Genomic DNA, 130971 nt, shown 5'->3' with positions numbered 1-130971 from the left:
GCTGCCCATTACATTACAAACCACAGGAGAGGGCGAATTCTTCAGCAGGATAGCGCTCCTTCTCATACTTCAGCCTCCACATCAAAGCTCCTGAAAGCAAAGAAGGTCAAGATGCAGTAGGATTGGCCAGCCCAGTCACCAAACATGAACATTATTGAGCATGTCTGGGGTAAGATGAAGGAGGAGGCATTGAAGATGAATCCAAAGTATCTTGATGAGCTCTGTGAGTCCTGCAAGAACGCTTCCTTTGCCATTCCAGATGACTTTATTAATCAGTGATTTGAGTCTGAGATGTGTGGACGCAGTCCTCCAAGCTCATGATGGAGTCAGACACAATATTCATTCTGTCTCCACTGCAGCAGGACTTTAGATCAGACCCTTCTTATCTGAACATGCAGCTCAACTCCTTGTTCAAGCTCTTGTTCTCTCCAAACTGGATTACTGCAACTCTCTACTAGCCGGGCTTCCAGCTAACTCTATCAAGCCTCTTCAACTGCTCCAGAACGCAGCAGCACGAGTGGTCTTCAATGAACCTAAACGAGCACATGTCACTCTGCTGCTAGTCCGTTTGCACTGGCTCCCAGTTGCTGCTCGCATCAAATTCAAAGCTCTGATGTTTGCCTACAAAGTGACTTCTGGCCTTGCTCCTTCTTATCTGCTCTCACTTCTGCAGATCTATGTGCCCTCCAGAAACTTGCGTTCTGTGAATGAACGTCGCCTCGTGGTTCCATCCCAAAGGGGGAAGAAATCACTTTAGCAAACGCTCAATCTGCCTAGTTGGTGGAATGAACTCCCTAACTGCATCAGAACAGCAGAGTCACTCGCTATTTTCAAGAAACGACTAAAAACTCAACTATTTACTCTCCACTTCACTTCCTAATCTGCAATTGCCTCACTGAATATCACACTAACTGTACCAAAAAAAAAAAATAAAATACTAACACTACTAATACTTCCCTTCTTAGACTTTACAGGCCTGAAACTTGCCTATAGCACTTATTCATTGTTGCTCTTAGTTGTGTAAATTGCTTCCTTGTCCTCATTTGTAAGTCGCTTTGGATAAAAGCGTCTGCTAAATGACTAAATGTAAATATTCTATACTGGACATTATTTTTGTTCAGTGACAAGACTTTTGTCTAAGCAAAGTCCTTACTGTCTTAATTAAATCCTTCAAAATCAAGGCTTGATCATATTTTATTTTGCTATAATAAGTGTAATCTAGAAGCCTTTGCCTCATATAAACCACTTCTGATAGCAAATGATCAACTAGAAGTCAGGTTATTATGTTCTGTTCCTTAAACTTGGACAGGCGACAAGACTTTAGTCAGGGAGTGTGTGTATGTGTGTGAGTGTGTGTCAGGCAGGGGTGAGTGGTCCAGCTCAGAGTGGAGCAGCTGTCAGTCAGGATTGATCAGCGGACACAAAGCTCTGCGTCACTGCACTCACCCAGCCCTTTAAATCTGTTTGATCTCATTTAGGTTAACACAGGCTAAACCTGCCTGCGCGCTACACCACTAACCCTGCTGCAGCACAGGACAGAGGCAAGCCCTAATACATCACCTATCACCTATATCCACATATACACTCATACACTCTTAACACACTCTAATTTTACAGTTCAAGTCTGAATTATTAGCCCCCTCTATATTTTCCCCCCCACAGTTTTCAACACATTTCTAAACATAATAGATTTAATAACTCATTTCTAATAGCTGATTTCTTTTATTCTTGTTATGATGACAGTAAATCATATTTGACTAGATACCAAGACAGTAGTATTCAGCTTAAAGTGACAATTAAAGGCTTAACTAGGGTAATTAGTTATTGTATAACGATGGTTTGTTCTGTAGACAATCGAAAAGAATGTTCTTAAAGGGGGCTAATAATATTGAACTTAAAATGGCTTTAAATAAATTAAAAACGGCTTATATTCTAGTCGAAATAAAACAAATAAGACTTTCTCCAGAAGAAAAAATATTATAGGAAATACTGTGAAAATTTCCTTGCTCTGTTAAACATGATTTGGGAAATATTTGAGAAATGCACTGGAGGGCCAATCATTTAACTTCAACTTTTTTATAGCAGAAGGTGGAATAATGATTTAACACAGAAAGCATTACATCACTTTAGAGGACGCGCAAATGAGACGGATGGAAACTCTCTTCTGTAATGACTTTGGTTTTGGTGTTCTCCCAAAACTAACGAAGCGTTAGCTGCTATTGTTAATGAGGTCAGTAGTCCAGTATGACACACTCCAGCTCTAATGTTTGTGTTTCTGCCTCATATGGTAAGCAGACGGTCCTATTTAGCGATTTTGACCATTTAAAACATGCATTCCTTCATTTTCTTTTCAGCTTAGTCCCTTCATTAATCTGGGGTCGCCACAGCGGAACGAACCACCAATTTATCCAGCATATGTTTTACACAGCGGATGCCCTTCCAGCTGCAACCCATCACTGAGAAACATCCATACACACTCATTCACACTCATACACTACGGCCAATTTAGCCTACCCAATTCACCTGTACCGTATCTCTTTGGACTGTGGGGGAAACCGGAGCACCTGGAGGAACCCACACTAACAGTGGGAGAACATGCAAACTCCACATAGAAACGCCAACTGACCCAGCTGAGGCTCAAACCAGCGACCTTCTTTTTGATTATGCTCTAATTAAAACATATCTAGGAAATCATCATTTGTCCTTCCAAACCCTGAACACTATGGCAAACTGCTTGAACATTTAAAACTATTATGGAGAAATCGCTTTCATAAGGAGTTTAAACACAGTTGTATGTCAGCAGATTGTGAATATAACCAGCCCATAAATATATTAAGTCTATTATTTATAATCACACTTGATAAAAACAGAAATACTCTGATTGACATTCTCCGTTTATATGGGTCATCAGAGGGGAAAGCACCGCCTGCTATTGACCATCTCTCCCTTATTGGCATAGGATGCCAGTCTCGTTTTTTAATCTGCCACTATGCTGACACACAGGGATGTGTAGCTCCGCCCTCTTCTGAAAAGAACACAATCTAATTTGAACTTAAAGTGATAGTCACCAAAATGGCGCATTTTGGATCAAATCAGGGTCAGATTCATAGAGTTCACTCATTCATTTTCTTTTTTGCTTAGTCCCTTTATTAATCAGGGGTCACCACAGCGGAATGAACCGCTAACTTATCCAGCATATGTTTTACGCAGCGGATGCCCTTCCAGCTGCAACCCATCAAAGGGAAACACCCATACACATACATTACGCACAGTTTAGCTTACCCAATTCACCTGTAACGCATGTCTTTGGACTTGATGGGGAAACCGGAGCACCCAAAGGAAACCCACACGAACACAGGGAGAACATGCAGACTCCACACAAAAATGCCAACTGAAATAACCAGGGCTTGAACCAGCGACCTTCTTGCTGTGAGGCGACAGTTATAAAACATTACTTGTCGCACATTATTTTGAGCTGAAACTTCACACACATGCTCTATATTCTGACCAATCAAATGCTCTCTAGTGTCTGACATGCCCTGCCCCCTTTAAGAGGCTATTACTGTGTGTGCTTGAGGTCAATCAGTCTGAGTGGCAGAGCTGTGATAATAACGAAACACTATTGGATGTACTTTTAAACGGGGAGGGGCTACTCTATGTCCAGCCCTCTTTTCATGTTTCAGTTAAATTTAAGTCACATCACGGGAATTTTAAGATACTATGGTATCTCCTGAAGGTGTCTGCAAAGTTTCAGTTCAAAACACCCATCAGATTATTTATTTTACCTTTCAAAATATTATATTTTCTGCACAATGTAGCTGTTTTTGTTGCTTGTGCATAGTTCTAGTGTTGCTTGTGCATAGTGCATAGTTGTTGCAATGCTAGTTCTACCTACACACCATTCTCATGTGCCTGTCAGAGTGTGTCTCCATCTGCATCAGATAAACAGCACTGTGACAGACATGAAGGAAGCAGATCTCATAATGTTTCTGAGAAATACTACAGTGAAACTATTACCAATGATTATTTTATGTATTTGTTGTGGAGTTAATTCAAGCCTTTCTGCAACGATGAGTCACACGCAATGCGTTTAACTTTGCACTGTTTTTGCGTGGTAAATGTGACAGAATACACGTTAATATCCACTGCTGTGTGGATATCCGTTATGTTAATCTAAAAAATAAACTTGATTTAACGTCCAAAGATTGAAGCGTCTTCTTTTATAATTGTACTGACATGTGACTGTGGTGATGATGACGGTGAAATCTCTGTAATTCATTACAAACAGTTTTAATTTACTAGAACGTCTATGTTAAGCTGCTTTGACCCAATCTACATTGTAAAAGCGCTAGAGAAATAAAGATGAATTGAATCGACTGAACATCTTTAATTAGAAATATATGTGTATAAAGATTTAACAGGGTCAGTGTAGTCAGTGAAAGTCCCCGTGGCTGGTGAAAAGGAGCTGGGTTTATCCTGTTCTCCAGCCGCTGCTCAGCAACACATGCTGATTTTTTTCTGAGAAGTCTCTTTCTGGCCTGCTCGGTAATGAATCGGATCTGGCGCTGGAGCAGAAACTACGCAGAGCGGCACGTGGCGGAGCCCCCATGAGCTCAGAGTCAGTGATGTCACTCGGCACGTTCTGGGCACGCTCAGAATACACTGCACTGAGAGCTGCTCATCAGTCAGATAATCCACACGCCTGCATACAGCGCTGACAAACCAGATCAGAGGGGGAAGAGCAGCTGGAGCTCCCGATACTACACAACACAACACACAACTACACTACAAACCAGACACTGCACAACGCTACACCACATACCAAACACTATATCCAGTTGAACTTAATCTTTGATTTGTTGCTTTGCTACTTTAAAAGTAAAACAGAAGAACTCGCTGTCTAAGGTTTTAACTGCAGCTAGGCATGGGCCGGTCTCAGATTCTGATGGTATGATTATCTTGAACAAATATATCACGGTTTTGCGGTATCACAGTATCCTGATTACTGCTCTAAAATATGTTCTTTTTAAATATCTGGATAAAAAACACTGTGAAAAAATTGGATTTATCCACCCTAAACATTTTTTTAAATTAGGACACTGAACGCTATATTTTTTTAAAGGAACATTTTGGGCTCTATTTTGACGGTCCATGCGCAGAGCGCAAAACGCAGGGCGCAAACGCTTTCAGGGCGTGTCAGAACGCGTTTTTGCTAATTTAAGGACGGGAAAATCTGCTTTGCGTCATGGCGTATGGGCTAAAAAGGTTGAGTTTATTTTCTTAATGAGTTATAGGTGTGTTTTGAGAATAAACCAATAAGAGTCTCATCTCCCATTCCCTTTAAGAGCCAGCTGCGTCGCGCCAAGAGCGCATTCGCTATTTACAGGATGCAAAGTAAGAAAAAGAAAAAATGAGCATTTCACAAGCAAACAGTTAACAGCTTTTTTAACAGAAAACTGTTAAACAGAGCATCTACTGCGTGAGAATGAGAGATAATAGATCTACTTTCACATTCGCTCTTGGATAGGGAAACCTTTACACACAGACATCAATTAGTCTATAAATAAATAATTTTGTTTGTTAAGCGCAAATATTTGTTTCAAAACTATTTCTAAATTCAGTTCTAATTTACAGCAAACGAATAAATGAACAATAATAACACAATGTGCTCAAAAACCTGAGTTATATCCTAAAACACATGCTGTGCCCCATATGGTCTAAAACCTGCAGGTGGGCAAATCTAAGCTTGTTTTTAATAAAACAAATATAAATATGGATATAATAAATAATACTGCTAATAATAATAACATTATACAAAAGCAAATTGTTATGAATGAACTGAAAAAGCCTCCCGAGATGAAGAAGAGATAAAAGCAGTGATTTTTCATATTTATGTAGGCTAGAAAATAATATGTTTTGTAATATTTTAATCCTTTATATTTATATCCTATATCTATTCTTATTATATCCTATATATATATATATCCTTAATATTTACATTTTTTAATATGTAAAGATATTTGCCTATTGCTCTCTTGTGTGTATTAAGCAGTGTGTAAGCGAGGCGCAACTCTGCGCTGGAGTTTAGACCGGGTTAGTTTTGGTCTGATGAAAAATCTATTATAGTTTCTCAAAATAGCAACGCGCCAGCGGTCCACCTCAGAACGCCTTCCTTTTTAGACCAGAACGCCTATGGGCGCACATATGAGCGCTAATGCATTTGCTATTTAAACAGCGTAGCGCAACGCCTCAAAACCACTCTTGTGCCAAGCTGAAACTACCAAAAGACTATTGCGCCGCGCCTTGCGCCACACTGCACCGGGTGTATGATAGGGCCCTTAAAATGTCAATAACACGTGGCTAAATAAAAAAAATAAATCTTGGTTGACTTCTGCTGTTTTCTTCTGGAGATAATTTTTACCCTATAATAAACTAAATTAAATAGTCTTAACACACATGAAAAACAAACAAACAAAAAAGTCACACGCAGTTGAAGTCACAATTATTAGCCCCCTTTATTTCTTTTCTTTTTTAAATATTTCCCAAATGATGTTTAACAGAGCAAGACATTTTTTTTCACAGTATGTCTGATAATATTTTTTCTTCTGGAGAAAGTCTTATTGTTTTTATTTCGGCTAGAATAAAAGCAGCTTTTTATTTTTTTTAAAAACATTTTAAGGTCAACATTATTAGCCCCTTTAAGCAATATTTTTTTTCGATAGTCTACAGAATAAACCATCATTATACAATAACTTGCCTAATTACCCTAACCTGCCTAGTTAACCTAATTTTAGCCTTTAAATGTCACTTTAAGCTGGATAGAGGTGTGCTAAAAATATCTAGTCAAATTTTATTTACTGTCATCATGGCACAGATAAAATAAATCAGTTATTAGAAATGAGTTATTAAAACTATTATGTTTAGAAATGCTTTGAAAAGAATCTTCTCTCCGTTAAACAGAAATTGGGGAAATGGGAGGAATGATATGAAAATGTTTGTGGTTTGAAAACCATGACTTTTCCAAACCGCGGTAAACCTTAAAACCAGTTATCGTCCCATGCCTACCTGCAGCAAAGTATTGGGGGGTAAAAGTGCTGGGGTTATCCTATTTGTCTAAAAGCCCGGTGCTAAAGAAAGCCCATCAGATTAAATCTGATATATCCCTTCCTCTTTTTGATTCATTTCAAATACCTCCCTCTTGATCTCGGTATAGGGTCCCTTTGGTAAGGACCAACAAATTTAAATTTTCATTTGTTCCTTGTGTGATCAATTTGCTGGATTTCAAACCGTACAGTATTTACTTTAAATTACTATAGTATTTTTGATGCTCTTTGTAGGCTTCTCTGGGCATCACTTTTCCTCTCTGACTAATAGAGATGAGTGCGTGATCATCATTCAGCTCACTGCGTGTCTGGCAGATGCTTGAACTGCCGGGTTGCGCTCATTACTGTATATTAGGACCCTTAACCGTCACGCACTTATTTCTGGAGGGGTCATCTCATGAGCTCGCTGAACCGAGAGTTTTTAATACTCTGATGACCGTAACGTATGCAAAGAGAGAGGTTTGTTGGAAAGGAAAGGACCGTCTGCTTAATCGAATCACACCAAACATCAAATTCATTAAGACGGGCTTGAGATGACTGCATGAGTGCAAATTTGACAAATGAAGAAGCGGTGACATCACTCAAGTCACGTCACTCCAGGCCAGATCTTCTGTGACCCCGACAACTGTAAAAACACTGAGTCAAGCGCTCGGCTAAAAGCAGACACAGACGGACACCAGGGTCGTGATTATCATATTAGATTTATGAAACATTAGTCATCCTGTCTGGAAAGAAACACTTTAGTTTAAAGGTCCTGTGAAATTAAATGGTTTTTAGATGTTAGTATCAGTATGTTTATATTTAGCATCTATATATAGATACATCTTTAAGATCATTTTGAATGAAATTTCAGATGTTTACCAGACAACACATTAAGGATTTTTAGTATTAGCCAGTGGAATATTTTTCACTTGACCCATTATAATTTAGTTATTTCTAAGCCACATTTTGTAAATAATGTCAAAACAGTTATATACATACATATTTACAGTTATATACAAGCATATACTGTATACACACACACACATATATATATATATATATATATATATATATATATATATATACATACACACACAGACAGACAGACAGACAGACAGACAGACAGACAGACAGACAGACAGACAGACAGACAGACAGACAGACAGACAGACAGACAGACAGACAGACAGACAGACAGACAGACAGACAGACAGATAGATAGATAGATAGATAGATAGATAGATAGATAGATAGATAGATAGATAGATAGATAGATAGATAGATAGATACTCACCGGCCATTTTATTAGGTACAACTTACTAGTACTGGGTTGGACCCTCTTTTGCGTTCAGAACTGTCTTAATCTTTTGTGGTATAGATTCAACAAGGTTCTGGAAATATTCCTCAGAGATTTTGCTCCATATTGACATAATAGCATCACGCAGTTGCTGCAGATTTGTCGGTTGTACATCCATGATGCCAATCTCCCGTTCCACCACACGTGAATAAATGGTGAGAAAATGTCCATTAATAAGTGGACTGTCACTTTAATACAGCCAGAAAACAATCAAATTAAAAGCAATTTAATAAGAGGAAAAAAAGAGGGATAAATTATACCAGCAGATCACTTGACCAGGTCACAGAGCCATAGTTTTATCAAAATGAAGAGCAATTAAAGATGATTTGTCACATTTTTATGTTAAAATACTCATTCAAATCTCCAATTAACATGTGCCGACTGTAAGTGGAGGGCAATGTGTTTAACATACTAATGGCAGATCTGGAGACCTCCAGTAAAATAAAAAAAAAACTATAATAATAATTCCCAACATGAGGCCGAGCAAATGATGACGTACAGCGGAGGAAAAAGTATTGAACACGTCATGTTTTTTCTGGGATTAATATTTCTAAAGGAGCTGTTGATGTGGAAATGAACCAGATTTCGTGAAAAACCCAAACAATACAAACAAAAATAATACAAAACAAAGAAATCTGACAAATGATTTGTGTGTAAAAACAAAGAAATGACACAAGAAGAAAGAACTGAACTTCTGAAACGTATTTAATACTTTATATAAAAGGCTTTTTTAACGGTGGCAGCTTAAGGTGGAGAATGAAGTCACATGAACTGCTCAGCTGTGAGTTTTTCACAGACTTCAGCAGTGTCAAAATCTTGATGGTTCTGTGCGTCTCGTCTATCAAATCTGAGCTTTATTTTCTTATTTTCTAGTGGATTTGAGTTAGGCGATTGGTTGGGCCATTCTACAGCTTGATTTTCTTTCTCTGAAAGCATTTGAACTTCCTTGGCTGTATTTTAGATCATTGTCTTGCTGAAATGTCCAAATGTCTCTCAATTCATCTTCATCATCCTGCTAATGTAGATGTTGGACTGAAGCAGCATATATTCATTCACACTGAGAAAGGGTTGAGGGTTGCTGAAGAACTACCGAGAGATTTCAATTGCTGTCTGGGCTTTCACTGCCTTTCTACCCCTTCCTTTCTTCATGTGTTCAAAACTGTTTTTCCTGCATCATTTTATTTTATTAAGCATAACTTCATTTGTAAACTAATTCGATTTGTTTTCTTTGCATTTATAGATTTCTGTGGTTGTTTTCAACATCTTGTGAAAATGTCAAGTCAACAGCACCTTTAGAAACGTTTTCTGAGAAAAATGGTGACATGTAAATAATAATTTCCCCCGCTGTATGTTCATAAAAAGAGACGCAAAACAACTGCTGATGCTCACATTCAACTCTTTATTGCATGCCACTGCAAATATCTCCTCATTAACATGAAGCAAAAATAACTGAGGTATTCAAAGAACAAACAATTAAATTTTACTTTTTAAATCTATCGTCCCATTCATATTAGAATAATGTTTTAAAGGCATAGTTCACCCAAAAATGGAAATTTACTCACTACTTACCCACTCCAAGGTGCTTTAAAAACGTTTCTTGTTTCTGTTGAACAAATAAAGAAGATATTTTGAAGAATTTTGAAAACCGGTAACCATTGACAAATACCATTAAAGTTTATGGTTACCGATAACCATTGACGCCCCTTAGTAGGAAACCAGTAACCACCGACTTCAATAGTATTTCTTTTCCCTACTAGGGGTGTCAATGTTTACCAAATACCAAAAATTCTTCAAAATATCTTTCCCTGAAAAAAAAGAAGATATTTCGAAGAATTTTGGAAACCAACCATTGACAAAAACTACTGAAGTCAATGGTTATCTGTAATCCTTGACACCCTTTGGAGGAAATCAATAACCATTGACTTTAATAGTATTTGTTTTTTCTTCAAAATATCTTCTTTTCTTTTGCAGTTCAGCAGAAAAAAGAAGATATTTTGAAACATGTTGGAAACCAGCATCCATAGACAAATAATATTGAAGCTTATGGTTACCAATAACCATTGACACCCTTAGTAGGAAACCAGCAACCATTGACTTCAATAGTAGTAATTTGTTTTTCCTATAAAGGATGTCAATGGTTACCATAATTCTTCAATATATATATATATATATATATATATATATATATTATTTTTTGTAAACCAATTTGAGTACTGATTTTGGAAACTGGTTGTTGACACCCTCAGTATGAAACTGGTACCATTTACTTCAATAGTATTTGTTTTTCCTACTAGTGGTGTCAATGGTTATCGGTGTCCAAAATTCTCTTCCTGAAAAAAAAGGATATTTTGAAGAATTTTGGAAACCAGTAACCATTGACAAATACCACTGAAGTTTATGGTTACCGGTAACCATAGTATTTTTTATTTTTTTTAAATCAATTTGTGTACCAATTTTGGAAACCGGTAACCATTGACTCCCTTTGCAGGAAACTGGTAACCATTGACTTCAATAGTATTCATTTTTCCTACTAGAGCTGTCAATAGTTACTGGTTTCAAAAATTTCTTTTTCCTGCTGAAAAAACAAAACCCAAAAAAAAAAAAAACAGATGACAAATACTACTGAAGTCAATAGTTACTGACTTCAATAGCAATTGTTTTTTCTACAAGTGGTGTCAATGGTTACCGGTTTCCAAAATTCTTGTTTAGAAAAAATAAAAAAAAAACATGATATTTTGAAGAATTTTTGAAACCATTGATTTCAATAGTATTTGTTATTCCTATAAGAGCAAAAATAATTTCGGAAACCGGTAACCATTGACAGCTATAGCAAGTCAAACAAATACTATGGAAGTCAATGGTTACCAGTTTCCCACATTTTTCAAAATATCTTCAAATCTGTTCAACAGAAGACGAAAAATCTCAAACACATATAGAACAAGTGAAGGACAGAATTGTCATTTTTGCGTGAACTATCCCTTTAACAACAACAAAAAACCTATTATTAGACCCAGCCCTAAATGAGAATGTTATGTTGATTGTGTGAGAAAGCAAATAAAAATGCATGTGTGTGAATCTCTCTTTTGTTGTTGTGCTGTTCTTTTAAATCAGCCCCTAAAACAGTCTTTTGCTTTGTATGGCTGATTACATTTTCTATCTAGTCACAAACTTTCACAGCAGAGATCATTTCGTCAACAAAAATGGCTTTGACAGAATATTGACAGGTCTGTTGCCCTCAGATCTGTTTATTTAATAAATGAACAACGCAGTGCAGGAAATTATAAATTAACATATTTATTTTTTGACTACATTTTAGTCTTTTTATCTGTTTATCGTCAACAATAACCTTGTTCATTCATTAAATAAGCAGATCGGTGACCGCGTCTAGTGCAAATGACCTGTATGTGTTAAGCTATAAGCGAACATTTTGCCACCTTATTTTCATTGACAAAATTAACACCGATTCGTAGCGATATGCAAGTTAAATCTGCAAAAAAACACACACTACCTGTGAGATGCAGATCATTAAACCACTGGATCATAAAAAAATAAAGAGAGAAACGATGCAGCAAACATATTTTGGCACATGTGGCGACTCTCCAGAGTTTCTCTTTCATATTCTCAAGAGGAAACAGCAGAGTTAAAGCAGTAGAGTTAAACGAGTGTGGCTAATGCAGAACAATGTTGGGAAACAGAACTCAGATTGACACAGATGAATACTGCTGTAATCCTAGGTGTAAGTGTGATGGTTACTGTGAGGGTTCAGTGTTTGTTCCAGGTCGGGGTGGCGACTGGGCCTTGATCTGACCTCTCCACCAGTATCAGCTCATCTGGATTGTTAAATGCGTTGTAATGGATTAACAGGTCCTGAACGGCTCGTTCTTCAATCTATCATACAGATGAAAAAAAGGTCAACATAGGAAACAGACAGTTGAAGTCAGAATTATTAGACCCCCTGTATATTTTTTCCCTAATTTCTGTTTAACGGAGAGAAGATTTTTTCAACACATTTCTAAACCTCATAGTTTTAATAACTCATTTTAAATAACTCACTTCCTTTATCTTTGCCATGATGACAGTAAATGGTATTTTACTAGATATTATATATATTTCAATATATTTCAAGAAACTAGTATTCAACATTTAAAGGCTTAACTAGGATAATTAGGCAGGTTAAAGTTATTAGGCAATCATTGTATAATGATTAAAATATTATTATTTTGTTTTAAATAAAACTGCTTTTATTCTTGCAGAAATAAAACAAATAAGACTTTCTCTAGAAGAAAAAATATTATACTGTGAAAAATCCCTTGCTCCATCAAACATATTTTGGAAAATAGTTGAAAAAGAAAAAAAGAAAAAAAAATCACAGAAGGGTGAATAATTCTGACTTCAACTGTACATTTGAAGACATCATTATTTGTTCTCATGTAATAATAAAAATAAATTAATTAATTAATCAAATGAATAAAAAAAATAAAAGTAAAAAAAAAATTTAATAAAAAAATGTATCTAAACAAATAAAAATAAAATAAATAATTAAATAATAATAAATACAATAAATAAATAAATAAATAAATTAAATAAATAAAAATACATTTAATTAAAATAAAAAATAAATAAAAAAGTGAATAAAAAATAATTAAATAAAAATAAATTAAAATCAAAAATAAAATAATTTTTTTAAATAAATTAATTTTTTCAAATAAATAAATTAATTAAAATTTTTAATAAAAATAAATACAAAAAACTGATTAATTAATTAATACAATTAAATTAAAATTAAATAAAAAAGCATTTAATAAAATAAAATAAATTAAATCAAGACAAATAAAATTTAAATAAAATGTAAATAAATTCAATAAAAAAAAAAATAAAAAAAAATATATATATATAAAAAATAAAACCAAAAATAAAATCAAATAAAAATAAATAAATAAATAAATATATATGTACAGTTGAAGTCAGAATTATTAGCCCCCTGTTTATTTTTTCCCCCAATTTCTGTTTAAAGGAGAGATTTTGAAACAATAAAAAAAATGTAATTAAGCACATTACACCACTTTCTTAGTTTTAAGTCATCTGCCATGTCAAACGCCACACTATAGTTTTTATAATGATTTAGAGTAATTAAGTGTGTCAGATAACACAGGTGTGTCTGTTACCTGTATGAGTGCGAGTGGTTTGTCTCGGCTGCGGATCAGAGCTGCTTCCTGCTGTCTCTCCTCCTCCACAATAGAGGCAAATGTGGACATGGACGGCGGACTTCCAGCTGCCCGCAGCACCCAGGGGCTGATGGGAAAAACACAAGACGATCAGCTTTAGTGCTTAAGCAAGAAAAAAGTAAATAAATACACAAGTAAAAAAATTAAAAAACATATGAACAAGTCAATAAGCAAATAAGTAAATAAAAAGCAAATAAACAAGTAAAGAAGAAAATAAGTAAATAAATAAATGAATAGATAAACAAAAATCATAAATATATGAATAAGTAAATACATAAGAATCTAAATATAAATAAGCAAATCCGTAAATAAAGTAAAACATAAAATAATATAAATAAATAAAAGCAAATACGTAAATATTTATTTACCTAATTATTTACTTATTTGCTCACTTATATTCTAATATATTTTACTTTTGTATTTATTTTTTTTGCCTATTTATTTACTTAAGTAAATATTTCAAATCTTAAATATTTATTAGTACATACATTAATATTTACTAAGTAAATAAATAAGCAAATAAATAAATACAAAAGTAAATATATAAGAATATAAATACGAGCAAATAAAAATATTTATATATTTATTTACCTAAGTATTTACTTATTTATATTTTTATATATTTACTTATGCATTTGCCTATGTATTTATTTATTTATTTATTTATTTGCCTATTTATTTAGTTAAGTAAATAATTTAAATATTAAATATTCAATAGTAATTATATAAATATTTACTAAATAAATACATACATAAGTAATTATAAGAATATAAATAAATACAAGCAAATAAAAATATATATTTACCTAATTATTTACTTTTATGTTTACTTATGTGTTTATTTATTGGCTTAATTAAATAATTTAAATATTAAATATTCAATAATAAACATATACATTTTGACTAAGTAAATAAGCAAAAAAAAAAGTAAATATATAAGAATATAAATATAAGTAAATAAGTAAACTCTATATTTATTTTTAAAGTCAACGATAAAAATTTAAATCTGAAACTAAAGCAGCTGACTTCAAAACAGCGATGCGCAAGTGACTTTCTCTAGTGTGCTCAGCTAGAGCTCATAAACACAGATGACGTGGAGCCGCCGGGATGAGAGTGTTTGTGACAAAGTTTGCCCTTATCAATAGAGATTACAATCAGAGGCGGCCAGTAGAACTGATGATAAATATTCAGAGTGCTGGAGTCAGAAACATGAGGCCTTACGGTGCACACACACACCTCCAGAACAGAGCCGACAGAAAACACTCGCGCACACACTCAACATCACACCCTGAATCAGACAAACTGCTCCTGACACTGGCTTTGAGTAAATAAACAATGATCAAACCAGCTCAAGCAAGTTAAGACAACACGAGCACAGCTGTCATGAATGACCTACGGATGCTGATTTAGTAGCGCTAGTGGGGTTTATACTGGCAGAACTAAAAGAAAAGAAATGAAAGTTGATGTTGAAGTTGGGTCAGTTTTAATACTCTGTATTTTTTGTCAGCTTGTTATGCTGCAATGGATATTTTCTCATTATATTATTCTATGTGTACGTATAGTCATAAACACACTTGTTTGTAGAGCAAGTAGCTAGACCGTTTTCTGTTGTTTATTTTCCCGGGTCATTTCTCCAGTCGGCAACTGAATCAGAAGTTCTACAGCTAAATCGCAAAAGCGAGCGCACTTCAGCACTGAAGAATGAGGTCAATCATTTGTAAATAAGCTTTTTTGAGCCTTGGATAGGTGTCACGGTGGCACAGTGGGTAGCATGATCAGTAAGATAATTTTTTATTTTTATTTTACTTGTTTCTTTTATTCTTGTTTATGTAAAGCACTTTGAATTGCCATTGTGTATGAAATGTGCTATATAAATAAACTTGCTTTGTCTTGCTTTGCCTAAGAAGGTGACTGGTTCCGGTGGGTCAGTTGGCATTTCTGTTTAGAGCAGGGGTCAGCAATCTCGGTCCTGGAGGGCCGGTGTCTCTGCAGGGTTTAGCTCCAACTTGCTTCAACACACCTGCCTGGATGTTTCAAGTACACCTTGTAAGACCTTGATTAGAATGTTCAGGTGTGTTTGATTAGGGTTGGAGCTAACGTCTGCAGGCCCTCCAGGAACAAGTTTGGTGACCACTAGTTCAGAGTTTGCATATTCTCCTCGTGTTGGCGTGGGTTTCCTTCAGGTGCTCCGGTTTCCCCTTCAGTCCAAACATATGCGCTATAGGTGAATTGAATAAGCTAAATTTGCCGTAGTGTATCTGTGTGAATGAGTGTGTATGGGTGTTTCCCAGTGTTGGGTTGCTGCTGGAAGGGCATCCGCTGCGTAAAATATATGCTGAATAATTTGGCGGATCATTCCGTTGTGGCGACCCCTGATTAAAAAGAGACTGAGCCAAAAAGAAAATGAATGAATAGTCTTGCATAAGTCTGTAACGCGTGTGAATTTCACAGTACTTACAAACAACCCCATGACATCAATACCATTGTACATAATTAAATGTTTTTGTTATTTGCTCAGAAAAATTGTGGCATTTATTTATTATTATTTTTCCCCACAAAAAGTTAATTTAGTTTTAACATTTTTAAATAATTTTAAGACCTAATATTGACCTTTTTGTATCTTTTGTATGTTTTGTATATACATATACATATATATATATATATATATATATATATATATATATATATATATATACATATATATATATATATATATATATATATATATATATATATATATATATATATATTTATTATTACTTGGGTTATAAAGTAATATATTTTATTTTAGCACAGTTTAATGATGCGTGCATCAGCAGAATGCAAGCCACAAACAGACTGCATGATTCTATGCTTAAGTGACGCTTGAATTAAATGTTTTATGTTTTAATATTTTTTAATAATGTTATAGTTATTTGTTTCAATATTTAATATTTGAAAGTGTCCATCCAATAAATTATGATTTTATATATATTAAACTTACTAATATTTTAAATATTACTGTGGGCTTCATTCATCCATTTTCTTTTCAGCTAAGTCCCTTTAATAATCTGAGGTCGCCACAGCTGAATGAACCACCAACTTATCCAGCATATGTTAACGCAGCGGATGCTCTTCCAGCTGCAACCCATCACTGGGAAACATCCATACACACTCATTCACACACATACATTACGGACAATTAAGCCTACCCAATTCACCTATAGCACATGTCTTTGGACTTGTGGGGGAAACCGGAGCATCCAGATGAAACCCACGCGAACACGAGGAGAACATGCAAACTCCACAGAGAAATGCCAACTGACCCAGCTGAGGCTTGAACCAGCGACTTTATGGCTGTGAGACGACAGCGCGTCGCTTGTGGGTTTCAATCTAAAATTTTATTCTAATGTTTTGAATGCTTGATGGGTTAGTAGGGGGCTTTTTTGTACTTTAGGATCTAAATGGAACCCTGATTTTTTTTCTCTGAGTGTAAAATTGAGGTTTAAATGAAAATATTAAAATTACCAAAAAAATACCTGCTTTGGAAAAAAAAAAATTATAAATAAATACACAAATAAATAAATACAAAAGAAATAAATTAAAAAATAAAATAAATTAAATTATAAAAAGATATAAACAGGCAAAAATTTAAAAACACATTGAGAAACAGGTAAAGGAACTACACCTGCCGAGGTTCAAAAACATCTCATTTTACAACACTGCAAAACAGAATCCCTGAACCAGTCTCCAACACAGCAATGATGAACGGAGACAGACTGTAACATACATGCACACAAATAGCCACCACTGACTCCAGCAGCTCATCATGATGCTGTTCACTCATACTGAAGCGTAACAGCGCCATCTAAAGGAGCAGACAAATCCTAAGCATCACAGAGAAGAGGCTACTTGCTCACATTCAAAAATCTACCAAAGATGACATTTATGTCATTAAAGATGCCGGCTGTTCAGAAAAGAGCTTACTTCACATAAATGCCACACACCACATGCTTCACCAAGAAAGAAAGCAATCCCAGAATACACTTTAAAGACAAGAAATTAAAACTCTGGGCTGAAAATTTAATTCTGCATGCACACGGCCAAATGCAAAAACCAATTGCTTTGAAATAAATATTTAAGCATTAAAGTAATTTAAAAAAACTTCCTACATTTAACAATTAAAATAATTAAAATAAAAACTTCTGATTTAATTGTATTAAAAATATACTCATTTTATTAAAATATACTCATTTTATTAACTGGGAACGAGTCAAGAGGCTTCATCTGATTAACCAGTGTTGCCATGATGACACAGTAGCACTATTGCAAGCAGCAGGAACTAGTATACTACATACAAAAATTTCCTGTCGGTGCTTGATGTGAGCAAACTTTGCTTTTCCAGTTAGCATGTCAGTTAACAAATCTAAAATAAAACTATATACAATATAGCGGCTCACAGATACTAAAATGAACACATTTTTAAAATATTTTATTATTTTTATTGTTATTATTTATTTTATTTATAGCCTTTTCATCAGCTTCCGTTCTGGAACAGTAGTCTTTATCTGATGACGTCAGTTTGACCGATTGGGCAAAATATGCTAAGCCATGCACCTTCCACCATTAGTGTGCTGCAAGTGAAAGAGCAGTAAGAGTGCAAAAAAAAAAAAAGCCACACTACCTACTCAATATTCCAATACAGTTCGAAAGACAACATCATAAGAAATCAATAAGAAAAATAACAATAAGTAACTAAGCAAAAAATAAATAAGTTAATAAATGTATGACTACGTAAATAAGCAAATAAATAAAAAGTAAATATATTAATAAGTAAATAAATATGCAAAGTAAATAAGCAAATAAATAAAAAGTAAATATATTAATAAGTAAATAAATATGCAAAGTAAATAAGCAAATAAATAAAAAGTAAATAAATATATTAATAAGTAAATAAATATGCAAAGTAAATAAGCAAAAACACAAGCAAATAAATGTTTGAATAAGCAAATAACTAAGTAAATAAATATATGAATAAGTACATAAGTGTATGAATAATTAATTAAACATACAAAGTAAAAAAGTAAATACATAAGCAAATAATAAGTAAACCAATAAGTAAATAAGTAGGCAAGTAAAAAAGTAAGCAATAAGTAAAAAGTAAATAAGTAAATAAATATAGGAATAAGTAAATAAGCAAATAAAAAGTAAACAAATATAGGAATAAGTAAATAAATAAGCAAGTAAATAAATAAATAATAAGTTAATAAGTATAAGTAATTATGCAAAGAAGTAAATAAGTAAACACATAAGGAAATAAATAACCAAATAAGTAAATTGTGAAAGAGTAAGAGTGCAAAGATTAAGCCCCGCCCCCAACTCAATATTCCAATGCAGTTGAAAACACATCATTATAGTGTAATTAAAGTCTGCAGCAACCTCAGGTTTTGAAGTTTGGCCAGAAAATAGCAGAAATTAGCCAATCAGATTCAATCTTTGACTCTGTGAAAGTGTTTTGAGTGCAGTGAATTGCATTAATCAGACACTGAATAATGAACGTGATGTTTCTCACCCTGCTGGTTTTTCCGGGTCACTATTCTCAGCACATTTGAACGTCACTCTTTTGGCACTTGACAATGCTGGTCCTGCAGCCACTGGAGAAACGGGGGGTGCTTTTCCACGCCGCTCCTCCTCTGCTAAAAGATCCCGGAAGGAGCAGGAGGAGAGCGGTGGCTGGACCGCTGTCGACCTGAAAACAGTCAAATAAAGCTAAATGTCTTATATATTACGTCATAATTATAGGTAAAAAATACAAACTGCTTGTTGAATATTAGCAATATATTGTAATATATTTAAAATACCTATAAGGTATTAGAGGAAATAATAATAAAAGGAAAAAAAACATTTGTTACATGAAATGGATAACATCATATGCTTAAAAAAAAAAAAAAAAAAAGTTAAATGATGTCCTGAAACCCAAATAATAATAATAATAATAATAATATTAACAATTATTATTACTATTATTATTATATTATTAATTGTTTAATTATGTGCTAAAACCCAAATAATAATAATAATAATAATAATAATGATAATAATAATAGTAAATTATTATTATTATTATTACTATTATTATTATTATTATTATATTATTAATTGTTTAATTATGTGCTAAAACCCAAATAATAATAATAATAATAATAATAATAATAATAATATAATAGTAAATTATTATTATTATTATTATTATTATATTAATTGTTTAATTATGTGCTAAACCCAAATAATAATAATAATAATAATAAATTAATATTATAATAATTGTTTAATTATGTGCTGAAACCAATTTTATTATTATGAATATTATTATAAACATCAAATTACAAAAACTAAGAAAAATATCAACATGAGATTTTAAAATAATAATTAAAAAAAATGTTACACTTTAAACTATTTGCTTACATACCATACTTGGATCAAACTATATTTTTAATGCATAGTGCATTATGATTTTATCTTAATTCTTAAATGCATTAAGTAATATTGTGCATTAATAATTATCTGTATTTGGCATGGAACTAATAATGTTAACAAAATATCACTACAAGGTTTAGAAGATGCTAGAACATTTAGCATTAATACCAATTTGAAAGAGAGGAAATGGTCAAATCTCTCACCAGGTTTTCACAGGTTTGATGGGCGCAGCAGGCGGTGGTGATTTGGCAGAGACGCTCTCAGTGCTGCCCTCTCTGGACGCCTGAGCCAACATCTTCCTCTGCTTCTGGGACAGTTTACTGGGAATGATGGAGATCTTGCTGCTGCTGCTCGATCTGGAGTTCATGCAAACAATATGTAGAGAAAAAGAGCGGGGGGAAAAAAGATAGATATTAAAGTTTACTTTCAACAGGCTTTCTTAAGCCACCACAGATTATTTAGTTTGAAAAAGTATCAAGTTGGCTAAAACCAACATAAATTAAAAAGCATGTTACATTATATTATAACGCATGGATTAGCATATTGTAACACAATTCTGTTGTTAGCGTGTTTCCAACATGAGTCAACATGATTTTAATATAAATAAGCATTGTTAGCATGATTCCAGCATGAATTAGCATGCCAACAACATGCTAATTCATGCTGGAATCATGCTAACAATGCTTAGAATCACGCTAGAATCATGTTTACTATGGTTATACATGAATTATCTCCAGTTTTTAAACAGGCTATGGATTAAAGCTAACAATATTGTAAATAATGTTTGATTCCACTTCATTAGCTTGGAATATGGAATCATAACCGTTGGATTATGAATCTAACATGAATTAGCATGTTTCTAACATGAATTGACATGCTGTTAGCATGTTTCTAGCTTGAATTAACTTATTGCTAAGATGTTCTGGCAAGAATTAGTTGTTAGCATGTTTCTCCAGTCTTTAGACAGGCTGTCAATTCAAGCTAATAATATTGTACAAAATGTTTAACTTCACTTCATTAGACCTTCATTAGCATGTTGTTAGCATGATACCAACATGAACTAGTATGTTGTTAGCATATTTCTAGCTTGAATTAACTAGTTGCAAGGATGTTTCTGGCATGAATTAGCATGTTGTTAGCATGTTTCTCAAGTCTTTTAACGGGCTGTTAATTAAAACTAATAATATTGCATAGAATGCTTAATTTCACTCCATTCGACCCTCATTAGCATGCTGTTAGCATGATTCCAACATGAATTAGCATGTTGTTAGAATGTTTCTCCAGTCTTTAGACAGGCAGTCAATTAAATTAATAATATTGTAAATAATGTTTAATTTCACTTCATTAGACCTCATTAGCATGTTGTTAGTATGATTACAACGTGAGTTAGCATGTTGTTACCATGTTTACAGTTTGAATTAACTAGTTGCTAGGATGTTTCTGCCACAAATTAGCATGTTGTTAGCATGTTTCTCAAGTCTTTAAACAGGCTGTCAATTAAAGCTAATAATATTGTACAGAATGCTTTATTTTACTTCATTCGACTTTCATTAGCATGTTGTTAGCATGTTTCTCAAGTCTTTAAACAGGCTGTCAATTCAAGCTAATAATATTGTACAGAATGCTAAATTTCACTTCATTCAACTTTCATTAGCATGTTGTTAGCATGATTCCAACAAGAATTAGCATGTTGTTAGCATGATGCTAGTTTGAATTAACTTGTTGCTATGTTCTGGCATGAATTAGCATGTTGTTAGCATGTTTCTCCAGTATTTAAACAGTTTGTGGTTTAAAGCTAATAATATTGTAAATACTATTTAATTTCACATCATTAGACCTCATTAGCATGTTGTTAGCATGATTTCAACATGAATTAGCATGTTATTAGCATTTTTCTAGATTGAATTAACTTGTTGCTAGGATGTTCTGTCATGAATTAGCATGTTGTTAGCATGTTTCTCAAGTCTTTAAATGGGCTGTTAATAAAGGCTAATAATATTGTACAGAATGTTTAACTTCACTTCATTAGACCCTCATTAGCATGCTGTTAGCATGATTCCAACATGAATTAGAATGTTGTTAGCATTTTCTAATTTGAATAAACATTCTTTTCCAGTGATGGGTTGTAGCTGGAAGAGCATTCGCTACATAAAACATGCTGGATAAGTTGGCGGTTCATTCCGCTGTGGCGATCCCTGATTAATAAAGAGACTAAGCCGAAAAGACAATTAAATAGACCTTCATTAGCACGTTGTTAGCATGATTCCAACATGAGTTAGATTGTTGTTAGCACGTTTCCAGTTTGAACTAGCATGCTGTTAGCATGTTTCTAGCAAGAATTAACATGTTGCTAGAATGTTTCTAGCATGAATTAGCATGTTGCTAGCATGTTTCAAATGATTCCGTGTAAACTATCATGACTAACACGTGTCATAATAACACAATATGAGAAGATTTCAGCAATAAGCAGTTTAGCTGTCTGAACCAGACACATGACAGATTTGGGTTTGCAGTCACAGCTCTGATGTTCATGCAATATTTACGAATAACTCATAGCCCCCTCATCAGCTATTCCCCACTAACCCGCTGATGGCTTTAGGAGTGGCGCCCAGATTCAGAGAGTTCGCCTCCATCTCCATGATGGCCCTGAGGTCCAGGACAGTAGCTGGTCTGGAGACACAGAAACATTCAGAATAACAGTGAAACAGAGAGGGAGTCTCCGCTTCTCGCTGTGAGAGAGAAGTTCAGTCACCTGGCTTTGACCGTAGGGATGTGTTCAGGAGTGGAAGACTGGACAGGCACAGGGCCGTTCTTCAAAACAGGGGTTCCCGGAGGAGTCTTCAGTCCTGCCGGTCCACGTCTCTCATCCTGCCAACATGAATACATAGAGAGTTCAAGTTTGTTTAATACAGGGGTTTTCAACTGGTTTGGCCATGGGACCCACATTTTTACATGGTCATCAAGCCGCGACCCAAATTTTTAGGAATTATAATATGATTTTAGGAATTATAATTCATTTGTATTTAATTGTTAACATACACAACTAGTGACAGATAAATTGAGAAAATCACCAAGACTTAAAAATAAACAATATTTTATTGCTCTCATTTAAGAAAATGTATCAAATTATAGAAATATTACAGAGTAAAAATGTCAAATACTGTAAACAGTGGTTAGTGTAAGGAAAAGTTAAGTTACCATTAACTAAACTGAACTGTTTATAAAACATTAACACTGATCTGGTTGAACTGAACAGAAACCAGCAAACTGAAGTAAAATTATTAAAATAATCATAACCATTTTATAATAATCAGCAGTTATTTGCTGTTCTGCTTTTGTGTGGGCTTTCTTGGCCTTTGCTACACGATGAGCACAGTAAGATGTACTTGTACTTGTTTTGAACATGAATATGTTCGGCACTTTTGTGATGCCCTCAGCTATTAGAGTCGTCTTAGAAAATAATCCACTGGTTTTTCCTTGCAACTGGGATGTTTGGTTTCTAAATGTCGTTTTAATTTAGGTTTCATTTCTCTCGTGAAAGCACCTCACTACATATGACACACTGAGGTTTAAAGCCTTTTTGTCGTCAAAATATGTAAATCCACACTTTACATATTCGGGGTCGTACTTGCGCTGGAATTTCACATGTCAAAAGGGTATATGCGGAGCTAACGTTAGTGTTGTTCCCATACTGATAAACTTCCGGTGACCTGTTAGTGTGAACTTTTTTTCCCATTTTATACGGTTCCTTTTACATCATCGATGTTGTAACGTCATTAAAATACATTCATTTAGTTGCTCAAGCGTAAAACGAGAAAAAAAGCCATTTACTCGTACATGCCCCTCAGAATCAGCAGGCTAGCGCAGAAGCTCCATTAAATATACTGGGGTAAAATAAATGCTCATATTATAAAGACATGGTGGGGGAAATGTAATTTTTTTAATGCAGTGCTTCTTGTACAATCTGAGGCCCACTTTATATCGGATATCACTCAGCCAGTGGAGATCGCTGATTTTTAAAGAAAACAGACCTTAAACTCGCCGGTTTTTGCATTGCAGTTCGCCAAAAGCGCTTAACCAAGGTTACTGGCAAATAAAAAAAGTCCCACTTAGCATGCTTCGGCACGCGCATTTCAAAATAAAAGTCCGATATAAGTAAAATAAGTTAAATAATAAACTTTTGTTGTTTTTTTGATCACACACTCCGCGACCCACTCAAAATGTTCCCGCGACCCACCAGTTGAGAAACACTGGTTTAATACACTACCTGAAAAAAGGCTTGTCATTGATCCCAGTTGTAAGAGCAACAAATAATAACTTGACTTCTAGTTGATCATTTGGAAGAGGTAGGTTTTTCCCATGAATCATCTGTTGAACAGCATCTCAATCATCACTAATACTGCAGAAGAATTACTGGAACCAGCATGGACTGCCCATTACATTACAAACCACAGGAGAGGGACAATTCTCCAGCAGGATAGCGCTCTTTCTCATACTTCAGCCTCCACATCAAAGCTCCTGAAAGCAAAGAAGGTCAAGGTGCTCCAGGATTGGCCAGCCCAGTCACTAAACATGAACATTATTGAGCATGTCTGGGGTAAGATGAAGGAGGAGGCATTGAAGATGAATGCAAAGAATCTTGAAAGTCCTGCAAGAACGCTTTCTTTGCCATTCCAGACGACTTTATTAATCAGTGATTTGAGTCAGAGATGTATGGATGCAGTCCTCCAAGCTTATGATGGGAGTCAGACACAATATTCATTCTGTTTCCACTGCAGCAGGACTTTATATTCTATACTGGACATTATTTCTGTTCAGTGACGACTTTTGTCCAAGCAAAGTCAGACCTTACTGTCCTAATTAAATCATTTAAAGTCAAGGTATCTTGCTCTAGAGTCCTTTGCCTTTCATATAAGCCACTTCTGATAGCAAATGATCAACTAGAAGGTATTATTTGTTCTTAAAACTTGAATAGGCAACAAGTTTTTTGTCAGGTAGTGTACATTATAGCTTGTATTTATATGGGTGGGAAGCAATGTATGCATGTTTATAAATGAGACCTCAGGTGTGTTGTGATCACCTGAAAGACCGGAGACTGCAGGTCTCGAGGACTCCCCACAGCCATATAACTGCCCTCAGAGTCAGACATGATGAGCTCCTGCAGAGAGTCTACTGAGCTGGCCTTCACTGAATTACCCAAACCTGCGCAAAAAAACAATCATGTAAAACATACAGCATACAAACTAAAAGCATTTCTATTCAGGAATAGGCCTGTACAAATGACATTTGTGTGCGCTGCAGATCATTAACTCTCAAAGATTAACTTGTATAAATGTACAGTTGAAGTCCTTATTAGTCCTCCTGAATTATTAGAACTAAAGATTCAGCTAAAAACCTAGTTTCTACTAAAAGAAAAACAAGTCACCCACAACTTCAATGGCCTGAGAGTGAGTGAACTAACAGTAAATGTTCTATTTTGGGTAAACTCATAGATATATACATTAGATGTCGCCTGGCCTATTGTTGTCTATTGGACGGAATGCGTCAATAGCGCCGCCATCTTGCTACAGGGTAGCGCTCCTTTGAAATGAATGCGGGACCAAGGTACATTGGAGGACTGTGGCCATCCAAAACCAGAGATATACACATATACACATATATCTATGATCGGGAGTTTTCCTGGATGTTAGTATGTAATTTTTTTTTCTAATTAGGAAAATTATAATTTTACATCACTTTTCTACATTGATGGATCAGTGACCGCACGGGCATTCCTGACAAAAAGCTTGTGTTTGTGTGTACAGAAATGTATTATCCACCCTGCCTGTTAAATTTGATCTAATCATGTCCTGAAACACACCTCCTCTCCTGCTTTCACTTCTCATAGTGACGGAGGGAGCGATTCGTTTGTGAATGAATCCCCCGAACGACTTTTTCACTAACGTTAGCCGACAATAATACAAGTTTCTGGCAGCGCAGCATCTCGTTGTCATATTTCTTTTCCATTGTTTGCTGATTTAATTCAACAAAACTAGCATACGCCGAGTGTTTAGTGCGAGTTGGAGCTTCTTTGTCTTAAGTTGAATGCAGTATGTGACTGTTATCATCAATAAAGTTAACGTTACCTGATTAGCACAAAAGTTCAGAGCATACAAAAACAGAAAAAACTTAATATTACCTATGAAATGTTCTGCCTTTGTGCTTTGATTTCTTTGTTTGCTCGTTACTACACCCGTAGACAGCGCTAAAGTCCTGCATCTTTACGTAATAACACTGTCTTGACTAGTGCGGTTGAATGACATTTGTCCTAGGAGCACTGTACCATTGTGGCGGCGCTATTGACGCATGCTCAGGGTCCCTATGCGATATCTAGTGTATATATCTATGGGGTAAACTATCACTTCAAGACAAGATTGAGCAAGTTAACCTGGAGTGGGCGGGCTCTGAGTGACATAATTAGGAGGGCTCTGGATGACGTCGTTAGGAGAGCTCTGGATGATGTCAGACAGGTTGTATCCACCAGAGCTGTCGGAGCGGCGCCGCGGTTTCTTCTTAGCCCTCATCTTGGCCTTCTTCAGAAGACTCTCACTAGATTAAACACAGTGGACACTTTGAATACAGATGAACAGCTCTACACAGACATGTTGCATTACATCTTGGTCACAAACCTCTTTAACTACATTGAAGCCTATTGACTCAATATATAAACAAGCAGTTAAAATTATGGACTTAAAGAGCCCATATTATACATGAAATAGGGTCATATCTTGGTTGTAAGGGTCTCCAACAACAGTTTAATATGCATGCAAGGTCAAAAAACACTTTCATGGTCTTATAATCTGCATTTATTTTTACCTAATTATCCCAGCGACTCCAGTATGAATCGTTCAGGGATTCATTTGTTCCCAAACCCCTCCTTAGCGCGAAGCTAATCTGCGCTGATTGGACCGATGACAGTCTGTTGCGATTGGTCGACTGCCTTCAGTCAGAGAATGAAATGCCAAACAGCTAATCAGCAATATAAAAGTAATCACAGTTCATACACGCTTGATAGTGTAGGCGTGGATTTTAGCTGCCAGTGGGTCAATGTAAATACAGACTATGGACTTGAAAATACAGACGACTGACTATTTTATTGAACAAAAACTCCAAAAACAGTTGAGGAGATCTCCTTCTCACTCTGCTCTTTTCACAGACACACACACACATACGCACTTAACCCTGCTCCGGACGACAACGCGCGCGCACACACACACACACACACACACACACACACAAACACACACACAAACACACACACCTCCGGACGACAGCGCGCGCACGCACACACAGACACACACACTAACGTTACTCCCCGTCCACGGAGCTCCGTTAACGCAGCACGCGTCGCGTTTTTAACGTGACTTTGCACACGATTAGAGAATATAGCCAGTTAACCTGATACAGTACACGCGGTTACAAGTAACAAATCACAACTAAATACATTTGCAAGCTAGAGTCAACGAGGCAACTTTAATCGCACGTACTTACACTTGAGAAATGGAGGAAGAAACCCATCCTGACGTCTATCAGTAAGTTACTCTTTACTGATCCTTCCTTTAACAAACGCTGATGAAGTATTCTTTGTAGCATGTAGCTTCCAGAAGTTTCCAGTAGTTTCCAACTGCTTGGTTATAATGCTGAGGTTTCATCTTTGGGTAGAGACTCAATATATCCATCTGCAGTGTGACTTCAATCGACCGGCATGTTTGTGTGTGTGTGTTTGTGGGTGTGTGTGTGTGTGTGTGTCTCGGTTTCTGCGTCAGAGGGCGGGGCCTCAGGTTTCAAATCTCCCGGGTTTGCGCGTGCACGTGAATAACTTGGTTTCGTTCGTACGTCATGGCGAAACACCTAATGAATCCGTATCAAGGCGACTCGTTTGAAGCACTATGAGTCGACTCTTTTTTAGATGAATCAACCGTTTTTAACACTGTACACTAACATATTTAAGCCTTAGCTGGATACTCCACTTCACTTAGAGCTGTGTTACACACTACATGGAGGGGAATTTTCAAAAACCCATAATATGGGCTCTTTAAAGCCTATGCGATGGCATCATTGTGATGTTTCATATAAACATAACCTTTTTAGTTTTGATAGTTTGATTCAATTTAGCTATCTTAAATTGGGTTTTAAATGTTTAAATAATCCTGTTCCAATCCTGTTTTCTGAGCTAATCAATCAGCATCAAACCTCCCACAGAGTAACACGGGCAACTGCTAATGGTGACTGTCTAGTGCCAAAGTGTAAGACCTCGTTTGGTCAATCTGTCTTCTCTGTAAAGGGAGCCAAACTGTGGAATGATTTAGGGGTAGGGCTGGGAGATATGGCAAAAAAAAAAAAAATCTAGGTTTTTTATAAAGTTTGACCGATTCACGATTTAGATTTTTTATTTTTGTGTTTATTTTGTGTTACTACTAGTCTTTTCAAAACATTACAACAACATGACTGAAGTAACATTTTCTTTATAAGTAACTTGAAAAACCATCTGGTTAAGGAACCATATTTTGTATTTTTAATTCATGTCATACAAAAATCGGTCAAGGTGTAAATAAATGTAAAACAAATTCACAAGTTCAATAGCGTTGCTGAAGATTTGAATAAGAAATATTTGTGTAAATATTGCAGTTGCAGGAATACAGAGGTATTTTTTGCAAGTTTTGCTGAGCCTAGGAAAGATTGGCTGTCAGCTCGGCTTTGGCTTTGTCTTCTGATTGAATGACAGATTGTAATGCTGCCGCCTTTTTCTTAAAAAGATACAGTGGGAGTAAAAGACTGAACATGGAAACTGTAAAGCCTATTTTAACCAGGTGTGTGAAGTTGTGGACGTATAGTAGGAGCAAATACAAGTACCAGATGTGTGTCAAATATAAAATAATATATCTATTTTTCTTTTTTCCCCTTTTAAATACCGATCATTTGATGCGCTTTGCCCCACTCTCTGTATTATGCTGCCTGATCTGTCTGGTTTTCAACCAGGTCCGCTAAATGACATCATGGGGGCGGGTACTTTCATTTTCACTGCTACAGGCCCTCACCTCTGCTCGTGTTCAAACCAAAAGATGGGCGCGGTTTTTCACATGGCAGAGTTTTAAGTACTTCATACATATTGAGATCGAGTTGATCGACTTGATGACGGAATATGTCTTGACAATCCAATTGACTAATGCAACAAGTGAAATCCTACATGACTTCACGCTTTAACAGGCAGCCAAGCAGGTCGAACACCAGACGCAGGTGTGCTTCCTGCTTCATACAGAGAGTGAACCAAAGCGCATTGGTGCCATTATAATGTATTAAATATATATTTAAAAAAAAAAAAAAAAAAAAAAAATCGCGATTCTCGATTTAATATAAATTAAATCGTTGTCAAAACGTAAATTCGAATTAATTGAAAAAAATCTGAAAAATCGCCCAGCCCTATTTACCGGTTAGCTTAAAATCAGAAAGTAATATAAATATTTTTAGTAGTGTTCTTAAAAAGTGGTTAAAAACAAAACATCAGTGTTTGCACAAATAATCTACTGTTAGTTGGCAGGATCATGTCGCCTTTGCTTTTGCCTGCAGTAATTTTATGTAAAGAGTTGTAATGTTATGTATGTTTTTATTATATTAGTATTTGCATTTGGTTGTCCAGTATAATTGTGATGTCCATGTCAAATAAATAAATAAATAAATAAAATAAATGTTTCAGTGTTTGGGAAGGGTAGATTTCACACCTGGAGTGATCGGCTTCAGATGTGCTTTTACAGTCCACAGCGGAGTCCCACTCTTGGTCCTCGTAGGAGCTGAGATCCGGAGCGTCGGCGTACGGCGTGATCAGCCGTCTCTGCATGGCTGGGATCTGAGAGAGCAGACTAAGGTCAGGATTTCTGAACAGAGCTTTTAAAGGCCGGGACACACCAAGCCAATGCCGAACAACTAGCTCCAACAAAAAGCAACTGTGTTGTCTGCTTGCGTTTGGCCCTGTCTGGAGCAAACAGAAGCTCGTGAACACACCAAATGGACCGCAGCCAACCGAAACAAGAGCATTAAGATTTTTTTTCAAACATATTTCTAAAAATAATAGATTTAATAACTCATTTCTAATAACTGATTTATTTTATCTTTGCCATGATGACAGCACATAATATTTGACTAGATATTTTTCATAATACTAGTATTCACCTTAAAGCGACATTTAAAGGCTTAATTAGGTTTGTTCTGTAGACTATTTGACTAGAAATACTGATTAAGGGGGCTGATAATATTAACCTTAAAATAGTTTTATAAAAATATTTTAGCCAAAATAAAACAAATTGGAAAAAAAATATTATAGGAAATACTTCCTTGAGTGAACAATTTTGAATGTGTATTTCCGAACTAGCAAGGGGCGATATCTGTTCTCTCATTCCGCAAAAGGAAAGAGGAAAAAACACAAAGTGTAAACAAAGCAGCGTTTATAACTTTTTTAGCATTTACTACTACTATTATCACAGTTATTGTCACACATCATGGAGGGACTGGTTTATGCAATATCTAATAAATATTTGAGAAATGTACAGCTGGTCTCTTTGTGTTCTTTCTTTATTTTAATTGTTTACAAGCTACGTCTCTTTAGTTTTTTAATCTTGTTATTCAGCAACCAATCAGAGTGCTCTCTTCAGCCAACAACCGAAGCTGATTCTACATGCTCAATCGGGCCAACTTGATCCAATGTTATCCTGACTATAATCAACATGTGGAACACACCAAACACACTAGTTGGAGAAATGCTTACAGATGGCCCGACAAAGCTCATGACCAACTGTTTGGCTTGGTGTGTCTCGGGCCTTTAGGAACATTCCTCTTTTTTTTTTTTTTTTAAAAAGTGCCCTTTAATTAAACAGTTGAGTTTTACCATTTTAGAATCCATTCAGACAATCTCTCGGGGCCTGGTGGGAACACTTTTAGCTTAGCACAAACCATTAAATCTATTTAGACTATTAGCATCTCGCTCCAATAAATAAATGAAAGAGACGACAAGATTTTACTATTTAAAACTCTTCTGTAGTTAAATCATGTACTAAGACCAATTAAACGAAAAGTACCTATTTTCTAGACCGTTAAAGTTAGTAACTAAACTCCTATTCCAGTGTAATAATAAAGACTATAGAATACATAAGACATGTCACTCATATAGTTTGAATGTGGAAAAGTGTAACAATCAATATGGCAAATTAAGTTCTGTCACTTAAAGCTTAGATACCTTGATGGCAATTACATCAATGGATAATTTTAATTTTTAGACGAACTAACCCAAAGTAAGGATTTGAACTCACCGTTCTCCTGTACGCAGCTGCTACATCCACGAGGACGTCATCGCTCAGGATCTCCAGCGCTCTGACAGACAGACAATCAAAAGTGTGAGGATCTATTTCTGCATTTCTTTTTACCTTCAAGAATATCAATCCATGCAGAACTTTTCTTTTTTCAAATCAAGGTTTATATTTCTTAATTTTTGACCTTTTATTCCATACTGGACCAGAATAAACTTTAATACTAAAGCTATTTATTGACCTTATTCTAAAATGCGGAAGTGCGCCTGTTTACACGATTGTCTTGGAACTTCCGATTCAGTCGCCTATGGGAGAAATGACTAGGAATAATAAACGGCAGAAAACGGTCAAACTACTTGCTCTACAAACAAATGTTTGCATGACTATACAGACCAAGTAGAATAAAATAATAAGAAAATATCAAATTGCAACATCAAGCAGCGTAATGAGCAGTTTTTAACGTCAAAAAATGAATGGAAGTAAATGAGACCTTAAGTCTTAAGCCAAAAAGATTCAAATGGCAGCGCCTGCTCGTCGGCGGAGAATAAGGTGAATAATGTAACAAAAGGTTTTTCTATTTAAAATAAAAGCTGCTGAACATTTTATTCTACAAAGAACACTGAAAAAGAAAATCATCACAGTTTCCACAAATATAACAGATTTCATAGATGATGTGGATGAGAGTAATAATAATAATAATAATAATAATAATAATTAATAATAATAACAATTAGTAATAATAATAATAATAATAATAATATAATAATAATTATATTAATAATAATATAATAATAATAATTAATAATAATAATAATAATAATAATTAGTAATAATAATAATAATAATAATAATAATAATTAATAATAATAATAATATAATAATAATAATAATAATAATAATAATAATAATATAATAATAATAATTTATAATAATAATAAAATAATAATAATAATAATAATAATAATAATAGGTAATAATAATAATAATTAGTAATAATAATAATAATAATAATAATAATAATACTTGATAATTATATTCACCTTATTAGAATGACTTCTACATTTATTTATCCTTTTATTTAGGTTTTAATGTCATATCAGCAGCATTGGCTAAAACATATACTAATAAATATACATAATATCAAATCAGTTTCTTAACAAACATGCATTGTAAAATTAACAGCAACATGTATACAAGTAGCAACAACACTGTAGAGTCATATACAATCTTTTAGTTTGATCAAAGTTAAATATTCTAAAAGTGCTCCAGAAGGCACCTTTTCAAACATTTCACTTAAAATATTTCCCAAATAAAAACGTTCTCTAATATCATTTTAAAAATACACATTCTATTAAAATATGTTTTATCGTCAAAATATTCTTACACAAGTCACAAATAGGTTTTTCTTCCCCTTTTCAATAAACATGCGTGTTTAAGTTTTGAGAGTCCGATTCTGCATCTTGTATGTACAACCTGGTCATGTCTATTTTAAAACGGTAATTATTTCTTTCATCTACAAATGGATTCCCTTCATCCAATTTGTTTTTCCTACATTTATCCCATTCCATTTGCCATTTCTCATAATATACAGATTTATAACGGGTTTAATATAAGACACAGAAATTTTACATTCTGTCATCTCCAACTGTAAAGCTTCCTTAGCTGCTTTATCTGCACGTTCAGTTCCAATGAATCCCATATGTCCAGGTATCCAGCAGAAAATAATATCAAAGTTTTTAGTCTGTAAAGATCCACTTTTTCTATTATGCTAAAAATCGTACGATCATCAGTTTAAATGACTTATAAAGAATCATGAAGACTGCAGTAATGATGTTAAAAAACACCGAAATAAATGACATTTTACAAAACCATCATTTTGAATTACAATACTTTTCAACAACATTGCCGTTTCTACTGCAGCTTTGATTTAATAAATCTAGCTTTGTCAAAATATTTAACCTTCGCACATTCATTCTTAAAACACAATACAGTTGAATAAGGTTCAAAGTAAACTGATGACATGCAAGCAATTAAATTTGAGGGCTGGTTCACCAAAACATTTTAATTCTGTCATCATTTTCTCACTTTTTTCTTCTGTTGAACACAAAGGAAAATATACTGAAGAATGCTGGAAAAAAACAGCCATCGACTTCCACAGTATTGATTTTGTTCTTACAATGCATGTCAATGGCTATAGATAGTTTAGTTTATAGAACCACTTGAGTGTGAGCTGTGAACATTTTTGGGAGCTGTAAAGGTTTATGCAGCAGATGTAAGAGTCTCTATCTTACTTTGACTCCAGCAGCGCCGCCATGTTGAGGACGATGAACTGCAGACAGGACAACTTGAGCTGCTCTGCGTTGTAAATGGTGGAAAACTCCAGCAACTCTGCAGCGTTCTTCAGCATCACTGCACAGAATACAATATATCCTCAATACACTATTGTCTAAATATTTTTCTCAAAATGTGAGCGCAACATTATAGTATAAATAGTAGAAGTATTACAATAATAAACAATACAGCTTAAATGTTCTTAAATAAATGCAACGTTACACATTCTAAAATGTTTAAAGGAGTTTTTATCCTAACATCTGCGACGCACAAAATGTGTATTTTAGAAATACCTTCAATATCTGCGATGTAGCAGCAGAAAAAGAGCATAAACTACTATGACAATGGTTCCTTCAGGTACTGATTATGGGCTTTATTCAATGTTAAATGCTACCAATGTGAGTTCGAATACCATTTTACATGACATTTATAGCCATACTGAATGCTCCAGCAGAGAGTTCACCTGAGATCTTGAAAATAAAATAACTAGCAAACGATTTGAAAATGAAAATCAGAACTGTGACCGAACCAACATCAGTCGCTCGGTAGCCTTTTAATAATGTTTAATATGTATGAATTGATTTTTAAAATGTATTTAAAATAATTAATAACCACATTTCTTTCATTCTGCATTTTATCTAATTTAATTTAAATGCTTTTTTTTGTATTTTTTATTTAAATTTAGATATTATTGTAATTATTTTAATTTAATTAAAATTTTTATTTTATTTCATCTCTAATATTTTTTTTCATTTTATTTAAAACTTTATTTCTATTTTATTTGTATTCAATAAAATTTTTTTTTATGTATATATTTTTTATTTAATTTAATTTCGATTATAGCCATTACTATTTTGATGGGAGCGCAGTGGCTGCTATTTAAATGAATGGCTGGTATTAAAAAGGTAGTGTCATGTTGTGTTTGATGCGAACAGCCAAATTGCTTGTTGCTGGAATCAGTTTTCATGTTACTCGAAATATCTAGCATTCTGAAGTGAAACTATATAACTGAATTCATTTTAAAACATACATCTGGATATTAGAAGAAAGCAAAAGGAGTAGACGTACATTTCTCGGCGATGACAACTTCACAGATCTCCTTCAGCCTGGTGATGAGCAGCTGATCGGCCACCACCAGCACATTACACACAAACTCCATATTCACAGCGTCTGTATGAAGAGAGATACAGATGTGGATCACACACACACACACGCAGACAGGTGCAGCAGATGTGATTAAGGCCTGAGTGGATAGTGAACCTCTGACGGTGTGAGACTCGTCGGTGTAGATGTACTCCAGGATCACCTGCAGGACCTCAGAGCTGATGGGCAGACTAAGCGCAGAGCAGCTGGTGGCCTGAAGAGGGCAGAAGACAGCAAAAAACAAACACCTCCAGTTTAGAACTCTTCTTAAAAGTGCAGTTCACCCACAACAAAACAAGACTCTCAAAATTAATCTCTTTCAAATGGTTCAAACGTTTTTTTTTAGCACAAAAAGCCATCTAGAAGATTGTTGTAAACTGATAACCATTGTTAATAATAATAATAATAATTCCTTACATTTATATACCGCTTTTCTAGGCACTCAAAGCGCTTTACACACAATGGGGGGGGGGGGGGGGGGGGTCTACTCATCCACCACCAGTGTGTAGCATCCACCTGGATGACGCGATGGCAGCCATTTTGCGCCAGACCGCACACCACACGCCAGCTGATTGGTGGAGAGGAGACAGTGATGAAGGCAATTGGAATATGGGGATGGTTAGGAGGCCATGATGAACAGAGGCCAGTGGGCAGATTTGGCCAGGATACCGGGGTTAAACCCCTACTCTTTTCGAAGGACATCCTGGGATTTTTAACGTCCACAGAGAGTCGGGACCTCGGTTTAACGTCTCATCCAAAAGACAGCGCTCACTGAGCAGTATAGCGTCCCCGTCACTATACTGGGGCATTAGGACCCACACAGACAGCAGGTTAGGCGCCCCCTGCTGGCCTCACTAACACCACTTCCGGCAGCAACCTAGCTTTACCATGTGGTCTCCCATCCAGGTACTGACCGGGCGCAGCCTTGCTTTGCTTCAGTGGGCGACCATGTGAGAGTTGCAGAGAGCTAGCTGCCGGCTCATTGTTATCAATAGCAGAAAAAACAAATACTATTGATGAAGTCAATGGTTATAGATTTCCAGCTTAATTCAGAACTAGGGATGCTCAAAATAATCGATTAACCGTTAACCGAAAGGGTGCGTTTGTAACCAATTAATGGTATCAGTTAAACAAATAAAAATATTAATTTATATATTTTTAGTTTGGCTGCATAAGGGGCCGATTGAATGCGCCTTTGCGTTAAGAGGGGCATCTTTTGCACACGGCTCATCCCAGAGTAGCAGTTTGTGTTGTCAAGACAACTACAGAGAACTTTTAAAGAGCTTGAACATTTAGTCATTGTTGTTGTTTTTAATAGCGGATTATAATCGCACCGAAACGTATTAAAAGGTAAGTGAATTATAACAGCGCAAACTTTTCTGTAACCGTAAAGTGCTTTGCGCTATCTGTTGGCGTTACGTGCTGACTGACTGACTGACAGGTGCGCGATGCGTGAGGCCAGCAAACTCGACGAAGCTTTCAGTTAAGATGAACACAGTTTCTATAGTTATACTTTATTTATAGATAAAAGGTATATGCCTCTGCATATAATCACTCTATCTTGCTGGAATTAATAGCCGTTTCGCTTTACTTCAGGACGCATTAATGCTGCTCTGAAGGTCTAATCGCTGTTTTAAGTTATCCAGAGCTGGATGAATGTACAAATCTTGAATATCACGATATTATTAAATATTACAATTGTAACAACACAGACAGCAACACTTTTGCACAATCGATAACCAGCTGATTCAGTCGTTTCATAAGAGGACCGCGCTTCTTCTCTTCTGTTTTCCTTGTCAACATAAAGGCAGTGAGGTGCGCCTTTTCGGCCTTGATGCCATTTTGGCTGATGTTGACCTGGATCTGCGTCATAAACGCAACAAATAGGCTTTACCTTTTATTTTACAGCTTATAAAGCATGTATGCACATTAATGCAATATCATATTTAAACAACAAAACTGTTAACAAAAAGTCTACATATGCACGCATTGTTGTTGTCTTTTCATCACGCAGCGTGCGCACTTAACCGCGAGGGAGAGAGAGGAAACCATATAGCAAGACATAATCTTTAAAATAATGATTTTTATTAAAAATGTAAAAGGTTTTGTGATTTATAATAATAACAGCGGGGCATTAAATAAATGCATATTTTCCGTGGAGCGGGCAATTTGAGGAAGTCAGCTATTTTTATTTGACGGAAGAAAAAAACATGATTGGAAAAAAACAGCCTATGCCGGTTATTAAAAATAATCAGTCAGTGTTTTCGATTTGTAATATAAATTAATTATTTAAGTGAAAATAATTTAGGGCAGTCCTATTTATTTTATTTAGTTTATTCTGTTCTTCTGTGCTAAACACTGCAGGTGCGTGAAAATGCTGTTGTTATGTTCTATTATTAATTTGCTAGCATATAAAAATAAATCAGTATTTTAAAATGCAATATTTAATGTGTCGGACACAAAATATACACGTCAATTTGTTTAATATACAATTAATAGTAATCTGACCAGTTAAACGTTAATAACCGATTAATGAGCGGCGGTTGTCGGTTAGCAAAATTAACCGAAATGAGCATCCCTATTCAGAACATCTTGTAGTTTGAGCAAAAAAAAGAAACTCAAACAGGTTTGTGGCAAGTAAAAGACGAGTCATTTTAATAGCGTTTCATCATACCTCCATCCAGGAGCTGCCCAGCATACTGTTGAAATACTCTGCAGAAAAAGAGAGGGAAACATTTCATATTACATGTCAATAAAAGTTAGATTAAATATGAATAAGTTTAAATGCAGCATTTTAGAGCTCACCCAGTCGAGCGCAGAGGATACACTTGTGGCAGGAGAACTCTTTTCCGTCCACAGAGCGCAGAGTAACGTCGCAGAGATGTGAGCTGTAATCACAGAATGAAAACATCAGCATTTACACACACCGAAACAGAAACGTGAGCTCAGATGAGAAGAGGAAACACCTACCCCTTCTTCAGGGTGAATCGAGGTTTGTTGCCCCTTTTCTTCTGTAACCCCACACTGATCTTCCCATTCTCAAACTTCACACCGTCCAGCCTACATATGGAGAAAACATTCAATTACAACACATTCAATAATATAGCCCTCTTTTACATAATTGTAACAGTACCATGAGAGTCAAATGTTTTGGTGAGAGATTTTATGCATGCTTATAGCAATGGTCATTAAGTGTCATTTGCTCAGTTATGTCATTTTAAGTGCACATCTCTTTGTTATGACAACATGGAATAAATACCTCATATGCTGCCTTAATAACCTGATAACTATTCATTGATGAAAAGTTGCTCAAATGCAGAATGGGTTAGGATGTAAGAAGCAAAATAATGGGTTAACTTTATAGGAAAAATTGATGAAAATATTAGTGCTCGGCAAAAACTATTTTGTTTAGACATAACTTAAGTGTGTGTACTGTGTGTATTGATTATGAATGTATAAATTCACACAGGCATGCATGTACAGTGCATCCGGAAAGTATTCATAGTGCTTCCCTTTTTCCACATTTTTTATGTTGCAGCCTTATTCCAAAATTGATTAAATTCATTAAACATTCGACACACAATCCCCCATAATGCCAATGTGAAAACAGAGTTTTTGAAATTGTTTTAAATTTATTACAAATAAAAAAAACCTGAAAAATCAGATGTACATCAGTATTCACAGCCTTTTCTCAATACTTTGTTGATGCACCTTTGGCAGCGATTACAGCCTCAAGTCTTTCTGAATATGATGCCATAAGCTTGACACACCCGTCTATTTCTGCCCATTCCTCTTTGCAGTACCTCTAAAGCTCTATCAGGTTGAATGGGAAGTGACAGTGTACAGCCATTTTCAGATCTCTCCAGAGATGTTCAATAAGATTTGGGTCTGGGCTCTGGCTGGGCCACTCAAGGACATTCAACGAGTTGTTGTGAAGCCACTTCATTGATATATTGGTGGTGTGCTTTGGGTCATTGTCCTGCTGGACAAGAGGGCTCTGAAGCAGGTTTTCATTTAGGATGTCTCTGTACATTGCAGCATTCATTTTTCCCTGTATCCGGACTATTCTTCCAGTTCCTGCTGCTGAAAAACATCCCCATAGCATGATGCTGCCACCACCATGCTTCACAGTAGGGATGGTTTTAGCCTGGTGATTAGCGCTGCCTGGTTTTCTCCAAATGTAACGCCTGGCGTTCACTCCAAAGAGTTCAATTTTAGTCTCATCAGAGCAGAGAATTTAGTTTCTGATGGTCTGAGGATCCTTCAGATGCGTTTTGGCAATTTCCAGGCGGGGAGTGGCTTCCGTTTGGCCACTCAACCATACGAGCCTGATTGGTAGATTGCTGCAAAAATGGTTGTCCTTCTGTGAGGTCTCCTTCTCCAAAGAAGAACGCTGGAGCTCAGACAGAGTGATAATCGGGTTATTGATCACCTCCCCGACTAAGGCCCTTCTCCCCTGATCACTCAGCTTAGATGGGCGGCCAGCTCTAGGAAGAGTCCTGGTGGTTAAACATCTTCCACCTATGGATGATGGAGGCTGCTGTGCTCATTGGAACTTTCAGAGCAGCAGAAATGTTTCTGTAACCTACCCCAGCCTTGTGCCTCGAGGTCTACAGACAATTCCTTTGTCTTCATGCTTGGTTTGTGCTTTGACATGCACCGTCAACCCTGGGACCTTATATAGACAGGTGTATGCCTTTTCAAATCATGTCTAATCAGCTGAATTTACCACAGGTGAACTTCAATTAAGCTGCTTTAACATCTCAAGAATGAATAGTGGAAACAGAATGTACCTGAGCTCAGTTTAGAGCTTCACGGTAAAGGCTGAGAATACTGATGTACATATGATTTTTCAGGTTTTTTATTTTTAATAAATTTGCAACAATTTCAAAAACTTTTTTTTCACACTGTCATTATGGGGGATTGCATGTAGAATTGAGGAAAAAAATTATTTAATCCATTTTGGAATTAGGTTGTAAAATAAAAAAATTTGGAAAAATTGAAGCGCTATGAACACTTTCCGGATGCACTGTACATACATACATACGAAAAATGATTTTTAAAAAAAGATTATATATTAAATAAATAAAATATGTTTACCGTGCTGACAGACTCCCTAGGCCCAGTTTTTTGGCGACTCCCTGCAGCATCTTCACAGGGTTTTGTCCATTTTCAGCAACATTTTTTACTTTTTTTCCAGATTTGTTGTTTTTGCCTGCTGTTTTCGGCTTTTCTGCTTCCTTCCGCATCTGTACTGGAAGAGAGCGGTAGACATCTAGAGCGGAGCGTTTCTCCAGACCCAGAACCTGCAGACTGTGGATGAGCTGCTCTGACTCAGGCTCCAGCACTTCCTCAGGTTCCGGCTTGGAGCTCCGGTTGCAGCGAGGAATGATGGGACAGGCCCCATCCACCAGCATATCACAGGAGTCAGTATAGATGAAGTTCAGCGCCTGCTCCAGCAGCTCCGGGGGAATCTTCTCCAGCACCAACAGGTCACAGCCCACCGCGTCCTCTCCCCGCCTCACCTCTCCATCACCCTCTCTCTCGGCCTCTGGCAACAGGATTTTCCGGAAGAAGTCGGAGCGCACAGACAGGATGTATTTGTGAGCGGGGAAGGTGCGATCGCCAGCCTGAAGGGTGATGTCGTGGATGTTGTCAGTCTCATCAGCTTCGGCAAGTAGTCGCTGGAGGTGCTGGGAGAAGGAGGACGCAGAGATCGAGGGCACTTCATACAGGCTGTGAATGAAGAACAGATTAAGAATCAATTGGAGCACAAAAATGAGCTTTTTTTCCCCCTCCAATTTCTTTTTAACGGAGAGAAGATTGTTTTCAATATTTCTAAAGATATCATTAATGATTCAGTTCTAATAACTGATTTATTTTATCTTTGCCATGATGACAGTACATAATATTTGACTAGATATTTTTCAAGATACTAGTATTCAGATTAAAATTACATTAAAGGCTTAACTAGGTTAATTAGGCAGGTTAGATTTATTAGGCAAGTCATTGTGTAACAGTGGTTTGTTCTGTAGACTATCGAAAAAAATATTGCTTAAGGGAGCTAATAATATTGACTTTAAAATGGTTTATAAAAAATTAATAACTGTTTTTTTTCTTTCTGCATTCTATCTAATTTAATTTAAATTTAATTTTCATTTAAATTTAAATTTATTTTGATTTAATTTAAATGTTTTATTTTATTTAATCTATGATAAATATATATATATATATATATATATATATATATATATATATATATATATATATTTAAAGATTTATTTCTATTTTATTTATTAAAATTTTATTCAATTTATATATTATTTTATTTCATTTTATGTATTTTATAAAATTCTTTTTGTGCTGGGCAATGATTATTCATTATTAATCATAACCAAAATAAAAATTTGTTTATAGAAACAGAACTATACAAAATAATTTGTTACATAGATATTTAAATGTGTATATACAGTAGATTTTGTATTATATAAACATATATTTTATATCTACATACAAAAACAATTTTTTTAGATAATCATAACTAAATATAGCTTAATGGGGCTAATAATATTGACCTTAAATGTTTTTTTTATTAAAAACTGCTTTTATTGTAGCCGAAATAAAACAAATCAGACTTTCTCCAGAAGAAAAATACATATAGGAAATACTATGAGAAATTCCTTGCTCTGTTTGGACAAAATCTGGGAAATATTTAAAAGAGTGGAAAAAAAATACCACAAGAGGGCCAATTTCTTTTGATTTCAACTGTATATAAACACATTTTATTTCAAAGCAAACTTTTATTTTGGTTATGGTTAATCACAATTAATCATTGCCCAGCACTAAAAAATATATCAAAAATAAAAATAAAATAAATAATATATATAAATTACATTTAAAATAATAAAAATAATATTGAAATCCATTTTATTTTATTTTATTTTATTAGAGATTTAAAGGCTTATATATATATATATATATATATATATATATTTTTTTTTTTTGTTATTAAAAACAGAAAAAAATATTATAGGAAATAAAATTCCTGTCTTAGTTAAACACTATTTGGCAGATATTTGAAAAATTAAAAAAAAGAAAATTCACAGGAGGGCAAATAATTTTGACTTCAACTGTATATATCATAAATAAATAATCTATCCATTGATGTATGATTTGTTTTAGGACAATGACTGAAAGATTTGGAACCTGAGGGGTTAAAAAAACTGAATATGGAGCAAGAATCACCTTTACAATTGTCCAAATTAGGTTCTTAGCTGATTGCTAATGCAGATGCATATTACTAATAGAAAAATTAGATGTATTAAAGTTTTAATATATTTACAGCAGAAAATGTACATCTTATCTTCATGGAACATGATCTTTACCTCTAATGGTTTTTGCCATAAAATAAACAAAAACAAATCTATAATTTTGATCAATACAGTGTATTTTTGGATGCAGCGTAAGACACAACTGAGGACAAAGATCCACAGAATAATTATTTAAGGGTTCTTGAAAGCAGCAAGAATTTGTTCTTTGTAGTGTATTTTTTGTTGGATTTAAAATATTTAGATTTGTATTTTTTTGTATTCTTTTTTGTTGTTGTTTTTTCCCTCATATTTATGCATCATTTACTTTGTAATTAAAGTATACCTTCTCTTAATTTATTATTACCTTCCCTTAATTTTTTTATTTCTGTTTTAAGGAGAGTATACCTGAAATATATATATATATATATATATATATATATATATATATATATATATATATATATATATATATATATATATATATATATATATATATATATATATATATATATATATATATATTTTTTTTTTTTTTTTATAATCATGTATTTTTGTAAATATAAATTGAATATTAATAACCAATCAGAAAATATTCAAACAAAAAATATTAAATAGTTTATCAACTTCTGGTTGCTGACGTGAGTTTGTAAATCTCAATTCCTAAATAAACTAAAAATTGTTTATTTCTCAGCTTTATTATTCAGCTTTATTATTATTTTATATTCTTTTTTGGCATGTTTTTCAAACTTTTTATTAATTTTTATTTTAAATTTAGGCACAGATTTTATAAAAACAGATGCCCAAATAAGCTAAAATAACAAAAACTATTCAGGCACGTTTATATTTCAGTTGATACTAAGACAGTATTTACAGTTGCGTTTTAGAGGTTGGTAAAAATCACACCTCTTGCTGTTCATTAAATCCACAAATATTAATCTTGCAAATTCCTCATTTTTTGAGCCCATACAGTACATAGTCATTCAAAAAAATTCACTGTTTATGTTTGTAAGATAAACAATTTGGACGATCAGAAGGAACCGGACCTACTAAATACCAACAAATGCTAACATCCAAACAAATGAATGCTAGTTTAGTCATACACATCCGTGACCGCAGTCGTCATCATGATCTGCACCTGGTTTTGGGATCCACTTGTAAAACTCCGAAATTGCGTCCGCTAGAATCCATGACGATGCTGACAGCTCGGTGGACGTAATGAAGCTTCTCCAGGCGGATTCGTTCAAAAACGCTCCCTCCGTCTGAGTTACTGGAGACCTCCAAACCATCTGACACACCACAAAGATATGCAATAAGTCCTCCATTTCAGCCTTTTATTTAGAACGGTTTAAAAGACACAATATGTTAAGATCGTTTCATTAGAATATCCAAAAACACAAATATATTTTGCTGATTTATGACTTACTTAAAGGTCCCATGAAATTAAAATAAAGTTTTTTTTTGATGCTAGTATCAGAACTGTTAGTTTTTAGGAAATCTATAAGCTAGAATAAACATGTAAACCTTTCAGTTTGTCACAGTTGTATTCAAGCCACCTCATACTACAGTTTCTCAACAAATCTTCTGACCAATTAAATGCTCTCTTGTCTCTGACAAGCCACGCCCTCTCTTCAAGACCTGCTTTTCATTTGATGCGCTTGTGCTCAATCACATTCTCACTGGCAGAGCAATGATAAAAACAAAATGCTATTGGTTGTTTTTAAAGAAGGGGAGGAGTTACACTGATTTCTCCAGGAATCCCATAGGATGATAAAGACTAAGGCTGCGTCCGAAACCGCATACTTCCACACTATACAGTACGCTAAAATCAGTATGCGAGCCGAGTAGTATGTACGAATTCATAGAATTCGAAAAACAGTATGCGAAAAGTACCCGGATGACTTACTACTTCCGGCGAGATTCTGGAGTGCGCATCCCATGCACGCTGTGCTATTCCATTATGCTCTACGAGTGAATTCATGAATGGGAGTTAAGCGACGCAAATGACGGAGGTACGTCAGGTGACTATGTCAAAATGGCGGATGTAGTACGTCCGAATTCCATTCATACTTTTCACATTCATACTGTATAGAACGTACTTTTCTAACGGCCGAGTAGTACGTTTAAATTCAAATGCAGTACCTACTGAGTAGTAGGCGGTTTCAGACGCAGCCTAACTCTCAAGATTCCACACTCAGTCATCATAATTCGCCTTTGTTTGTTGTGAATATGCACCCTCTAGTGGATAAAATGACATTTAACTGCACCTTTTTTGTCTCCAGCTTTCTTGTACTGGCCCAGCCACTGTCCACTAAAGCCCTCGCCATCCTGAGTGACAAACATCATGCTGTTTTTACTGAGAGCGATGTCTGATACGAAGACCTGGCGCCCATACGCCCAGCGACACAGCCTTGCTGACGTGCCCACAGAGCGCCAGGAAAACACCTGAAATAACAGAGAACAGCAAATTGAACAGAATGATGAACATTTAGTGTATATACAATAAATTAACCCTTGTGTATTGTTGAAATTGACTACTCTTTCGTAATGTTTGGAGCTGTTTTTGCCCCAACTGACTTATAACCACATTTTCTGAATGCAAAGCCACGACACACCATGTATTCATGCACTTTTGATTGTTGGTGGTTGTTTTTGCCCCACTGACTTTAATTAAAATGACTTTTTTTTTCATGCAAAGCCATGACACACCATATATAATCATGCATTCTTGATTGTTGGTGGTTTGAAATGTTGGGAGGAAGTAAAATTTGTCATTTTTACTGTTGGTCATCTGTTGGCAGCATTATCCCTTTAGATAGGCCTGGGCTTTTGGGCTTTTATATGGAGTTACATAGAGTAAAACAGCAAATTATAGTGTGTTTACCATGTTCATAGAGCTGAGGTGCTTTTTTTTATTTACTCAGATTTATTAAGGCAAGTGTGCAAAGGTCTCCCTTACATACTTGCATGCACAAGACTAACGATTTGATTATCAATTGCACTGCAATTGATGATTATAACCCTTTGCTTACCCTTGCATAAATTAAGATAAAATAGATTACAATATGACAATCATTAAAGGTGATTTTTTTCCTATTCAACATTTCTTTTAAAACATATAAATGGAAAATATAACTAGTGCTGATGCAATATATAAATTGATGCTCTGTCTCAGTGTAAATTTACTGACTCATTTAAATATAGTCTGTTTTAATGCTATTGTAACCAAGAGGACTTGACAGGGATGGACGACTAATACTCAACATTCATTTCTTCGTATTGGGTATCTCCATTACATAATGTGATCTCCTAAAAATTACTAAATACGCAGTGAAGGTAAAAGGTTAAACTGTAAATTGGATGGCTGTGAATGCTGGTGTACGGAAACTAGTGAGAGATGTTTTTTTTAGTGTTTTTTTTATTTATTTATTTTAAATTATTATTTATTTATTTTATTTTTGGGGGGGGGGGGGATTTTAAAGTTCTGCAAGGTTCTCTTATGTGTGTTTTTTCTCTTTTATTTAAATGTATTATGTGTTCAAAACAAATGCAAATAAATATATTTTGAAAAATAAAATAAATAAATATATATGTATATATATATATACACACATATATATATATATATACATATATATATATATATATATATATATATATATATATATATATATACATATATATATATATATATATATATATATATATATATATATATATATATATATATATATATATATATATATATATATATATATACATATATATATATATATATATATATACATATATATATATATATATATACATATATATATATATATATACATATATATATATATATATACATATATATATATGTATATATATATATATATACATATATATATATATATATATATATATATATATATACACATATATATACACACACACATATATATATATATATATATATATAGTCTGTTTTTTTAATTATTCATTAAGTTTTAGCCCAAACTAAACAATGGTTTTGTGCCAGTGTTTGAGGAAGGTGCACACCAGCTGCTTTCCTAACACATATCATTACATAATCATTGGTATTAGCCATTGTCATAGTATTGCTGATAGCTTTATATTAATACACAAGTTCAACACTGTACATCACTCACTCTTCCAGTTTCATCCAGAGCCAGAATCACCAGCTTCTCTCCTCCACCATCATGCAGAAGCTGAGGGTCAGTACGATGATCCAAACTACCACCACTGACCAGAATTTTCTTCAGGTTCAGCTGTCTGAAGGACAGGAAAAAGACAGCAATAACAGCAGTGTTTCCAGTCAATTTCAAATAAGATCCAGGATAAAACATTCAGAAATAAACTACTATATTTACTCTAGAGGTGTGAACCTACACTAGTCTCACGGTTCGGTTACGATTATCATGCCATCTATTCAGTTCAATTCGATATTTCGGTGCATCACGGTGCATTGACGGTGCTTTTCATACACAGTTTTATATTTTCTTCACAGCAGCATTTCTTGTATTAAAATGTATGAATATATTTATATTTATATACTATTTGTAATACAATTTTGTCATTTAATACAAACAGTCAGATATATAAACTGTAACTTTGAACAAAACGAGCATTTAGCAAATAATATAAACAAATATAAACATCCAGCTCACTCTCTGATCCTTGTCTAGTTCTCTTACACCCCTTTGATTGGTCACACCCTCAAAAAAAAAAAACGGTTGCGATTGGATCTTGCGCGCTGCGTTCTTCACAGATGAGTGATGCTGATAAGCGGCAGGGGCGATCTCACAGCTGATGTATAATAGAGACGGTGGAGAAAACTCTGCAGACACGCACTGTGTGTGTGTGTGAGAGAGAGACAGAGACAGAGCGCGCGTGTGCGAGAGAGAGAGAGAGAGAAATGGAGTAGGCTACTTTCATCTCTCGATCTCAGTGAAATAGGGCTATTGTTGTATTTGTCAGTGAAAGACTGATCCAGCAAACACACACAGTGAAATTGTGCACAGTTTATGAGTTTTAAGTAGTTAAAGCGCTGTAAATACTCGCGATCGCCTCCCTCGCGACAGAGCGCATATGAGGTAAATGACGTCAGGAATAACCGGTTATGATTATTACTGAACCGATACCGAACTGTCCGCGTCTGCATCGCACCGAAAAAACGATTATTTTTGACACCCCTAATTTACTCCATGTTTTCAAAAGTATAAATTCTTGTTGCACAGGAAGATAACATATTTTTATCCTACATAACTACTCATGTCTCAGAACATGCAGATGAGTTTGAGGAGTTGACACCTGATTTTTGAGAATATGGTCTTGTTTAGTTTAACCAAATCAGGCATTTAAAATAAATAGAAACAATATTCAGATGGTTTATCCCATGGCAAAGGTGCGAGCTTTGTTTATTAAATATTCTACACACTTTCTTCAGACAACAAAGAGAAAACTGAAGTCATTGCATTTGGGAACAGAGATGAGGTTCTCGAGGTGAATGTGAACCTTGGCTCTAAAGGTCAAACAACAAAAAAAAAAGGTCAAGAATCTTGGTTTGACTCTGAAGTCAGATTTGAGTTTCAGTAGTCATGTCAAAGCAGTAACTCCAAAATCATCTCAAAAACATGGCAAGAATTAGATGCTTCGTTTCCGGTGAGGACTTGTTCATGCTTTTATCACCAGCAGGGCGGATTACTGTAACGGCCTCCTCACTGACCTTCCCAAAAAGACAGTCAGACAGTTGCAGCTCATCCAGAACGCTGCGGCCAGGATTCTGACCAAAACCAGAAAATCAGAGCACATCACACCTTTCCTCAGGTCTTTACACTGGCTCCCAGTTACATTCAGAATAGACTTTAAAGCAGTGGTCCCCAACCTCCGGGCCGTGGACCGGTACCGGTCCGTGGATCAATCAGTACCGGGCCGCACAAGAATTAATTATCTTTAAGTTGGCAGATAAAGTAGCTGCATTTAAAGCCAAGCTGGATTTGTGGGGAAGGCGCTTGAACAGAGGCATATTGGACATGTTTCAAATATTAGCGGGGATTTTGTGTGAGACTGAGCCTGCACCCTCACTCACCAAGCTGCTGCACGATCACCAGTCTTCGCTGTTAAAGGAGTTTGAGCGCTACTTCCCAACCTCAAAGGACCCACACACGGCCAAGGAATGGATACGTGACCCATTTGTCAACAAACCAGCTGAATCCAGCATGTTCGTGCAAGAAGAAGACCAACTGCTGGAGATCGCAAATGACGGCGGCCTTAAAACAGTGGTCGAGACAACAACTCTGCCGGTGTTCTGGATTGAAGTCATGGTAGAAACACTTTCGCATGTCGAGATGTACCTGATATGTGTGTGTGCTGGCGCTCACTGGCTGTTTCACAGGCACATGCAAAGCTTGAAGGTAAACAAACAACGGCTTATCATAAGCATCTTATCTATAATTATTTACACAGACGGCATTAAGATAAACATATAAAAGTTATCAGACTAATTTCTAGCAGCTGAATGTGTCTGGAAAAATATTCAAAGGCTTTTATTCTCATGAACCGCGCGGACGTGAATGCATCTGACTGTTCTGATTGGCTAAAGCAGACGTCTCACGTCAGCACGTTCTAGACGTGCACGCGCTCTTTCCGGCAACCTTCTGCTATTACCCCCAGATGGGACCATCTTGTTGCAAAGAAACAAGTTTTTGATGTTATAATATGTTATATTGTTGGAGCAATGTGTTAATTAAGTTATTACTTCCTAATGTTATAATAGAATTGTAATGGTGGAGAAATGTGCTAATAAAGCTCCACATAAGTACAAAGTGGATTCACGTTTATTATTATTATTATTATTATTATTATTTCAACCCTCCGGTCCGCAGTAAAATTGTCAATCGTTGACCGGTCCACAGTTAGAAAAAGGTTGGGGATCACTGCTTTAAAGTATTATTATTATTGCTAGTCTATAAATCACTACATGGCCTAGGACCTAAAGACATTACAGATTTGCTTACTGAATGTAAACCTAACAGATCACTCAGATCATTAGGATCAAGTAAATTCGAAATTCCAGAGTTCAGTCAAAGCAGGGTGAATCCGGCTTCAGCTACTGCGCCCCCACACTGCTGGAATCAGCTTCCAGAAATGATCAGATGTGCTCCAACATTAGGCACACTCAAATCAAGACTGAAAACACGTCTGTTTAGCTGTGCTTTTACTGAATGAGCACTGTGCCATGTCTGACAGATCGCACTATTATGTCTTTCTTTTCTTTTTCATTTTTTTAAAACCTGTTTTCTTGTTTCTTTTATTCTTGTTTCTGTAAAGCACTTTGAATTACCAATGCGTATGAAATGTGCAATATAAATAAACTTGCCTTGCCTCGTCTAAATGTTTAATAAATACATTTCTATTATTTTTTCGAACAACTAAAGTACCGCTTGCCTCAATTTAGAGAATATTTTAATTTGTTTTTATAGCGGTTTATGAAACGCCACAAATTGTGCATAAAAAAATGAAGATGGAAACAGAGCTAGTGTTAATTAAAGGGGTAGTTCACCCAAAATGTAAACGTACTCATTATTTACTCTTCTTCAAGTGGTTCCAAACCCTTTATGAGTTTCTTTCTTCTGTTAAACAAAAAAAGGAGATAATTTGACACAATTGAAGTCAATGGTTGCCAGTGTTCAAAAAAAAGAAAGAAAATCAAATAGGTTTGGAACAGGTAAGGTGATTCTGAGTGAACAATCCCATTAATTATTTGTCCCTTATTGCATTTAAAACCAAACAAAACATAAGTGTCGCAGAGCCAACACAGCAGCCAAACCCATGTCTGAACTCACTTGGATGCCAGCTTCTTGCACTGATAATCAACCAGCAGGTACACGTCTCCCTTATCAGTGACACAGACAGTGGCTCCATTGCTGGCCGCCACCATAGAGATGGTCACATCCTTGTGGAGCAGAGCGGACACCTGTCGGGGAACGGTCACACACTTCTCTCCATTGGGCTCCAGCAGGTAACCTGAATGTGTCACAATGGTTGAACCACAACTTTTCATATGGGAAGAGGCAAATGAGTTAGATGCTGTAATGAAAATGAAGGAGGTGGAATTGCTGAGACATTTTAGATCAGTTAAACAATCTGTTCGTAGTCTCATCACTCGTCAAAATTACTATTAGACTGAAATGCTGCATTTGATATTATAAATCAATCACTTTTTTTTGTCATGTTAGCAACTGTGGACATTCACAAGTTTAGTTACGGTCATTTTGATCCATTAAACTGTTACTTAATTGGTGTAAATGAACATAGACCTATGGAAACTTATGGGGTGCCCCAAGGCTTGGTTACAGGCCCATTGTTATTCTTGTGCTTTGGACGTTCACATTAGGAAATTTGCTTTTATAGCTTTGTTCTGTTACGTAGACCACAACCATCTTCAAATTTATTCCAGATCTGATACATTTTCTAGCGTTTATAATAGGGTTGCACGATATTAGAAAAAAATCTGTCATTCGACATTTTGTTTTTCTGCGATAAATATGGCCATTTTTACAACAGTTCTATCTGGTTCTCAAATCTGATTGGCTGATAGCTGTGCAATATTCCAATAATAACAGCACTCGTACAGCCTCCTCACCTTTTTGTATTTCTCTGCCCACATAGAATGACAGCAGATCAATAAACTCACCACAGTTTGACAAATATTGCAGCTGATGGACAACATAATGTACTTTTGAGGCTTTTTAGTTGAGAATGTAGTTGTTTAGATTGCAACTATGCAGTTTATTATAAGGATAGTGCCTATTTTAAATATTTAAAATTTCGGAGATTCAGTTATTGAGCAGAGCAAAGACAGTTGACGTTCCACCACAAGATGGCGACAGAGACCGCATAATAAGTCCTTAAAGGAGAAAACCAAGCGTAAAGTTCTAACTACAGCAGAGCAAATTATTGTAAAACAGGTAAGTGACACTCTAAGTCGATCTTTCTCTTTTGTGTTTTGTAGTTCTGTATTTATACTACAGTAATATGGTAGTGTTCGATTTGCTTTGGCTTTTTCTAGAGGTTATTTATTGTGTTTTCCCGATTGCAAAAGAGAAATACTGGGAAATCTCTGCAGACTAAGATGGCATTTCATGCTGTTCAGCCTTATAATCTTAAAATGTGAGCAAAATCGCCGCTTTTGTCAACACTTTAGACATTACGCTACAGAGCCATTCAAAGACTAGCGCTAAAGTGATGTTAGTGAAGTAGCAATGGTTTCTGCTGTTCTGACATCAGCTGCAGATGTGAATGAATGGCGGAACAAATTAGTTCCTCATTCAAAAGGATTTTTGAGACTTTCAGTGATTGGCTTCCTTTTATACAGTATATAGACCAAACTGTTGTACAAGCACAATATCACATGAATAGCAGTGCGATATGGCTGTATATCATCACTGGAGGGGGACTCCACCAAGGCATTCGGCCTGCGACCTCGAGCAAATGCACCAGTGCCGATATACAGCTATATCACAACGCTACTCCTGTGATCTTGCTCATATATACATACAATTTCACTGGAAAACTGCTATTTGACAAGAAAGTATTCAGTTAGAATGATTATACAAAAAAAGTAATAAAAATTACAAGCAAATATAAAAAAAAGCTAAGATAAACTTGAAATAAACTGTGTTTTATGGTTTTCAGGACAGTCAAATTGTATTCAGGGATCGAATTTGAATAATCAAATCTAAAATAACAGTTTACTGTTTTTTTCTGATATAATTCAATACATTTATTCTTTATTAAAATTTACAAATGGTAAAATTTGTGCCTAAACGCTTTTAACTCTCTCAGACCTTAAAACCATGTGCAAATGAAAAACTTTCAGTCCTGTTTGGTTAAACTCTGCAATAACTATACAGTGATGTTTTTCTCCTGGTCCACTATAATCAGAGCTCAACTTTGCACATCCTGTGATGTGACTATTGTACATGTGCACATTGCGATATCGAATATCACATTGCTGAAACGATATATTGTGCAGCCCTAGGTTATATGTTGGCAGATTGGAAACTTTGATGGAATTTCTTACCAAGTTGGCCTCCATTTAATCCTACAGTATATACAGCATCTCTGGTCCAAAGAACAGTGTGGAACCTGCCGGCTGCAACACCGATCACAGACCTCCCTTTTAGGGACTTTGATGTGACCTGTAGTCAATTTGAAAGAAAAAAACAATTGTTGAAATTACACATAAAGGCATGTTTCACAAAATTGAAAATGGAGAACAATGTTTTTCATGTCTTAGGAGAAAACATGCTTTGGAGTTTCTAACTGAATGGACGTACGTGCAAACCCATTAAATTCCTCCATTTATTTCAAACCTGTTTGAGTTTTTAGTTCTGCTGAGTGTAAAAAAAGATATACTGAAGTATGATGGAAAAACAGCCATTGACTTATTATTTTGTGTTTCTACTATTAAAGTCAAATGGCTGCTTTTTGCATACATTCTTCAGCAAACTTTTTTTTTGTTTGTTTAAAAGAAGAAAGAAATTGATAAAAGTTTAGAACCACTTTTCTAGGTTTGAGTAAATGGTGAGGAAATGTAAGCTTTTCAACTATCCCTTTAAAGGTTTAAAACACCTTGAAGAACTTTTGTTGAGATTAACAGATTTGTGTGTTGAGCATCATTTAAGACATTAGCACCTGTCAGCTTTAATTTCATCTTCAGAGTTTAAAAACATTGTTTTCATAATCCACAGAGCTTTTTCTGTGATGCTCTCAGGGCTGATACAGCCAACCTGTTTGTGTGCAGCAAGCACTTTATGTTTGGAGAGCAGTACGAGAATTGGAGAATAGCAGACTTTGTCTTTTATCAGTTGAGTTTGTTACCATTCAGACACATCGCCTATATCCTTGCTGTGGTGTTCGCACATGTTTAAAATCCTCCAGATTACCGGCAGGGTTAATGGTTGGAATGGATAAGGCAAGAGACCTGCTGCTATCCACGTTGTCTGCATTTAGAATCGGGGATTCAGGAGGAGAGAAGTCCTCCTTACTTATAGTGTTTATATAAACACGATTATCTTTATAATGATAGAACAAATTGTGGCTATATATATATGAAATTACCAACAACCTATCGTATATGTTGCAGGGTATTAAATTATTTACTGTTATTTCTGTGCATTTTAACTTTGTGAACTATAAAATCATGCGTCTCCTCACATTTATTTTTTTTTATCTTGAGCTGGTGAGCCAACTGAGAAAAGCCCTTCTTTTTTCCCTGCTCTGCCAGCCATGCCCACTCCTGCCTCTGCTCATAGAGCTCCACGCATATCTCAGAGCATTTTTTAATTCTGAGGTAGATTTGAACCGATGGGGTTTCATGATCCTTTAATAATTTTTCTTTTTATAATAGATCCTTACTGGTGTGAGATCTGTCATTAACATGAGATCCACCAATAGAGAACCACGATAATTTAAATGAATTCCTCTTGGAAAAACAATAAATAAATAAAAATTTACAAATAAAAAAAGCTTATATTTCATGACGATGTTATGTCTTAAAAACGCATATAAAATAAAATACTAAAAATAAATAAATAACAATATGAAAAAAAATCTAATTAAAACAAAAACTAAATTAAAAATGTAATGAAATACAATAAAAAAATAAAAATACAATTAAATAGATATTTTTAAAAAATCTAATAATTTAAAATGTTTATAAAATAAGAAATAAAATACTATTTAGAAATACACTTTTTTCTTAACATTTTTTAAAGAAATTAAAAGGCATTTTTGTTTTCTTAGTGTTTTGTGGCTGACTGACCTGTTTGGGAACTGAGCTGGAAGTAGGAGGAGGTCCGAGACCCAGCTGATGGTGGGTGTTAAGCCCAAAAGTGTAGACATACCCTTCCTCAGTCAGAACCACAGTGTGATCTCGTGCTGCAGCAATCTGTGAACAGTGATGAGACAGAAGCCCCTCCACCATCCGAGGAACCTTTCATATGACCACAAACACCAAGTTTTAGAAATACAGCAGATGAAGAAATACTTTCATTACCTCCGGCTAACTCGACTTACCAGATAAGTGTTTTCATCACCATGCCCGAGTCTCCCGCCCTGTCCGTGTCCACATGTGTACACTTGACCTTTCTGGGACAGGAAGACTGAGTGGAACTTACACAGCACCACCTGAAATAAAAAAAAACAAAGAAACAACGTTTAATTATCATCAGCATCATCAAATTAAACTTATTCATTCATTTTCCTTCGGCTTAGTCCCTTAATTAATCAGGGGTCACCATAGTGGAATGAACCGCCAACTTATGCAGCATATGTTTTACACAGTGGATGCCCTTCCAGCTGCAACCCAGTACTGGGAAACAGCCATACACACACATACACTTTAATTCACCTATAGTGCTGTGTTTGGACTGTGGGGGAAACCGGAGCAGCCAAAGGAAACCCAAACCAACACGAGGAGAACATGCAAACTCAGAACAGAGACGCCAAGTGACCCAGCCGGGATAGAACCAGCAACCTTCTTGTATATATTGTATATATTTAATACAAAGCATTAAGCTGATCGGTCAGTTCTGGTCACTTGACTCGGATGAGCTTGCAGCATTTTGAAAAGTTGAGATGTTTTCAATTTGCGAGCGTGTCACACCGTGTGCGCTTTGCTCACAATATGAACAATTTTTTCAGCGCTCCCAGAAGACACAATATGTGAACGGTCCCTTAATTGTACAAAATGTTTAGGATACACCAATAGTAGATTCGTTATGTGTTACAAAACACTTTGTAAAGTAATATTTTCTGTCTTTTAGTGAATATATTCTATAAAGGACTTGCTTTGTTTACCGAATAAGTGGATCTTGATTAATTTGCATTGTAAACATTAAATAAAAGTTAAAAAGAAGTTTTTTTTTCATATATTAAGTTTTTAGTTGCAATACTCCCAAAATAATTTAGCATAAATCCACAACGGGGGAGAGGCAGTGGCGCAGTAGGTAGTGCTGTCGCCTCACAGCAAGATTCGCTGGTTCGAACCTCGGCTCAGTTGGCGTTTCTGTGGAGTTTGCATGCTCTCCCTGCCTTCGCGTGGGTTTCCACAGGGTGCTCCGGTTTCCCCCATAGTCCAAAGACATGCGGTACAGCTGAATTGGGTAGGCTAAATTGTCTGTAGTGTACGAGTGTGTGTGTGAACGTGTGTGTGGATGTTTCCCAGAGATGGGTTGTGGCTGGAAGGGCATCCGCTGCATAAAAAACTTAAGTTGGCGGTTCATTCCGCTGTGGCGACCCTGGATTAATAAAGGGACTAAGCCGACAAGAAAATGAATGAATGAATAAATCCACAGATTTTTTTTTTTACAAAATTCTGCGCAGAAACCGAAAAAAATAAAATAAAAATGTCCGCAGATTCTGTCTAGCCCTCCTTCTGATTAAAAGTTGTTGTACGTCCGCCAGTTCCCGCCTCTGAATGTGCGAGTTTTAGCTATTCGTACATTAAGCTAGCGTTCAGAAAACAAAACATCAGCAAAGAAACATAAAATCTGACTGCCAGCTAGTGTTTCAGAAGTGTTATTGCAGAGCAACACAAACAGCTCGCAGAAGTATAAATGCACAGCTGCACGCAAGGCAGGCACCGTGAGTCACGGCGATCACTCGATAAACCAGCCTTAATGCAATGGACATTGTGGATTGAGACACCTTCATGAAGCACATACCTTTGAGGCAATGTCAAATAAGATATCATAGGAGATTACTAGTCGATTAAAAAAAAACAGAGCCGAACAAGAAAGCAGCAGGCCAGAATGAACCAGCTGCGCTGTGCTCATCATGAGGGCTTGACTTTTAGCCATGACAGCTCTGCCCTTTCTGTGGGGCGGATGCCAGCGATGGATCAGCTCAGAGTCGACTACAGCCGCGCAGGGGTGCCGAGGTCAACATCATCACTAATTTAACACTCCTCAAGGTCCAAACAGAAGCAAGAGATGTTCTGTAAAGCGTCCAAACTCTGCGCTCAAAGAACTGACTGGCACCTGCTCTCGCCCGCTGCCATATGCACGCGTTCGCAGTGCTTATTTAATCTGCTGCCATTATTCTTGAATGAATATTTTAATATTTAACTGAAAGCATCTGCAGAACAGAGCGGCGGGTCACAATGCGCTCTCTTTCCATGTAAAGGGGGGCATCAAAGTGCCGATGAAAGGGTCGGGAAACAGGATCCGCCATCACAATGAGCATTGTAAAATTAAAAGGACTGAGCTGCACTTCAGAAATTAATTAGATGAATGTAAGTACACGCACTCAACAACTCAACAATGATGTGCAAAATACTTCTTTTCAGAGGGCCAGACGCGAGCTTTAAATGGTTGACAGATTTGGTTACCATGTTCACATCGATCACGTCTTTAACCTCTTCTCCTTTCAAAAATGTCCAAATCCCAAATGAAAGGGGTGACAATGGGATCATGCAACACTACTGGATCACATTTCCCCATCCACATATGAGCACATGCTGGTTATCAATCCAAAATGCAAATGAGTCCCCGCTTTGACCATGGAAAAAGGGAAACTTATCCAGCGTTAAAAGCATGATGTTGGCATGAGCCGAGCTTTCAGGGTCAACTATGCCAAAGCAGTGAAAGTCACCCTAGCGTTCACCGATAGGCTGTTTCCACCAGCATGAGCAAGGTGCTAGTTCAGAAGCAGGTCGCACACCAGAAGCGCGACACGGCGCGCACATGACAGTTTAAAGTTTCGCACACCAACGCGCACATTCGAATGATATTTAACATGTAACTAATCAGGTGGCGCTCTGTGGCGCGGCTGAAAAATGAACAGCGTCCTGAGCCGTCGGGCCGGGTGCCGCAGACAGCCGCCGACTTGCGGCGCCGGTGTGTATCCTGATAGAAACCTATGTTTAGAATTCTAAAATGCATGGCGCTGCGTGGTGCTGCGCGGCGCCCCGCCGAGCGGCGCTTCTGGTGTGCAACCTGCTAGAGCCAGTGCTATTGTCGGTTCGTCTGAGAAGCTGCTTTGTTAGAAGAAATACTTGTTATAGAATACTTGCAGCAATGTTTTGTTAGTTTGTCATCCACTGAGAAAACGGTTGATGGTTGTCTATCAACGACAGATGACAAAGAAGCGCAAGCAGAAATTGTGTTAAAAATAGTGAAGGTAGTGACGTACTCGCACTTTCCTTACGCTTAGGTGAACACTCCCCTAAGAAGTTTTCTACAGTGCCGTAATTTAAATTTGGTCGATTAGAAGCCATACTCCACGGTTATTTTAAATACTGCACTCGAACGAGTTTTAGTTAATCCGGTTGATCACAGTTATCCCACCCTCAGCCCATGACACAAGTGGTTCTTACTTCTAGTCCAATAGGACTTAAATTTCATTTGGCTAAATAATCCCTTTATCTCTCTTTTTTCCCCCTCATGTGGTTGTAATGCCCGAGTTTCTTTCTTCTGTTTAACACAAAACAACACATTTGGCTGTTTTTCAATTGCAAGAACGCTGAGAACAGACTCGTATTCTTGTCGAGACCGTTCTTGCCAAGTTACCTCGAAAGAACGAACTGAGGAAAGCACTAGAACAGAGAACGTGTCCTGAGAAATGAGATGCTGCATTCTTCCTAACGGCAGTGCTAATTTTGACAGCAAATTTTGATTTAGTTTTAGTCGTAGTCTTTTGACTAAATTTCCATTTTAATTTCGATCATATTTTAGTCTTCTGAATCATTTTAGTCGACTTAATTTCATAAGATTTTAGTCGACTAAATTTATTCTAGATTTAGTTGACTAAAATATATTTGGTTAACTTTAAATGTAATTTTATTAAAACATTGTATACATTTATTTATATAAAATATTCTAATTTAAAATTGTATAAAACTGTATTATTAAAATAAAGCCCTTTCATTGAAGACCAAAAATGAAATATGCATTGTTTATTTATATCATAAGTAATATGTAAAATTATGTGTCGGCAATCAATCCACATTTTAAAACAGTGGCCATACTGAAAATGCAGGAGTGTGCAAATATTTAGCAAATCCCTTATTGTAACATGGTAAGAAGTCTTTTTAACCAGTCTGTTGAACAGTTTCAAGCCATTAAATCTTTGAATGGGCTTAAAATATTTAAAGTCCACTTTGCAATGTCAGTCTACCAATCTTTACTCTTGTAATTGGTATAACAGTAGTTGGTGCTCAGCTATAGCACTGATTAAATAAGTAATGATATTTGACTGGTAAATGATAATATGCAACATATAACACATTCCTCAATCACATTCTTGTGTTGTTTTTATGTCAACAAAAATATTAGTATATTTTTATTATAGTTGTCGTCATCACTTAATTTTTATTTAGTTTTTTATTGTATAGTTTTTTTGTTGCTGTTGATGTTGAAACTGGTTTGTCACAAAAATTTTGATGAACTTTTTTCAGCAATGAAATTAACACTGCCTGGTGGTCACATGATCATGTATTTTTAACAGAAAATTATTTAAACATTACAGCATTCATACCTGATTTATTGTTTTCCCCCCCTTTTCACAAAATATACTATGCATAAAAACCTTACAAATATACTTTGCACAATATAAATATAAATTTTATATGAATTTCAGCAAATTAACACCCTTAATGCATTTAGGCCTCTATTACGATTAAGTCTCATTTAGTGAAACTCCTGAGACAAAAAAGTATATATATATATATATATAACAAATCTACTGTATATAAAATGCTGCGCTTCCCACCTCCTTTATTCAGCCGAAATTACTTCTGAGACTTATAAAGCTAATTTTGCGTTCAAGTCTGCATCCTCAATATCAAGAACGCATTCGGTAACTTTCAAGCGCCCTTCGTTCTTCCAGTCTTGAGTTTTGGAACTGAACTTTATCGGTTGATGACGTTACACGAGAACACAAGGACGCATAAATGCTGAAGAAAGCATATTACGAACTGCCATTCTGAAGAATGCTGGTTGCTGGCAACCATTGACTTCCATAGACATAAACAATTACCATGCAGGACAATGAATACCAGAATTTTCAAAATATATTTAGTGTTCAACAGACCAAAAAAAAAAAATAGTGAAGGGTGAGAAATGGGTGAACTAACCCTCTGAGAACCACTCTTCTAGGTTCAAAGCTAGTGCTTTGGGTGTTGAAAGACAAAAATTTGGCTTCAAACCAGCACTGGAAAGTCCTTGGTGAAAAAGAGGAGTGACATCTGCAACATGTGCAAGGTCCAGCACAAAGAGAGTCTCTTCAACAGCAGGAAGGTCATTTTCATCCTTGAGGGAATTCATTTTCAAGAGCAATTTACAGGGAAACAAAGAGGTCTAAGTTTCCTCAGGTGGTTTGCAAAGACCCTTTGAGATGTTTGTTTTTAAGCAGGTCCCAGTGAGGAGCCTGTTATCAAGACAACACCAGCAAGTCCTCTGTTTTTTTTTTTTTACCGTCCTCTTGTTGTCACACACAACCCTGGGGAGATTTAGGCCCTGCTAGACTGAACGCACCATGGGGAATGCAGGGGAAGATTTCAAAACGCTAAATGCCTCATCAGCAGAAGTGGAGAAATAAAATGTAAAAATAGCTGGTGGTTTTTTAATACTGCAAGCATGGTACATTCATTAAGTTAATTCATTATTATTTTTTTTGCTTGGCCTGTTTTTCCTCCATTTTTATGTTGAATGAGTCAGGTCACTGTGACTGTCTTTAGAGTTTTATTAGTTCCCCTGCTAACTTTCAAGTGGAGATGTTGTCAGTGCAACACTCCTAAGTGTAAATCTGTGATAATGCAAATGTCTGATGGAATAAATTTTGGTGATTAGATCAGTGTGGGTGAAACATCAGTCCATACAAGAGCCTTTCATCTTTTTATTTTTTTTTTTTACATTCTTTGTTCAAATGTTCATGCTAATTCTGTCTCCACCTTTAAGCACAGCCCCTTAACAAGTGTATAATTACAGTGTAAGGGGTGGTTTACACAGAACGTGCTAATTTTCTATTGTTTTTCAAGTAAACAATCTCTGGACGGACGCATTACGCTTAATAATGCCTCGCATCTCGTGGCCGATCACTTCAAACAAACTTTTCACAATCAAAGGCACTTTTTAAAAAGGTTTTCTAATGGCGATGAGTGTTTTGCACGCTGCGTGCCTCAGGTAACCGCCTGCTGCTGCACCACACGTTTTTTGAATTACGCTCTGAGCATCTGAAAAAAAAGTTTGAGCAGAAAAAGCATGCAATTCTAGACACTTCTATTTTCATTGTCCAGTAGTGCTCGTGCACAATAGGCAGCTGATTGAGTTGCTGCCTAGCAATGCTGCCTTTTTTGTTGACAAGAAAAAAAAAAAAAAAGAGCACTGTGCTTTTTATGTCGCTAAGCAACTATGGGATCAAATTCCCGCCTAAAGTATTGTGGTTGCGAAAAAAAATAGTGTGTATAAATCAAAATATTGACATCACGTGGAAAATAATAACATGCAAAACCAGAAACTAAACGCAGATTAAGGGTGCTTTCACACCTACACTTTTGTTTCCGAACATGTCTCGTTTGCCCAGTTAACGCGGTTCGTTTGGCATATGTGAACAGGGCAATCGCGCTCTGTTCCGCGCCATTCCCCTCGATTGAAACGAACCCTGGAGCGGTTCGATTGCAGTGAGTAAGCGATCCGATCCAAGCGCGGTTATATCACAGTGTTTTATGAATATGTAATATAGGCATACGACTATATGAAAAGAGAATTATGAGTAAGGCGGGAAGTTTTGCGAGTCTCCGGATGCCCGCAAATGAGTGATGATCTCCCGCTAATCTCGCGTCTCCCTCGCAGTCCTCAAAAAGGCATCGTCGCGCACCCTTCTCATCCCTCCCCACCAAGTCTCTCCTCAGACATGTCGCACGCGCGCAAACCTTGTCAATCACCACCAAACCACCACCTCTCCTGACAGCTGAGCGGGACTCTGCAAAATAAACCCTGACACTCTGACCAATGTGAGGAGAGTTTACTCGCACGTGACTTGTTTTAGCTCTTTTGGTCCGATTAGAAACTTTGCAGTGTGAAAGCGAACCGCTCCAAGAGCAACAATGTAACAATTGTAATCTCTGTTTCGGAACAACTGAATCGATTCACAGGTGTGAAAGCACCCTAAGAAACAACGAGGCCATAATGAACGCGAATCAAAAATAAAAACACGTTAAGACAAAATAGTTTTTCCATTTTTTTATATATGGAAAGGATAAAGCAGTGCAGTGTTTGGGTGTTTTGAGTTTGTCTGAGCGGATTAGTCTACCAAAATGTATATATTCTATATAAGCTAAAGCTGATCAGTCAATTCTTGTCACGTGACTCGCAGTGCACTCGCAGGATTCATTCAACTGGTTGTGTCTGGTCTGAAAAGTGTTAGAGCGTCACCTCCACAACGAACTTGTGCGAAGCCTAGTAAAGACGTGATATGTGAACGGCCCCTAAAAGGCCGCTGTCATTTGCTATCTCCATCAGCTGATCTTCCTGAACAGGTGGATTCACCTGATTTGTTGACAAATGCGTTGCGGATCCATTCCTGGGCAGTTCGTGGGTCCTTTACTGGGCCTTTTCCCCCTAGCAAAGAAACTTTCTAAAGACGTCTGTTTATTACTCATTTTGCTGCTTATGGGTTACATTTGGGCGCTCAAGTGACCGAGATGTAAGTGAGAGAATATGGTCATTTTTCAAAATGACTCGCATAATAAATAAAATGGACGTAATTAATGATATCTTGTGCAGGCCGGTAACAATTGATCCACGATTAAGGACCAATGCATTATAATTTTATACACAATGTCAATATTTTGATTTACGCCCATTTTTTGTCTATTTGCGACCACAGTATTTAAGGTGGGAATTTGTTACCATAGGCAACCACTTATCTTGACAAGACAAACACTGCTGTCACCTCAATGGAAATTCCGCCTCTGCTTTCATTTGATTGGACAATGAAAATGGATGCAGCAGACATAGCACGCTTTTTCTGCTTTAGAGTTGGCTTTTTTTTTTTTAATACAGGCGCACAGAGCGCAATGGCAAAAGCACGAGGCACAGCAGCCAGTTAAATGAAAGCCACGCAGGGCACATAACAAATGTTCAAGACATTTGCAGCCATTAGAAAATGATTCAAAAAGATTCCTCCTAATGCTGCGTTCACACCAGACGCGGAACGCGCATCAAGCGCAAGTAATTTACATGTTAAGTCAATGCAAACGCGTGAATAGACATTCTGTGGCGCAACACGCACAAATGACGCGAATTGCGCGGTGTGAATGGATCGATACGCGTGAATGGCACAATACGCGCGGATTGAGCGTTTTGCGGGTTTGATGCGCTTAACGCATCAAATCACTCAAGTTCGAAAATCTGAACTTCAGCTGACATTCGCGCCGCGTTAACCAATCAGGAGCTTGCTCTTGTGGGGGCGTGATTGTGATTTATCGCCTTTTGTGGGTGCCCCAGGGGAAATACTCCAGCCGACACCGACAAGAAGTTCATTAAACTGGGCTGGGCTCAGTCAGAAGCACCGCTGAAAGCCTCCGTCAGCCAGGTTCAGTTTCTGGAGGAGTTTATGAGCTCACAGAGCTGGATGCACCTCTGAAAGAATGAAGTGGACTCAGACACGACCCTAAACGTATCGACGCTGTTTTTCAGTCTTCATAAAGCACATAAACACTGTTATTTTCTGCATAAAATCCATGTCAGCCATTTAGCAATGAAGCTAGAGTCACCGGGCAGACAGAAGCCCTGCCCATCACGCGAATCTGCGTTTGTTCTGAAGTGATTTTGACGCGTGAATGAAGCGGATTTGGCGCGCGAATGAAGCGAGTAAACTCAAATGTTCACGCGGCTATTTACGTGCGAATAGCGCGATTTATCTGCGCGTTCCGCATCTGGTGTGAACACAGCATAACACAAAAAGCACGTTCCACCCAAGTTAGACTTGGATGTCATCAGCAAGTTCTGAATAAAGAATCCTGCTTGAAGATACCTTAAAGTCTTCTCCTTGCTTCTGAGTTTCCAACAGAAGGACTACAAGTTTAAGAGTGTCCATATTATCACTGCTGAAAACATCTAAAGGCAAAAGCCAGCAGACAAAATGGATATTAAACTAAATTAAACTTCAGCCTGAATGAGCAACTTAATTTAATGCGCCGATACTGAGCATGAAAAAGATCTGCCAAGTTACAAAGTCCACTCCAAAGGAAGGTATTATCTACATCAGTAAGCACTGTTGAGCTCTTACAAACAATAGGACTGCACAATATAACCTGAAACCAAACACTGATTAACTGAACACTTTAAATCCTTTATTATTAATTAAAATTTTTAATTACTTTGTTGTCACTTTAAAAATGTAAAAAATAAATAAATATTGATTTATTTTTTGATCCTTACAGTTCAAACCACATTTTGCTTGAAATTAAGATGTCTTGTGCAAAAAAAGATGATATGAACATAATAAATATTGAACATGATTAACCTTAAAGACACTATAAACCTTAATATTTACCTGCTTCACATAGATTCCAGATCTTGAAAACAGATCCACGATCTCAGGATGCTGTCTGCTCTCCTGGTTTCCATGTCCCAAGCTGAAATTGGTGTTGTTCCCCCAAGTGTACACTTCAGTAGGGTCTGGAATGAGATCCGACAGAAGACTAAAATCAATAAAGCCTAACTATGATCCATTTGTTCATCTGCCATTTGTTTCTGAGTGCAAGCCTCCACTTTATTAGTAGCCCAATTTATTGATCTTATTCTGCAATGTGGAAGTGCGCTTGTTTTTGCAATTGTTTTAAAACTTATGGGGGAAATGACTAGGAATAATAAACGGCAGAAAACGGTCAAACTACTTGCTCTACAAACAAGTGTGTTCATGACTATAGATAAAAAGGAGAATAATATGATTAAAAATATATATCAATTTGCAACAAAGCAGCATAACGAGCTGTTTTTAACATCTAAAAATGAATAGAAGCGAACGAAGTCTTGAGCCAAAAAGATTCAAATGGCTGCATCTGCTCATACTCGAAGATTAAGGTCAATAGCACCATTAAGCTTTTAAAGTCTCGTGGTATATACACTATTAGGGTCTTCATCAGTCTTCAGATTTACACCATTTAAACAACTCAAAAAGGATGAATAAATGTCTAGCAAACTAAGATTTTACTATGAGATAAGGAGATAATCATGCTTCTTTGGAAGTATTACACTACAGTTCATCAAAGTATTACACTTTGAAGAACTTATAAACATAGAGAAACCTGACCTGTGACAAGTATTGATTTAAGTAAACATATTTAACATATTTTATTTAAATAACTTGCATGCTGTTTTTTTCCACTCAATAAATAAGAGTGATGAAGGACTGCCAAATACTTATACATATAAACAGTTACCAAAACGTACTATATTTGAGTTCACATTAACATTACATATTTAGTGTCTAATACACGAGTTAATGCTTTAGAAAACATGACCTATCAATTAACAAATGTAAAGAGATACTTTCAAATATGAGTTAGTTAACATTTAAGGGAACCTTTTATGCCCTCTTTTACAAGATGCAAAACAAGTCTCTGACGCTCCTACCACGTGTAGTGAAGTTTCAGCTCAAAATACCGCAAAGATAATGTTTTATAACTCTTTGAAACTGCTCCATTTTAGGCTTTAATCCTATTGTGCCGTTTTTGGTGACTGTCACTTTAAATTTAAATGAGATTGTATTCCCAGCCCTCTCTTTTGAAAAGGGTGGAGCTATAAATGTCCAAGTGGTACCATAGCAGCAGATTCAAAATTCTATTGGCGGACGGCTGCTTCTCACTTAGGGCCGTCAATGCTAAAGAGAGAGAAATTATTATTGATGGGCGGGGCTTTTCCCTTCTGATAACACACACAAAGGGAGAATGTGAATCAAAGGCCTTGTTTACACTAATGCGTTTAGTTTGAAAACGAATAAGTTTTGCGACGGTTACGCTATTCGTCCACAATACGCCGGAGTTCTCGAGCGCCGAAACGGAGCGTTTTGAAAACGCTGGAGAGCCTGTTTTCATTCTGAAACGCTGCTGCTCTGTCTCAGTGTGGATGAGGAAAAACGGAGACATCTGAATACTGAGGCGGGGCTGCTGAGATTCGCTACCTGATTGGGGCTTTTGTGTCATTGCGTATCCTTCCCTTATTCGTCAAGCCCCTATCACATGCCTATAACACATGGCTTTAACGCTACCGGAAGACAGTACTGTAAACAACAACATGGGCACAGAAATGGGAGCGTTGTTTGCACTATTGTCTGTTTTAGGCGTCATTGTGCAATTATTCATTTGTTACGTTTAGTAACAACTCGACCTCGCTTTCTTTGCCATCGTGTTTAATGTTCAACCGGCGGTAGTTGACTAACAGTAACCAAATGCCTTTTTTTTTATACTAGAACGCGCATGCCCAGAGTGCGCGAATGGTCACGTGATATACGTTTTTGGTGGCGTAGTGTGGACGGAGATATGTTCAGAGACGCTAGGTGAAAAGCTAGTGTGGACGCGGATCGTTTATGATCTTAAACGCCGTTTTAGAACTAAAATGCACTAGTGTAAACGGGGCCAAAGTGTTTCTGCAGACGTTCACACACTAGCTAAACATACTGTACTATGACGTCAAATGAACCCGGGTGCGGACCAAAAGTGATAGTGTGAAAGCACCCTAATCCTCTTATATGTGATTTTTGCATAATAGGTCCCCTTTATATATATATTAAATAACATGCTAATATATGTTTAGTTAACATAAATATAGATTGAGTAATGGTTAACAGATGTGGTAATCCATATTTACTAATGCCTTAACCTTAATGTAAAGTCTTACTATGCTTTTACTACATGAAAACAATAGATACTTCTCAAAAGTTTTTTATAACACTGATATTGAAGAGGAAGACTGACAAAAATGAAAAAAATATCTTAAAGCGAACAATGTTATAAATGAGAGTTGGTACAGTAAAATGAATAGTAGTGAGGAAATGGAACCAATTTAATTACCAGTGTTTTGATACACAACATGCGCTGGACGGTCCTTCATGGTCAGGTCCAGCACAGAAAGACCCTCCTTATCCTGCATGGACAGCGATCCTCCACGCTGAAAAGCAAACATTTAATATATTACATTTAATTACATTTAAAAAGATTAAATATTGTTTGTTGAAAAACTGGTAGTGGTTTGAATAACAGTATAATAAAAAGTGTAAAGATTACAATTAATGCACTGGAGTCCTTCAAATGTAATGACTTTAAACAAATAAATTCAAACAGAAGCCTTTCTAAAGTATGACCCAAACACATTTGAATCAAAGACAACCATGCAAGCCAATAAACCAATGGAATGGATGAAGAATATAAAGCAGCCCTGGTGATTCCCGTTCCACAGTTCAATGCGTTTTAAAACCTGCAGTGGCTCTCAAATATATCAGCCAGGAGGCCAATTAACATTATTTACTCATTGCGTCCATACTCCATGAACAAAATCAATTCCCAACCTGCATTTTAAGACCTTTTCATTCAGATATGCATGACAATAGAGAGTCAAGTTCATTTTCGTGCTGACTTTCATGCCACATATGTGATATAAAACTTCCAAAAATCCACCAGCTTTGAATGGAAAATGAACATTTTTGTAATTTGTTTTAAAGGTCCAATGAAATTAAAGTAACATTATTTAGATGTTAGTATCAGTATGTTAGTCTTCAAGTATATTTGTAAGCTAGTGTGGTACAAAACAATCACACAAATTTGCATTTAGAAAATATAAACATGTAAAACTTGTAGCTTGCCACTTCCGGCTAAATGGATCAATGGTTTATTTCACGTCACCTCATATTTCAGTTTCTCATCAAATCTTGACCAATCAAATGCTCTCTAGTGTCTGACATCCCCCGCCTCTTTTTATACGCTGTTCATTTACTTTTCATATGATAAAACAAAACGCTAATAGATGTTTTTTTAAAGGGGAGGAGCTACTCTATATCCCGCCCTCTCTACGTTTTTCAGTAGAGATTGTCAAACATCAAATTAAAAAAATTTACATTTCAAAGCACTTCACGGGATCTTTAAATGGTGAAGTGTGCAATTTCTCACTCTGTAACAGCAACAAAACCAACTGTGATATAAATTTGTGTGCTTGTGTCATTTAACTTAATTAATTAGTATATTAGTGGTTTAAGGTAAACTACTGTCAACTTGTTGATGGTTAGTATCACAGTTTCAAAATTTTCATTATCATGAAGACTGTTGATTGTTTACAACGTCATTAAACTAATTGCAAAAAAATAAAAATAAATCAAAAAAGGCAGCAATACAGACAATTCCATATAAAGCTGAAGTCAGAATTATTAGACCCCCTTTGAATTTTTCTTCTTTTTTAATTATTTCCCAAATAACGTTTAACAGAGCAAGAAACTTTTCACAATATGTCTGATAATATTTTTTCTTCTGGAGAAAGTCTTAATAGAATAAAAGCAGTTTTGAATTTTTTAAACCATTTAAAGGACAAAATTATTAGCCCCTTTCAGCTTTTTTTTCTGTCTACAGAACAAACCATCGCTATATAATAACTTGCCTATTTACCCTAATCTGCCTAGTTAATAAAATTAACCTAGTTTAGCCTTTAAATGTCACTTTAAGCTGTATAGAAGTGTCTTGAAAAATATCTAGTAAAATATTATGTACTGTCATCATGGCAAAGACGAAATAAATCGTTATTAGAGTTGAGTTATTAAAACTATTATGATTACAAATGTGTTAAAAAAATCTTCTCTCCGTTAAACAAAAATTGGGGAAAGAATTAAACAGGGGGTCTAATAATGGTTGGCCGCGCCTACTTGTGGCTTCTTTTGCGCTCTTCAGAAACCTATGGGTGACGTCACTACGTCAAAAAAGGCTGCAATACAGACAATTACATACAAAGCTGAAGTCAGAATTATTAGACCCCCTTTGAATTTTTCTTCTATTTTAATTATTTCCCAAATAATGTTTAACAGAGCAAGAAAATTTTCACAATATGTCTGATAATATTTTTTCTTCTGGAGAAAGTCTTATGGAGAAAGGGTTGTGTAACACTCATAGACTGTATATTTTACAGACTATGAGTGTTACCCAACCCTGCACACCAACAGTACACATTTTCAACCTCTCCCTAATCAAATACACCTGAAATCAACTCATTAAAACATAACAAGACTCCAAAACCTGAAGTTAAGGAAGGGAGACATCCAAAATATGTACTATTGGTGTTTCTCCAGGAACAGCGTTGGGAAAGACTGCTCTAATGTATATCTGAATTAAATAATTTCTTCCTAAGACCATTTTGAGGGATGTAAACAAAAAACAATGGTCCTAACCTATTTCGTGTTGGTTAGTTTGACAACAAACAGGAAATGTTCGTGGGCCAGTGACAATTGCCACATTGAAGTGGTCTATACTGTATCGACATCAGCTCTCACCTTGATGAGGGTTATGAGGCAGTGAATTTGCCCGTAGAAGGCGCTGCGATGCAGTGCAGTCCAGCCAGACTCCTTGTCCTTCGCCAACAGGTCAGCATGTTTACAGTCCAGAAGCCACTGAAGCAGTTCCCGCTTTCCCATGGAGGCTGCGAGGTGGAGAGCTGTGCGTCCGAACTCATCCCGCAGAGTAGCCGAATTGTGACAGTGGACAGACAGGAAGGCCCGCAGACAGGCCTCTGAACCGCTGGTCAAAGCTGAGATCACTTCATCCGCGTGCCTTTCAGAACGGCACTTCGGTGTGCAATCTGGAGTTCCCAGATTCATTTTTGCTTCCCACCCGCAAAACTAAAACCCAAAACGTAACCCAAACCCCACACAATATTTGCTTAATGGTTAAACTTCTCAGACTTACCAAGCAATTATTTCCCTGAAACAACTACAATGGAAAGAAATTTTAAATAATAGCAATAATAAAAAAATATACTGAATGTGTTATGGATTGGTGAATTTGGGGCGCTAGAATTGTGCATGTGTTGAGGTTCCACGGCACCCTAGCGGCCCCAGACTGAAGATCTAGCTCATCTCAGTCCACCATATCAGCCACACATTCCACAACACATTTGGAACTATCGTCAGCATCAAAGGAAATACAAAACAAATCTGTACAAAATCTTATAAATATATTCCAGTTGACTCAAAAATAAGTTAACTTCTAATGTGTGTTGTATTTTACAAAAGGCAAATCCTTCAGTTCTTTATAGTCCATTCAAATAGTCCACCAACTTTGAGGGGAAAGACTCCTTCCCCCCAAATCTATTCAACATTTAGGCCTCCATAATTGCAAAAGGTCCCTAAAAAGAAAGAAAACAGATATTAGTCATCGACTACTATGATTTCCCCATTTAGAATTTGCAAATAATACTTTTTTGAAGTTACATTATCAAGGTGAAAGTCCTAATGTGCGAATAGAAAACCAACTTTACCTCAATGAAAACAAAAGATGTCAGGAATAATAATTTAATAATAATTTGCACATTCATTAAATTTAACATTCCCTATATTGTTTACCACGATAATTTGAATATTGGGTCTGAAATGTTATTAAAGTATGACTTCAAATCATCAGCACTATTTAATTGACAGTAAACAGTGTCGTACTTTGATAGTCATCAGCTACTAATATGGATTCCCTAGTTAGAATTTGCAAGTAATACTTTTCTGAAATTATATTATCAAGGAGAAAGTCCTAATGTCTGAATATAAAGCCAACTTTACCTAATTTTAAAAAAATAATGGCAAGTATAATACAATTTCCAATCACACATAGCTAACAGCTAATAACACAGCCATCATAGACAAATGTAAAAAAGCAGAGGTAGTTTGACATTGACAATGGTTTTATATTCACACATTTATTAATTTTAACATTCCCTATATTGTTTACCACGCTAATTTGAATATTGGGTCTGAAATCGCACTTAATTATGACTTCAAAACAACATTAGAACTATTTAATTGACAGTAAACAGTGTCAAACTTAGACAGTCATGTCTGCTAATATGATCTCACTATTTAGAATTTGCAAGTAATGCTTTTCTGAAATTACATTATCAAGGAGAAAGTTCTAATGTGCGAATATAAAGCCAACTTTACCTCAATTTTAAACACATAATGGCAAGAATAATACAATTTCATAGTGAGGTGTAATGCAAACAACGTTACATAAATGTTTCATAAAAAAAAAACTATGGTAACACTTTAGTTTAGGTCACAATTCCCAGTATTAACAAACCATTAACTAACACAACTAGCTTAATAAACCACTAATTAACTGTTTATTATTAGATAGTACGGTAGCAGTTGTGTTTAGCTTTTGGACAGGATTAAGGATGCATATGGAGGTAAAGTGGGTTTTATATTCGCACTTTCGTTCATTTAGCAGTCTCTCTATTTTTTACCATGGTACTTTGAATATTCGATCGGAATTAACATGCAAGTTTGACTTCCAAACTAATTGACGGTGAACAATGTTGTACTTTCATAGTCATTTGCTGCTAATATAATTTCCCTATTTAGAATTTGCCAGTAATACTTTTCTGAAATTACATTATCAAGGAGAAAGTTATAATGTGCGAATATAAAGCCAACTTTACCTCAATTTAAAACACATAATGGCAAGAATAATACAATTTCGTAGTGAGGTGTAATGCAAATAACGTTACATAAACGTTTCATAAAAAAACTATGGTAACACTTTAGTTTAGGTCACAATTCCCAGTATTAACAAACCATTAACTAACACAACTAGCTTAATAAACCACTAATAACCTGTTTATTAATAGATAGTAGTAAGGTAGCAGTTGTGTTTAGCTTTTGGGCAGGATTAAGGATGCAGAATAAGATAGAGGTAAAGTTGCTTTTTTTATTCGCACTTTCGTTCTTTTAGCAGTTTCTCTATTGTTTACCATAGTACTTTGAATATTCGATCTGAATTAGCATGCAAGTATGACTTCCAAACAACATTAACACTATTTAATTGACTGAACAATGTTGTACTTTCATAGTCATTTGCTGCTAATATGATTTCCCTATTTAGAATTTGCAGAGAATACTTCTCTGAAACTATATTATTTAGGAGAATATCTGAATATCCCAATATAAAACTATCTTTACCTTTATAACTACTAAAGACAGTTTATGTCTTAATAATAGGCAGGTAATAAGCCAGTAGTTAATAGCATGAGTTGTGACCTAAACTAAAGTGTTACCAAAACTATCAATGGACATGGTATTAAAAAGCACACATAGCTAACAGCTAAAAACACAGTGATCATTGTCAAGTGTGAGAGAGCTGATGTAGTTTGACACCTAACAAATACCTCCTCCAACAGCTAAATATGGCTTCAGCCTCGGTTTTACAGCATTCAGGATAGTAATAAGCATTAATTATACGATCGTAAATGCACACTTTAATATTTTATTTATATGTATGATTTAACCGTTAAACATTTGGAAAATGCTAATTTCTGACTCACTCGACGTCAGTCCCGGACAACAATAAATACAAACCAAAACAAACACTGTGATGTACACCGGGAAATCACATAATCCACTAAAACACGAGCTGATCGAGTATTTCACACAATAAATGGTTGAATCGGTCATGAAGTGTGCGATATGAGTTACTGACACATCATCATTGTATGAACCATATTGGACTGAATTATGCTAAATTACTGCTGCTATCGCTCACTCACCTGATGCTAGATGAAAGAAAGGGCCTTGTTTGTGTTTCCATCTTTACGGCAAATCCAGTAAAACATCTTTAAACGGAATATTGGTGTTTTACAATAACGCTAAATATGTTGCCGCAGAGTTAGACGGTTAAGTAAGAGCTATTTGAGGCATGCAAGAGTAAAACGAATTCTGATTGGCCCGTAAAACATTTATCCTGACATTTTATTGGACAGCTCCACTGCAGACTGTATTGTCATTTTGCGTTGGACGGTACAGCAAGGAAAATACTTTAAAACCATATCCTGAGCTTGCGACACAAACATACGGATTATTTTAATGGAGGATCTCTCATTATTTGTGATATACGTTAAATGGTTTATTTGACAGACTCCGCTTTATGCTACTTTCAATGACATGAAGAGTTGGCAAGGGAGTCCCGTCTCTTGCGTCAGAAGCATGAGGGCGGGGCTTAGGGGACATACCTTTGACATAAGTAACATGACAGAACAAACATTGCTCATTATATATGCAACATTTTTATTCATAAATGTAAATTGGCAGTGAAAAAAACTAATTTTACTCACTTTAAAACAGAAATAGGTCACTACCTATGCACGATAAAAGAAACAAAAAATACCAAAAAATAACTTAATTATTTTAAAGCCTTAAATTTTGTCTTTGAATAATTGTATTTTTTTCTTTTCTTTTTATATTGTATTTGTTTTGATGTCAGTATATTTTTTGTTATATTTGTTGTATGTTCTGTGTTCTAAAATTGCAATTAAAAATAAAAATGACAGTACAAACATGCAGACATAGTTTACATGCATGCAGAAGAATTACAAAAACACACACATTTGTATGTTTAGAAGGATAAATCAAAGATCTTCACCATCCGAGGAACCCCAGTTGGCCAAGTTCTGCTAGGCGCCAGTAGAAATGTTTGGAGAAAAAATATTAAAACCACATAAAATAAATATTATTAATAAATGAGCAGCATTAATAAATTAAGCAAAATGATAATAAAAAACACTTGAATTATTAGAATAAAATAACCAAATGATTATATATCATAATAATACAAATTATGGAATCAGATTATATAAGTCGGTTATCCAAACTATTAATTCAACAAAACTATGTTAAAATTAATCATAATTTTTTATTTCACTTTTATTATTTATTGTTATTATATATATATATATATATATATATATATATATATATATATATATATATATATATATATATATATATATATATATATATATATATATATATATATTCATTTATTTTCTTTTCGGCTTAGTCCCTTTATAAATCTGGGGTCACCACAGCGGAATAAACAGCCAACTTATCCAGCATATAAGTGGAAATATAAAAAATATATAAAAAATATATCCAGCATATAAATGGGAAACACCCATACACTCTCATTCACACACAAACAGTACTGACAATTTTTAGCCTACCCAATTCACCCATAATGCATGTCTTTGGACTTGTGGGGAAAACCAGAGCACCTGGAGAAAACCCACACCAACATGGGGAGAACATGCAAACTCCACACAGAAACAGCAACTGAACCAGTCGAGGCTCGAACCAGCGACTTTCTTGCTGTGAGGCGACCCACTGCGCCACCGTGCTGCCTATATATTCAGTTTTCAGTTTAACGGAGAGAAGATTTCTTCAACACATTTCTAAACATAATAGTTTTAATAACTCATTTCTAATAACTGATTTATTTTATCTTTGCCATGATGACAGTAAATAATATTTGACTAGATATTTTTAACTACGCAGGTTGGGGCAATTAGGCAAGTTATTGAATAATGATGGTTGGTTCTGTAGACTATCGGAAAAATATAGCTTTATTAATATTTAAAAATGTATTATATACACTGTAATTTATTTATTATTTGTTATAACATTTATTTAGCTAATACTCACTCCCCAAAGAAGAATGAACGGCCAAATTATTCTGGCATATGCTTTACTATATGTATTATATTTTTTATTTTATTTATTTTTTTCCATATATATTACTTCAGCTGCATAAAGAACTGTGAACTTTACTTTAGTATGTTTTCATCTTTTAATTTTTCAAACTTTTTAACGATACAAAATATTTTTTAATTTTAATTCAATTTATATATGACACTTACAGTGTTTATCAAATGTCTCAACAACTAAATTACCCAACTACATTAATAAATAGTTTAATTTCCTCGCGTTTTTATTTTTTATGATTAGAGATTGTCACTGATTTTCTTATTTGCAAATTAAACACTTGAATATTAAAGGACCTAAAGAAATTTAACATATACACAAAATGTTCAAATGAAAAATATAGGCCTAAATTTAAAGAACGTGTTGGGTATTTTATTGAACTATCCCTTTAAGAAAAATAACAACTGCATTGAAGAGAAAATACAGTAACACAAGTTGGGAAAGAGAGAGAGAAAATCTTTACAAAGCATCCATCATTAAGAAAAAATATTATAAACTTTAAAAAACATTATTATTCATTCCCTTATTTTCATTTGGTCCCTTTATTCATCAAGGGTCACCACAGCGGAATGAACTGCCAACTTATCCAGCATATGTTTTACACAGCGGATGTTCTACAAGGTGCAGCCCAGTTATTGGTTGTTTAATATAATATTTATTATTATATTAATCATTAATAATATTAACAATGATAATAATAATAATTACTATTATTATTATTATTCATAAGTTAGGAGATTCAGCAATGAACGAAATTTCAGCAAGAAAAGGTCTAGGTATTGTCTTTAGGGACTTATTTTTATGAAAGTTGTAAAAACTTAAAATGTAACACCAAAAGTTAAAACAAAAAGATCGAGAGCATGATCACTACCAGACAAATATGTTTCATAGCCAAATTTAAAATATATTTAAACAAAAACGCTGGATTTTTTTTTATTATTATTATTTATATGTGCATTCATCTAAAAAAAAATGAAGTGTGTGTGTGGTCCTGGACTCCCCCCGTGCGCCTGTAATGGCACAGTCCAGTGAGCTGTGCTCAACGTGGATTCAGGGAGCGGCGGGGGAGAATCATTCACGGCGAGCGGCGCTAGCAGACGCAGCGGGACACGGAGATGAGGAGCCGCCAATATTACAACACAAAAACACGGAGAAAAACACCTTTATAGCTTCGCGGATCCGCCGTTTCTCTTTAACCCACCAGCAACTTTAATAACAAGCTGGTGTTTTTGTATAAGAACATTGTGCACTACTTCTGAAGAAACTCGTGGAGAGAGATATTTGTTTTCAGAAGGACTCCATTAAGAAGTTACAACTTGCGATTTTGACGAGCATATTATAAAAGCTCGTTACATTTTTTCGCCTTTCTACTAAGTTGCAAGGCATCTAAGGAGTTATAATACACCTCGAAGGAAGAAACTAAGAAATATGTGTGATTTTACTGTCTCGTGAGCTCGTTCCTTTCATCTCTGAAGAGAACTTTTTTCCCCGCCGTTTGATTTCTATCGAGTCAAAATGTCGAATGTTGGATTATTGCGTTTGCTTCAACTTCAGACAAAACAAAGGAGCATGTGTAACCTGACTCTCTGCCTTTTACTCTTCCTGACGTCTTCCTGCTCATCTTTATCTACATGTCCTGCCCAGTGTTTGTGCGAATCCACTGTAGTGAACTGCGAGAGCCAAAACTTGACTTCAGTCCCACAGCCACTTCCAGAAAACATCACCAAACTCAATCTCAATGGAAACCGCATATTGAATCTGAGCAATGCATCTTTCCCCAGACCTCTGGTGCATTTAACACACCTTTATGTGTCGGGAAACCAGCTGCAGGAGTTGGACTCCATGGCGTTTCAAAATTTTTCAAGCCTGCGCTTGCTTGACCTGAGCGACAACAGGATTGTACACTTCAGCATTGAGGCTTTACATCAAGACAACAAGATTGAAGTTCTGAACTTCAGCAAATCCTTACGCAATCACTCCTACATTGGTGTGTTGGCACGTCTTTTCCACCACAGCCTTCCTAAGGTTTCACGCCTTGATTTGTCCAACAATGACTTGGTGTTTCTACCTGAGGGCATTTTCACAGGTTTATCCGAGCTGTCTCTTTTGGATTTGAGGAACAACTCCCTTGTTTCCTTCAGGAATGTTACATCTCAGAATAAAGCTCTGAAAGAGTTGGACTTACGAGACAATGCATTTAAAGCTCTGTCCAATGAAACTCTATCAGAGCTCTATTCAATCCCTAATTTGCGAGTCAGACTTGCAGGAAACCCTTGGCGCTGTGATTGTGACATTGAGTACTTGTTGTTTTGGTTGGAGAAACAAGACTTTGTGACGGACAGATTGAATCTGACCTGTGCTAGTCCCAGAGAACTCAAACATGTCCAACTCGTACACCTGGAGCACTCACAGCTCCCATGCTGGAGCGACAATGTGGATGAGCTGAATCGTGTTCTGGAGCCCTCGTATGTGTTTTTGGGGCTCGTTCTTGCCCTCATTGGGGTCATCTTCCTTCTGGTCCTTTACCTTAACAGGAAAGGGATCAAGAGATGGATGTACAATATCCGTGACGCATGCAGAGATCATATGGAGGGATACCATTACAGATACGAGATCAACTCAGACCCGGGGCTGGCCAACCTCAGTCCCAACTCCGATGTGTGACCCAAGACCATCCTGGACGAAGCTTTGCATGAGTACTTGTATAACTAGAGGTTTGCTGTGACATGCAGTCTTTTTCGATCAGACTATGTTAAAAGGATAGTTCACCCACAATTCTGCTATTTGTTTTAAACCTATTTGAGCTTCTTTCTTCTGTTGAACACAAAATATGGATGTCAGTGGCTTCAAGTTTCCAAATTTTTCTAAATATTTTGTGTTCAACAGAACAGAGAAACTCATAAGGATGGACTGATAGGATTAACCAAATACTGATATATATATATATATATATATATATATATATATATATATATATATATATATATATATATATATATATATGAAAACTTCGATAACTGGTCGATTGCATAGAGTACTGAGCAGTATTGTCTTGTTGTTTTTTCTGCATTGAACGAATTTCACTGAACATGGATTAGATCCATTCAAAATTGAGCTGTGTAACATTTTAAGAGAAGCATAAGTTAAATATAATAAAATAGAATAAATTAAAAAAATATATATATGACATTTTCAAAGGTGATTTTTAAACACTACTTTTTATTTGACGTATAATAGAACAAATTTATTTAATACATTTAACAAATTAAGCCAGTACTATTGCTATATGTACAATATAAATGTAGCTTCTCCAGAAAAATATTGACTAACTAAAGTGCTGTCGCAAGGGCGTAGAATTGGCATGGATGGAGGGAACGTGTCCTCACCAATATCTACCAATTGCTGAAATGTCCCTACCAATAATTTAATCGACTTCAAAATAAAATAATGCTCTGTCAACACTTAGTAACCGACGCATGTACAAAATCCAGTTTGCTACGCGTTCACTGCAATACTATTAACCAAGGCAGTGTTTATTTTTTTCATTAAATCAAAATTCTGTTTCGATTCTGACAAACAATAATCGTGATAAAACATGATTAAATCGTGATTAAATTGCATCACACACACCTCTAAATTTCTCTACATCTATTCCCTGGTGCGGTCGTTTTCTTTTATCATCCAAGACGTTTTAAGGCAAGATTATTTATTTAGCACATTTCATACACAATAGTAATTCGAAGTGCTTTACTTAAACAAGAAGATTAAAAGAATCAAAATAACCACACTATAAGTAAAAGAAATATAAACAACAAAGCAGCAAAATGACTGAAAAGAGATAAAAATGTGTTTAACGATTTAAAATGAATGAGAAAGACAAAAATCGTGTGATCTGTTGGATGTAGCAAAGTTTTTATTCAGTAAATTCACAGCTAACCAGATCTAAACAAGTCTTGATTTGAGTGTGCCTAATGTTGGAGGACATCTGACCATTTCTGGAAGCCGCTTCCACTTTAGTAGCTGAAAGGTTCGTTTTAGCCCAAAGTAACCAATGGGTGGTGCCTGAGCATGGTGCACATAATTTAAAAATGCGCATGAAAATGCATCTGCAAAACTGTGTAGGATAAACTTTTTATCCGATCAGAAAAAATGCACATAAACTAAAATGAAAGCACCTTTACTAAATAAATTCCAGAATGCACATCAAAAAACTCATGTGATTTTTGTTTTAACAGATCATGTGATGATAAAAATGTGCATGATGGGACGCATTAATGGACAAACCAGCATTTCCAGAAATGTTGTTTTGTTCATTCTAAAATCCCTCAGCCAAAGTCTGTCATCACAGTGGTTCAGTATTGTTTTTATTATAACCTCCAGAACTGTCTTCTGTTCATTTAGTTTCGTCTTCTGAAGCACAAGTCTATTATAGAAGAAAAAAGCCCCACAGTGGCTTCTCCTACAGCACAAAACTGAATTTTTATTTTTGGTATTTGCCTCCAGTTTGTTAGGAAATGAAAATCTTGTTCTTTTTTACTCACTGAATGGAAACGATACTTAGTTTCATGCAATATTCTAGTTTTTAGCATACCTTTCATTCCTATTTTTGGGTGGAAACAGCTATTGCCTTTATGTTATTAATAACGTTATTTGCTTTTTCACATTTTTACAGATAGCTTTAAAGTAATCCAAAATACATCGTTACATTCCTACTCACTCTCAACATGAGTCTGAGTAAGGACGTACTCACACTATGTACACATGGCCTCGAACTTGGCCAAAGCACACTTGTTCCCCCTCTCGTCTCCCCTCGCATTCAAGCCTGAGCACACTCATCGGTGATTCGCTGTTCAGTGTAAGAAGCGCTCTTGCTCAGCACAGTGGAGATTTCTTTGGTTATATTGTTTTAGTCGTTCGAGATGCTGTGACACGCGGTCAAATATTTCGCAGAACAGATCAGCCACTTTTGACGCTCATAAACAATCATAAAGTCCTTGTGCTGCAGGAATTAGGAGGTTTGCTGAAGGTGCAGCTGTCATGCGGTGAGGGGTTTGCGTCTTTAATCAGTGGCGTAGTGGACGGGCCCGCAGGGCACGCACCGCGGGGGGGCCCCGCGTGATTAGGGGGCCCCGCGTCGTCGTGATTTTCAATAAACTGTTGGGAACAACTGTGGTCGGAACCAAAGTTCACACGTCTGTGTTCTCTGAACACCTCTCAAGCGGTGGACTACTTCATTCTGATTGCTTGCCGCCAATGTTGCCAACTTAGCGACTTTGTCTCTAGATTTAGCGACTTTTCAGACCCCCCTAGCGACAAATCTAGCGACTTTTTTGTGTGTTATTGGAGATTTTTTTAGACTGTCATTTGTCCATACTGTACCGTCCCTACTCTTCTCAACGAGCTGCGTGTGATGCCGCCGGCCCCTCCCCCGCCTCACAGCACTGACAGGCAGCCCAGTCAGTCCTCGTACAGCAGCCTCTCCCACCTGCAGCCCGAGAGCAGATCACCCCTCTGCGTACCGACGACAAATGATTTAGCACAGGCAGTGTAAAGGTATTTCCCTTGTACAGTCAAACCAATCTACTTCTCCTTTATTTTAACAATTTATTTGGACCGTTTATTCTTTTCTTGTTCACAATCACAGATATTTTAGTGACAGTTTCTGAACTTGTCTGAGTTTATTTCATATGAGAGATTACTGCACATTCACTAACGTTACACATCTATAATGACATACTGTATTCAAACAGCAATAAATTTAGTCAAATAAACATGCTTATATAAAGTGTAGTGCAAATATAAATACCCCTTTATTAACCATAGGCTGTTAAACAGAAACGGTAGAACGTGATGACGTCAGTGATATGCAAATTGACGTATGACGCCCCCCCCCCCCCCCCCCCCTTCATCAGGGGGCCCCGTCAGCGATCCTTGCAGGGGGGCCTCCGCATTTTGCGCTACGCCACTGTCTTTAATAATCTATGACAGTTGTGTTCATTGAACAGAACGAATAATTAATAAATCCACAGCAAACGCTCTGCCACACCTCTTCCAACCAGGCCAGGGCCCGCCAAGTGAACTGCGTCTGAGCCCGATTCAGAGCACTCCAGGATCCAGGAAACAGGCCTGGGCACGGTTCGGATGGCATAGTGTGAGTGCATCCTAAATGAGTACTTTTTTTTTTTTTTTGTGGTGAAATATCCCTTTAACTTTATTCTGAAGGTGTCGATGCTGTTATGCTCGCTGCGTCTCGTTCAAATATGCTGGTGTGTTGCTGTTATGTGGTCCAGTGATGCATGAATCCAAAACATCAAGTATGTATGTTTAGAATTTATTTTCCCCAATTTTTATACTGCAAATGTTCTTTTCTGAAATTCTACTTTTTTAACAGAGTATAAATCTATCCTCCTAATGTCTGAACAAATGTTTAATATGCATGCAATGTTATTTTTATAGCTTAGTTTATTTCTTCTGCAAAAAATAAACAAAAAAGATTCGAAATGCCATGCATGTATTTTTTTTCATTGATGTTTTTATATATATATACATTTAAATTTGTTGGCTGGACATAAATCAACTCTTTTATTGGCGATGCCCTGTTGAATTAAAGGTCTTGCACTGATCTTTTCTCTCTGGTCCAGTGATTTGAGGTTCAGAGGTGTGTATGTGATGCTGATGCTTTTTTTTTACTACATTTTACTCAGCAGATGCCCTTCCAGCTGCACCCCAGGACTGGGAAACACCCGTACACACTCATACACTGCGGCAGGGGTCACCAATCTCGTTCCTGGAGGTCCGGTACCCTGCAGGGTTTAGCTCCAACTTGCCTCAACACACCCGCCTGGGTGTTTCAAGTATACCTAGTAAGAGCTTGATTAGCTTGTTCAGGTGTGTTTGATTAGGGTTGGAGCTAAAATCTGCAGGACACAACGGTCCTCAAGGAACAAGTTTGGTTAATCCATGCACTACGGCCAATTTAGTTAATCCAATTCACCTATAGCGCATGTCTTTGGACTGTGGGGGAAACCGGAGCACCCAGAGGAAACCCATGCCAACACTGGGAGAACATGCAAACTGTGAGGCGACAGTGCTAACCACTGAGCCACCGTGCTGCCCATCATTCAACTACTTCAGCAACACATATTTGAATAGTTATATGTTAATGAATGTACCTGAATGTATTTTTCATCCTTCAGTCCGTGTTTGAGAGCAGATCACTAAAACAGGACCTTACACCTACTCAAGGAGCTGAAGCTTTAAAGATTTGCATAACATTCAAAAACATCTATTGGTGATAGGCCCGCGGATCCTTGCATAATATTAAAATGACTAACATGGGAGGCGTTAATGCAACAGTATGATCACCGTCTGATCATTTGATCATTTAAACTATTAGTAGATTGATATATTAGGATTTTTTAGTTCAATAAGCACTGCACCTGTCTGTGGGTAAAGTCAACATGACATTAAAGTTGATTGTTTTGCCTTTAGTCATGTTGAATAAAAGTGGTAACGTTTCAATAATTGTTCAATCCCCAAATGATGGCACACCTTTAACGATTGACGTTGTGTGGACGCTACCAATATGACGTACAGTTAAAGTCAGAATTATTAGCACCCCTTTGGATTTTTTTTTTCTTTTTTAAAATATTTCCCAAATGATGTTTAACAGAGCAAGGAAATTTTCACAGTATGTCTGATAATATTTTTTCTTCTGCAGAAAGTCTTATTTGTTTTATTTCAGCTAGAATGTAAGCAGTTATTAATTTTTTAAACACCATTTTAAGGACAAAATTATTAGCCCCTTTAAGCTCAATTTGTTTTCGATAGTCTACCGAACAAACCATCATTATACATTAACTAGATGAGTTATCAAAACGATTATGTTTAGAAATGTTTTTAAAAATCTTCCCTCCGTTAAACAGAAATTGGGGAAAAAAAAAACGGGGGTGGGCTAATAATTCTGACTTCAACTGTATATCAGACGGTTGGATTTTGGTTGCAGTGCCTGACGAATGAATGTCAGTATTTGACGTCAATATGATGTTGGTTTAAGATATTGGCTCTACGTCGTATTTTGGACTTTCCAACACAACCTAAAATCAACCAAATATCAATGTCATTATTGGACATCAAAATAACGTTTTCCTTAGACAGTCCTAAATCTAAAATAATATTAACGTCTCATGACGTGTGTCTGCCGGGTCCTACAAAAGTTCTCCAAAAAGAATGAGTCTTAGGCCGTACTCACACTAGGTACAGTTGCCTCGAACCGGGCCAAAGCACGCTTGTCCCCCCTCCCGTCTCCCCCAACGGCCCACACTCACACCACAAACGGGCTTCGGCACGCTTACGTCATCGCTGCTGTGCTGTTCAGTGAGAAACGCTCTCTCACTCAGCAGCACAGTGGAGATTTCTCTAGTTATATCGTTTCAGTCGTTTGTTATGCAGTGACATGCAGTCAAATATTTCACCAAACAGTCTTTAGGGATGCGGTGACAAGCAGTCAGATATTTCGCCGAACAGATCCGCCACTTTTGGCGCTCATAAACAATCATAAAGCTCTCGTGCTGCAGGAATGAGGAGGTCTGCTGAAGGTGCAGCTGTTGTGCAGTGAGAGGTTTGCATATTTAATAAACTACGGCAGTTTGCGTTCACTGAACAGTAAGAATGATTAATAAATCCATATGAAACAGTCCCTTAAAAGTCACGTCTCGCTTTCAGTTTCGGGCTTTGGCGCGTTTTGCACAGAAGCCCAAGTGAACCGTGCCTGAGCCCGATTCAGCGCACTCACACTTCTCAAACGATCCGGCAAACGGGCCTGGGCACGGTACAAATGGCAAAGTGTGAGTAGGCCCTTATTTCAAATGAATACAAAAGTTTTCCGGGAATCCAATGCATCGAAATCTAGTTTATTTGTCCTTTTAAGGCTCACTGAAAATGTATGCTGAATTTTGGTAATTTGTTGCACTACATGAGTAAAACAGCATTGCATGTTGATTTGGTGAACTGTTTACCAAATTAATGTTGTACAGCAGAACAATTTTCTCCCAAAAAAAACAGGATATTCACATTTTTCCCCCCAAAAAACTCCCTGCTCTCTTTAACCTTTGAATACTAGGTAAAATATTTGTGATGTAGCATACCTAAAACTATGACTTTGTGTTCAGTATAAAAAATTAAATAAGTCTTGCAGCATTTGAACCTAACTCCAGGTTTGGATGTGAGGAAATTTGACCATCTGTTAACATTCAAGGAATGCTGTGTGTCAGAATGTGTTTTACCTGCGAATTGCGTCCTTGACCTTGCCATCTAATCTGCAGGCAAATATCTTCCAGTGTAAAGGTAGGTGGTGAAACTCCTTATTTGTATGCACACTAGTATGTTCTTGCCTACTGTTTGTTCAGAATGAGTTTCAGAGGTTTTGTAGTTGTTTACCAACTCTTTTCTCTTTCAGGTCTCGCACAGTAAGTAAAGGATAATGCACATCTAGCCGGTCGTTCTTGCAGAATAAAGACTGATTTAGCTGCTGTAGTAGACTGTGTAAAATGTTATTACTTGGCTAACTGACACAAATGTACAATTAGACATTGATTTGAGCAGTATTAATTTAATAACTCTTCAATTAAACATAAATATAGCAGAAAGAAAAACGAATTGATGCAGCCTTCAACATCCTACTTATTATTTTCAGTTGCAAGATGGCTAAGATAACTGACCATATGCTAACCTACATATTCTTCCTTCACAAGATGGCGCCAAACAGTCAAAAACAGAGTCATGATGGCAAGCAGATAGATATGTGGTTGTATGTGAACGAATTCACCAACAGTCAAGATGATTCGAAGTTACAAGATGAGCCTGTAATTCAGCAGTTGTTATCTTATAATAACATACCTTGGAATTTTGCAACTGACCAATCAGAATCAAGTATTCAAGACAGTTGTGTAATATGTAAAGCCATGGTCACACTAGAGTATGCGAAATTCTGTCGTATGCCACTGCAAAAGGGGTAAGAAAAAACAATATGATTAGACGTTGATGAAGCAAGTAACTGCATTCGCTTGTGTATAAATAAAAGGGAATGGGGCAAAGTCCAGTTAAAGGATAAAGTACATCCAGGTTGTTGTTATTGCAGAAAAAAGCTCGACAGACTTATCGGCAGCAAGATGCGAAGCAGAGCATTGTTATATAAAACCGAAGTGCTTTATTATGGAAAACCAACCAACTGGATGTACATTATCCCACTTATAACATGTCTACTTGCCCCAAAATTTTAAATTAGACATAAAACAGTGTTCTGACCCATAATAGTTTATTAATTCTTTAAACAAATACAAATCAGGCAGAAACAACCCTGGCTCAAATACGTTCCAGGAGGGGAAGGGGTGCAGTTTTTGTTTTCGCGAATCCACCAGAGGCTGCTCCGTAGAATTTTGAGATCTCAAATTTCTCTCGCGAGTGCTATTTACACGGGCTCTTCTTGCATGAACCCACCAGAGGTCGCTGTCGAATGACTCACTGACTGACTGACCAACCGACCGATACACCCACCCACTTCCCTTAACCTAAATGAATAGCTGCGTCCCAAATGGCACACTATGCACTCATGCACTATGTACTTATTCACTTACACACTCAACAGCATAGTACATGTATGTGGTGTTGTCCCAAATGGCACACTAATGTTTTTTTTACTAAGCGAAAATTTAAACCGTTTCCCTGATGATGTTTGACGGTCGCCAAATCAGTGAAATAAATGACCAAACTATCAAATAATACCTGCCGTGAGTATAACCGCATTCACCATAGGGTGGCGCTATTATCACTCTGGTAGGAGAATTTTGCCTTCACCATCCAAAATAAATAAAGTTATCCATCATGTGCGCCCGATAGCTCCACACTTTCCGGTACGTGAGCAAACCTGCGGTCGTTGAGTGCGTGAAGTGTCCAACATTCCTCACTTTATTTTAGCGGCTGAATGAGTGCATCATCCAGATAATTAAAGTGCACTTATTATTTTTAGAGTTTTCAGTGTGAACACACTACTTACACTATTTACACTACAAAATGGCGTAGAATAGTGCATAAGTATGCGATTTGGGACGCAGCTATGTTGTTTTAAAAAGCACCGATTGACCAGCGCCCACCCACTTCTCAATACCCAACCGACAGTGTTTTTAAAAGCAATTCAGAAAAAGACAAAACCTTGGTGGCAGTCTGATTTTTACCACGTTTTCAGATTTTACCACATTCTCACCCTGTTATTTACTTGTTTAGTTTATTTTTGGCTTTTGTTTTCGTCTTACCTGTTCTTGGAACCATTCTTCGACAGACTAGATCACCGTCATTGTTGTCAACTCCTCCCTTCGTCTCAAGTACTCCGGCGTACACAGCAAGCCACTGGACAAACTGGTAACAGCAGGAAAGCTGTCCATACGGAGGTAAGCGATCAGCTGGTAGCACAAAAAGCAACGGTTTCAAACCGTCCTGGGGTATTCGTTTGAAAGACAAAATGCAGCCATACGTACCGCTGGCTACATAATTTGCAATCTCCAGAAATGTATACAGGGCTACATTTTCAGGATGAGCCTATGTTGGACAGAAACATCAACAGCTGAATGGAGCATACACTAACCTCTGCATTATACAGTCACAAGATGGCGCCAAAATCAAAAGACACACAAATATGTATGTGAATATATTCACCAATGGGCGAAACGATTCACACAGATGAACCTAGGTTATTAGTTTAATCGGTTGACATTTGGGAATAACACACCTTGGAATGTCATGATTGACCAATCCAAATCAAGTATTCAGAGAGCCATGTAATAATAAGCATCATTAACAACACAGCACACTCTGTTTAATAGCGCTGTTCACCTGCAGAGCTGAGTGAGATCTTGACGTCTGTATTAAGAGTGGCTCTCTGTGTGTGGAGTTTAATCTGGCAGCCAATGACACTCCAAGGGATCACCACTTGTTCCCTGGAGGCGAGCGTACAGTCAGCCGTCTCCAGGGCAGGTACAGGTGCATGCTATCTCACGTTTCCCGGGCGACAATCTGGATCCTTCTGCGCTTGCTGTGCAGCGGGTGACTCTCGGCAGACTTTTATTAACGCCTTTGAGCTGTGTAGTTCAGACATGCTTGGTAGGGCAGAGGTTATGTGGTTTAAATAATCATAGCTGGTGTACGAAAGAACATTCAAGGATGCGATGAGACTTTCGAGAGAGCTTATTAAACCTTCCACATAAAAAAAAATACTACAGTACTATAGAGAACTTTTGAACAATACTATAGTAAAGTATGCATTATGCTGCATATAGTAAGATATTTACAACTCTCTGCTAATGAATGCTGTATTAACTATAGTAAACTAATATATACTGTAGTATACTTTAGTTTTTACTACAGTAAACTGGTGTTTTGTAGTATAATATACCCTAAAGTTGAAGAAAACTACAGTGTTCGGTAATTTGTTTGTTACTATAATATTTAGAACTCTTTGTTGATCAATGCTACAGCATACACAACTACTGATCTCATGAACTGTAATAAACACTGTAGTAAACTTTGCTTTTACTACAGTAAACTGTGGTGTAATGTATTGTGGTAATAATATACCCTATAGACCATTTCAATGTGGTGATGTCATTGGCCTGTGAAGATTTCCTGTTTGTCGTCAAACTATTTTATAAGTTCAACAAGAGGCGATTCAATCATCCACATGAAAAAAATACTACAGTACTATACAGAATTTTGAACAATACTATAGTAAAGTATGCATTATGCTGCATATAGTAAGATATTTACAACTCTCTGTTAATAAATGCTGTATTACCTATAGTAAACTAATAAATACTGTAGTATACTTTAGTTTTTACTACAGTAAACTGGTGTTTGGTAGTATAATATACCCTAAAGTTGTAGAAAACTACAGTGTTCGGTAATTTATGCTACTATAATATTTAGAAATCTTTGTAGAGGAATTTAGTTTCTGACTTTCAGCTCGTTATGCTGCTTGATGTTGCAAACTGACTATTTTATTGTTGTATTATTCTGCTGTTTATGTATAGTCATGAACACACTTGTTTGTAGAGCAACTAGTTTGACTGTTTTCTGACGTTTATTATACCTAGACCTCATAGGCAACCAGAACAAGCGCACTTCCACACAGTAGAATAAGATCAATACTCGAGTGTATATTCTGTATTTTCTGGCATTAAATAAACTAAGCGTGAAGCATGTGGCACAGTTGGCACAAAGCCAGTCCATCACAAGAGCCCTCGACCCACTGAAGTACTGCTGATAGCCACATGCTGCGTCATGTCATGGTATTTAAGACTTCTATTTTTAATTGAACTCTATCACAAGATACCTACACGTTAACCTTTAAAGTGGGTTCGTACAATGCATAATATTTCAGAGAGAGCGAGAGAAAGGCACAGGTTCCTATGAAAGTGCATTAATACACAAACTCTGCCTGAAGCACTTATGATCGAGCTGCAGTCTTTATCTGTCTCGGTATGCAATAGACATCATTGCAAACACATTTTCAAATTATTTAATACAGGTTGTCTTCACATTCTGTCACTTGGTTCTCTTTTTACCAAAGTTATACGTTTAAAATAAAATTAAATAAAAAAAAAACCTGCAATGTTTTTAAAGGATTACCTCTCTTCCAGAATGAAAATTTCCAGATACATACGAGGTGCATTCGAGATACATAACTTCATCCTAAATTTCTTTTGTGAAACGTAAAAAACATTACTCAGTGTATGTTTTTGCATGTTTCAGATGACTAATACCCTAGAGGGCGCTGTCTACATTTTCTGAATCTGAAATATGTCACTTGGGGTATGTTTTGTTGTACATTTCAGACACACGTCCTTCTTGTACATGTCCAGGAGAAGGTGGAGCTTGTAATACAGATCACCCAACCAATAGTGTTTTCAGATCCGGCATGAGTTAAAAAGTGCACTGCAAACTGTCACGGTCACGCAATGAAGACAAGGATGGTTATTTCTTAGGCCCTGTTTACACTAGTGCGTTTTAGTTTTAAAAGTTCAAAAACGATCTGCGTCCATACTAGCGTCTCTGAACATATCTCCGTCCACACTACGCCACCAAAAACGTTTATCACGTGACCATTCGCGCACTCTGGGCATGTGCGTTCTAGTATAAGAAGAACAGGAAGCATGTGTCTCGCTCTGCATTTGGTTATTGTCAGTCAACAAACGCCGGTTGAACAATGAACGCGATGGCAAAGAAAGCAAGAGAGGTATTTTTGTGGACAGACGACGAGGTCGAGTTGTAACTAAACGTAACAAATGAATAACTGCACAATGGCACCTAAAACAGACAATAGTGCAAACAACGCTCCCATTTCTGTGTCCATGTTGTTATTTACAGTACTGTCTTCAGGTAGCATTAAAGCCATGTGCTATACTCATGTGATAGGGGCTTGACGAATAAGGGAAGGATACGCAATGACACAAAAGCCCCAATAAGGTAGCGAATTTCCCCACCTCTGTTTTCAGATGTCTCCGTTTTTTCCTCATCCACATTGAGATGGAGCAGCAGCGTTTCAGAATGAAAACGGCCTCTTCAGCGTTTTCGAAACGCTCCATTTCCGGTCCTCAAGAACTCCGGCGTAGTGTGGACGGATGGCGTAATCGTAGCAAAACTTATGCATTTTAAAACGGAAACGCATTAGTGTAAACGGGGCCTTAGTCAGTTCATTCAAAACAGGTAAGGAGAAGCAGGTAAGTGATATTGTAGAGAGAGAGTGAGTGGTCTTTTAATAAGTTCATAAGGTAAACAAAGGATCTTTCATCAACCACCAGAGTATAATAGTCACTTCCTTTATTCACAGCTCTTGCATCCACAGGAGAGAAAAAACATCCTCAGAAAGCAATAGAGTCTGGCTGCAGATTTGCACGTGCACCTCAAGGCTTGCACGCTCTGACTTGCACGCTCAGGCAGCCACACTTCCCCGGAAATTGACGTCATTTACAATCGCAACCTGTGGCCACTTGTATGAAAGTCCTTCGGTAATTTAACTTAAGGGTGTCCCTGAGGCGAAAAAATCTCGGAGGTAACATATTTCATTAAGATCGTTGCAACAAACTTCTTATCTGTCAGCCTTAATCAAGTGCCATTTTTTCTAAGCGTTTCACTGTGGTTTCTGGCAACATACGCCGACGGGTACCACAGTTGCTATAGTTACGTAAACAGATCGTAACGAACCACGAATGCTTGCCTTATTACAGCTCTGCAGTAATGTTACACATCATCTGTGCCGCTTTCTTTCAGTTAAGCAAGTCGAGACGTTCCTTTATGGAGTGTATGTTTGGAGGACCTACAAAACTAGGATGGCATTTATGTTTACAATATCAATTGTAGCAAAGCAATCCCCACCAGGATTGTCAACAAGGTATATTTCAGTCCGTTTTGTGTGCTCTGGTGCATAAATGCATCTTTTTTCCCATAATCCTTGCATCATTGGCCACTAATTTAATTAAAACACACACAGATTGTAAATCAATCCAGTAAATACAGCAGATTCAAATGTTAACAAAAGGAAATAACCGTAGAGTCTCAGATGTTGAGTGGTGCCGAGTCAGACGGCGGCAGCTCGTGAAGAAGTGAAGACTGATGCTGACTTTGAGCTTGAGGAAAGAGAACATCGCCATCAATCTGTCCACTTACTGTTGTTGTGTCTGAGATATGGATTCGCTGGCAGATTTGGAGCAAGGCTTTCCATACTAAGGCTCGGATTTAGAATCTGCTGAGCTTCCAACTGCATTCATAGGCTGTAACCTTCTGAGAAAACATCCTAAAGCGAACGATTTTCATGCTAATAGCGCTCCTCATGTGAAGTGCACTCCAGTCCAATGGATTTCAAGTGTTTGTTGTTAAGCTAATGATGCAGCACTGTAATAAACACGCAGCACTGGGAACGTATTTAGCAATTAGTTGCATTCTGGGATCGACTGCACTTAGAAATAAATATCACGTCTTTTTCAAGGAAACAGCTGCTTTAAAACTTCACATGTTCAACAACCCAAATAGTATTATATGTGTCAACAATAAAAATGAAAAAAATAAGTACGTTTACGAACTAGGGTTGGCGGTGTCGAAACGCAACGTGATGACCACAGGACCACAATGGCCGTATCACTTTAACCACAGTATTACTTTCTATTGATGGTTTAATCTTTTTCTCCCCTTTTTGGATTTCTGATCAAGTTATGTTAGATTTATTAATGTAGTGAATCGTCTGATTTTTATTGAGAAGGTGTAATACTCATTAATATTAATTATTAATTATTATTATTATTTTTTATTAATTATTAATTATTTATTATTAATTATTAATTAAGTTCCCATTGTTTGGGGTCGAACGATAGTTACATCATTACCCTGCAGGCTGCATTCTGCTCATGGGGCTGCGAGAAAATAAATAAAAAGAGCAGAGCTGCGGCAAAATAATGAATCAAAAGATTGAGGTCAAATAAATAAACAAATAAAAAAAGTGCGACTGCTGGGAGTGCAAGCAGCTAGGGACACCTGTCCTCATGCCAAAACGGACCGGCCCACAGGGAATTCTCCCGGTCCTCCCAAATAGCCAATCTAGGCCTGATCATAGGTGCCCTTAAAGTGTATGTAAATTATAATTAAGTCATATCATTTAATGTAATACAATTACTGCAGCTTAGAGTTTTAACAAAGTCAAAAACGTTTCAGCGTTTTTATGCAGGACTGAATTTTACACCGTATACTTTTTTCATCTTTTCATTTTTTAATCTGCTTTTCTTTGGACATTATAAATGTTATCAGGGGGCAGGTCCAGGAAAAGAAAGTCTATTTCATGCCTCATTATGCGGATTCATAAGCGGCTGATAAACACTGAGCATTGCTTTTTCATAAAAGCGAAAAACTCAGCAAATAATCATAGAGAGGAAGAGCTCTGTGTCTCAGCTCTGAAGCCACACACACACACTTGTACAGCTATCTTTATTTAACTTCCCATATACATCTATCATATATTCTGTCCTCCTCGCCTAACTCTACCCCTAAACCCAACCCTCACAGGAAACATTTTCCTTCGGCTTGTCTCTATTTCAGATATCGCCACAGCAGAATGAATCACCAACTATTCCAGCATATGTTTTATGCAGCAGATGCCCTTCCAGCCACAGCCCAGTACTGGAAAACACCCATACACATACACTACAGCCAATTTAGTTTATTCAGTTCACCTATAGCGCATGTGTTTGGACTGTGGGAAACTGGAGCACCTGAATGAAACCCACAAGAACATGGGGAGAATTGCCAACTGACCAAGCCGGGACTCGAATCAGAGACTTCCTTGCTGTGAGGCGGCAGTGCTAAACACTGAGCCACCATGCCGCCCTCACAGGAGACAATCTCATTCATTCATTCATTTTCTTGTCAGCTTAGTCCCTTTATTAATCTGGGGTCGCCACTGCGGAATGAACCGCCAACTTATCCAGCAAGTTTTTACGCAGCAGATGCCCTTCCAGCCGCAACCCATCTCTGGGAAACAGGAGACAATCTGCATTTTTTATTTTCAAAATGACTTCATTCTGTGTGATTTATGAGCTAGTCTCCTTATGGGGACCAAACAAATGTCCCCACAAGGTCAGATTTTCCTGGTATTGCTATAATTAATAAGTTCGCATTGCAATTTTTTTCTTTTCATGTTAAGGCGGCGCATGTTCTGAAAGTCACAGAAAGACAGAAGACTTCAATCTAATTTAATTCACCTTTATTTGTATAGCGCTTTTACAATGTAGATTGTGTTAAAGCAGCTTCACATAGAAGACTATAGTAAATTGAAAATGTTTTCAGTGTTTAAGTTTATATATAAACAAGATGCAAAAACCTGTGTGGAGCACATTCATGCATCATATCGTTATGCATTGTGTGTATGCTTTGCTAAAAGATCTTTAATCTAGTTTTGAACTGCAAGAGTGTGTCTGAGCCTTGGACAATATCAGGAAGGCTGCTCCAGAGTTTAGGAGCCATAAATGAGAAGGCTCGACCTCCTTTACTCGACTTTGCTGTTCTAGGTACTACTAGAAGCCCTGAGTTTTGAGATCTTAAAGAGCGAGTTGGATTGGGTATATGCCGAAGCATGCTAATAGGACTTTGAATTTGCTATTAACCTGGGTTAAGCACTTCCGCTCAACTGTATGTAATGCAAAAAACAGTGCATTTAAGGTCAGTTTTCTTTAAAAATCAGCGATCTCCACTGGCTGAGTGATATCCGATTTCAAGTGGGTCTCAGATTGTACAAGAAGCACAGCATTAAATTACATTCACCCCGCCATGTCTTTATAATATGAGCATTTATTTTACTCCAGTATATTCAATGGAGCTTCTGCGCTAGCCTGCCAATTCTGATGGGCGCATGCAAGTAAACGGCTTTTTGTCTCGTTTTACGCTTGAACAACTAAATGAATGCCAAAGTCTGTTTAACTGAATGTATTTTAATGACATTACAACATCCATGCTGTAAAAGGAACTGTATAAAATCGAAAAAATTCACAATAACAGGTCACCGGAAGTTTATCAGTATGGGAAACGCACTAGCTCGGCATATACCCTATTGTAGCGAGACAGAAGGTTGGTTAGATAAACAGGAGCTAGATTACTTAAAGCTTTATAGGTAAGAAGCAACATTTTAAAATCAACACGAAACGTAACAGGCAGCCAGTGTAAAGGCCTTTGCACACCAAGACGTTTTTTTGCTCGCATTTTCCATCGACGTTTAACGCCTCATGACTAAATAAAGGGCGTCAATGTGATCGTGCAACACCAACGCAAAAAATGCCAGGCGTAAAAGCGTCATTTTTAAAAAAAAACGCCTCATGCTCATTTTTTCTCCACCAATCAGGTTGGCGCTTTTGTTCACGTGCACTGAGCTGCTGACGTTACAGTAAACAGCACTTGGAGGCGCTCAAGCGAAAAACTGTCAATGTGAGCGCACATTGAAGAAGATGCCAGAGATGATATGAACGTGGAGCTGCTTATTGCTCTGGTGAACAATAATAATTTCTTCATCGCTAGAGCTGGAGCTGCTGCTTGATCCATCCATAACAACAAGCATAACAACTTTCTGTCTTCTTCTGTGTTACAAGCGGGTGTCAGGAGCTTAAAGTTGTGTAGTGCCATCTAAAGTCAAGGAGTGATTTTGCGTGCTCTTTTGCTCGACGCCAGTGAAAATCGATTGGGTTTGAACCCGGAAAAAAGTCTTGAAAATGTTGAGGATAAACACAAATGAAAAGCGTCCTGGTGTGTATGAGGCTTTAGGAAGATACAATTGGAGTGATATGATCACATTATCAAGACCTGGTAAGAACTCTGGCAGTTGCATTTTGTTCTAGCTGAAGCTTAATAGAGGATGCTGGGCAGCCAGCGAACAGAGCATTGCGGTAATCCAGCCTAGAAGTCATAAAAGCATGCACTATCTTTTCTGCATCTGAGATGGACAGCTTACTTCGTAACTTAGCAATATTTCTCAGATGAAAGACTGCAGTTTTTGTGACATGGGATAAATAATTTTCAAAAGTTAAATTGCTGTCTAATATGACATCCAGATATTTTATAGTAGAGCAATGAAAAGCCATTGGTTAAATTAAACTAAAGCCATTGGTCGAATTAAACAAACACTTCTAAGAAAACACTCCAAACATTCATTATTAATGTGCAATTCTACACAGTACCCTTTTATAAAGATGAAAAACATTAATAAGAACATATAGAAAACTGATCATCTATGGATTTTTTATAGTGTAGTGTGCACACTTGTCACAGAAAACATCTACTTCTTCATACATTTCCTGTGCCGTGTAAATAAAAAACCAACAACAGCAGCCAGGCTTTCTTTCAAGTTCTCTGTTGTCATGTTGTCATCAATTAGTGCTCTTTAGTGTGGGAATGTGTTCAGGATCAGTCAGGGGAGAAGAATGGTTATAATTGACTATAATTAAATATATCTAGTCTGTTATTAGTAGGGTATGAGCACCAACCGGAGATGACAAGCAGATCTTTATGCGCACTCAAACTTGGGTGTAATTTTGGCCGGCCATGGGGTAATATTTCAGGTGTTTGATGTCAATGTTTCAATAAAGGCTCTTTTAAAATGAATGACTTGAGCTTAGTCTCTATTTTAGTCACCACAGCGGAATGAACTGCCACCTATTCTAGCATATAATTTGAAAAGTGGATGCCCTTTCCAGCTGCAACCCTAAACACCGATACACTCTCACATTCACACACACTCGGCCAATTTAGTTTAGTTCACCTATAGCGCATGTCTTTGGACTGTGGGGGACACCGGAGCATCCGGAGGAAACCCACGCCAACATGGGGAGAACATGCAAACTCCACACAGAAATGCCAACTGACCCTGCAGAGACTCGAACCAGTGACCTTCTTGCTGTGAGGCAACTAACCACTGAGCGACCGTCCCACCCCTGCATCATCTTAAAGTGTGTAAATCTGACTGCTTATGATTGCATTGCAGGGCACATTACCTGCAAACAGTGTTAATTGTGTGCCTGTTCATAATCAATAACTACCGAGCGTAATGTTTTCCTGAAGAACAAATGAGTTTGGCTCAAGAAGAAAAGAGTGCCAGTGGAGCGTCCCGACACACGTTATTAGGCATCTGATAATGAGATGTGCATCAGTGGTCCATGAGAGAGAGAGAGAGTAATGATCACAGACGCTGTCTCACACACTCTTCTATTACCTACACTTATTAATGCAGATACAGTTGAAGTCAGAATTATTGGCCCTCCTGTGAATTTCCTTTTTTAAATATTTCCCAAATGATGTTTAACAGAGCAAGGAATTTTTCACAGTATTTCCTGTAATATTTTTTCTTTTGGAAAAAGTTTTGTTTCATTTCGGCTGGAATAAAAGCAGTTTTTAATTCTTTTAAATCTATATTATGCATTAAATAAGGTCATATTTTGGTTTTGATGGTCTCCTCTTTATGATATGCATGCAGCATAAAAAAAACACTTTCATTAGCCCCTTTCACACAGTGATACCGGTAAATATCTGGAAAATTTCCGAAACGACTTTACCGGTATATTCAAAAAAGCGCTGTTCACACAGGCGAGGACGTTACGGAAATTTTCTAGAAAAGAGCATTCACACATCCATTACAAAATACCGGTAAATTCTGACATCATTCACCACAAATGAGCTTTAAACGGCTGCGCTTGTATTTGTAAACATTTGACTAAATTACAAACTCTGTGGATGATCAATATTGTGAACAACTTTCGCAGGATCACTTTCGCATGTCGAGATGTTCATAATATGTGCGTGTGCAGGCGCTCACAGGCTGTTTCACAGGCACACGCAAAGCTTGAAGGTAAACAATCTGATAACAAAAATGATAACAAAATGCTTATCATAAGCATCTCATCGATGATTATTTACACAGTTGGCATTAAGAAGAACATATAAACGTGATCTGACTAACTTCTAGCAGCTAAATGTGTCTGGAAAAATATTCAAAGGCTTTTATCCTCACAAACCGCGCGGACGTAAATGCGTCTGACTGTTGTGATTGGCTAAAGCAGACGTCTCACGTCAGCACGTTCTAGACGTTCACGCGCTTATTACGGGAATCTTCCTTCTGCATTCACACAGCGCAGCATTCCGGCAAATTGCCGGTAATGTTACAACTTCTCTTTCCGGAAAATAGCCAGAACGAATTTACCGGTATTTTCAAAAAGGACCTGTTCACACATACAACCTTTCCGGAAAATTGCCGGCAATTTTCCGGAAAGGTCTGTATGTGTGAAAGGGGCTATTGTCATATAATATTCATTTAGTTTCACATAATTAACCCAGCGACTCCTATATGATTCGTTCAGCGATTCATTTGTTCCAAACCCCTCCTTAGCGCGACGCTAATCTGTGCTTATTGGTCCGTTGACCCAGTCTGTTGCGATTGGTCGACTGCGTTCAGCGCCAGACGGAGAGAAACGGCCACCACGGCTTATCAACAATGTGGTAGTCAGAGTGCAGAGTGTATGTGTGAGCCCAATGCAGGAGTGCATTAAAGCAGTGCAGTTAAACACCAGCATATTGATCTGTTCTTAACCATAAATAAAACCAACGACACACATTCAGTATTAATCCACACAGCGGCAAAAGCTGAACTATATTAAAAACTTGACCGCTGCACGTGTAAAGGAACAGCTGACGGTGGCCATAGCAATGACAAACGGCAGAGGACTATGAGCTTACAAACACATTTATATCCGTAAACAAAGTGACACGCATCAGAATTTCAATGTGGTTTTACACACAATATGAGAATATATTGTTAACCCGATACAGTACAAGCCGCATGGGCTGATTACAAGTAACAAAACAATTAAATACATAATTTGCAAGCTAGAGAAAACAAGAAGGCAACTATTCTAATCACACTTAAGTTATGCACATGCCCTTTTTTCTCTTGGATATAAAGTGACCCCTGGTTTTTAATTCCTGACCATTAACCAGTCCACCAACCTGTATCTTAACCCCACCCCACTCTTCAATTCGCGATCGTCTTAAGAGTTGTGGTTGCTACAAAATAAAAAAAGAGCTGCTCCTAAATTCAGTCCCTATTTGAGTAAACAATGACAGAATTGTCGTTTTCGGTCCTCCAAGATGCTCTGGAAGTAAATTCCCATTCCTCATCGATCTAATGCCCAATTCAAATGGTGAACTCCAAAATGTTTCCCAGTGTAATCTTGTTAGTCTGCTTTTAAGCGGGAGCGACGCTGACACTGAAGCATGTGGATTGTAATGGAGTGTGTGCTGCGCGCCTCAGCCGGGGCTTCACTAATAATGACTTCTAGCAGAACAAATCAACAGACCTTCTCAGACATTACTTCGCACTTGCTCAACATCATGATGCACAGAGAAAATGGATATCGTCTGATTTGTGTGCGATTTCTTTGAGAAGTTATTTGGAAAAGAATGTAAATCATATGGGCGAAGCAGTGGCGCAGTAGGTAGTGCTGTTGCCTCACAGCAAGGTCGCTGGTTTGATCCTCGGCTCAGTTGGCGTTTCTGTGTGGAGTTTGCATGTTCTCCGTGAGTTTGCGTGGGTTTCCTCCGGGTGCTCCGGTTTCCCATACAGTGCAAAGACATGCGGTACAGTTGAATTGGGCTAAATTGTCCGTAGTGTATGAGTGTGTGTGTGAATTTGTGTTTGTGGATGTTTCCCAGAGATGGGTTGCAGCTGGAAGGGCATCTGCTGCATTAAAACATGCTGGATACGTTGGCGGTTCAATCCGCTGTGGCGACCCCGGATTAATAAAGGGACTAAGCCGACAAGAAAATTAATGAATGAATGTAAATCATATGGTTTACTGTTTTACTGACAATTTTACTAAATAAATAAATAAATAAATTGGTGATAAACTCTAAGGCAGTGCTAAAAAGTGCTTAATCAAATTTTTATTCAGATAATTTTGTCAATTCACAGTAAAACTGTTTCATTTTGTAGTTACTATGGTTTTACATCAAATACCATAGTAAATATGTAGTTCAATTTGTGAATAATATGGATTTTTTGAAAAAAAAAAAAAACTTAGTTTGATTATTATTTTTTTAGTATGATAATGATCAAAATCATATTTGGAGAAAGAAAACAGCTGATGAAACTCTGACAGTCATGAAATGGCCTCCACAGGGTCCAGACCTAAATATTATTGAGGCTGTGTGAGATCACCTGGACAGAAAGAGAAAGATATGACACTCTAAACCTAAAGATGAACTCATTATTTCAGAAAATGTCAACAGTATCTGGGGGCTGAGAATGCATCACTCAGCGATGCAATGTCAGACACAATAAATTCAAATGGAGCGGGTGACATCACTGTGAGGGGAAGGGTTAGGTAAGCCCATTAAAAAGCATTGGATGTAGCTCAGATTGCACTGCACCAGGTCTGCATCCAGACCCCTCTCGAAAATGTCGGGACAATTAGATCAAAACATTTCCAAGTGCCAAGGGAAGCCATATTAAACATAGACTCTTGTTTAAAGAGGAAATGTTGTGCTGCTGTTGTTGTTTTTGTACATATTTCCTATGATTACTGATTGATTATATATAATGCAAAAGTTTTAGGATCAACAAAGCTGGTATAGTGCTTAAGACTTTCGTACAGTACAGTTTCAGATTTTCAAATAGTTACCCAACCTAACCAACCATACATCAATGACAAATGAATTTATTTCGCTTTCAGTAGTATGAAACAATTGACCCTTATGTCTGTTTTTGTGGTGCGGGGTCACAAATCTAGCTGTATTAATGTAATTAGCTATACATGAGGTCAGAGAGGATGGCAGGGAGGTTAAGTGTTTCTGTGGGCCAGTGTAATGTGTGCTAACCGAGACAGCCCACCTGAAGCTTTGCTCTAATTAAACAGTACATGTGTTGTCCAGTAACGCGAAATGTAATATTGCTCAAGTGCTGTGAAACCCGAGTGTGCGGGATAGATAGCAGATGTTTGGCGCTCAGCTGTAACTCTTACCTTCATCACGCCGCTGATGGAGCCAATTAGTGTTCTCTGGTTACGCTGTTTTCATAGGAGCTTATGGATACATACACTGAGTGACCTGACCTTTTGCACTCAAATAGCCTACATGGGCTCAACATTTATTATTATTACACAGCTGAGTGGAATACTTGATTCTGATTGGTCAGTCGTGACATTCCAAGGTATGTTATTCCGAGAAAACAACCGCTGAATAACGCAGCTTCATCCGTTATGTTATATACATATCCGTATATGTTCACATACATATTTTGTCTCCCAAGCTGCTGCTTTGCGCCATCTTGTGATTGAATAATGTGTAGGATAGTGCATGTTCTACACCAGTGGTCCCCAACCCCCGGGCCAGTACCAGTCCATGGATCAATTGGTTCTGGGCTTCATAAGAAATCATTATTATTTCCGTTTTATTTATTTATTTATTTTATCTGAGTCTGAATTTAGAAAAATTACTGTTTTCTCTCGGTCACTCAAGCACTAAAGTTTAACCCACAAGCAGCAAAATGAGTAAAGGCTGATTTATACTTCTGCGTTAAACGCCGGTGTATGCTACGGCGCTGACGCATAGCCATTCGCCGTGGCCGTCGCTGTCACTGATGTGCACCTCTCAAAAATTGTAACTACACGTTGCAACGACACGTAGCGTAAGCTCTGTGATTGGTCGGCTTGGTAGCGCTGACGAGTCTGGGCGGGACCGGGAGCCGCGCGAATGGCGCGAGCGATTGTTTACAAGTGTGGAGTCCCGTAAAGGAGCTCCGGATGAAAAGTTTTGTTTTGTGTTTACCTCATAGTTAAAGTTGTTGCACGTCCGCCGGTTCCTGCCTCAAAATGTGCGAGTTTGAGCCACTTGTACATCCCGAAAGTGTTCAGAAAAAGCAAAAAAGCAGCGAAGAAACTCGACACAGAGGAACATTTACACCTCACTGCCAACTAGCGTTTCGGAAGTGTTAATGCAGACCGACAGAGACAGCGCGCAGAAGTATAAATGCACAGCCACGCGCATTGCATGCGCCGTGGGTTACGCCGGTCACCTGACGCAGAAGTATAAATCAGGCTTAAGAAACAGACGACTTTGTAAAGTTTCTTTGCGAAGGGGAAAAGGCCCAGTGAAGGATCCACGAACTGCCAAGGAATGGATCTGCAACCAATTTGTCGACAAATCAGGTGAATCCAGCATGTCTGTGCAAGATGATCAACTGCTGGAGATCCCAAATGACTTCCGTTCACGTATCACATCTTTTCCGCGCGCAAGTTCATTGTTCCAGTGGAAGTGCGCAGCTTACGCATGCATATTGTAAGCAATATTCCAGTCGCACCCAGTTGAGAACCTCAATTTTGCTTACTGCAGAGCCACTTGGGTGGAGCTCACTTTCAATGGGGAGGAGCTTGAGCTCCAGCTCCTTCTTATCCCGTCTCTAACCCCAACCCCCAGTGACAACACTTGTAGAAGTGCAGCAAGTAGGAGCTGGAGCTCAGGCTCGACATTGCTGTAGTCCAGCTCTGCCCGTGTGGCTCTGCAGTGAGTACCACATGCAATTTTTCAAAATGCCACGAGTCATGTGACAAGAACCGACCAATCAGCTTCATACTTTTTAAGGAATATATATATCTCGTTGTACTAATTATCTCAGACAAACAGAGGACCCAAACACTGCAATGCTTTTCTGATTTTCTCCATTAATAAAACTTGTATCAGAGCTGCAGCAATGTTCTGTCAGCTCGTCATCCTCTGACATATTGACTGAGGAACTCCCCTACACCCACCCCATCATGCCGTGCTTTAATGTAACGGTTTTTGACTGTTTGGCATCTTGTGGCACTCTACTCCATCAGCAGGTTTTGTTTCTGTCAGCTCAGTGTTTAATTAAAGAATTAATAAACTATTACAGCTCAGCTCAGTGTCAAATTTTTATGTTTTAATAATCGGGATAAAGTACATCCAGACTGTTCTTTTCAGCGAAACACAGCGCTTCTGTCTTATACAACAGTGCTCTGCTTTGTGTCGGGCTTTACTAACAGCCTCCTGTACTTATAACAATTATTCGACCAGAAATCCAAAAAAAAAAAAAAACAATAAAAGCACAATAAAATTAGTCCATACAACTTTTGCACCCTTTATGTTAATGAAGAATAGACTCAAATGGAATCCATTATTTACTAATAGTTCAATCAAATGACTTTAGCAACTACATTCAGAGTACAACTGAGCCTAAAGCCATCAGGTTTGATTTTAGCTTAGTTTTTCTCCAAGCACTAAGAGAATGGAACTGTTCTTTAGCCCGATGCTTTAAGATCAATTAGTCTATACCTTTAAGACTTTAATTGTTTTAAACATGGCCTATCTTCCCTGTTCATTCTTCTCCACAATCCTCCATTGTGCCATTTTGATCTTCACCTTCAATTGTTCAGTGTGTGAAATGGTTTCTACATTCAAAGAGTGAAGGACAAAAAAACGTTCACTTGGAAAAGTCTAACTGAGGCAGAAACAGAGACTGGAAGAGTTTCAGAAGCAACAGTGACCCTGCTGAAAAAAACAGCCTAAACCAGCCTAGGCTGGTTGGCTTGTTTAAGTTGGTCGATCAACCTGGTTTTAGAGGGGTTTTGGCCTTTTCTTAGGTGGTCAGGCTGGAAAATGAGCCGCTAAAACCAGCTTAGGCTGATCAGGATCAAATATTTAATATGAAAAAAGTAGGCAGTTTGCTGCCAAAGCGACTCCTCACATTTTTATTTACTTTAACATAGTATTAGGGTAAAAACCTGAATAAAACAGAAAAAAAGAGAAGATAACCAACATAGTTACGTTGATTACTTCAGACTTTAGAAAATATTAATAAAAAGGAATAATATTGCGGTCATATAACATTGGTTGTGACAACAGCATTTGTATAAAATATGTGGTCGAAACCATTATAAACAACTATTTTTTATTAATTATAATATTTTTTAGGTTGTGCATTATTATTGCAGTTATTATACATGATATAATAATACTGTAATAATGATTATCAGGGCTTGACATTAACATCCACCAACGTGCCAAATGCGGGTAGATTTCAGAGGACAAGACTACTAGCCACTTTGGCTGTTTAAAAAAATTATTTTCTCGGATAATAATTCTTTAAAGCTGAGTTCGACAATAAGGATGGTCCAACATGCATGCAAAGGCGATCTTAGAATTGAGAACCAACACGACAGACAAAAATTATCGCGTTTGCGTGAGCAATAGAAAGCAGGTGAATACCGAATGAGAGGACAGTCACTCGTGCTAACAGCTGAGGCGATGCGCGCGACTGTTTAAAACATGCGCGTGCTCCCGTTTCCTTGCGTGAAGCGAGTGTCTAGAAACAGAACATGTTGTGATTGTTACTCTTTCAAATAGACCAGACAAAATGTGCTGAACATGCACCCACAGTCCTGCTGCTTTCAAGAGTTCCAGATTTGTCTTTTCATATGCAGCACCTGTTGCTGAACCGTGTGTGATCATCCTTTCATTATGTTTATTACCTGCTTTGTCTTGGTAAATTTTTCCAATTACATTGCTTTAATCGGAAGTAACTCCCAAATAAATAGATTGTATAAATAAATAGTATAGAATACAGCTATATTTAGCTTGTTTTCACACATTTAAAAATTGTGGCTAAGGAATAATTAATTGTTTATGTTTGGTGTGGTCAGAAATAAATGAGGTAAATCCTTCATTTTGAGCTCTGAAAATTGTGTGAAATAAAAACTGTGAAACCCTGACCCATTTGCTCACGATTATTGAACAAGCTGTGAAATTGTGAAAAAGTGAAATTAATGAGGAGACACGTGGGGATAACACAAAATCTAAAGCAAGTAATTTTAGCACGTCAAAGCTACATTTATGAGTAGAAAATACAAATTCCCAACAATAAAATTGTGGCAAGTGAAAATGGCAAGTGTCTAGTAATGTTTAAAAAAACTACTAGCTACACTGGCTGGTGATCAAAGAAGTTAATGTCAAGCCCTGATAATTATTAAAGAGCCCATATTATACATGAAATAGGGTCATATCTTGGTTTTAAGGGTCTCCAACAACAGTCTAATATGCATGCAAGGTCAAAAAACACTTTCATGGTCTTATAATCTGCATTTATTTTTACCTAATTATCCCAGCGACTCCAGTATGAATCGTCCAGTGATTCATTTGTTCACAAACCCCTCCTTAGCGCGAAGCTAATCTGCGCTGATTGGACCGATGACAGTCTGTTGCGATTGGTCGACTGCCTTCAGTGAGAGAGTGAAATGCCCAACAGCTAATCAGCAATATAAAAGTAATCACAGTTCATACACGCTCGATAGTGTAGGCGTGGATTTTAGCTCGCTGAGGTTTCATCTTTGGGTAGAGACTCAATAATATCCATGTGCAGTGTAACTTCAATCTATTGGCATGTTTGTGTGCGTGTGTTTGTGGGTGTGTGTGTGTGTGTCTGGGTTTCTGTGTCAGAGGGCGGGGCCGCAGGTTTTAAATCTCCCGGGTTTGCGCGTGCACATGAATAACTTGGTTTCGTTTGTACGTCATGGCGAAACACCTAATGAATCGGTATCAAGGCGACTCGTTTGAAGCACTATGAGTCGACTCTTTTATAGATGAATCAACAGTTTTAAACACTGTACACTTACAGATTTAAGCCTTAGCTGGATATTTCACTTCACTTAGAGCTGTGTTACACACTACATGGAAGGGCATTTTCAAAAACCCATAATATGGGCTCTTTATTAACTACAAAGAACATTCTGTAAAAACTAATAATATATTTAAAATCTTTTCTGTGTCAGATAAAAAAAGTAAAATTATTAATAAAAAAAAATCAGAAAAATAAAAGCATTAGTTTGAAAAGCAGAGCCCCTCAGTAAACATGTGGAAAATCGTGACAATAATGAAGCACAACATTTTCAGAGAGTCATTCAGAACTTGCTCACATACATGCACAAATGCAGACGGAGAGGAGAATAAAGCAGCCCACGGCCACATCTGATCTGATTTCATGCAGAGCTCTTGCGAAATAACCCAATGAGTGAGATTTCACTGCTGTGTCCTCAGGCTCAGTGCTCAACACACAAAACACGCTTTATTTCCCCGACAAGACCACGAGGGATAATTCAGAACAAACTCATTTTTCGGAAAATAATAAAATCACAAATAGTTGCTCGTGTAACTTATTCAGACCCTTAAAACAATTCTATCATTTACTGGATTACAGATCTGCAAGTCAAAAGTGTGAGATGTTCACGTTTCAAAGCACAGGAACACGAATGTTATTTTAATTCATCACATGGCTGTCTGGAATACTGGACTCGGATTGGTTAGTCATAAAATTCCAAGATATGTTATTTAGTGATGACAACCGCTGATAGTTGTAACACAAGATACTTCATCCAAGTGCTTCCAATCATATTGACCATCAGTGAATATGCCAATTTGGCGCCATCTTGTGGCTGAATAATATGTAGGTTAGTGTATGCTACCTCCATCTGTTTAATTTCAGTCACTTTTGCTTTAATTGAAGAATTAATAAACTAAGATGGTTCATTACAGTTTTTTATGTCTAATTTTTACTTTTTGTGGCAAGTATACATGTAATAGGCAGGATAATTTACCATTTTGTGATATCAACTTTAAATTCGGAATATAATTTGTTTAAGTCATTTAGCTTTGATTTTCTGTAAATTTTAGGCTAAAATATGTTTTGTAAAATACCTGTGTAATAGGCGAAATACTGCACATCATTTTTGTTAGCTTTTATTTTAGCTTTGATATTTAGCTTTGATTTTCTGTCAATCTTACGCCTGTTTCACACCGCAAGCGTCAGCGGCGCGTGAGCAGCGCGTGTGTTTTCAGCGTCCATGTTAACAGATTACAGCTTTCATACCGCACGCAGCAGCAGCGCGTCAGATTGAGGCGTGAGCATCGCCAAAGCAGCAGTGCATCGATAGTTTCAGCGCTGGGTCTATTTTTGACGCGCTGCTCACACTCAGTTAAAGTGACAGTGCATTGATAATGACCAAAACACATTGAATGACAGTAAAAAGTAGCAATTTCATCCAATAAATGCGTTAATAATGTCAAATGGTTTATATATAGTCATTCAAATTAACTTAAAACGATTAAAAACGGCAACAAACATTTATTTCGGCCCGAACTACAAAACCAAATGTAAAACTATTTTACTATCAGTTTTGCTTAAGTTGCACACTAGTGTTGTAGGAGAGGGGAAATAGAATATTTATGGGATTTGTAGTCCATAGCGCAGTGTATTGTGGGTAGTGTAGTTCGACTCGCATGCTGGATGATGTGAGCTCGCTGTGTTCTGTGCAGCTGAGCAGAGGAAGAAAGTTTTAATCGGCTTTGTTTTGTTCACTCGAGTTATTCCTACCGGGGGCTGTTTGCACTGTGAATCTGACAACACGAAAATAAGTTAAAGAAAGGCATGCATTGGTTACTTTTGTCCGTCTCATCCTCTACACGAGCATGAATTAACGAGCTGTTATTCTGCCGCTGGACATCACTGAAGCGGAGAAAGTAACACTAGTTTGATCATGTATAAATATCATTATAACTATATTGTATAAATATTATTATAACTAGGTCTACTGCAACCTGATATTTAAAAAAACAAATGACATGATATCACAGGCGATTGTCTTCTGACTGTAGACACTTTTCATATAAGTTATGCAGTACTATTTGATCTATAAAATTTTTAAAATAAATATTTGCAGGTTAAAGAAACAGCATAGGATGGGCCTTGGTGAAGATGAAAAGTTTAAAAAGTGTATTTGAATATAGAGAGACATGGGTAACTAGGTAAAAGACAGAGATAGGTTGATCTCTGCAGGAGCTGCCGAAGACCTGCGCGCTGCAGACGCAGCTACTGCTCGACATTCGCGCTGCGCACGCTCTGCTTACGCGCCGCTGACACTTGCGGTGTGAAACAGGCGTTAGGTTAAAACAGTGGTTCTCAAAGTGGGGGTCGGGACCCCCCGAGGGGTCGCGGGGCAATGAAGGGGGGTCGCCTGGTGATTTCCAAAAATCTATTTATTTTTATTAAACCATAAGAATTAACATTTTATCCATAACTATACTGAAAATAAAAATAGCCGTTTATAGTTACTATATACTATGTTACTATAGTAGCTTATAGTTACTAGTTCTATTGGATTGCGACCCCTGGGGTAATTACATTATATTAAAGGCAACAATAGCGTCAGATACATTTTGATTTTATAACATCAGGTTATACTTTCTGGCACATTTAAAGCACTGACACAAATTTAATTGGTGTGTCTGCGTCATTGCATGCATTTCTGTATTTATAATCACCTCAGAGGATATTGGGGGTCGCGAGTCACTGGCATTGTTATTTTGGGGGTCGCGGGCTGAAAAGTTTGGGAACCCCTGGGCTAAAAGATGTATTGTAAAATCAGAATCAGAAAAGAGTAAGGGGGAGTTATTTTAATTAAATTTCACAAGAACTTAAACAAAATAATGAATATAATTAATAATAAACACTGTGATATTCCATTTAAAATAAGAACTTTATATATTGATTTCAAGGTTGTGTGTTTGCTATTGAGTTGTGCTTTGCTGAAGAGTGCTGGATGGATCATGTGTGTGTTTTTTTTCTGCTGTACTGCTACGGGCAGGTGGCAGAAGCACTCGGCTGGTTAAATTGGGTTATTTATCTCGGCTGTGTGTTGGCAAATGGATTGCCTTCTGCTTTACCATCTATCTATCATCACGACTTCCCTCTGGAGGTCAAAACAGCATGTGGTTTTATTCCACTGACCCCTTGAGTTTCAAAGAGATCACAGTGTTTCTGCACATTTTTATTAGCCCTCCTGCAAAATGCAGATGTTCAAAACACGCATACATGTTGCTTATTACACACACAGGGATTCACACCAGCACAGAAATACACTCACCGGCCACTTTATTAGGTACACCTGTCCAGCTGCTCTTCAACGGAAGCCAATCACATGGGAGCAACTCAATGCATGTAGACATGGGTTGCGTCCGAAACCGCCTACTACTCAGTAGGTACTGCATTTGAATTTAAACGTACTACTCGGCCGTTAGAAAAGTACGTTCTATACAGTATGAATGGGAAAAGTATGAATGGAATTCTGACGTACTACATCCGCCATTTTGTCATGGTCACGTGACCAACCTGCGAAAGTTGCATCACTTCACTTCCATTCATGAATTCTCTCGCAGGGCATTATGGGATAGCGCAGCGTGCATGGGATGCGCACTTCAGAATCTCGCCGGAAGTAGTAAGTTATTCGGGTACTTCTCGCATACTGATTTTCGAATTCTGTGAATTCAGACATACTACTCGGCTCGCATACTGATTTTAGCGTACTATATAGTTTAGTTTAGTTTATTTATATAGCACATTTTTTACAACACAACGTTGCCCAAAGTGCTGAACACAATCAATACTAAACATGAAATCTACATCACATAAATAACAATTAAAACATAAGGCAAATCCCTCAACATTAAAAAGGCTCAAATACTAAGGAACAAAGATGGTGTTTCAAACGCTTTTTAAAAACAGGTAGAGTTGGAGCGTGTCTGATGTGGGGCGGAAGCCCGTTCCAGAGTTTTGGGGCGACAACAGCAAAAGCCCGATCCCCACTTCGCTTACACCGGGACCTTGGTACAGATAGAATAAATTATAGTATGGAAGTATGCGGTTTCGAACGCAGCCATAGTCAAGACAATCTGCTGCAGTTCAAACCGAGCATCAGAATGGGGAAGATAGGGGATTTAAGTAACTTTGAACGTGGCATGGTTGTTGGTGCCAGACAGGCTGGACTGAGAATTTCAGAATTTGCTGATCTACTGGGATTTTCTAAAATATAAATTTCAGGTCTTGGATAGGACAAAAACTCCTTTTAATATTTAAAATATTCCTTATATCATGTGCAGTTGCTTTTAAGAACACCGTTTAAATCAGCCCTAAATCAGCTTTTAGGCTTGATAGTCAGGCTTACTCCTGTTGGTGTCGTCAATCTGGCAACCTGCGTTTGCGTGTGTTTAGAACCAGGCGTGTAATACGTAGTTCAACCCCTGGGTGTTAAACATACATACTCAGACATCCCAAGTCTCCCGGAAGTTCTGGCAGTATCCAGCAAATGCATAGAGACTCCCGGATGCCTGCAAATGAATGATAGACGCGTCTCCCGCCCGGTCCTTAAATACGTTGCACACCCCTCTCCACTGCATCCATCTCAGCTCTTCAGGTACGTCGCACGCAGCTCACTCCCACCGCTCTACAGGTACGTCGTGCGTGCATACGCCCCTACTCAGATACATCGCTCGCTCACTTGCTCACTCACTCACTTACCCACCCACCCCCCCGCTCTTCAGGCACCCACTCTCCTGCAACCTCCCTCAAGTCAACTCTGTATCCCCCGGAAATGACTTTTACCAACTTGGGATGTCTGCATACTCCCACCTTTTATTGTCTCCTGAAAAGAAAGTCACCTTCAATGGCCTGAGGGTAAACAATATCACATTTCTGGGGAAAATATCCCTTTAAGACAGCGAATCTCTTCTCACTGCAGAGGTAAAATATAGAACTGATCGCTTTTAAACAGGAATTTACTAAGAACTAATTCTAGTTAAAGTGCAAAAGTGTAAAAAATTCCCTCATTCTGCTCTGCTTTTCTGTGTATCAACTTCATAGCTCATCATTTGATCTTTCTCTCTTGACAGCTCTTTGATTTTCCACAGATCCCCCGAAAGGCTTTTTACAAACAGATCATCAAAAACAAGCCAAAAAGTTCTGCAAAGCTGATTCGTGTTTAGATGCTGAAGCAATAAAGCGTGGAGTTCTCGCTGCGGCCGCTCGCGCTGCAGGTTTGCTTCATAATGAAATCTGTTGAAGAAAACCTCCTCAACTCGCTGTACAACACAGCTGGACGGAGCACCAGTGTTTCTGCCCGCAGGCCTGGCCTTTCTGTGGGCCATGCGGATGCCGCTGACAGCTCTAATGAGACACGAGAGACTCACATTCACAACCTGAACCTCCATCATCATTATGAGAGACGGATCTGAGGGAGGAACAGGAGTGAGTGATGATGGGACATTTATAAAGTGCAGCGTAAGAAGTCTAAGGGCCTACTCATACTATGCTAACTGAACCGTGCCCAGGCCTGATTCCCGGATCGTTTAAGAAGTGTGAGTGTGCTGGACCGGGCTCAGACATTCGTCACTTGGCCGGCCCTGGCCTGGTTGGAAGAGGTGGGCCTGAGCGCGGTTCACTTGGGCTTTAGCGCGGTATGTTTGTAGTGCGAGTACAAAATGCGTCAAAGCCCAAAACTGAAAGCGAGATGTGACTTTAAGGGGCTGTTTCATATGATTTATTAATCATTCTTACTGTTCAGTGAATGCAAACTGCTGTAGTTTATTAAATACGCAAACCCCTCACTGCACGACAGCTGCACCTTCAGCAGACCTCCTCATTCCTGCAGCACGAGGGCTTTATGATTGTTTATGAGCGCCAAAAGTGGCGGATCTGTTCGGCGAAATATCTGACTGCATGTCACCGCATCCCTAAAGACTGTTAGTCTAAATATTTGACTGCATGTCACTGCATAACAAACAACTGAAACGATATAACTAGAGAAATCTCCACTGTGCTGCTGAGCGAGAGCGCTCACTGAACAGCGCACATCGATGACTTAAGCGTGCCCAGGCCCGATTGTAGTGTGAGTGCAGGCCATCGGGGGGGGCAAGCGTGCTTTGGCCCGGTTCGAGGCAACTGTAACTAATGTGAGTACGGCCTAAGGACTCAATATAAGGTGCGACTCAATTTTTCTTTTTTGCTAATTTCAGCCCAGCGCAGGTATCATTTTTACATTTTGTGCCACATTGCTTAAATAAAAAATGCATTTGCACTTATTTGTGCGCCCATAGGTGTGCTGGTCTGAAACGGAGGTGGGTTAAGGTGCATTGTTGGCATGATGTTATTTTAAAGCAGCTTAAATAGCTAACTAAATGCTGGTCTAAAGTCAACGGCGCCATTTTTGTTCTTATTGATCGCTACAGACTAGTCATTGATCGCTACAGACTGACATTTCTCCAAGGGGAGAACTCAGATCAGACGTGTGCTTTTACAGCAGTTTGGTGGTCAACAAACACACTGGAATCTCAGCAAATACTTGCTTCATAGACATAATAAATGTATCCACATAAAGCTTGACATCTGTGCTTTTAAATGAACCAAGTGCACTTAAAAAACTAAAGTGTCTAGTTTTGAAATCTGTGTAATAAACAGGAGATACAGTCCATCCTGTCAAATGCACATCACATGACAGAAACCACTCAAACGCCCACAAACGTGTAAACAAAGAGTCGCTGTCATTTCTGGAGGAGATTCACCATCAAGACTTCAGAAGAGCAGCATGATCTGGCGATCATTATCCAGAGGATGATAATGTGTAATACGGCCATAAAAGAGGTTGGTGTCGTGATCTCGTTTCTTTTAAGTGTGCATGCACATTAGCTTGGACAACCTGAAAATATGCCGATTTTATTTGATTCAGACGTTTAGAAACAAAACTTATGAGACAGCTGTTGTTTAACCTTATTGGTGATTTAAAATATGTAATGTAATCGTAAGCTTGGCTAACAGTTTTGGAGAATTTGATGCTTCCCCATTCTAGCAGAATTCCCGAGCGGCGTTTCAACGAGTGAAATGACTTGCCTTAAAGGGACTTTGGTAATAGGCAGATCCAAAACATCCACACATGTTGCTTATTACTCTCACAGGGATGCACAGCATCACATAGATATCTTTAAATATAAAAAATTTAAATGCTAAAATAATATTAGTCGACATAAAAGGGACGCTTCACGCTGTGTTGGGGCCCCCAGAATTAGGGTTAGGAGGCCCAATCAATCCCAAATCCTTCCAACACAACCACAGTCGTCTACACTTTTTGTCTGCTAAAAATCCTGTCATCATTTACTTATCCTATATATACTCGTTTCAATCAATCCCCATACCGTCCAACACAACAACCCGCCCCCACCTCCCGCTCTACACTTTTGTCTGCAACATCAACCCCCGCTCTCTTCTGCGAAAAATCCTGTCACCATTTACTCAGCCTTATTATATGGGCCTATATACAGCCTACATACTATATATTCTGCTAATCTGTTGAACACAAAAGACGATATTGTGAAAAAACTTTAGAAACCTGTAACCATTAACTTCCATTGTTTTTGTTTTATCCCCAAGTCAATGGTTACAGGTTTGTCTACAAAATATCTTCAAAATATTCTTCAAAATATCTTCTTTAGAGTTCAACCGAAGAAAGAAACTCAAACAGGTTTGGGAAAAGCGAAGGATGAGTAAGGGATGACAGAATTTAAATTTTTGTCTGAACTATCCCTTTAAGATACTTTGAAACAATCTCTGCAGGAAAATAAGGAGCAATTAAAATAAATGATGTAAAAAAAATTAAATTAAATTAGATTAAATTAATGACTTTATTTTGATAAATGTGGTTGCTAAGGCATTCTGATTATGGTGCTGCTATGCAGATGTGAGATGGCGGTTTTAAAACAACAGTATGTAAAAACCCATTTCTGAGCATTACACACAAAGACGCTCGAAAGGAAAAGTGTGTTCCCACCTGTCATTAGATGCCGTCATCATGGTGTGTTATCAGGCACGGTGAGCTCAGAAAGCTGGATGAATACATTACTCAGTCAAGTCTGGAACACAGTGTTTCTGGACCACACACACTGCTGCAAAACTCATAAACTCGGAGACACAAAGTGAACCGACGTGCCTGTAATGCGTTTTAGAAGTGCATTATAATTATATTGCACGGGGTTTGCGAGGGTCTTGAGAAAGTCATATAATATAAAGTCTTAAAAAATGTCCTGTGAAAGTCGCATTTTGGACACTCTCACATATATTGAGGCAGCCTGAAGGACTGTAATGAAATACACTGTATTTTCCACCAAAGCAACCAAGAGTGCTGAAGAATACAGTAATTAATGTTTAAAGTAGCAGTGAGCTGGTTATAGAAATCAAAACAAAAGACCGTGCGTTCTGTGTCAGAAAGCAGAATATCTGACTTCAGCCAAAGACTCGAGAATTCACAAGACGTGTCACTCATTTAGTTTTGAATAGGGAAAAGTGTAACGTCAATATGACAAATGAAGCCCTGCACACTAGTACAGGAGCCAATCATTGATTGATATAGACTGACAGAGAAGCTTGTGCCAGACAGCTGTTTTTAAGGTGGTCAACAAACGCACTGGAATCTCATCACATACTTGCTTCACAGACATCAACCACGGCGAATGAAGCTCTGCACAAGACTTTTGGCCAGCGGAGAAATTAAAATGGTCATGCCCAACTGAGTCTGGTTCTCTCAAGGTTTTTTTTCTTCACTCCCATCAGGTGAAGTTTTTTTTCCCTCTCCGCTGTCGCCACTGCCTCGCATGGTTCAGGATTGGTAGAGCTACGCATCGATGAATTTGCTCTTCAGTGTTTGAACTCTCAGTAATGATTAAATCACACTGAACTGAGCTAAACTGAACTGAACTTAAACACTAAAACCTGAACCACACTGTTCCAGTTACTTTGACCATTTATGTGAAGCTGCTTTGACACAATCTACATTGTAAAAGCGCTATACAAATAAAGCTATAAAAAAATTTTAAAAAACATAACAAATATGTCCACATAAAGCTTGACATCTTTTAAATGAGCCAACTACTAGGGGTGTCAAAATTAATCGTTTCTTCGATGCACCGCGATGCAGACGCGGACAATTCGGTATCGGTTCAGTAATAATCATAACCGGTTATTACTAACATAATTTACCTCATATGCGCTCTGTCGCGAGGGAGACGATCGCGAGTATTTACAACGCTCTAACTACTTAATATTCATGAACTGTGCACAATTTCACTGTGTGTGTTTGAGAATGAAAAGTAACGTTAGCCTACTCCATTTCTCTCTCTCTCTCTCGCTCACTCGCTTTCGCTCTGTCTCTGTCTCTTTCTCACACACAATCAGTGGCCCATTTGACCTGCTGGCGTGGCTTTTCTTCTCCTCTCGACTGTTTTACAGCGTTACTTTTGGATACAGAAACGAGCGCGTGTCTGCAGAGTTTTCTCCACCGTGTTTATAATAGATCAGCTGTGAGATCGCCGCTGCCGTCTGCCGCTTATCATTCATCTGAAGAGCGCAGCGCGCAAGAGCCAATCGCAACCGTTTTTGTTGAGGGTGTAACCAATCAAAGAGGTGTAAGAGAACTAGACAAGGTTTAAAAATTGAGCTGGATATTTATATTTGTTTATATTATTTGCTAAATGATCATTTTTTTAAAAGTTACAGTTTATATATCTGACTGTTTGTATTAAATGACAAAATTGTATTACAAATAATAGCCTATATAAATATAAATATATTCATACATTTTAATACAAGAGCTGCTGCTGTGAAGAAAATATAAAGGCATCGTCAATGCACCGTGATGCACCGAAATATCGAATTGAACCGAATCGATGGCATGATAATCGTAACCGAACCAAACCGTGAGACTAGTGTAGGTTCACAGCTCTACCAACTACACTTGAAAAGTTTTTCGGTTTTGTAATCTGTATGAAACAAGCGTGAGGTACACTCCTTTCTGTCAAACGCACATCACATGACAGCAGCAACTACCCAAAACCCACACACTTGTAAACAAAGAGTCGCTGTCATTTCTGGAGGAGACTCGCCATCAAGACCAAGTTGTGGATTACTTCAGAAGAGCAGTGTTCTGATCTCATTCCTTTCAAGTGTGCATGCGCATTCAGGCAACCTGAAAAATGCAGATTTTGCTCGATTCGGACGTTTAGAAACTAAACTTATGAGACGGTTGTGGTTTTATTTTGCTGGTGATTTCTAATATGAAAGGTCATCATAAGCTTGGCTAACAGTTTTGGAGAATTGATGTTTCCCCATTCAAACAGAATGCCCGAGCAAACTGCCTGAGAGGAGTTTCAAAGATGCCGCAGAGTGAAATGACTTGCCTTAAAGGGACTTTGCCATGGCCAAAGAGAATAGAATCACCAAGAGGCGACACTCTAGTGTGATTTGGGACTGCCCTACATGGCGCAGTAGCCATTTTGAAATGAAACTCTAATAGAACAACAGCATATTAAAAGTCTGTAAAATAAACTGTTAAAAGTGCTGATGATAGTGATAGTAAGTGTTGTATTGTCGTCTTTCAGGTTGTATCTCAGCTTTAATGTGCTTTATAAATGAATAAATAAATAAAAAGCAAAGTAGCTGCTTGCAATAAGACTCAATGGAAGACAGAACACTTCCACTCCAAAGTGGCGGAATCCGGGGCTGCTGCTGGGCGCTGCTGTTGCAATGGAACGTTCCATTGAGTGGTGCCTCCTGGTCATTCTAAGCTTTCTGCCATGGCTTCCATGGCCATCCATCACCTAGCAACAGCTGTACACACAACAGCAGCTTGATGATGCAAGTGTACCAGGGTTCAGATGGAAAACAACTGAACTTGGGTTCGGACCAGGCAATCGAAACAAGTGTGAAATCACCCTGAACAGTCTTAAACTTACCTTCATAGAACCTGCAGAAACCCTGATTGCAGTAGAATTTGTATTTTTTTTATTAATATAAAGGCCACTTTTTTTTCTTTGACCATACAGATATTTGCAGACCATGTGAAAATAAACGAAAAGACTATAGAACAAAATACTTTTTATATAAAAATGTATTTAATGTGTTGGTTTCACATGTTTCATACCCAATAAGATGATGACATCATGTCACATCACATCCGCATGTAGGCCACCTGTAGAGAGGATGAATAGACAATGTTCAGAAAACCACAAAAGCTACAGTATAGTATAGTATGCATACAAAAATGTAGACCTGGGCTTATTTTCCCAGTGCATTGTTGGCAGTTTGCTATTTTTAAGCATCTAAAAAACTGAAGGCTGGTGTAAAGTAAGTGGCAAAGTTATGGTCTTCTTTTTATGTAAAAAGGTGATAGGTGGGTCCAAAACATACATGCATGTTGCTTATTACACACAGGGATGCACAGCAGCACATAAACATCTTTAAATATGAAAATTAAATAAACTAATACACTAATTAATTAACTAAATAAACTAATAAACTACACTTTTTATGTAAAAATGTATTTAATGTGTTGGTTTTACTATATGCAATAAGAGGATGACATCACGTCACATCCGCATGTAAGCTACAGTATAGTACAGTGTGCATAAAGCACAACAATGTAGCCCTGGGCTCATTTTGCCAATGAGCCTGTTTAACAAACATTTTGTAATGAGCGATACACATCTATGTGCACTGAGCAACGAGTTTACAAAAATGACTGTAGAGAAAATGACTGTATGATCTTCACTCAGGCCTCGAGTTCAGTGATGGATGATGTTAAACTCTCGCTCAAGGATTCTCCACAAGGTCTTTCAGTCGCTTTACTGCACCAGTAACTCACACACTACTCTAAACAGGCCGTCAAAGCAAAATTAATGGATTAAATAAATCGTGCCATAACCAGAAACCTACTTCACTATTGCAATACATTACTACTACTACTACTACTACTACTACTACTACTAATATTTATTAATAATAATAACATTTTATTCAGCATAGACATATTCTAATGATCAAACGTGATAGTAAAGACATTGGCAATACTTTAAAATAATGGTCTATTAGTTAATGTTAGTTACTAACATCAATGAACAATAAGTAATACACAAAGTGAATATAAAGTTAAATTTTTCATAAATAATACTGTATTAATTTTTATTATGCTGGAACAGTGTGATATGGCATTATCATTAAAAACCTTTAGTTTCATTGTCAAGTCATTTGAGTTATTAATTTGTATACTTTCTGCTAAAAAGCAAAAGCATTCTAAATTCTTTAATTACTCAGTCATTTTAATTAGGATGATACGTTAGCTAAATGCTACCTATGTAGACGCTATGATTTGGAACAGTATATAAGTCAGTATTATTATTACTCCAGTAAAACTATTATACGAATTGCCAAGAAAAATCAAAAACGTAAATTAAAAAAAAATATTACAGGGACTACTTTGTATTATAGGAACTACATCATAAAAATAATATCAATAGTAATAATAACATTAATAATAATAATAATAATAACATGAATAACAATAATAACAACAACAACATCAATAATAATATTATCAATAATAATATCAATAATAATTATCATAAAATCAATAAAAATTTTATCAATAATATTAATATCAATAATAATAATAATAATAATAATAATAATATAAATATCAATAATATAATAATATCTATAATAATAATAATAATAACAATATTAATAAAAATTGCAATATCAATAATAATAAATCAATAATAATACTAATAATAATATCAATAATAATAACAATATTGATAATAATTATAATAATATCAATTATAAAAATAACAAAAATGTTAATATTCATAATAATATAAATAATATTAATATCAATAATACTAATGATAATATCAATAATAATAATATCAATATTAATAATAATATAAATAATAATAATAATAATATTTTCCACATTATGACCATTGACTGCCACTATACGAATCGGCAAGAAAAATCTAATGTCTAAATGGAACTACTGTGAAAAATTTCATGCTCTATTAAACGTCGATATATAAACAGAGACAAAATAATTCTGACTTACAAAAGAGAAAGCAGGCTATTCCCTCACACCTCAAATTTTATAGAGATAGTTCTCAAGAACCCCATTAGCCAGGATTCCTGAACATAGCTTACCCTTTATCTGCTATTCAATGCTATTTAGCTGTCAGTAGATGTAAATAGTAGAGGATAAAGCTTGATTGTTCTCCCCCATAGGTTAAGCCTAAAGATCTTGACAGCGAGTTGAAGAAAAACTGCCAGGAGACAGATGTTGTGTCTCCTTAATTGGGAGCAAATATGCTGAAGCTGAGGCAAGCATCTTAGCCAGGCTATCAGTCTGATACCAAGGCGCATCTGTTTCAAAGAGATGCTGTTTTTGTTTTTGTTCATTATGATTCTTCTTTCTCACTCGAAGGCATTTCGGCTTAAGTAATGTGGATGAGAAGCACTATAATGCCAGCATAGCTAAAGGTGGACAATTAAAAATGCAGCCAAATGAGCTGACAGGAAACTAAACTTTAACTTTTTAGCTGCAAAGATAAAAACACAAACACTCCGTCCTCATTCGCAAACCATCCGTCCTAAATAATATTCAAAAACAGAATTAGTGTGTCCCAAACTGCGGTGTGTTGAAAAGAGTATGCCAAAGGTTCCCAGATGGTTTACTATTTCCATAGAAATTTGAAGTGTAGAACCGTCCGTACTCTTATTGCTAATGTTGTCCTTAATACATTATGCGTTGGACGTGAATTAAATTTTAGAACAACAAATGCAGGTGAAGAGTGTAAATGAACTACAAACATGGAGCACTGAGATTGGCTAGTGTTTAACATCGGACGGCGCTCTAGACTAGTGTTTAAAAGCAGATGGAGGTCAAGGCTAGTTTTTAATAGCCGTCTGCTGTTAAAAACAAGCATAGAGGGCCGTCTGCTGTTAAAAACTAGCCTAGAGCACCATCTGCTGTTCAAAACTAGCCTAGAGTGCCATCTGCTGTTAAAAACTAGCATAGAGGGCCGTCTGCTGTGAAAAACTAGCCTAGAGCGCCATCTGCTGTTTAAAACTAACCTTAAGCATCATCTGCTGTTCAAAACTAGCCTAAAGCGCCATCTGCTGTTAAAAACTAGCATAGAGGGCAGTCTGCTGTGAAAAACTAGCCTAGATCACCATCTGCTGTTTAAAACTAGCCTAGAGCGCCATCTGCTGTTCAAAACTAGCCACTAGCCTCGAGCGCCATCTGCTGTTCAAAACTAGCCTAGAGCGCCATCTGCGATTCAAAACTAGCCTAGAGCGCCATCTGCGGTTCAAAACCAGCCTAGAGCGCCATCTGCTGTTCAAAACTAGCCTAGAGCGCCATCTGCGGTTCAAAACTAGCCTAGAGCGCCATCTGCTGTTCAAAACTAGCCACTAGCCTAGAGCGCCATCTGCTGTTCAAAACTAGCCTAGAGCGCCATCTGCTGTTCAAAACTAGCCTAGATCACCATCTGCTGTTCAAAACTAGCCACTAGCCTAGAGCGCCATCTGCTGTTCAAAACTAGCCTAGAGCGCCATTTGCTGTTCAAAACTAGCCTAGAGCGCCATCTGCTGTTCAAAACTAGCCTAGAGCGCCATCTGCGGTTCAAAACTAGCCTAGAGCGCTATCTGCTGTTCAAAACTAGCCTAGAGCGCCATCTGCTGTTTAAAACTAGCCTAGAGTGCCATCTGCTGTTAAGCACTAGCCTAGAGCGCCATCTGCTGTTCAAAACTAGCCTAGAGCGCCATCTGCGGTTCAAATATAAGCTCAGAACCATTTTTCTCAGAAAACATATTTCTAAAGGTGTTGTTGACTTAAAGAATTCCAAATGCTCACTTTTCTCTTTTGCTTTTACTGTGTCACCACAGTACCTTTCTACTGTAGTCTGTACTTTTCAAGGCCGTTTTTGCTCTTTGTATTGAGTTTCTCAAGCTGCTGTTTCTGTTAGATGGATATCAGTTGTTTTAGCTCTTGTTTGCATGGTTTTTATGTGTGTGTGTGTGTGTGTGTGTGTCTGAACGCGCAAGTTTTTTTTGTCAGAAAGTAAAAATGCACTGGGTATTTTGTAAGCGTTGAGTTTAGGGTTAGAATTGGCAAAGGGCCAAATACAGTGTGCACAATGTAAAAATCTATGGAATGTCCCCACAATTCACAAAAACAAATACGTGTGTATATATATGTGTGTGTGTGTGTGTGTGTGTGTGTGTGTGTGTGTGGTCAGAGTGGTGTGTGACCTGAAAGGAGTTCATGCAGCGCAGGAATGCAGGCAGTCTGAAGGTGCTGGACGTCAGAAGTGTCTTGAGCTCCTCACATGAGCGCTGCGGGAGGGGAAGTGGGTGAACGCTGATGTCCTTCTCCCACACATCCACAACACTACACATCAGGGAAAAACAGAGATGCTGAGAGGGAAATCAAGCTTTGCTCTAATCATATTACTCCTTTCTTAGAGAGTAAAAAACTGGCTAATGTGTAAGATAATTGGTGGAAGTGGAGCAGAAATAAGCTAGAATCTACTTACAGTTGAAGTCAGAAAGATTCGCCCTCCTGTGATTTTTTTTCCAAATATTTCCAAGAGCAACAGAGCAAGGAATTTTTCACTGTTTTTCCTATAGTATTTTTTCTTCTGGAGAAAGTCTTGCCTAATTAACCTAGTTAAGCCTTTAAGCTGAATATTAGTATCTTCAAAAATATCTAGTAAAATATTACATGCTGTTATCATGACAAAGATAAAAGAAGGTTATTAGAAAATAATTATAGGGCCCTATTATACACCCGGCACAATAAAGCGCAAGGCGTGTTTGGCGCAATTTGTTATTTTTAGACCAGCACAATCATAATTTTCACGTTTTGCACCACGTTGTTTAAATAGCAAATAAAGTCAAGAGGCCGACTGGAGGAGGCTTGTTCTTTATCCTCATGCTGCAGATGGTCTGTTTAATTGTTTTCTCACTAGTGAAGCATTCGGTTTTTCCACTTACAAAGTCCGCCATGTGAATAGCAAATGCGCTATGGTGCGACGCAACTGATTCTTAAAGGCAATGGGAGATGAGACATTGATTGGTTTAAAGCATGTTAAGCTCAAAACACACCCAGAACTCATTAAGACAGGCATGTCCAAACTCGGTCCTGGAGGGCCGGTGTCCTGCAAAGTTTAGTTCCAACCCCAATCAGACACACCTGTGCAAGCTAATCAAGCTCTTACTAGGCTTTCTAGAAACATCCTTGCAGGTGTGTTGAGGCAAGTTGGAGCAAAAATCTGCAGGACACCCCATGCATTAAGAGAATAAGCTCAACACTGTTAGACCATGCGTATACCAGAGCGTATTTTTCCATCGTTAAAGTAGCAAAAGTGGATTCAGACACGCCGTTAAAGTATTTGTGCCATGCGATTTAGACTTTGAGCCTAGATCAGTGGTGCTCTACCCTGTTCCTGGAAATTGACCTTCCTGCAAAGTTCAGCTCCAACCAGAGCCGGTGCGTCCATAGAGGCGACCTAGGCAGCCGCCCATTGCCTTAAAGAATAGAGAGGGCGGCATCCGCAACACTACTTTCACCACCCGCGCCCTCAGTTATATCCGAGTCTAGGACGGCAGAATAGAGAGGGTGGCGATAGCTAACCCCCCCACACTTTCACTTTAGTGTTGAGGGCAGCGTCACCGTCCTTAGCCTAGAGCGGCAGTTGCTCCGGCCCTGGCTCCAACCCTGATTGAACACACCTGAACCAATTAATTAGCACCTGAACAACACTTGATAATTACAGGCAGGTGTGTTTGATATGGGTTGCAACTGAAATCTGCAGGAAGGTTGATCTCCAGGAACAGGGTTGGTCACGCCTGGCCTAGATGGTTGAAATAGAGCCTTAAAACTATTTGTTAAACCCACATGAGATGTGTACTGCTAATCTTGTCCAGGACTCAACTCAACTCAGGTTTAATTATACAGTGATTTTCACATTAATTATAGTTTCAAAGCAGCTTTAAAAAACTTTATCACCTAAACTAATTAACTAGTAACTGATAGCTTTTAACAGTTAAACATTTTAATATATTAACATAGCCATGTATTATAATATCAATTATAATATCATCGTGCTTTTTTTTTTGTGGGTAAAATAAAGGTTATGATAATATCAAGCCAGGCTCATTCTGATTATGTACCCCTTTATACATTTCTGGAGAACGCAAATACATCCCAGGAGGTACGTTTTTTATTTATTTTTTTTGCAGTTTATGTTTTCGCGAATCCACCAGAGGCCGCTGTGTATGCTTTTTCAGATCTCAAATTTCTCTTGTGAGTGCCATTCGCGCATGCTGTTCTCACGTAAATTCACTGTCAACTGAGAGACCGCTGTCAACTGACGGACTGACTGCTTGACCCACCCTCCTCCTTTCCTAAACACTTTTATTTTAGCAGAGTTGAGCATCTGGTAGAGACCTTAATAAATAATATTGACCTTGAAATGGTTCTTAAAAAAATTAAGAACTTCTTTTATTCTAGCCAAAATAAAACAAATAAGACTTTCACCAGAAGAAAAAAATATTATTGGAAATACTGTGAAAAATTCCTTGCTCTGTTTAACATCATTTGGGAAATCTTTAAAAAAGAAATATAATTTAATATAATAATATTTTTGACTTCAACTGTATACATATTTTCCAGCACAGCTTATTAATTCTAAAAATTCCAAATATATTTGCTAATTATTTATTATTAAATTTAAATAAGTTTTTCAGTGAAAACTGTTAATTTTGTTTTTCATTTAACGAAATTAATCATTTTAGTCTTAGTTTTAGCTTACAAGAACTCTGAAGACTGAATGTTTCTTCTCAGGCTGCAGAAGACCAATAATAATAATGTCTTGCTCAGGCAAAACAAAAGTGAAGGTGAAAACAGAAGCTCTGCGCAAAAACTGCAGCCGCACACAGACTGCTGGACCTTAAATGATCTTCATCTGACAGTTTGAGACATTACAGTTTTAATCACGTCACAGCAATCTGTCAATACGCAGCACTGAAGACACCCGAGCGCAGCAGCAGAGAGAATTATGTCCTGACACACATTACGGAGATGATCTATTCAGCACATTTCATTGACATTTACCCATCTGTGCTGTAATTACACAGAAAGCCTGCAGGCAGCTCTTAAAGGCACAGCGCACCCAAAAAATTGTAATTATGCGACAATTTACTGACCCCTCACACTTTTTCCAAACCTATTCGAGTTATTTCTGGTAACACTTCATAATAATACAGCGGGAGAAAGAAGTATTGTCACCATTTCTCTCAGAAAACATATTTCTAAAGGTGCTGTTGACTTGAAATTCTCCTCAGGTGTTAAAAAAACAACCAAAGAAATCCATATATGCAAAGAAAACAAAACTAATTAGTTTACAAATGAAGTTATATAGGCAACGCCGTAGGTAGTGTCGTCGTCTCACAGCAAGAAGGTCGCTGGGTAATTTCTGTGTGGAGTTGGCATGTTCTCCCTGCTTTCGTGTGGGTTTCCTCCGGGTGCTCATTCAAAAGACATGCGGTTTATATCCTCATCTCAAAATCATTCATTAGATATTCCTAACGTTTCCTCATTAGAGGCAGCAATCCTAAGGCACTGTTATGATAAAGGTTCAATCTCCTCTTTGAACGGATTGTTCATATCTGGCTCTAACGAATCCTCAGAATCAAAACTAAAGTTATGGATAGGAGATATAGAAGATGAAATATCTCCAGAGGATAGGAATGAGGCATGTAAAAAGCTCAGATACAAACGATCAATAGTAGCCTGTAACTCGTACAGTACAACTGGTTAATGCGCACATACATAACTCCTGCTATATTGCACAAGTTTAATGATAATATTCCAGATACCTGTATAAAAGTTTAATGAGATAAAAGGTACACTTGATCACTGTATTTGGGTTTGTGTGAAAGTGAAACCCTTTTGGAAAGGTGTTATTGAAATAATTGACCAAATTTTAATCAAAGAAATTACAAAGCAAAGAGGTCAGATTCATAAACATGTATTCTACAAGCTAAACATATTATTGCTCTTAATTGGAAAAATATAAATGAATCTAGAATAGGAAAGTGGATTAAAGAAATGGCATCGCATATGTCAATGGAAAAGACATATCAAAAAGAAACAAAATGTGTTTGAAGATAGATGGAGACCTTTTAATAACTTCTTTAAAGGGTCACGAAACACCAAAACACATGTTTTGAGCTGTTGACAGTCGTATATGTGTCCCACACTGCTAAAAACACTATTAGGACACCTATATTTCACTAAAAAGTGTAAATTGGTGTTTTTGCGTTATTTCAAGCAAATTCGTACTTCCTGTTTGAAACGAATTTTTGAAGCTGCGTCACGGCGATGAGATAATGGCGTGTATTCCAGCGTGCAGACTGGACATCTGTGCCAGAGTGTGTCTTATTATGTCTTACAGTGTGATGCATTAATGCATGAGTAAGGCTTGGTTCAAACCAATCAGCGCGCTCTATTGCGCAACTTCATTAATATTCATTACTGTCACAGTGTTTAGACGACAGAGACGCCACGTTGTATTGGCAAAACAAGCGTAAAGTGTTGCTTTTATAGTTTGCTGCCATTAAGTTTCGTTTTCATTTTCTCTCTGTGAGAGCTCAGCTGGACTCACGCAATGGATTAACAGTGTACGCGACGCTCGACAACAATAACTTACGTGTCTAAGGAGGATTATTGTTTACCTGAGAGCTGTTCTCATCTGCAAACGCTGAGATCTGGATTCGCCTGTAGTCTTCTCTTAATAAAGACGCGGCTCTAGTTGCTGTGGATTGTCCTGTGTCTACAGATTTGGTAAATGAGCGACCAGTGCTCTTTGTTCATTCAGTTAGTTCGTATAGAACAAAGTTAACTATTGCACCGAGTGTAAACATGTTAGCACCACAACCAAACTTTAACCTCGTGTAGGATTTTCACAGCATTTTGTGACCGGAATAACACACGCGGCTTTCTGACGCTACCTGCCGTGTGCATCTAAGTTTCCGGGAAATGCGGAGGGGTTTTTTCTCTCATTTGCCGTGCGGTATCAAACATTGCATTAAAATACACGCTTAGAGCAGTTCCTCGAATCAAATATCTCGTTTGTCACGAGGGGCATGAATGAATTCCCTAATTGAAAGAGCCAGACTGCAGTTAAAGTTCACCATTTAATAATTTGGCAAATAATTCGACTACAGATGTCCATGTAAACACCATCACTTTCTCCCGTGTGTGTGTGTGTGTGTGTGTGTGTGTGTGTGTGTGGGTGTGTTTTGACTCTGAAACTCGCGCTTGCCCAAATAGACACTCCCACACCATCCCACTTTAGTTCCTCCAACACTCCCCCCTAAACAGAGCTGGACACGCCCACTTTTCTGACTTTTTCCAAAGTAGAGGTGTGAAAACACCCTGCTGAAACGAGGGGGTTTCATGGCCCTTTAAATATACAGACTCTTGCCATCTAAAAGAGCAGTTCTGGGTTAGGCTGTGAGATGTTATGATGAACAGTGGAAAGTCTGATTCCTGTAGACGACTCTCTAATTAGCATACGAGCTGAGGGCCTGTATAAGGGCTCATGAATCATGTTTGATCCCTCCGCTTGTGAATGCGGCGAGGAGGAGAGACGTTCAGCCGCAGGGTTGGAGAAGGGGCAGAATTAATGCACACTTGACAAAGCCAGAGCGAGACGAGAGGTAAAAGGTGGAGAGAGTCGTGACGACCTTCTGCTGTCAGAGACACAATGAGGAGCAGAACGGCCACCCACAATGCCTCAGTGATTCACGCACTCCTCTAGACCTCACACAGGCTGAAGTAGCTTCTTGAGGGCTAAAAGTACACCGTCAGAAATGGCTGTGATTTCAACTGTACAGATGCTACAGTAAAAATCTGTAACCATGATTAAAATATTTTGCTGCGCTTTGGTCCGAATAAATGTACGCTTGGTTAGCAGAAGAGACTATATCGATGTTGTAAAGCCTTGGACTGGTAGTGCAGATGTATTGTACTTACTCTCTGAGCTTGCTGTCAGAGCAGAGGATGTAGAGCACTTTGACTGCTGCCACGGCCTGACATGACTGATGCATTCTGGGATGCGAGTCACCGGCGGAGATGAAGCCGTTGGCTCTCGCTGCTGGAGCAGGAAATGAGGCGACCAGAGTGTCGGTGTTCAGAAGCCACAGCTGTTAATGAAATGAGGGGAAAAAAATTATGCAGGAAAAAAAAAAACGTTCACTTTACTCATACAGATCTGCTGTCGTTCTATTAAGTCAGTTTGTTATAAAGTCAGCGATTTATCCAGTCAACTATCAATAAAATTAGGATCTTTGGGTTGAAACATGGCTATTTTTCTTTGTTTTTTCATGATGTTTAACACCCTTACCAAAATCTCAGCTTTTCCATCTGGGCTTTGAATGGAAAAGCGAAATATACTCTGTGCTGCTGAAAGCTCCACCAGTCTCGATGCAAGAGTTTGCTCCAAAAATCTCTGCCTGTAAAAAACAGAATAAAAACAGCTCTGACTCAATTTAATCTACAGATGACAATAAAATGAATGAATGAAGGGATGAATGAATGAATGAATGAATAACTGAATGACTAAATGAATGAATAATTGAATGAATATATAAATAAATTAATAATTGAATGAATGAATGGATGAATAATTGAAGGAAGGAACGAATGAATGAATCAATAAATCAATGAATAACTGAATGAATAAATGAATGAATAATTGAATGAATATATAAATAAATGAATAATTGAATGAATAAATGAATGAATAATTGATTGAATGAATTAATTAATGAACAAAGGAACAAAGGAACAAAGAAGGAAGGAACAAAAAAGGAACAAAGAAATGAATCCATCCAAATGAAAAAAATGAATGAATGAATGAATGAATGAATGAATTAATTAATTAATTAAAGGAAGCAAATGAAGGAAGAAAGGAACAAACAAAGGATAGAAGAAGGAAGAAAGGAAAGAAGAAAGGAGGGTAGGAAGGAAGAAATGAAGGAAGGTATCTGTCCAAAAAAATGAATGAAGGAATGAAGGAATCTGTCTGAAAGAAAGAAAGAAAGAAAGAAAGAAAGAATTAATTAATGAATTAAAGAAGGAAGAAATGAAGGAGTGAATGAAGGAAGAAAGGAATGAATAAACAAATGAATGTATTTGTCCGAAAGAGAGAAAAAAATGAGTGAAGGAAGGGATGAAGAAATCCATCTGAAAGACAGAAAGAACGAAAGAAGGAAGAAATGAAGGAAGGAAGGAATGAACGAAGAAAGGAAAAAAACGAAGGAAGGAATCCATCTGAAAGAAAGAAGAAACAAAGGAAGGAACGAACGAACTAATGAAGGAAAAAACGAAGGAAGGAAGGAACAAAGGAAAAAATACGTCCGAAAGAAAGAAATGAGCGAAGGAAGGAATGAAGGAACAAAGGAAAGAACAAAGGAAGGATTGAAGAAAGAAAGAAAGGAATGAACAAAGGAAGGCATTAGAGTCTGAAAGAAAGGAGCGAATGAAGGAATAAAGGAAAGAACAAAGGAAAGATTAAAGGCAGGAAGAAACAAAGGAAGAAAAAGGAATAAACAAACAAAGGAATGAACAAATGAAGAATATAAGAAAGAAAGGAAGGGAAAAACAAAGGAAGGACTAAAGAAAGGAAGGAAAGAAAGAATGAATGAATGAATGAATGAATGAATGAATGAATGAATGAATAAAAAGAAAGAAACTGACCGTACTGACTCTGACTTGGGCTCTAAACTGAGCTGTGTTAGATCACACTCTCCATCCTCACTGGGCTTCACTGATATTTCAGTAATGTAGAGCTTCAGCACCTCTGAAACACAAAGGACAGGGAGACATATTAAATACAGAAAATTACACAACAGCTGGAGCCTCGAGATTATAACTAAATTATCTCCTGGATCATATGTGCGCCTTCAACATTTCAAGGAAACAAATACATCTTTCTTGTTAGAACAAAAGCTCTAACATAATTCTGAGCACCAATAATGTCTTTACAGGCCAAACAATGAAAACTATTTTGGGAAAGGAATCTTAGCTGAATACTGTGTAGAAGTCAGTGTGAAAACTATAAACTGTATAAACACTCACCGGCCACATTATTAGATACATCTTACTAGTACTGGGTTGGACCCTCCTTTGGCCTTCAGAACTGCCTTAATCCTTCATGGCATAGATTCAACAAGATACTACAAATATTCCTCAGAGATTTTGCTCCATATTGATATGATAGCATCATGCAGTTGCTGCAGATTTGTCGGCTGCACATCCATGATGCGAATCTCCCCTTCCACTACATCCCAAAGGTGCTCTATTGGATTAAGTTCTGGTGACTGAGGAGGCCACTTGAGTACAGTGAACTGATTGACATGTTCAAGAAAGCAGTCTGAGATGATTCACGCTTTATGACATGGTGCGTTATCTTGCTGGAAGTAGCCATCAGAAGATGGGTACACTGTGGTCATAAAGGGATGGACATGGTCAGCAACAATACTCAGGTAGGCTGTGGTGTTGACACGATGCTCAGTCAGTACTAATGAGCCCAAAGTGTGTCAAGAAAATATCCCCAACACCATTACACCACCAGCAGCAACCTCAACCGTTGATACAAGGCAGGATGGATCCATGCTTTCATGTTGTTGACGCCAAATTCTGACCCGACCATCCGAATGTCGCAGCAGAAATCAAGACTCATTAGACCAGGCAACGTTTCTCCAATCTTCCATTGTCCAATTTTGTCCAGTTTCCTGTTCTTTGCTGACAGGAGCGGCACCTGGTGTGGTCTTCTGCTGCTGTAGCCCATCCGCCTCATGGTTGGACGTGTTGTGTGATCAGAGATGCTCTTCTGCAGACCTCAGTTGTATCGAGTGCTTAATTGAGTTACTGTTGTCTTTCTATCAGCTGGAACCAGTCTGGCCATCCTCCTCTGAACTCTGGGATCAACAAGGCATTTGTGCCCACAGAACTGCCGCTCACTGGACATTTTCTCGTTTTCAGACCATTCTCTGTAAACCCTAGAGGTTGTTGTGCGTGAAAATCCCAGTTGATCAGCAGTTTCTGAAACACTCAGACCAGCCCATCTGGCACCAACAACCTTGCCACGTTCAACGTCACTTAAATCGCCTTTCTTCCCCATTCTGATGCTCGGTTTGAACTGCAGCAGATCATCTTGACCATGTCTACATGCATTGAGTTGCTGCCATGTGATTGGCTGATTCGAAATTTGCATTAACGAGCAGTTGGACAGGTGTACCTAATAAAGTGGCCGGTAAGTGTACAAACACACACACACGCACAACTTATGCTAGCCCAGGCTCAATAGAAAAATGTACCCCAGCCAACATTTCTGTATAAAGTATGTTGTTGCAGGTACGTTTTGTTGAACGTTTTAGATAGCAAATCCACTAGAGTGCGCTGTCTACATTTTTGCGAATTTCAAATACAATACTTAGGTACGTTTTGTTGTACGTTTCAGACACACACCCTTCTTGTGCACGTCCAAGAGAAGGCAGAGCTTGTCGTAAAGATAAGCTAGCGAACCACTGAGCTAAACCATTCGCTTAACCCAACCAATAGCATTTTCAAAAGCAGATGTGAGAGAAAAGTGCACTGCCGCCGCATAGTTTTACCTTGATTTTACATTGCTTTTGTGGAAGTACGCTCCACTGGACTCAAACCAGAGCGCTCTGAAGCACAAAAACTATATAAAGTAAACCTTTCATGCCAGAAAAAAAAAACATATGGAAATGGATAGGAGACGCAAACATATTTGTTACTAGTTATAGACCGTGTTAAGATGTTTTGTGGTGTTTATTTGGTGTTGCGCAAAGAATTTTTTAAATGGTGATTTATCTCTGTTAATATCATTAGTGTGAAAAGCAACAAAAGTTGTTGTCGTCATACTGCCCCCTAGTGTTCACTTTACCTACAACCTGCACTCATATGGATGCTGATGCAACCTGTATTGCCATATACTCTAGAACTAGTAGGAAAATGCTAGTAAGATATTAAGAGGAAAACTGATGCAATTAAATACATATTTTTAAATACAGCACTTGTAAATACTAAAAAAAATAAAAAATAAAATAAAATAAAATAAAATAAATAAAAATAAAATAAAAATAAAATTAATTAAATTAAATTAAATTAAATTAAATTAAATTAAATTAAATTAAATTAAATTAAATTAAATTAAATTAAATTAAATTAAATTGTGACATCTGAGTATGCACAAAAGTGAATTTCAGGGAAAAAAATTCAAAGCATAGTGTCAATTCATTACACAAAGATTTATTATATTGTCTAAAGGAGAAGTGGTTGTTGTTCGTGTAGCTTCCTGAAGATGAAAGCCCATGCAGTTGCGAAAACATGAGTCCAGTAAAGAAGAAGCTCATTTTTGCATGAACTATTGTTTTAAATCAGTGACAAAATACAACCCGACTTGACTAAAAATCTCTAAATCACTAAAAATAGACCTCTGCAAACAGAAAAACTGACTATTTTTGCTTCAAAAGCACAGAACTTTTATAAATACCCAAGACTCCCTTTTCAAAGAATGTCTCTGTGCTGATGGAAACACTGAATGTAATGTATTATGTGTTGTGTTTACAACCAGTGTTATTTTGGTATCACTGATATACCGCAGGGGTATCACGGTGGCTCAGTGATTAGCACATTTATTTGTATTATCTTTCCATTTCTCAATCTGTTTGGTGACTAAAACATTATTTTAATGAATATATCTGTTTAATAAATCTGTTTTGTTTAAATGCACCAATATACAGTGCCTATAATCACTGAGAAATGGATACAATTTTAATTTTCAACATGGGGTGCACTCAGTACTGTATGCTTGGGTCTGTGCATGTGTGTGTGTGTGTGAGTGCATGTGCTATATCTGTGTATGTATGTGTGTATTTGCATGTAAGCTTGTGTCTTGTGTAGGTGTGTGAGTGTATTTGTGTTTGTGTTAAGTGTCTGTCTGTGCGTAGGACCCGTGGGTATGCGTGTATGCATGTGGTGTCTATGTGTGTGTTAGTGTATGCACATGTCTGTGCATCTGTATGTGTGTATGTATGCCTGTGTGTGTGTGTGTGTGTTTTCATACCCGCAGTGATCTCCTCTCCCAGTGCAGTGGAGCACCTCCTGCAGGACACCAGCACACGCTTCTGTTGCGGACGACACACACATTTTTCACTCTTTGTTATATTGCAGCCATTTGCTAAAATAATTTATGCTGATTTTAAAAGACATTTTAAATGATTTAAAATCATTGGTTTTCCTCATTAATGTACACACAGCACCACACATAAACAGAAAAACACAGAAATGTTGACAAAAAAGGTTTTCATTATGGAAAATCCTAAATAGAAAGCATGTAATTAATGTAGGAGAGTTATGAATGAAATTTAATATTGATGATTAACAGGGTCTTTTAGACAGTGTTTAAATAGTGTCCCTGTATCTGTGGTTACACTCAGCAAACAGCAGTGATTTCAGTGAACTGATGCAGGGGCGGACTGGCCATCTGGCAATTCTGGCAAATGCCAGAAGGGCCGGACCATTTTTTTAAATGTGGGCCAGTCAGTTTTTTATTTTTATTTTTTATTTTATTATTATTTTTATATGTATTGTTTTTACATGCAGGCAGCTTTTATCTCGTGTAACGTGAATATTATGATGACGTTGATGATGGTAATAATAGTAATAATAATAGTAAATGTTAAGCATTTGGCCCAATCGGTGATAGTTTCGAGAGGGGCCGACTCAATCAAAGATTACGCGGACATAATCAAAATCTGGCAAGAATGTCAAACAAACAGTACGTATGGTAATGTGGGCTGGTGTGGCTATAGTGCCAGGGCTGAATTTTTGTCCCAGTCCGTCCCTGAACTGATGAACAGTCATGTGAACACAATGGCCAATCAGCGCTGTTTAAGAACGGGCTCAAATGTTAGCGGGAAATTAACTTTTTAAAAATTTCAGTACAGATTGTTACCGAATTCCATAATCATGACAAACCTACATCGCAGAGTGGCTATAAGCAGGGCCAGACGGTATTTGCGGACGTTTTTTGCTATTTCTGCAGAGAATTTTGGTAAAAATCTGTGGATTTCTGTGGAATTATTTTGGGAGTATCATAACTAAAACCTTAATTAGTGAAATAAAAAAATCATATTTTTTTAGCTTGTATTTAATGTTTAAATTGCAAATCTAATTAGATTCACTTTATTTGGTAAACTAAGCCAGTCTTTATATAATATATATACTAAAAGACAGAAAATATTACAATACAAACTGCACTGTACATAAATCAGATGAACATTTTCATATGAGTCAATAATATTACTGTAATCAATTAAAAAACTAAATAAATATAGATTTACACACATTTACTCAAGTAAATAAACAGAATTAATGATGGGCTAAAAATTTTCAAGCACGCGCAGATTCTGTGTGGGCCTAGCTATAAGTCACTTTCCAAAACCTTTGCATTCACTGTTCCTCTCTGGTGGAATGATCTTTCTATTTCCACTCGGACTGTGGATTC

General features: G+C 37.2%; 3 protein-coding genes across 13 annotated transcripts in view; 1 reads left to right on the top strand and 2 right to left on the bottom strand.

Annotated features, from left to right (window-relative positions):
• Positions 1-9821: 9821 nt before the first annotated feature.
• ibtk (inhibitor of Bruton agammaglobulinemia tyrosine kinase) lies at positions 9822-72194 on the bottom strand. Of its 4 annotated transcripts, none has more exons than XR_015510837.1 (29): positions 72039-72194; positions 68782-69632; positions 66326-66422; positions 63808-63932; positions 54325-54435; positions 54071-54241; positions 52328-52445; positions 50088-50268; positions 46392-46515; positions 44508-44685; positions 43379-43529; positions 40034-40669; positions 37904-37993; positions 37739-37821; positions 37608-37645; positions 35051-35147; positions 34859-34960; positions 33751-33868; positions 31463-31523; positions 29882-30006; positions 26551-26711; positions 25204-25325; positions 22876-22991; positions 22707-22793; positions 20327-20479; positions 19219-19395; positions 13608-13734; positions 10657-12330; positions 9822-10510 (listed from the first exon to the last, which is right to left on the bottom strand). XR_015510837.1 is itself a non-coding variant. In XM_087286456.1 (28 exons), the coding sequence occupies exons 2-28, from the start codon at positions 69103-69105 to the stop codon at positions 12205-12207; spliced, it is 3999 nt and encodes a 1332-aa protein (XP_087142582.1). In that variant the 5' UTR covers positions 69106-69632; positions 72039-72194; the 3' UTR covers positions 9822-12204. The 4 variants fall into 4 exon arrangements, 1 of the variants encoding a protein (XP_087142582.1); XR_015510838.1 differs by having other exon boundaries at positions 9822-10482; positions 10893-12330; XM_087286456.1 differs by having other exon boundaries at positions 9822-12330.
• Positions 72195-75101: 2907 nt separating this feature from the next.
• tpbg (trophoblast glycoprotein) lies at positions 75102-77737 on the top strand. The gene is given in 2 exon segments (NM_001252462.2): positions 75102-76961; positions 76994-77737. A coding segment is annotated over 1 exon segment (1149 nt). The 5' UTR covers positions 75102-75543; the 3' UTR covers positions 76693-76961; positions 76994-77737.
• Positions 77738-94361: 16624 nt separating this feature from the next.
• ube3d (ubiquitin protein ligase E3D) overlaps positions 94362-130971 on the bottom strand; it is a 48696-nt gene continuing 12086 nt past the window's right edge. For 2 of the 8 annotated variants that reach the window (XM_087285744.1, XM_087285747.1), the window contains exons 5-11: positions 129529-129589; positions 126132-126234; positions 124777-124885; positions 124407-124576; positions 118616-118754; positions 114456-114503; positions 94962-97813 (exon numbers count right to left, since the gene is read on the bottom strand). In XM_087285744.1, the coding sequence (XP_087141870.1) occupies positions 114483-114503; positions 118616-118754; positions 124407-124576; positions 124777-124885; positions 126132-126234; positions 129529-129589 (603 nt within the window). In that variant the 3' untranslated portion in view covers positions 94962-97813; positions 114456-114482. 8 annotated transcript variants of the gene reach the window in all.

The sequence above is a fragment of the Danio rerio genome, chromosome 16 (genome assembly GCF_052040795.2).
Source record: "Danio rerio strain M-AB ecotype USA chromosome 16, GRCz13ab, whole genome shotgun sequence".
In the NCBI taxonomy this organism is placed as follows: domain Eukaryota; kingdom Metazoa; phylum Chordata; class Actinopteri; order Cypriniformes; family Danionidae; genus Danio; species Danio rerio.
This window is presented reverse-complemented; position numbering and strand designations above follow the sequence as displayed.

Coding starts and splice junctions, on each gene's coding strand:
- ibtk (XM_087286456.1), bottom strand. CDS start 69,105: ATGAATCTGGGAACTCCAGATTGCACACCGAAGTGCCGTTCTGAAAGG. Junction 37,994..40,033: donor CTAGGGAGTCTGTCAGCACG/GTAAACATATTT, acceptor CTCCATATGTAG/GCTGGACGGTGTGAAGTTTG. Junction 33,869..34,858: donor AGTTGTCATCGCCGAGAAAT/GTACGTCTACTC, acceptor TATTCTGTGCAG/TGATGCTGAAGAACGCTGCA.